Source organism: Carassius carassius, chromosome 21 (assembly GCF_963082965.1).
Source record: "Carassius carassius chromosome 21, fCarCar2.1, whole genome shotgun sequence".
Classification (NCBI taxonomy): Eukaryota; Metazoa; Chordata; class Actinopteri; order Cypriniformes; family Cyprinidae; genus Carassius; species Carassius carassius.
The window spans coordinates 22,046,626-22,160,501 of NC_081775.1; the positions used below are offsets into that span (position 1 = coordinate 22,046,626).

The 113,876-nt window shown below is 37.8% G+C and overlaps 4 protein-coding genes across 6 annotated transcripts in view; 2 read left to right on the forward strand and 2 right to left on the reverse strand.

Moving 5' to 3' along the window:
* Positions 1 to 9,931, reverse strand: part of LOC132097856 (F-BAR domain only protein 1-like) — a 43,181-nt gene extending 33,250 nt beyond the window's left edge. The window contains exon 1 of one of the 2 annotated variants that reach the window (XM_059503819.1): positions 9,797 to 9,931. The gene's annotated coding sequence lies outside the window, so the exon portion shown is untranslated. The remainder of the gene's footprint in view (positions 1 to 9,796) is intronic. The other variant, XM_059503820.1, reaches the window with a different exon arrangement.
* Positions 9,932 to 10,859: 928 nt separating this feature from the next.
* znf692 (zinc finger protein 692) lies at positions 10,860 to 17,009 on the reverse strand. Its single transcript, XM_059503827.1, has 13 exons — positions 16,892 to 17,009; positions 16,717 to 16,815; positions 15,955 to 16,149; positions 15,564 to 15,595; positions 13,608 to 14,120; positions 13,468 to 13,528; positions 13,299 to 13,376; positions 13,110 to 13,220; positions 12,972 to 13,022; positions 12,662 to 12,740; positions 12,347 to 12,461; positions 11,422 to 11,521; positions 10,860 to 11,259 (listed from the first exon to the last, which is right to left on the reverse strand). The coding sequence occupies exons 3-13, from the start codon at positions 16,119 to 16,121 to the stop codon at positions 10,977 to 10,979; spliced, it is 1,590 nt and encodes a 529-aa protein (XP_059359810.1). The 5' UTR covers positions 16,122 to 16,149; positions 16,717 to 16,815; positions 16,892 to 17,009; the 3' UTR covers positions 10,860 to 10,976.
* Positions 17,010 to 18,102: 1,093 nt separating this feature from the next.
* On the forward strand, positions 18,103 to 24,160 carry LOC132097859 (leupaxin-like). Its single transcript, XM_059503828.1, has 9 exons — positions 18,103 to 18,232; positions 19,582 to 19,706; positions 20,258 to 20,310; positions 20,442 to 20,541; positions 20,729 to 20,992; positions 21,081 to 21,254; positions 21,676 to 21,757; positions 21,907 to 22,055; positions 22,258 to 24,160. Exons 1-9 carry the CDS (start codon positions 18,112 to 18,114, stop codon positions 22,522 to 22,524), a joined length of 1,335 nt encoding a protein of 444 aa, XP_059359811.1. The 5' UTR covers positions 18,103 to 18,111; the 3' UTR covers positions 22,525 to 24,160.
* A 21,182-nt stretch (positions 24,161 to 45,342) lies between these two features.
* Positions 45,343 to 102,461, forward strand: LOC132097862 (metalloprotease TIKI2). 2 transcript variants are annotated; one of them, XM_059503832.1, is made up of 7 exons: positions 45,343 to 45,795; positions 48,599 to 49,165; positions 83,200 to 83,346; positions 85,815 to 85,989; positions 97,803 to 97,893; positions 101,248 to 101,496; positions 101,591 to 102,461. In XM_059503832.1, the coding sequence occupies exons 1-7, from the start codon at positions 45,685 to 45,687 to the stop codon at positions 101,814 to 101,816; spliced, it is 1,566 nt and encodes a 521-aa protein (XP_059359815.1). In that variant the 5' UTR covers positions 45,343 to 45,684; the 3' UTR covers positions 101,817 to 102,461. The 2 variants fall into 2 exon arrangements, with proteins under 2 accessions (XP_059359815.1, XP_059359814.1); XM_059503831.1 differs by having other exon boundaries at positions 45,345 to 45,795; positions 48,596 to 49,165.
* The last annotated feature ends 11,415 nt before the right edge of the window (positions 102,462 to 113,876 follow it).

Here is a 113,876-nt window from a genome sequence, read left to right on the forward strand (position 1 = left end):
GGTCATTGCACTTACATCAAATGACGATATGGACTAATATCTGTAAATATTAAGCTGGACAGTCTTTTTAAATATGAATCCTGCATGTTCTGCGTGTCTGTGTTAATGAATGGAGCAGAAGCGCGTCTTCCTTTATTAAACGCATGGAAGCGCGCGTGACGCTCCGGTGATTCCAGCGTCTGCTGTCTCACTAAATAAGGACGTGAAACACATGAACAACATCTCCAGAACTGCTCTGACAGTCACTTCATGAGCATTTGACCGTTTGATTTGAGTAAAACTAGCATCACATCACATACACAGAACTGTAAAGGTACGTCAACCCGTCAAAATAAAAGTCCGGTTAAAGACTATTGTTCAGCAGAATGTACATAGCCTACCACTAAAAAAAAAAAAAAAATCAAACATTATTTTTTTTTTTAAGGTTTAATCACAAAACATTTCTTCCATGTTTTATTTTTAATAGTAAATCCCCTTTGTTTACCAAAAAGTTAAGTTAATTTTTAATAATTAAAAGATAAATTAATGTTTTATTGGTTTAATGTGCATCTCAGAAAATGCTTTATTTAAAATCCCAACTGAATGGCACTAAAATGCACTTAATTCATCTGTCAACTTTCTTGTCATTGATCACAGTACAAGTACAGACAGAGAAACAATGGGTAATAATTAAATGTTTATTTTTGATGTATGCATTGCATTCTATGCATTAAAAAAATAACAAAAAAAAAATTCTAAAAAAAGAAACTTAGTTGTTCATTTAAAGAGACCTGTGACGGTCACGGAGGGACCGCACGTTCAACATGGACGTTAATACGCACAAACACACACCGAGACTGTTTGGTGATACAAGAGTTTATTGTAATTATTGATCAGAGACTGAATAAAATACCTCCAACCCTCAGGCCACACTCTCCACTGCAGAAACAAACACAGACTACCTTCTATTACAAAGGCATTCACATTAATACGGGTGGCCAGCACCATGACCACATGTGGAGGGACAAACTCACAGAAAACACTTTACACATGTTCCCTTAAATATACAGAGTCTGAAAGAAACATATTGGCATGATGTTCTACTTAATAAATGTACTTTGTTATTAATTTGTTCACATTAAACAGGAAATAACAGCAGCAACTCGGCCACGTTGCCCCTGAAATCCCCTGCTCAATTAATAGATGGTAGATTCCCACCCTAAGCGGAACCAATAATTCCTGCCTTTGTTTTTTACCAGGACTCTAAAAATCACGGGACAAACGCTACACGGGAACAATACACATAGTTTACAGGTATTTCATTCACCCTCTGATCAATAATTACAATAAACTCTTGTATCACCAAACAGTCTCGGTGTGTGTTTGTGCGTATGTGTGCGTATTAACGTCCATGTTGAACGTGCGGTCCCTCTGTGACCGTCACAAGACCCAGGAGTCTTATTTTCTCTTGCAAAATTAATATTGAACTTTAATTAAGCAAAAACACATTTTATCCGATTACTCGATTAATCGATGGAATTTTTGGTAGAATACTCGATTACTAAAATATTCGATAGCTAAAGCACTAGATAAGATATGGTATTCATTTACCAATGTATAAAATAATACCATGGAAATTAGGGATGCACGATATTGGATTTTTGCAGATATCCAATATTTTTCAACTCATTTTGTCCGATACCAATACCGATATATTTCCTTTTGTTTGTAAATAACACCAAACCTCTCCTGTGTGGAAATTATAAGCAAATTATTTTTCATTTTGATTAGGTTTAACAATAACTTATTTGCTAGAATTAAATAAACTATAATGAAGTTCTTTTATAATTACAGTACACTGAAAGCTTTGAAAATAACTTTAAATTAACTAGAGGTCGACCGATATGGGTTTTTCACTGACCAATGCCGATATTTAATGCCGATTCTTTTGGCCAATATGTTTGGCCGATTTTCTTTTTTTTTTCTCCATTCATCTCATAAAAGTGAGTTTGGGCAAATTATTATTGCAGGGTACAAGATAGTAATAATAGTAGAAGTAGCCCAATTTAGAGTAATTATACATGGCTCAAAACTTAAGCACCTTCCCAAAACAGTTCTGAAGAATGCTTTTTGTTTGTTTACTGACAGACACCAGTGTTTCCCACAGACTGCAAATGAATTCTCTGCCAGCAGGCAGCACTGTTGGAGCGGAGATATAGAGGTTTCCCCAGTAACGGCTGTAATCAAATAAGTGCTGCTACAAACGCTACTTTATCAAGCATTACAGGAAAGTCAAAATGAAAATGATATTGAAGCTTTTCTGAAGACAGTCGGTTCTTTTCAAAGATACATTCACATAAAAACACCCGCACTGCATTTTAATTTTGAAACGTGAAGCACTCATTTTATTCAACGAAATATAATCCTTTTGGAAAATCTATTTGTGGCGGTCAGTTTTGATATAGTGATGAGCCATTACAAATAACTCAATGTTAAGGAAACACCAGACACTGCTATAAGTCAAATAAAGACACAAATAAAGATTTCACACATATTACATAGCATGCTGCTCCTAACTGCTTAAGAGTGCGCTGATGCAGATTAATAAAAGCCAGTCAGCCAGCCGATAAATCGGTCGACCTATTAACTATATATAATATACTATACATAAAGATGCAGTAGAAACCTTAACATTTTATGATTTAACATTTGTGTTAAATCATAACACAAATGATTTTTCTAGATGTTGTAGAAAAATCACAAACATGACACTTGTAAATTAATTTTATATATGCTGATTTATTCATTAAAGTGTATATATTATTTTAGTTAAACAAATTATGAGTTCTAAATTATTTCAGAATTTTTACCACTCTTTAGTCACTCAATTCCCGGAGGGCCGGAGCTCTGCAGAGTTTAGATTCAACCCTAAGTAACCACACCTGATCCAACAAATCAAGTCCTTCAGGCTTATTTGAAAGCTACCTGATACAGTATGCGTCTTGAAGCAGGGTTGGAACAAAACTCTACAGTGCTCCGGCTCTTAAGGAATTGAGTTTGATTTGTAAAAATTCAGAAAATATTTTAGAGCTTATATTATGTTTAGAAAATATATAAATATTACACATTAATGAATAAATCAACATATATAAAATTATTTGGTAACACTTTAGAATAGGTAACACTTACTAGTTGCTTATTAGCATGGATATTACCAGAATATTAGCCATGTATTAGTGCTAATTAAGAACATATTAATGCCTTATTCCACTTGACCTTATTCTACATCCCTAATCTTACCCAATACCTTAACCTAACCACTACCTCACTAACTATTAATAAGCAGCAAATTAAGAATTTATTGAGTGAAATGTCATAGTTAATAGTTAACTAGTGTTACCTATTCTAAAGTGTTACCAATTATTTAATTTACAAGTGTCATGTTTGTGATTTTTTTATTCATGTAAACTATAGCTTCTGACCTTTAAATCAAAACATACTCATGATTTTATGACATCAATTACTGCTTTATTTAATCAGAAACACAGTCTAAATGTTATTTGTGTATTTTACTTTCATTTTATTAGAAGCAGGTCAACAGCGCCCCCTATGAAATCAAAACTTCTTACTGAGCGGGCATTAGGACTCAGGGGAAGGCTGCCGCTGCTGCCACTGCATGTGCTATTATTGGTTGGTTGTTCTAGCATACACCGAACGTGTCATTCTGTACGTGCATTCTCAGTTTAACTGCAGAGATCCAAAACTTTGCTTCAATAATGAGCCACACTAGCTAGCACACCCTGAACACATACGAGTTAAGGCATTCCTCTTATCGGCAAGACATATCGACATACTTTTTCATATTGGCCAGATGCCGATATGTACATTTAAAGCTATTATCGGCCGATTCCCACACCAGATCGATAATATCGTGCATCCCTAATGGAAATACCATGTCCAAAAACATGGCAATTAGTCAATATTATATGATCATAAGTGATTTTGCTCTAAATAGCAGTATAATTATTATTAACAACAGCACAATTGTGAGTGTGATATTGCTTATGCAGAACAATCAACTAAAGTAAATATTCAGTAACTTACATTTTAGAAATAATATTACACTCTTACAATCTTTTATAGAATCTGGACAAAGTGGACTAAGTATGTCAAGCCCATAAGGTCAGACTTTATGTGTTACAGTTTCATGTGAGAGATAATCATTTCTGTACAAGTGCTCTTCCCATATTTGTTCACATAAAAAAAATGTTAAAAATAAAAATAATAAAAAAAGAAATAATATTACACATTATTTTGTGTATTGTTGCTCCACCAAACAAAATATTTGCAAAAAAACAAAACTGATTCATTACTTCCTCACCATGTCAGTGTTGAACTATTTGAGTGAATGATTCAATGACTCACTCACAAAGACAGATGCAATATACTATCATACTAATGCTTCTTCCTCATACTAATATTTCTTCCATAAAAAGTTGTAAAATCTAATATGGAGTATGTTGGTATGCTAGTATTTGTTCTTGAACGAATTAGTCTTTTGAATGAATTGTTTGAAATCATGTCTCACTCATAGAATCAGTGGTTCAGTTCAGAATCGCGTACTAGCATACAACCAGTCACCTCTGTCATTCTGAATGAAAAAAAAAAATCAGTTGAATAAATGAGTCAATAAATCACTCATGCCATACTAATATAACCTGAAGAGTCACTGAAATAACTCCAACACTAATGCACAGATTAACTGGAAAGGGCAAATCCAGACAGTAGACTGATTTAAACATTCAAAAGTGACAGAGCTGCTGGAACACTGCTCAAACAATTACATTTAAAGAGCAAAAATAGCTATTGTAAAATGAAGTTGTTCACTCCCAGTATACACTCCCAGTGCACAGAAACCATCCTACAATTGATCTTATGATCGTCTCTCAAATATGCATATGTGTGATTCATAGAATAAATGTACGCACAGAAAATGCATGTACACATCTTTTTCAGATGTGAAACCTATGAATCAAAAATGATCTTGAACTTGCCTGCAAATGAATTGTTTCAGCTCCCTGCTTTACAAACGACTCCTAATTAATGTCATTAACTTATATAAGATCACCAGTCATCTTCCATATTCTTTCATTTAGAACAATGAGCAAGAACAGATTACATTTTCAAAAACCTGTGGTAGCCTACTCTGACAAGAAAAGTGCAGAACCTGACGTGAACTAAGCACTTTTCCACTTCAAAGTTTGTTTTTATAACTGCGTTGATGTGGATTTAAGAGTACGCACACTCTAAGATCAAATATGGGCCTATGCACGCTTTATAAATGAGGCCACTGGACTGGAAACACAAAGGCTAAAGGTTCAAATTCTCAAAAGGGTGATGACTAATGAACTATCACCAAAATAATTAAGAACAAGGTCTTAAACCCCAGGTTTCCTCTTTATAAACTAAGTGTCAGTCACTCTAGATAATAAATGATTTGCTAAAAACTAATTAGCAATTAAGACAACATTAAATGTCACATCACTGAACAGTAAAGGCAAATAGCACCACGTGGGCCACAGCCATATATCCTTCCACACAACAGAGTTCAGCTTGTTTCTCTGTTCAGAGACCAGGAGAATGAAACCACAGGCTCTGCTGGCTTTTGTGCTGTGCTGAATGCTGTTGTTGTTGTCGTCAGTAGTGCTCGAGCACAGTCTATGACAGCAGGCCAGAGCTCACCTCCCTGGTACATCACCCAGCTGCATAAGCCATGTGAGTGCATGCAGAATCAACAATTGTACACAATGCATTAATTAATTCAGATCATTAAAGCATGTTTGTGCAGCTCAACAGCATATTTAAATGCTGGCTGAGGTGCATTAGCAACACAAATGATAAACATTTTCCTATTCTCTGGCATCGCTTACAGTTGATTTCTCAGAGTGCATTTCATAAATGACCTAGATGGCCCTGAGATTTCCTGTAAACTAGCTTTTATTATCATGCCACTCAGCATGTAGTCATGAGGTCTGTACTCGCTCGATAATCTCACTAAAATACTGTTAAAACCTTGAAAAGGACAACTGACAGTTTATACTCAAAGTATTCAGAATATTAACCAGAAATAATATCTCAATGATACTTAAGCCAGCTTTGTGTGAGGATCAGACCAACATTAGACATTCACTATTTATATACGAGTATTGACCATGTTTTATAGATGGTCCATCATTGAATTCATCATGTTACTTTCTATCATACCATTTGTATTATCACAGTGGTTATCAGCTCATCTTATGATTTAAAGCAGTTTTTGGTACTTCTAATAGACTGACATATTAACATTATATCACTTGATGAAATAGAGGGCTATACGTTTCTGGCAACCATAAGGTAATGTTTTTATTTAACAAATTTAACAGGATATATTCACAGTGCATTACTGACAGCAAACTACATAATATATCATTTGTGATTTTGGGTATGTTCCTCACACAATGCTACCATATGACTTCAGAAGACTTGTAATATGATTTGTACGGTCTTCTTTTATGATACTTTTTGAAGCTTAACAGTACAAATGACCATTCACTTTCCTCGTAAGCCATATTCCCCAAGATCTCCTTTTGCATTTCACAGAAGAAAATAACAAGGAGTTGAGGATGATCAAATTTTGGGTGAACTATTCTATTAAAATATTTAATTATAAACAAGCTGACACAAATTGATACTTTATGGAAAAGTCCCACATCCAATTCATGTGACAATGACCCACAATCAGGCTAGGCTCAGAGCCACGTTCTCTTCTCCAGGCTTCTGTGTGCCTCTAGACAGCCCAACAGACAGAAATTCTCCATCTGCCACGGGCTGCCAAGCTTTGCCCACAGGCGCTGTCCTGCTTGGCAGGGATGTAGGTGAGCCACCAGCACTGGCACACAACTACAAATCTTTCAATGCTGATGCTAACGAGCACTAGTTAACAGCGGATGACAAAATAAGTGACAGGAGGACTGGACCAGACTCCTTGCATTTTCAGGTTTTCAGTCTGCTAAAATAAGATGATGTTCCTCTGATAATGAGAGAGTTCATGCTAATGCAGCAGGTTCCCTCTGATGAGGTCTAATCAACAGGACCAATTCAAGCCGATTCAAATTTAAATGCAAAGTATACTGTGCATCCCCCACCTCCCTCTCTCTATCCTTCTCTGCAGGTCTTCAGAGACGGGGCCAGGGGTGTTTCTGAATGATCCCTCTAATCTTAAACTGCACTGGCTTTCATGTGTCTCGACTCTTTCGGGCCTGATAATGGATCTAACTTTCCCAAAAAAGTGCCAGACTGACTACAGCTCAGCAGGCTTGGTGTGGGGTCAATGTAGCTACTGTTAACTTCAGCATGAACTGAAGAAGCTAACCTGAAGCTAAAAGCTGGAGATGAGATGTAGAGCCCTTTCAAAGCTCTTCACTTAAATAAGACTCTGAATTATCCAGATGACTACAGGGTTCAAAGCTCGAATCAGACTTTTATATAAAGTGAGACAGGATGCACAGGCTGTCTAAAATAGCCTCCAAAATCGCAGTGTGAAACTTTGAACAGAGAGATTAGCTTACTCTACAAAACAAAAAACAATGCATTCTGCTTGCATGCTTGCACTGGCGAGCCGTGCAGCACTGAATGATATCTCTCATGCATACAGAGGAAATGCAGCAATATCAGTCTTCAGTCCTGGCCCTTGCAAGACTCAAACGTCATCACACACTACTTAGAGAAGTAGATTAGTTTAATTTCTATTAAAAGCCTTTTATCCCTTGCAGTGCCATCAATGCTTGATGCTGAATTTCTGACAGGCTGAGGCTTTAAAAGTTGTTAGCAGTTATTCTGATATAATGGCAATGCTAGAAGTGTCAAAAACCAACAGTTTTCGACATGATGTCAAAATGCCTAATGTAACTAGTCATAGTACAGAATAAAAAATTCAATTTGACGACCTTAACAAAAGTCGTATGTTTGATTTAATGTGTACATGTGTGCACTGAAATCTTGAAATAGCATTAGGATGGTCTTCAAAAGTAAGCACACTACTTCATGTTAAATAAATAAATTAATAAAAATAGCACCCACCTGAGTGAAACCAAATCTCAAAACAATTAGCATACAATTATGCAACTTAATACCCACTATCTTGGGTTTATCTATTTTTTACTAATCCATAACTTCTGATTGTTTTTTCCTACAATCTGCATTACAAGAATCAGATGATTGAATGGTTTGTTCATTTGTTTTTAAAAGCACTCCAGCATTCTTTCCTATCTTACCCGCATCTCAATGCCCTCAAGTACATCTTAATTGCCTTAAGAAAGTTATGTTTGTGTTCTAGTTACAGATGATAATTTTGTGAATCTCTGGGTTCTTTTAAGGATAGACTAAACAAGAACAAGTCAAGACACACACTCAAATGACAATCTGCATCTGCATCACAAGACACTTATCATGAGGTGGGAATACAATGCCGCATATTTACAAAGCACGCTGCAAGAGATCACACAGTGAAGTTACATAGTAGAGTACAGTGTACATGAGCCCCAGGATCTGTGTTTCTCAACAACTCAGCTTTTGACTTCGTGGGAATATGAAAAACTAGCCTGCAGCAATTCTCCACAAAATCTACAGCCACATGGCACTATACACTATAGCTCAGGATGTGACCAAGTGTATCTAGAAATAACCTGCCACACTTCCGAACAGGCTACTGGCCACTTCTAGAGATATTTCTGACAACAAATGCAAACAAATGATGCGTCCTTTAAGGCATCAAATTTGAAATAGAGCTGCTTTTAGAATCTTAGAATCTACACAGAAAAAAAAGACAAGCCATTTTAAAAAGTATTCCTTAAAACTAACCAGTACTTTTAACTAGAATGCAATCCAGTAATAAATAAATACATAAATAAATGTACGTTTTAGTTTCACTTTCATTTGATTTTAGTACTTCTATTACATACTTCTATTAATGCCAACTGAATAGCTACTAGTAAAATTAAGCACCAGTAAAAACTGGAAAAAGTATTTAACTGAAGTGAATAATGAACCAAAGATAATGTGGCATTTGTTACTAGAATAGTATCTGTATATAATGAATAAGTACTAGTGACAAATTAAATTGATTAATAGAGTCACTATTTTAATAAATACTGTCCTAGTAACTAAATGTATAGTTGCTAGTTAATCTAAAAAGAACAAGTCATCAGTAGATTATTTACTAATACTTTAAAATAAGCATTAGGCCAAATAACATAAATGTAGATACTAGTACGTTGGCATGTCATATTACTGTACATACAGTTACTGAATGCAAGACCTGAAGCAAAAGATCAAATACATGGCATAAAACACATATAATTAACAAACAAATGAATCTATCCAACTTTCAAATTCCACCTAAAAGCCACAAAATCTCCATTACTTTGCCCATCATTATTTTGTCACAGCAACTTCCTTCCAGAAAGCCCCGTGTCTGAAGTCTTTGTTCTAGACAGAGGAAATATATGCACTGATGGGGAACAGCACAACACATGCTGTGCGCTGCCAGACCAAACTGAATCTGACCTTGTTGGAAATGAAAAAGCTTTTGCTCCACAATGCTGACTGACACTGAAACAGAGATGCTCCGCTGGGGAAAGCCTCACTGTCAGTGACACACAGACGATGCGCTGCCTTCTGCTGTACTACGCCTATTATGTTGCATTCCAGGTAAAAATGTTCAACAGCAGAACCATTGACTTCATACTGTGCATAGAAACGCAAAAAAGTGTTTTACCTGGTTTTGGTTTCAGTAAAAACAACGTGGCTCATTTTCATCGCTGGTAAACGCCGGTAGTTGTTTCCACCGTGCTGCGTTCAATGTGTAACAGAGAGTAAGAAGGTTTGAACTAACAGTTGACAGTGTTCAAAAAGCCCCACCTACCAGTGCTCCTATTGGTTCACCTTTCCCGTCACTCAAGCGTCACCGGAGCAAAACTTTGTAGGCATGGCAACTGCGTTTCCAATGGCGCTTTTCCTAGCCAATAGAATAATGGTTCAATTTCAAGAGTCAACGCCCACCTACCAAAGACAAGAGTCATTGGATAAAAAGTTTGTCAATCAAAGTAAGCCTTTACAAAAGGCGGGAACCCTTGAGTTCGATTATTGTAATGTATGCAAATTCATTTATTTTCCAAAATCCATAAAGACAAATCCGCTCAGCAAAAGACAAAAGTACTCAGCACAAAAACAAATTTGGCAAAGAGCGCATTAAATTTTTACTGATAACTGGGATTTATGTATTTGCACAGAAAAAAAAAATAAAATACAATAAAAGAGCAAAAATAATAATGTTAAATAATAATATTATTGTTAAAAATAATATGTATTGTTGTTAATATTATTATTGTTTTTTTTTGTGTTGTGATTTTGATTTATAATATGCTTTGTGTGCTACCCACTGGATACTAACAGATTAATAATAATAAAAAATGATAAAAAAAAAGAGCAAAACATTATTTTTGATGTTTTTTAAAAAGCAGCACACAATTCCATCACAACATTATACTGTATATATCAAGTTCAGTCAATAATTGAAATGCCACAATGACAATTAATCATATTTATATGTGCCAAAAATGGACAATTAATGGGTATTGACCATATAATTTAAGGCTCATTGTTACCCATAAGCAATGTGTGATATTAGTTAACAAATTTAATAATAATAAATTATTAATAATTAATACATTGACCTTTGTATGATTTTTGTATTGCTGATTTAGGTCATTTTACATAAAACCAAGATCTATTTCTATTTGAAAAACCACCAAAAAATGAATTAATGTCTCAGATATGAATCACATGGCAATTTCTTAGCTTTTTTATTAAAACCAATTAGCCACACTTGAGTTTGGTCAAGGTCAAGGATGCACAAATTATTACATATTTAATCAAAACACTACATAACAAAAATGTTATTCTACAGCAGTGTGATTCTTGGAAGCAGAAGGGGAAGATTCGCTGTGCCCCGAGGGATGTGGGAGTGGGTCAGAGGGAGGAAGGGGAAGAGTCAGTTCCGGAGTGGGTGTATTATAGTCTGGGTGGCTCTTGCTACGGTGAGCCGTGACATTGTCTCTCTTTTCAAAACGGCGACCGCAAATCTCACAGGGGAACTGGTAGGTGCTCTCGGCATTGTGCTTTCGCATGTGCCAATTCAGAGAGGCTTTCTGGCGACAGGTAAAGCCACACACCTCACACCTAAAAAAGAGAGACGGTGCGGGTTATATATAAAAGCTGAAAATTGTAGAAGCACAGCCTTGAGCAATATAGTCGTTCTGTTAAATATTGATGGGATGTTCATGTAAAAATTCGTTTGGGAGTTACAGGGCCTAGTGCACGTGTGTGTGATGAAACCCATACTGCAGCGGTTTCTCTCCGGTGTGTATCCTGCGGTGGATGATCAGGTTACTGCTGGTTCGGAACGCCCGGGCACAGAACTCACAGATATAGTCTCTCTGATCTCACACACACAAAGAATCATACAGAGAGAACCACAGCATAAAAAAACAATAGTCACTACTATATACTGTACTTAATATTAATATTATATGAAATAATAATATCATTACATTATTATATTTTCTTTTAGCTTCTATAATTGTTCATGGTTATAATTTTTTGGAACAACTTTATATTAAGTGTCTCTACCTATGATGGACTAACATTTAAAATAATCATTTGATACGCTTACTTTGTATGTACATGTTTTTATATCATACTTATATTTAAAAACACCTTAAGGTATGACATCTGTAATTAATTTCTGTAATTACATCTAAGTACACTGTTGTTGACCCTACCACTACTCTTTAACCAGCCAACCAAACCTATCCCCAACCTTTTTTTTTCTTTTTCACCTTATCCATTCTGGCATCTCTTTAATCCTCTACCAAATTAACTGAATGAAATATAGATGAATTTGTGTCAAAATACAGTAGAATCTGATTAGATATCCAGCAGCCTTACAACAAAAGTAAGGCAGTGACAACAAAAGACACGGGAGGTGTTTTCTTCTCTCTTTTAAAAGTTAATAAACCTATTTTATTTATTTATTTTATTACTGTATTCAGCATTGTTGTTTACCTGCAAAACAGACCTACTGTATGTCCCACAAGCTGACAATCACTGGATTGGAAGAATTTAATTACTATATTCATTTTCTTTTATCTGAATAGACTAATCTTGAGATACTGTCTAGACATATCAATGCATGCATATACTCATACACATAGTGCCTGTGCATGACATTTATCACAAATATCATTCATATGGACTAAAAACTCACTACTATGTAGCTTCTCATGCTCCTTCAGATGCTTCTTAAAGTTGAATGACTTGCTGCAGGTGTGGTGCGAGCAGATGAAGCTCTTCTTCTTGAGATGTTGGTACTTGACGTGATGCTGTGGAGAAGAACAGATTGTGAGAGGCTTTGCCATCCTGTCAGTGTTCATGCTTTTCCATAAAACCTTGCAGTTTATTTTCTCACGGATCAGTGCAGAATAATGGAAACTAGAGTTGTTCTCTCTCAGAGCTGTTTCAGTCCAGCAAAGATTAATGAATGTGTCATGGACATGTCAATACTGACTCAGTCAGCACTCACATTTAGATATTGCAGACTAGAGAAAATCTTATCGCACCCTTCAAACTCGCAAGGCAAAATAACTTTGGGTGTTGATTTTCTGTAAACACGGAGACAAGTATCATCTAAATATGACGTTAACATATAACATACAACAGGACATTCAAAATCAAACCTTGGAAATATTACCAAATACATAAATAAATGACTGTTCTAATATTTAAAATATACATAACTATCCATACATAGAATACTATATAAAGGTTTTTTAAACCTATAGGTCAGTTTAAAAATATGTATTAATATCTTGGTAAAATAAAAAAATAAAAACCGTTTTCTTTTGCCACCAATCTGGGACACTTCATCTTTCAGTAACTGTGGCCTGGAGAGAAAAATGTACAGAACTTTAGGGTTTCATTCAACTTACTGGGAATCAAAATACAGAAATATGTGCTGTTAGACAAATCACCTCATATTTTTAAGAGTTCCTGCCTTTTTGTTGGCATGGTGTGTCTCAGGAGGATCTGTTTTACTCTGGGTCCCTCTGTTGGTTAAATTCAGCACTGCAACTTCCTCATTGCTAGGAAACGGAGAGTTTATTTAACTTTTGTCTTTTTCAGTCATTAAGTGTTTCAGTACAAATGAATAGCGCACATACATATCGGTGGGCCTTTGGTTTTCAATGGAAACTCTTGCAGGTCCATCTCCTGTCAGCTCATCACTGTCTTCTGGAGATCTGACAGTCAGAAGAAAAAATCAAAGAGTCTTAAAACTGAAACAAAATATTGTAAATACAGATAAAAAACCAAATGTGCAAAGATATATACCCATGCTCTGAATGTAAAAAGTCAACAGCTGAATCATTTCCTTCCTGTGTCCCAGGAATCACTGGAACACATGGTTGTAGTTAGTCCTTGAATAACAAAAACTGCATATTTCTTTGAGAAAAATCCTTAAAAACAGTCACCTGCATTCTTGTTTACCCTAAACATTTCAGATCTTGTCTTGCGTTTCTGTTCTGTGTCATTTGTGGTAACTTCAGCATTTTCTTGTTGTTGTTGTCTGGTTTTTAATCTAGTCACTAGTCTAGTTTTCAATTCTTGTCTTTCCATGTCTGTGTCTGGCTCCTTCAGCTGTCTCCTGCCTCGTGGTTTCAGTCTCTTTGGGCTAGATGCAGTTCTATCACCTTGATTTTTTGAGGTTATTACCTTCTTAAGAGGAGACCACAAAAAATGATGTCCATTTTCACAGGTATATTTGAGACACACGTCCACCTCAGATGAGTCTTTGGACTCAGTTTCAGCTGCTCTTGTCCCTGCTGCATGAGAGCTCTGATCTTGCTCTGTTGTTTTCTTGACTGCATCAGAATGCAGGACAGGGGCAAGAGGGCACATCTGTCCATGGTTGTGGACCAACAGGATGAGTTCCTGCAAAGACTCCTTAGTAGTTGACAAAGGGCCTGTCTCTCCTTTCCCATCACCTAAAAAAGCCCAATGTATAACAAGAGTAGATATTTAACATATATATAACATGTATATATATATATATATATATATACACACACACACACACACACACACACACACACCAAATGCACTGAGAAACCAATAGATTTTGTGATTGTAGCAGATTAACAAGGCCAAAAACACTGCTAAACATTAGGCCATTCACAACAAAAGCAATAACTGTAACAATAACATTTTAATTATGGTTTTAATTCTGTGAGAATAGGGAAGTCTACACTACAGTGATAATGATAATGACACAGAGGAACAATATCTTGGAATCACTTTCATAATGATTTTTTCCAGCTGATCAGAATCTACCCAACTTTAAAGAGCTTGAGCATTTAAAGCAGCAGAAAACATAACTGCATTATGCTCTTAAACAGAACTCCATTGTGCATTGGTGTGGATGCTAATACCTTTATCATTGTAGATATAATTTTTGGTGTCAACGGGTCTCTATTTAGTTTTTTTTTTTTTTTTCCAGTACAAATATCTAAAACATTGTAAAACAAAGATTCATTTGCTTGAGAACCAAAATTACTGGAGATATTAAATCTTGTTTTCTAAAAAAATAATAATAATAATAATACAAAATTATCAAAATTAAGCAAGTTTATGCTTGAAGCAAAAATTAAATATCAGGTCAAGATGATGAGAGGTTTGTATATTCGCTGATGTAGTACAAATATGAATTGAAATCTTCAGACAGATGAATAAATTGTTTAATAAAGGGCAACCACTTGTTTCCAGAATTTCATATTTGCAATAATAGCAATAAACAGATATTCATTGTGCATTGGTGTGGACTGTAATGCATTTATCGTTATAATTATCCTCATATTAAATTTATCATTTTTGGTGTCAATGGGTATTTATTCAGTATTTTTGTCTTTTTTTCCAGAATAAATATCTAAAACATTCTAAAACCAAGACACATTTACTTAAGAATCAAAATTACTGAAGATTTTAAGTCTTGTTTTCTGAAAGAGTTATCAAAATTAAGGGAGTTTGTACTTGAGGCAAAAGTAAAAAAATAAAACAATGTTAGTGGGGTCAGAAAAATAAACTTAATTCAAAGGGTAAAGAAGATTATTTGTCTCTTTCCATTGAGAGAAGCATAAACTCACTTAATAATAGATTTTTCAGAAAATAATATCTTAAGTAATTTTCCTTCTTAAATGCATTTTCATTTAGGAATTTCCAAATCTACATAATGGGCAACAAGACAAAAATACGAACAAAGAAATTCTTACATTTTTTTATTTTTTAACAACACATATAATGTTTTATTTAGTTATGAAGAAATCATAGAGGTTAAAATACTTGATAAATGATAAAATATTATAGAATCAGTTATAAAAAACTTGTCGTTTTGTTGGTGAGCTATGCCTTTAAGGAAGGAATCTGTGGTTTACCTGAGCACTTGATACAAACTCTTGAAGCATAGCTGCAAAACATAAAGCAAATGTCATTGTCAGTTAGACCACATTTTATCTGTAATGCTTCACACACCCCTAAAAGACCTGCCTGTCAGCCAAACCTCAATACGTTTAGAACTCCATAAACCACAAGTTCATCTGTGCTTTTCTGCCTATACTTTCTTTTAAGCTCCCTCATAGTTCCTGTCTTTTCCCTGTATGATTTGGAGCTGGATCAGAACAACTGGAAAAAATTGGACTCTCATCTCCAAAGCCAGAATCAACAACTGCAGATGCAATTCCAAAATAAGTTCCAGACAGCGAACTGTCATCTAGTGGGTCTAAGGGTAACTGTATCTCTCTGCAGAACAGGATGACTGTATTATACCTCTCCAGCAGATGCTGAGCGAGCTCTGAGTGAAGAGAGAAGCCCAGTTTCTCTTTGAGCTGACCCCAGCTCTGCAGACATGAGCCCAGCCGCACGCGAGACTTACTCCTGCGGGCATCCAGCTCCCTGCGCCGCTGACTGCGCTGAGTGTCTTTAGAGGATGACATCACACTGACAGGTGCCACTCAAACAACACTGAAGATGGAGAGAGAAATCAGGAGAAGAAGATGAGAGGTTTGGACTGAAATCATCAGACAGATGAATAAACTGTTTAATAAATTGCAATCATTGGTTTCCAAAATGCCATATTTGCAAAAGGTATTGTAAGAGCACTGTAATGGTTTTAATTAAAGTTACAACACACTGCATAAATAAAGGGCTCCCCTAATTTATTTATATTAATTCATTATGACCACTGTATTATGATTATTATGGCTGTATTAAACTACATTTAATTTGGGGTAACTTTGCAGCCTTGTCAATCATTAGACATAGTTTCTTTATTTGTTTCATAGAAAATGAATAGAATATAAACCAGTTCATATAAAATCTAATTGATATTGAGTCGAGGTTGACTATTATATTCTGAAACATTAAGTGTTTTGTTGGGAAACACACACACACATAAAAAAAAGCATATAATTTGTAATCTGTTCATGGGAAGTGCCACCGGCAGCTGCTGTTACGCCTCATTTTATGTATGTGCATAATATGTCTTAAGTTGACAACTTGTAAGTAGCAGGAAAGAAACCACTGACATACCTTAAATAAGACCCTGAGCGATAGTGTTTGCGGGGCCCACTTGCTCAAACCGTTGCCCTTTTAAGGAGGAGCCGCTCGGTCGATCAACACAGTCTGTCGCTGAAGTCGGTATAAAAAGCATTAAAAATATCTGAAAGAGATGCAACACAGAAAATTATGAAAATAAGCTGAATACATCTTCTCAGTGCGATTATGTGAAATATGTCCAGATCCAGAGTATTATGCCGAACGAGCTGCAGAAACAGAAAGCAAATCGGAATTTTCATGTCCCAGAAGTCTTCGCGGCACAGCTAGGATCTATGGGAAATGTAGTCCGAAAACAAACATCTGTGCTACTTTATCATGTCATGTGATAATCCAGTGTTTTAAGCATTATTATTATTATTATCTTAATATAAGTTGGAGTTGGTGCAGCACTGTAATACTGTACCAGTGTACTTACATGGTAACTCCTCAGGAACTGTCCACTTAATATAAAGTGTAACATTCTGGACACCAACCACAATTTCTATGTAAAGCCTAACTTACTGACCGGTGTTGTGTAATGTAACATCAGAGTAATTACATGATAAATCTAATATAAAGTGTGACATTTTCTTTACCAATAAGTGTTAGTCATATTACACATTTGTACTTTCATTACCAAAAAGTGTTGTTACCAATTTCCTTTTACACATTTGTACTTACACATACCATTCAGTGGGTTGTTATATATGTGTAGTTACACAAACATTAGAGCTGAAGATACTACCAATGTGTATTTACACTGTGGTTACATACTACGTACGTACACATCTAGTTACTATGACAGTATACAGGTATTAGGGACACAATATAAAGTGGGCCCAAATAACATAATGATTTAATGTGCATATTATTGTTTAACTACCTTGGCTTAAGCCTAGTCCCAGACTAAAATGTAAATCTGAGCTGTTTCAGCTGAAAGAAACTTGTACTGATTGACCTTAAAATATGTCAGTGCCCTTGTTTTGTCTCACCAGGAATATATACATATATTTTTTTCTAAGGCATGTTTTAAAAAATTACTTAAATGTCCTAATTAATAAGCCAGGCCTCTGTGTCATGATTTCAATAGCGTATAATTAACACATTTAATATTTTCAATAATGTTCTGAAATACAGACCAAGTACACTTGATTTTGTAAAACCACTACATTAATTACTACTACAACTAGGCTAACAATAGTAATACAATTTAAATATTTAAATAAATGGGTACAAACTCTCATCTAATTTCTATAAGAGGGCCACCACAGCCACTAAAAACATTTAAAGTTCCTGTTAGCAAACAGTAGCAAAAATGCAACAGGGTGAAAGACATGAGATAAGGAGTGTAACGACGAGACCTTAAAAAGGAAGTAACATCAGTTTCACATGTTAGATTGTGCTCAACCCACAGCTGCACGTATCAGATCAGCCTTCCACACATCACTCGGAACGCAACAAACACTGCTTACCTCTCATCTCACAGCACAGACCACAATGGACGAACTCGGTGAGTTGGTCAACTATATGTCTACTATATGTCATTCTAACAATAAATTCTTAATCAGTGTAAAGATGTACTGTAACATATTTATAATCCAAAGGCTGAGATGATTTTCTAAGTTTATTTTCTATCGTTTTATTACAGTTCTCTGGTAGACTGTTTTAGACTGTGAGCTATAAATACAAGCAGGTATTTGTGGTATGAGATTTTTTTCTGACTGTTTCAGTGGTTTACCCATATTAGACTAAAATGATGCGATCAGTGCATTATAAGTAGTATAAAACTAGTAGGCTCAGGAAGAGCTTCTTCCACGAGGCTGTGACTCTTCTGAACTCCACACCACCAATCTAACCTGCACCTGCTTTCTTACTGCACTGGTAACAGTATTACATACATGTATTTGCACTACTCATATTTTGCACGGACTACACATTGTTCAAACTATCACACTGTAAACTATCTAATGTTGTTACTGTACACAGCACAGTAAACTATTTCTATAAAAATATTATTGCACTACTGATTACTTGCATAGAATACATTTTTTAACAGTACTATTGTACACTCAACCAACTGTATTTATTACCACTGTCTAACGTTGCTGCTATACATAATGTACATATAACCCTACATTGCTGCTGTTCATAATGTACGTAATCCCTCCATTGCATTCCTATTTATATTCTGTAAATACTCTGCTTAATACTGTATATAGCAACTCTACTGTACATTCTGTAAATCATAGCTTCACTTGCTCTGCACGTATACGTGCAGTTGAATCAAATAACATCATCAGTGTAGAGTCCCCGAAGATGTAACAGGATGTAACAGGTTTTAATACAGGTTTGTGTACCCAAGCCATTCTAAGATAGAGATTGATGTGTTGTCATTCCCCTAAAAAAAATAAAATAAAAAAAATAAAACATTTTGCTTTTAGCACTAAGGATTTATTTTTCTTCTCTGCATGTGAAAAGTAAAGACTCACGTCACTCTTAAGAATAAATGTATGTTCTTGTAAAGGATTTGTTTTGTAATCTCCCATATTTCTTGGTATTTTGATAGAAGTGAGTCAGATAACCCATGTCTGTATTTCCTTGTCAGCAAAAAAAAGTGTGGCAAAAGTTTGAAATTCATGTTTGTTATTTCATGTTCTGCATCCGTTGCGATGACAGTGACATGCCTTTTCACTTCCTCAGGAAATGACACGGATTGCTAACTTACAGTGGTTTTCCTTTAGTTCAAAAATGTTTTTTTTTTGTGTGTGTTATTTTGGGTCAGTGTATGTGTTAAAGTTTGTGTTCAGTGTTCACTAATATCAGTGCAGGTGTTTCACATGTGTGAATCTGATATTGCAGACATGCTTTTAGAGGAGTTGGCGCAGAACTCCACCCAGACTTCAAATGTTCCTGCACCCATTCCACCCAAAACTCTCCACCTGGGAGCCTCGGTTAAAAGTAGCAGCACACCTCAGCTTGAACAAGTAATAACATTTCAGGCCAATTCATTTTCAAACTGAATTTAAACATGAATTTTAAAAGCATTCAAATTTGGAAACTTTCAAAAACAGTTTGGGGCTGGTATAATTAGTCTCTTATGCTCATATTAGCCAAATTTTATATAACTCTTTGAATATATTTAGAAGTACAAGTTATTCCTGTGACATTTAATCGAGTCTTCAATGTCACGTGATCATTCAGAATCATTCTAAAATGCTGATTTGTTGCTCAAGAAACTTTTCCGATTATCATCAATGCTGAAAACAGTTGTGCTGCCTCATATTTTTGTGGAAACCATGATGCATTTGTTCAGGATTCTTTGACGAATCAAAGGTTCAAAAGAAGCATTAATTTGATATAAATAAAAAAGAAAATTTCTGTCACTTTGGATCAATCTAATGCATCCTTGCTGAATTAAAATATGGAATTAAAAAAAATAATAACATCTTACCTATACCAAACTTTGAACTATTAAATATCTACAGTATTTAGTCCCAAACTGAGCTATTGTAATGTCTTTCTCCTCCTGTTACAGACTGAATCCTCAGGATTTGTTGCTGGTCCAGCAAATACATGTGATCCCTACAGGTATATCCACCTCCCTCCAAAATCTGGAGTAGAAAGAGCCTGTCCGTTGATGTATTTTATTTAATACCTTTTGGCATACATTGTGTCCTTGGAGGTTCAGCAGTTCAATAAGAAGAAGAATCTTTTTCTAGTGTGGTTCCGGTCCCCGTGGAGGCCGGAGTGATGAGTCCTGGCACAGCTACACGAGAACTCGACTCCATCATGAATGAGCTGCTAGGGCTAGGCCTGGAGGTGAGTGAAACATGAGGTGGACATCAGTTCATTCATCAGCTGCTGTCTGTTAAATCACTGTTGCACATTATGAGTATCACCAGAAGAGGGCAGTATGAGCATATTAAGGTTCCTAATTTATGCCTCCTTGTCAATTACTGAAAGAAAAGTCATTAAAATGGTCAAAATAATGCTTTATTTTGTATAGGTTTCAGAACCCACATCAAACCCACCTCCAGTTGCTTACAAGTCAATGAAAGACAAAAAACCTGAGGAAACTAAAGAAAGTGATAGTGCAATGCAAAAAGAGGCTATGAAACCAATGCATCCTCCCCTGTCACAGAAAGTATCCAAGAATGTGGATGCTATAGATGACTTGCTGGGCTCTCTCAGCTCAGACATGGAGAAAATGGGGGTCCGGACAGCTGCCAAAGGCCACTGTGCTTCTTGTGGCAAGTGTATAGCTGGGAAGGTACTACCAAGAGGCAGACAACAAATTTGCAAATTGCTAATCAGTTTTCTGTACTAACAAACACGTCATCCTGTATTCCAAACTGCAGCTGATTACAGCTTTGGGTCAGGTGTGGCATCCAGAACACTTTGTGTGCACGGCATGCAGGGAGGAACTGGGCACATGTGGCTTCTTTGAGAGAGACGGCAAGCCGTACTGTGAGAAAGACTACCAGAACCTCTTCTCCCCTCGCTGCGGTTACTGCAAGGGTCCTATTACTCAGGTGACCTGCCATATCGGTCTCTATTTACCCTCTGAAAGCTCCTTGTTAGAATTTCCTCAGGCATGTTAACTGAAAATTGGAAAAGTTATGATTTAATCCAGTAACTGAATAATTACAAGTTATTTTAGTAAACATTATAGTAAACCAAATTATCATGAATTATTATAATTAAACAAAACTAATTAATAAGCTTAATGTTTACATATGTATGTGTGCCGCATAAAACTCATTTCATCCCACCAGCTGAGAAGTAATGCTCAAGACACAATCAATAAACTAAATGGAGTCTATATTTAAATTCCAATAAACTGCAATACTAACTTAAATAAATGTGGAATGTGCTTTTTAACTCTTTCACTTCACAAACGAATGAATTATTCTAGCCAATCAAGCAGGTGATCATTTTTGGTGTTTTGCACAGAACATTCTAACAGCGATGGATCAAACATGGCACCCAGAACATTTTTTCTGCAGCCACTGTGGAGATCTATTTGGACCTGATGGTGAGACAACTGCAGATTTATCAATTAAACTAAAACAATTTATCAGCACACGAATGCCAAGAACATCCCACACTACATTCTGTGAGTCAGCCGATCTGGTTGTCAGTTGAGAAATGACCGTTTGTACTGAATGAATCTGTCTTTTCCAGGGTTTCTAGAGAGAGATGGTAAGCCATATTGCTCTAGGGATTTCTACCGCCTCTTTGCACCCAAATGCTCCGGCTGTGGAGAGCCAGTGAAGGAGAACTATCTGTCTGCAGCCAATGGAACCTGGCACCCTGATTGCTTTGTCTGTGTGGTGAGTGAATTAGTGGCGTTGAAGGCTGGAATGCAATACAGTCATGTGACTCACTCCTTATAAATAAAGAATATGGAGTCAGTCAGTCTGTACTATTGTGTGAGCTTCAAAGGTGAATACTTCACCTGCCTAATCTATCACTCCAGAACATTCTTCTTCATTAAACGTTTCTATAATACTCTCTTTCTGCATCTCTTTCCAGGACTGCCTGAAGCCTTTTACAGACGGTTGCTTCCTTGAGTTGAACGGTCGCCCCCTCTGTTCCCTGCATTATCACTCCAGACAGGGCACTCTGTGTGGGACCTGTGGAGAGCCCATCTCGGGTCGCTGCATCGCTGCTCTGGACCGCAAGTTTCACCCTGAACACTTTGTGTGTGCGTTCTGCCTTCGGCAACTGAGTCAGGGAGTGTTTAAGGAGCAGGCAGGGAAGCCGTACTGTTCAGTTTGTCATACGAAACTCTTTGTGTGAAAAATGATCAAGGTTTTAAAGCAGTGGTTCTCAAACTTTTTAAAGGCCCCTCAGCTTCAAAATAATCTAAAATATACAAATAAATATAAAATAAAACAAATTAATATATTAATATATTAGACAATATATTCAATTAATGAACCAGGATTCATAAAACCTGTATTTTCTCCAATAAAAACAATATTTAGTGAGGGGAAATAAACAAATAAAAATGTGACTTCAGTTTCCATCTAATTTTTTTTTTGACTTTTTTTTTTTTTACATTTAAAATTATTTCAACATATAAGTTTTTTTTATTTATTTAAATACTTTAAAGTCACCCTGTGGCCCCTAGTGGGCCCCGACTCCCTGATTGAGAACCACTGTTTTAGGCTATGTTTACATGACAACGGTGTAGTCACAAACGGAAAACGTTTTATCCTTGCATTTTTAAAAACCTTCACATATACACAACAACATTTTCAAAATAATTTACACATAGCCATGAAAACAACCAAAAACGCTGTATTACATATGCCAGGCCAGTAGTTGGCGCTGTCATCTTGTTAGTAAACAGCACCTGTAGGGAAGTGATGATTTTTGATGTACATGATGTGTCTCTGCTGTTGGCTTTCTTTTACTGTCTATGGCAGTTGGTTGTAATATTGGTGAAGTAAATCCACACTTTGCTGAAGAAGTGTTAGCAAACTCTTGAGCTGCAGCAACAGTACCATATACTCCGCCATTGTTGTGTATGCTTGTTCGCGCTTGCCTTTAAAATCAACATGAACTGCGCATGTCTACATACCTAACATGTACTATGCATGTGCATGACGTCAAAATTTTCAAAGTTTCCCTTATTGGGTGTTTACATGGAATCGGTTAACGGTGCCAGTTTCAAATACTTGCACTTTGAAATCCGTTTGTTAAAGTATGCATTTTCAGTTCCCCAAAAAGCTGTTGTTGTGTAAATGAACAGTCAAAATGCATAAAAAGTTTCAGATTTTTGGCCCAAAACGTTGTTGTGTAAACGACCCCTTAGAAAGAAATAGTATGGAAGGATACATGTGCCATTTTTTTCTATTTTGTCTCAGGGAAAGAAAAAAACAACTTTTTAGAGAATGCAAGTCAAATGCAAGACAATGTAAATTGTACTCAGAAAACATTTTTAAAATGTATTGTCTACTATATATTTTTTTTTACAAAGTAAACTATAACAATATGTTAAATGCCATTATTTAATTGTATCATCACGTCACATCAATGAAGCTGTTGTAATACATGTTGAACAAAACAAAAATGATTGTTAAAGATCTGAAATGTTCATAAAATGTAAAAAAAAGGGGATCAATCGTCTTTTACTCGAATATATAGACAATGCCATGAATTCAATTTTGCTCTCATAGCATATCAAAACAAACATACATCTCTGCAGGCTTATGAGGAGATTTCTGGGTAAATGCTATTAATGTACTATTTTTTCAATAAGGTTTCAATAACTAAGAAGACTCAAGGTCCTAATTAACTTAATACTCATGTGTTTTCATAGCCCATGCATTACAGTGACATCGTGGGGACATTTTCTGTAAACATTCAAAAAGGGTTAAATAACACAGACCATAATTTTCTTGCTTAAATAAACATGAACTTTACAGAAGCCTGTTGATTTTGTTGTGTGCATGACAAGGTCACATGAGGGAACATCACTGTAGGTATTGCTCAAGACCCCTTGATTTGTCAGCTCACTGCACTGTTACTCAAGGTTCAGCCAGGCAGTAACTTAAGGATGTGCCTTCTCATCTTCAAAGAATGCTCTTTGATGGCAAGAGATGACAGCTGCTTTTTGGGAGGATGGGTCAAAGATCAAGATGTTAATCACACCATAACAGTCATGAACCACAAGAATGACCCACAAAGTGAGTGGACAAACACTCATACAGTACATGCTGAAGTTGAGATTTCAATGCAGTGACTAATTTAGCTTTTGCTTACCATAAATGACACAAATTCAGTCACCACACTTTCACTATGACAATACTATTACTGACAAGAAATATCAGTTTAATGCCATGGATCCCCAAGTATGACAATCCCCTGTGACAACCCCTATCTCAAATATATATATTTTTGTATTTAGTTAATTTAGATTTATAAAGTTTTAAGTCGTATTAATTAGAAGTTGAATTAAAGTTTGTATAAGCCAAATTAAAAAACTGAATCCACACTATAACATTACAGCATTTTTAAAATGTCCCAAAACTACCAAATGGATTTTGTTTTTTGTTCTTGTGTCAAATTTTGAGTGGTGAGAAAAAGCTCTGAAGTGTCTTCCTCTCATAAATAGAAATTGGGAAAGAGCAAGAGAGACAAGGGAACAGGAACACAATGCAGTGGTTGGGAAGACATGTGTAAGCATTGAGTTTATAAATCATGCTGTCATCACTACATTAGAACTCTCTTTTCTGGTTTATGCAGACTGGATTAAAATACGTTGCTTTCACAAAACAACAGAAGCTGCTGTCTTTCATATTCTCTTGCTCCCTCTTCTCTGTTTACTGCCCCTTTGCTCAAATAACTGCTAATCTAGTTCTAATATAGAGTTTCCTGAATGGTGTTTCTGTTTGGAACCACACTGCATAAGTCCATCTGATTTCTTTCCTTCTGACTTCTGGTCCTGTGGTACACAGATGTTGGGGTCTTCTGAGAGGTTGCTACACTCTGTGGTAAACGTCTAAGGTTACGTATGTAACCCTGGTTCCTCGAAGGAACGAGACGCTGCGTCGAGAACGTTTGGGGAACGCGTCCAGCGTGACGTCTCTGAATAATGTGTATAATCAGTCCAAAGGAAGGGTGAGACGTCATAGGCGGGTGACGTCAGAGACCAGGAAGCATAAAGCATGAGCGGCAAAGCTGGAAATTAGCCTCAAAGGATGAAGCAAGCGCCAGCCAGAGATGCCGGAAGTGTGGCACTGCGACGCAGCGTCTCATTCCTTCGAGGAACCAGGGTTACATACGTAACCTTAGACGTTCCTCTTCAGGAACTCGAGCTGCGTCGAGAACGTTTGGGGAACAACATTGCCCATGCCGCCAGACTTTCAAATCTCTGCCTAGTGTGGAAGAGCACAGCTAAAGCAAGAGAAGGAGCCTGACAGAATTCGGGGACAACCCGTCCAATGGCCAAACTTCAGAAGGAGTGAGTCTTGACCCCCAGGAGAGGGGAGATCAGAGGACTCGAGGCTTAGGATAACATCCTGATCACCGCTTAGCATAAGCTTCTTCTGGCCGGAGGCCTCAGCCTCAGCGCACCATGGAGGAAACATGTAACCAGAGGGTTTCTGCCCACTGACTGGCCACCAAGAGGGGTGCGGTAGGCCACCATGGCCGCCACATAGACCTTCATGGTGGAGTGGGTCAACCCTGCGGAGAGCCTGCAGGAACTCCAGCACTGTACCATACGGGCAGTTAACTGGGTCGAGCTGGCGGTCTCCGCACCAAGAAGTGAAAAGCTTCCACTTCAAGGCATACAGTTTCCTCATTGAGGGAGCTCTGGATTGGAGAACGGTCTTACAACCTTGGTTGAGAGACCGGAAGCTAAGAGTTGTGCCTCCTCAGAGACAGCACCTACAGCCTCTAAGCTCCATGCGGGGGCGCACCCTCCGCCTGCGAGAGGAGATCTCTCCTGACGGGAACCTCCCATGGAGTGCCGTCAAAAAGAGAAATCAGGCCCAGGAACCATACCTGGCCTGTCCAGAACGGGGCTACTAACAGCAGCCGGACTCCGTCCCGGCGCACTCTCTCCAGAACTCCCGAGAGCAGAGCAATCGGGGGAAAAATGTACAGATGAAACCTCGGTCATGTCTGTACCATGGCGTCCAGCCCCAGTGGAGCTGGATGAGTCAGAGGAAGCCAGAGGGGACAGTGCGATGTGTCTCGAGTCGCAAACAGATCCACCCGAGTCTGGCCCAACTCTCCAACTCTGCTTCATCACCTTGGTGTGAAGCCGCCATTCCCCGGGCCTTGGCCCCTGCTTCAACAGGATGTCTGCTCCCATATTAAGATGCCCAGGAATGTGAACTGCTCTGAGCGAGAGGAATTCGTCCTGGGCCCACACAAGGATCTGGTATGCTATTTGTATAAACGGCGTGAGTGCAGACCTCCTTGGTGGTTGATTTAAGAGACCACCGCTGTGTTGTCGGTGCGCACCAACACATGGTGACCTCTTAGGTCTGGGAGAAAATAACGAAGTGCACGAAGCATGGCCAGCATCTCCAGGCAGTTGATGTGCCATGTCAGATGGCGACCACTCCACAGACCGCGGGCAGGGTGGCCACTCATGACCGCACCCCAGCCGGTGAGGGACGCGTCTGTCGCTAGCATCCTGCGGCGACAAGGAGCTCCCAGCACCGGGCCCTGAGACAAGAACCTCCACATATCCAAGGCACGTAGGCAGCGCCGCGTGATCTTTAGCATGCAAAGTGGGTTTCCCTCCAGGGAGAACCCCTTGGTCTCGAGCCACCACTGTAGGGGTCTCATGTACAGCAGGCCAATAGTATTCACGTTGGACGCAGCTGCCATCAGACCCAGCAATCTCCGTGACTGCTTGACAGTGAGTGACCGGCCTTCTCTCACTCTCGCGACTGCAGTGAGGATCGACTCGATCCGATCAGGTGACATACGTGCCTGCATCGTGGTCGAATCCCACACCATGCCTAGAGAAGTGGTTCTCTGAACTGGAGAAAGCACACTTTTCTTGGCGTTAAGTCTTAACCCCAGCTCTTTCATGTGAGCGAGAACGACATCTCGGTGCAGAACGGTCATCTGCTCAGATTGAGCTGATATCAACCAATCGTCAATGTGGTTGAGTCGTGAAAGTGTGGGGTGAGAGTGCAAGGCCAGAGGAAGATCCATATTGGTAGGCTTTTGCCCCCAAAAGCAAACCTCAGGAACTTCAGATGAAGAAGGATGGAGATAAGTGCATCTTTTGATAGATCGTGACACACCAGTCCTTGAACTTGGCCTGTGCAGGCGCGCTAAACTTCAGTCCCCTGACTGAGAGGTTCAAAAAGCACAGATCTAGAAAAGGACACAACACCTCATCCTTCCTTGGAACAGTGAAGTACCGGCTGTAGGACCGGACTCTGCAACCCAAGGAGGGACCACATCGATGGTCTCCGTCCTCAGAGAGAGTCTACTTCTGTTCCATTACCAGAGCCTGCTTGGGGCCCACCAGAACTGGATTCTGTGGCCTCTCACTACAGTGTGCAGGACCCACTGAGACAGCTAAACTAGCTGCTCTGGAAACCTCCCAGGAGGTCACGAGCCTCTTAGCACCGCTACGTTTCCGGGCGGTAACTGAGAGAAGCGCTCGCTGGAGACCGCTGCGCCCTGGAACACCAGCAGGGTTGGCAGATCGATCTCCTGAGGGCACTGAGGAGAGACGGGCACCGTGCAATGCAGTGTATACCGCTCTTCCCCAGAGGGGCCTGCCCTCCGAGGTCCTGAGCCGCAGCATCAGGACTCTCGTAGCTGAAGTCTCCTAAAAACGACGTGCCTCAGACCCACGCCGTCTGCTAGGAAGACTAGACCAGAGCCTGCTCGGGGCAGGACCCCGTGAAGTACACTTGGCAGGGGCTCCCACACTGCCATGTGACCTCCTTAGGGAACCAGTCTCGTGAGACTGGCCTCTGGTGTGCCTAGAGTTACTAGCTCGGTGTCCTGAAGTGACGGACCAGCAGGGGACGACCATACTAGCTGCTCTAGAGACCTCCGTAGAGGTAGCGAGCCTCTCAGCACCGCTACGTTTCCGGGCGGTAACTGAGAGAAGCGCTCGCTGGAGACCGCTGCGCCCTGGAACACCGGCAGGGTTGGCAGATCGATCTCCTGAGGGCACTGAGGAGAGACGGGCACCGTGTAATGCGGTGTACACCACTCTTCCCCAGAGGGAGCTGGCCCTCAAAACGTCCTAGTCCTTATGCGTCAGGACGTTATGATGAAGGCTATCCAGCGAAAACAACGGTCCGTAGAACTGCTTTCTACTAGAAGCCTTCGGCCTAGGAGCGCCACTCTGACTCTAGCGTCTGCGGAGTACAAAAGTGACACCCCCGGCACGAGGGGCTGGAACATGGTTGGGACTGCTCCGCCCAGCAGCCCCTGACCGCCTCAACCTCCTCAGAGGAAGAGCGGTACACATGTGTTCTCACATAAGAAATTACACCCCTAGAGCCCCTGCACATCTAACTTCACATAGTCAGATAAATATTAATATATAGTAGTCAACAACCAGACGAGTCAACACGGTCTGGTGTAGGAAAAAAAAAAAAAAACTCACATAAAGATAAAACAATGTAATACACGCGTTGCCTCGGCAGCGTGCATGTTCTATTTTTTTTTTTATATATATATGCTACTCAGTCACACAGACAGCATCAATCTCCTCAGAGAAAGATGAATGCTGCAGCGAGCTCTGCCTCCGAGGACGAAGAAACCACAGCACGGGTTTTCAAGCCTCGAGACCGAGCTCTAGATCTAGTGAACACGGGTGGAGATAGGACGAGCCGTCTCCAACCCGTTCGCCAGATCATGTGCGATTCCCGCTATCGCGGTCGCCGCCGTGCATCAGCCCCAGCGCGACCGCAACCGCAAGATCGCATGCACGGATACACTCCTCATAGCGTGCCCGACGAGAGAGCATGCAGCAGCAGCAGCGAGCTGTCTCAGAGGGCGAAAAACCCGCAGCGCTGGTTTCCAAGCCTCGAGAACGAGCTCTAGATCTAGTAAACACGGGTGGAGATAGGACGAGCCGTCTCCAACCCGTTCACCAGATCATGTGCGATTCCCGCTATCGTGGTCGCCGCCGTGCATCAGCCCCAGCGCGACCGCGACCGCAAGATCGCATGCACGGACACACTCCTCGAAACGTGCCCGGCGACAGCGGAGCGCTTAACAGCGAGAAAAGCACAGTCAGCCCCCTGAGAGCCGACTGCGCAAGCTCAAGTCCTCATTAATGCTGCTTATTATAATATTAGGCATAATATGCGTTTGTAACTGGTGCTTGTGTGACTGGTGCTTGAACAACTGGTGAGCTCATCGACGCCTTTCCATATCAATCTCCTCTGAGAAAGACAGGCAGTGCATCGCGCCCTCTCATCGGGGAGAAAGTACCGCAAACGCAGGCTTCCGAACCCCCGAGAGCGGGCGCCGGATCTGGTGGCTAAGAAAGAAGATAGGGACTTGAAAAGACCCGTCTTACATTCCTTCCAGCAGATCCGAAAGCGAATCCCGCGAGCACAACCACCGCTCCGTTTTTTCCTCGACAAAAGCGGGGCTGGCACCGCGAGAAATGCAAGTGAAAGCTCTCTCCTCAAAAAGAGAATTCTGAGAGTGAAGCAAAGGCTCGCATCGCAGCCGTCAACTCCCTCGAGAGCTGACACTGCGCGCTTCACTCTCAAGCAGACAACCCGAGCTGCATGTGTCCCTACCTTTTTTTTTTTTTTGGCAGGGAAAACACACAGCCTGAACGCTGCCTGCTCTCGCCCAAAACTTCTCTTGATTGAAGCTTTGACAATGGAGTTTATCAGTGGACAAACGACACTAAATAAGACTCACAAACAGATAGTGACTGACACACACACAGAGCGCTTGCTGAAGACACAAGGCTGATTTCCGGCTTTGCCGCTCATGCTTTATGCTTCCTGGTCTCTGACGTCACCCGCCTATGACGTCTCGCCCTTCCTTTGGACTGATTATACACATTATTAAGAGACGTCATGCTGGACGCGTTCCCCAAACGTTCTCGACGCAGCTCGAGTTCCTGAAGAGGAACAGGGTGTATCTTTCCCTGTTTGATAGGCATATACTCCATCCTCCATCCTTTCAGAGACAGGATAAAGCTTAAATAGGTTGGAATTCAGTATGACATTATGAGCACAAATTGAGCTCTGAGCACATATTACTCTGGGTTTTTGATTCATATTGAACCAGACATATCTAGTTCAGTGAATTTGAGACTCACTACAGTTTGATCATTGAAACAACCAGCCACACAGTATTGGTTCCCATTTTTTTATGGACAAAAAAATGTAATGGAAGTCAATGAAAACCAAAACTGTTTGGTTGCAAAAATTTGGAAGAAAGTAAGTCATTTCATTTTTGGGGAAAACTATCCGTTTTACTGCTGCAATTAGTTCAGTCAAATTCGCCAAAGATTCTTTCAATGCAATTTGATAATCCAGTACATTAAAAATAATTGGGTCTCTAAGCAGATCTCGATTTCTTTGTGAGTAAGCCATCAAATAATTTATTCAAACAACTATTTCAAACTGTTCAACGGTTAAAAGCAATAACCACCCAGCTAGCTTCAACAATATGAGAGAATTATTGGGAGAACTGGTGTTTAGTACCTTTAAAGCCATAGGGAATGAAACAGGAGCACTTAACCTCGTTAAAGCGGCAGAAATAAAAGGCCTGTCAATAAGTGTTGGTGTGGCAGGAGTCAGGTGACATTTACAGCTGTAAGGCTGAAGGAGGCCGGTGGGTGAATTGGCCCATGGATCCTATAGTTAGGGTAAATAGAGGGGAGTCGTTCTGAAACACTACCCTCACCTGAACCAGACCTTAGCCTCTCTGTCACCCCACCAATCCACAAAGCCACGACATGGGTCACAAAGCACCGTAAATACTGCCCAACCTGGCAACCCTGAGACCACACTCCTATAATAAACAATGAAGCCAATAACTGTCCAGTATGTCACTGCCAGACAAGCCAGTGAGTGTGTAACAACACGAACAAAACCACATCCAGCGGTCTCAGACTCCTTATAAAGGACAGGAAAGATGAATGTGGACCCCTCGATGCCAAAATGATTAAATGCGATACTTAATAAAACCAATGAAGTCAAATGTAACTTAATCTATTTATGGAGCAAACGTGAAATGCAGGAGTGTCAACAAAGCTGTGTTTTATTAATTTATTTGCCATGTCTTCCATCACCAACATAGAGACACATCGTAACACTTATTTTTTTATCTGATCCAGATGGATGCCAGTGCAAAGTTAGATGTTAGAGACCACAGAAAAACAGAATTTAGAAATATGTGAGGCAGTAAAAAAAAAATCCAAACATAATTAACTACACTTGAATTCATAAGAAAAATGTAACTTGACCGAAGAGATAATAGATGTCAGAGCTTTGACATTTTGTGTTATTTGGGGAAAAGTCATATAATCAATAAAAGAAAATAAACAAAATGCATTACTCGTTTTTAGTCGTCTAATCTATTTTTAATATATTAGAAACTATGTGTATAAAAAAAATATTATAAAATATTATGATTGCATAATATATCAATAAAATAATTATTATTGAAAAAATTATATGTTTTCTTCTCGTAAACCTCATACAGGAAAAGTTCAGTGAGAATTATTTCTGACCCCAGACAAAATCTGTGACCTGTAATTCAGTAATTCAGTTCCAAAAATAATAATAAAAATATTTCATATGTAATGATGTTTTTACCTAAAATGTTAAACATAGGTAAAGCTCTACAGAGCACAAAGTTCAAGTCTGTGTATTGGAGTAAATGCCCTCTAAATAGTGGTCTTTAAACGAAGACAAGAAGTGACAACTTCAACACCCCCTAAATGCATCCCTGTGACACAGAGCCCATATATTAATTAGACAAGCTCATTCAAAGCTGGAGGAAATGGGCTGCATTCCCTCCACCGCCACCTATTTGGTTTGGCCTACAGCCAGCCTAGTGCAGGTATCACATCAGATTAATGACTAGCTTCTCTGTAGAGCACTTCCTGTCGTGCTTAGCTGATGCTCCCTGTGCAAGGCAACTTTTTTTTTTTCTTTATCATTTGATCTGTGGTTTCACGCTCTCTTTCCTTCAGCTTCTAAGTTTTGGCCACTAATTCCTTCGCTCAAGTAAGAACTCATGGTTTAAATGAGAATGCAACAAGCTGTTTGCATTGCTAAATTATGACTGTTTTCAAACAGGTGCCCAAGAATCCATTAATTTGAAGAATTTTATTAAAAGGTTACTCCGCCTAATAAAAATGAAAATTCTGTCATAATTTACTCTCCTCTCGTGTCGATACAGAACTGTATTACTTCTTTCTTCTGTAGAACACAAAATAGTGTATTTGAAGAATGTTGGCGACCAAATGGTTTTGGGTCCTGTTCACTTCCAAATAGACAAAAATATTATCAATGGGACTAAAATCTTTTTGGTTACCAAAATCCTTCAAAACATCTTCTTTTGTTTGGGTGGACTGTCATTTAGTATATGTTTTTATCAATTGTGGGCCCTCTGAAATGCGACTCATGTGTGCAGTAAGCAGTGTTGGGGGTAATGCATTACAAGTAACGCGAGTTACGTAATCAGATTACTTTTTTCAAGTAACTAGTAAAGTAACGCATTACTTTTTAATTTACAAGAAAATATCTGAGTTACTTTTTCAAAAAAGTAACGCCAGTTACTTTGTATTCCCATTTTTTGACTGACAAGCCTCCTGTTCCCATATTGGGAGAAACCGGAAGTATGGAGGCGTTGTGTGCGCTGTGTGAACACGATGTTACTGTAGTTCTAGACTAAATGTGAATGTGCATTAATTCATCCCACTCACAAAAAAACAAAAAACAAAACAGATTTAGTATTCATCAAAATTAATCAAAACAGTGAAATAAAAACTCAGAATATGACGCAAACCTGCAATAACTAAATATATTAAATAACACAAATGTATCTATGCCCATTTTATTAACAGTGTCTTTGCTGCTGACCTTTAATGATCCAGTTCAACCATACTAATAATTAAAAAATGACTTTAGATAAACTAACAATTGTGCTTCATTGTTTTTTTTTTATTGCTGAAGAGTGTTGAACCTTCTTCTCCTGTGTTCTACTGTACAGACGTGAATTTACTTTTCCTTCAGCCTGAGGTTTATTTATTACACTTTTTGGTGTGAAAGGGCTTTTACATTTGCTATAATATATATATATATATATATATATATATTTGTGTAATATGTAACCTTCGTTTATTTACATTATACTTATTTGTATAATTGTATATTTGTATTTATATACTGTCTGTTTACATAAGGTTGGTTATTGTGTGAATACAGTTGTTCTCTAATTATCATTATTACTGTTATTATAACCACTCTTATTCTATTCTATTATATTATATTTTTTATTTTTGAGCTGCTGTAACACAGAAATTTCCCCAATGTGGGATTAATAAAGTCTATCAATCAATCAATAAATAGAACTTCTTATATTAAAAACAATCAAGCCAGGCTCATATTTAAAAAGTAACGTGAAAGTAACGCAAAAGTAATGTAACACATTACTTTCCATAAAAAGTAACTAAGTAACGTATTTAGTTACTTGTTTAGGGAGTAATGCAATATTGTAAGGCATTACTTTTAAAAGTAACTTTCCCCAACACTGGCAGTAAGTCACCAATGGAACTCGAAAAGAAAAACAAAACTGCCTCGTAAACAGAAAGGTAGCTATGGAGACAGCAGCGATCGGAGGCAACCTGGGAGGGCTTCAAATCAACCTCAGACCGCAATCCTCCCACCCACTAAATCCTCCTCTCTCATCTCTCCTCTCATTTCCCCCTCATCTGATACTCTGAACCTGAAAAGTGCAGCAGCAGCTTCATGAAGGCCTGATTTACTGTCGTTTAGAGGCTGCTGAGGGTGGTCAGTTCCACGCTCTGCTGACCCCCTGAGAGCTGTAGAAGCGTGAAGGCTGTGACAGAGAGCTCTCTCAGCCGATACTTGCCCCAGCGCTGATGGGAAAACAAAGGTTGACATTTGTCATCTACAGGAGTTGATTCCCCAAAGTCTCATGCACTATAAATTTGAAGGTTTGTTGTATAAAATTACAGTCTTCAAATGTACATTTACCTCCTAGAGTCAAAACTTCTTACAGTCATACATTTAAATGTAAATTACATAATATAGCAAGATCAATGGCTTTTTTGGTTTATCAAAGTATATCATTAAAAACACAAAACTAAGTTACACAATAATGTTATGCAAATAACTTTACTTGGGTGGCAAAAAGGACTGAGGGTTTGTTTTACAAAAATCAGTTTATACTACACTGAAAAATGTTTCTGTGGTGAAGTAAATACAAAAGTATTTTCTACATGAAATGTAAATTTCTAAATGTAAATTCAACATGGAAAAAGTTAGTTCAAGTAAATTTTACAAGCTGACACAGTGTGCTGACATACAGCGCCGTTGCGCTTTGGGCATCCCGAGTTTGAATCCCGACTCAAGGACCTTTCTCAATACTGAAGCAGCCATGTCAGGGAGATGCTGTGTGTATCTCTAGGTGAAAGCAAAAGCACTTTATTTGGTCTTCAGAAAGTAAATGCATTTAGGAATCTTTTAGATTACTTACAACAGAACAGCAACACATTTTATGGACGGACGTTTCGTAAACTTAGGAGAGGAGGGTCGTTTTGACCCTCTCTCTCTCTCTCTCTCTCTCACACACACACACACACACACACACACACACAAATCCGCACGAGTGCAAAACTCTGCATTTGAACATTCAATAGTAAATACTTAACTAATAACAAAACATACTTGCAGTAACTGATTCAGAAACACCAGATTGTAGCAAAGTCAGAATAACCACCTCTCCTAGGTTCACGAAATGGTCGTCCATAAAATGTTTTACTGTTCTGTTGTAAGTAATCTTAAAGATTCCTAAATGCATCTACTTTCGGAAGACCAAATAAAATGCTTTTGCTTTGGCCTAAATACACACAGCATCTCCCTGACATGGCTGCTTCAACACTAACTGTGGTAACTGAAACCACACTAGAGCTGTAATTGGGCCTTAAAAGTTAGGCCTGACAGGACCCCAGCCCGACAAGTACATTTTGATTGACAGCTTTTTAAAAGCCTGAACCAGTTTACAGCCAGACATTATTCAAATGCTCTTTTGCCTTTTGTCAAGAATGAGTCATTTATACATGTTTTAACATAATTTATTCATGACTAACATAGGCTATGGGCCACTTGGAGGTTGGAAGTCTTCTGTAACATAGTAACATCTCAGCACTCTAAATAGGCCTAGGCATAGGCTCATTTAGCCTATAAATGGGCTAACACACCAATAAAAACAAGTCTTTCTTAGCAAATGAAATTAAGATTAATTCTAAATTAAGATGGGTATTTGGCAATAACGAAATTAAGATAAAGGTTCCGCCGGATTTGCTTCGATCGCCACTAGCAGCTGCAATTTAATAAAAGAATAATACCAAAATTAGCCTATATAGTCTGTGTACATTATGCATTTACAAGACTCAATATTTAGTTATAATTTGAAAAACCTTTACTTCCCAAGATTAGGCTAGGCCTACATGTTTTTGTGGAGGAAATGAATGAATCCACTGTAGATGTCTTCAGCGCGTTCCTGCGCTCACTCATGGTGCGTCATTATTCACTCATTATTCTCATTATAAAGAGGGTCAAAATTTTTCCACACCTCAGACTTTGCTTTAGTTGCTGGTGCTACCAAAACGTAATCGCCAGAGGCAAGCCTCCGTTTCACCTACTCAGCATCCATTTTCGCATCTTTCTTATGCTAATCGAAAAACATCATATTACTGCTCATTTACCTTGCAAACCGGAGCGTAAGCCCGAGCCCGACCCGAGCCCGTGTAAAATTATATAAATTAAGCCCGAACCCGACCGAACCTGTCGGGTCCTGTCGGGTTCGGGCAAAGATCTTCATCTCTAAACCATGCCTTCTTTCTTTGTGTGAACATTTGGGAACATTTGCCCACATAGTGACATAAACATGTTGGGGCGTGTTTGAACGAGCCGTTTTAGGGGGGCGTGGCAGAGTCTTAACTTTGATAAAGAATATCTCTTTGGATTTGAGACTTTAAGCTTTGCAACTTTACAGATCTTCTTTATGCACCAAAGAGCTTGTAACACTCCAAAGAGAAAAAACTGAAATTGCAGCATATGACCCCCTTGGGCTCCGATTTGTTGTGTTTTGTTTTGAAGGATGCATTAAATTGATGAAAGGTAACACTAAACCCATTTCTAATATTACAAAAGAGGTGCCCCTTAAAAATATTAATAAAAAAATAGGTGTATGGCTCTCCTACTTGCGGTGGTATTATGTTTCAGCACAAACTGCATGAGGGACAGCGCCTTCCACCACGTAACGGAATTCAGACATTATTGGGAGATTTGTCTCTTTGAGGAGTGGTTAACCACATGAGAACTTAGCTGATCGGTCTGTGTGTGTGTGGATTTAAAACAAGGGTATTACTAGATGATATATCACAGGCTCTGTCAGGAGAGACTTGAGCCTGGGGGTCTGTCTGGCCCCTGTCATGAAAAACATCCTCTCTCTCTCTCTCTCTCTCACACACACACACACATACACACACACACACACACACACACACACACACACACACACACACACACACACACACACACACATATATATATATAAACACCTACACAGACACAGAAAAGCTTATTAATGTAAATAGCAGAGGAATCTGTGCTAATCTAATCTAATTAATCATGTGCAAAATCCCCTGAACAAAGCCCCGGCATAGCACTGATTGAAGGACATGTCTCTTTTGCTTTCATAGCTGTTTGGTGATCAGAAAAAAGAAAAATCAAACAGAACTGGAAAAGAACAGGAACCTCTGTGATTTCTTAGAGTTAGGCCTAATTTATCATTTATATATAAAGTGCATGAGCATGCATGGATGGGATCTTTCATCTTTTCACAAGTTGCGCAAGACAAATTAACTAGTGTTTTTTTTTTGATTAAACATTGATTAAAGTGCTCTGCTTTTTAGCTCTCAGTGCCATACAAATTATAGTGCTGTTTTAGGTTAACACCACATTTCATACGTGCGAGAACACAGTTTTTCCCACTTTAATTTATAACTTCTAAGGGTCTGTCTGACATTAGAAACCCTTTTTCTCTGCATCAAACATGGGTTCCTTGTTTTATCAGAGTATCACATTCCATCACACTGAGCCAGGATAAACAGGAAGGAGGGATTATTGCAATTTTTCATCTCTTTCTTTCCTCCTCTTGGATGGTATGTGGTGGTCAGGCTATGAAATTGTTCCCACTTAATAAATAAATAAAAAAAAAACACTGTTGCAGCTCAAGGGGGATTATTTTCCCAATTACCTACACCACGGCTCATTTACTGTCTGAGTCCTGCATCTTCAAAACAGAAGTTCTGTCTCCAAACAAACTGAAGCAGTTGACTGGCTATCTGATGGGAAAAAAAAGACAAGACAAGATGAATACAATTACAAACTGGAACATTATATTATATTCTGTCAAGGTTTTTAATATATATTTACATGTATTTATATATTTTAGCAACCTTTTAATTTTCAGAAGCCATTCCTTTTTAAAGCACATTTCCTTTTGTGCACAAGTTGCGTCATGTCATCAAAAAGATTTACCTTTGTAATCCTTAAAAAAGAAAGAAAAACTTAAATCCAGTATATAATGCCCACTTTTCACAAGCCGATCAATTTTACCATGGATATAATCAAGTGCCTTACTACATTTCTCTCATTAAATATCCTGTTTCACTTAGAAAAACATCAAATTATGGAAATAAAACAAAAAAAATGAAATGTTTTGTTAAAGCATGTGTATGAAATGTTTTGTTAAAGCATTTCATACACATTTTTAGAATTAAATGGAAAAACTATTATTTATTTTTACAATAACATGCTACATTTAATTATCTTGTAGTTTTATGGTTAATATAAAAAAATGTAATATGGTTAAATTTACTTAGCTTTAAATAACAGAGTTTAGAAAAACATTCTTAGAATTCTCTTCATTCTTTAAAAAAAGAAATATTTGTTTAACTTAACGATACATTACGATTTAGCTGTGATCTCATTCTGCATAAGAGAATCAGATTACTGGCATGCTTCTCATCCATCCATGCATCATTTAGACCCGACAAATGAGGATAAGAGAACATGATGATGCTCTGATCAGCCGCGGCTTGTCCTGAGAAGAGAGTTTTACAAACAAAAACATATAAAAGTGTTTCATAACATGTCTCCATGTGTAAGGAATCTGTGTTTGACAGCGGATTGGAAAAAATGGAGGAAATGCATCACACGGAATGACTGTTTTTTATTATGTCTGAGCATAAGGCACTCATCTCATTTAAATCTAATTGAGGGAAACGGCGCTATCACGTACAGGATCTAAGATATGACGTGACTCAACACCGGCAAATCTGCAGCTATCTGAGAGTGATTTAGGAGGAATTGGCATCTCATCTCTGATCAACCCTGTATCCGTGAGCGCAGACATTAATCAAGCTGTTTGCATATGGGCCTTGCTGTGTTTTCAACCCCCTGTTGAGTGGTGTGTGTTTTAGGCAAACAGAGTCCTTCACCTTTGCCCACGCGTTTAAAACAAACCCTTACAGGCTTTAGTAGGGGGTCCGGCCCAGTCAAACTGAGTCTCACTGAAACCTCTGAAATGCAAACCCTTTGCAGCAAAACAAGTACACTTTAGCATACTTTCACATGCGCGTTACAGAAATAATATACTTCTCAATGCAATGCTTTCACACACTGCATGCTATTAATTATCAAATGAAAATATATTATAATTTGCATCTATTCTAAATGCAATTAGCTGAACTTAGAAGTGCTTTTTTACTTTTATTATCTTTGAAAAATTGTTAAGATATATTGCTGAATGTCTGATAAGAATGTATGGTAAACTAAATATACTTTTGTATTTGTATGTAACATGCTTAAATATATGAAGTTGCAATTTAGTTCATTTAAAATATAGTAGCCTTAAATGTATTACTGAATTAGCATTTAAATATGTAACAATTCATAAAACAATTATTAAAAGTGGACTTTAAAGTAAAACTTTACTTTAAAAACGTTTTAATGTATTCTTTTAAGATTTTAAGTACACTACAAGTGCACATTCTATCATTCACATCATCATCAAAGTTAATGATTAATGTTTTTATTCTGAATATGATAATGATTTCAACACTACTCTTCGTGCCTGGAAAAGTGACGTGAATGATTCATTCATGTCTCACACAGAAATACACATACTTGCATAATTTCTTCCATACAAATGTGCGTGAAATGCGTCTGCACAAACATGTGGCACGTCAGGCCAAGGCCGCTGGCAGGACAATAAACAAATCACAAAATGAAAACAGCATAACGCGTGTTTCCTTTTCCTACGCGTACAGTAGATTACAGTAAAAGCTCAGACACATGCTCAGAATCAGCAGTAGAAGCAGAAAATGAGAGCTGAGCTTTTCCTGGAAGCACCCACAGTCACACTGTTTTTTTTTCTCGGTCATGCACTGTTCGTTGAGAAGAGGGGTTGTAGAATCATTGAAGGAATAGGTGGGTGGGGTGTTTCCTAGGCTTTATCATGTCTCTATTGACAGCTTCTCTTTGCTTCTGGGTTGAGCCAGAGAGCAACAACAGTTTGTGAGCTGAAATTAAAAACATGCTCCAGAACAAGAAAAGACAGGATCTGATTGTGCTGTTTACTGACAGCACTGGATGAAAACAAACTGTAGAGGAAAGCAGGACAACTGTGGTGTTAAGGAGTGCAGAGTCTTTCATGGAAAAGGAAAGCAGAGCATTGTTTTCCCTCCTGAGAAAATTACTTGCACTTATAATATCCCTGGAGAGCTTTAGATCATCTAATTTGTTTTTATCTCCCCATTCAGTCATTTATGTAAGACATAAAATACTGGACAAGATATTTATTTGAGTTTTATTTATCCGGTGAAGTAGCATTCTTCATGAAGGACATTACACAAAGACAAGCATGACAAGAAAGTGATGGTTTGACAAAACTTGTAATGCACTTCTGCAAGTTTTGAAAAAGGGCATTGCAAATCTGTCCAACTGACAGACTGGGGAAGCAGTCCACATCTCTCTCCCATGCCCCGCTGGCCCGCTGTGATTTATCTATGATTTCTGAGACAGAAATAATCAGCACAACCTCAAATAACAGCATGGACACACAAAGACATTTAAAAGTACCAGCATGAGAAAGCTAACAATCAGCTAACCATCTTTTTTTGCAAGACTTGTGAGATGTCTTCATATGAACATATAATCTAAAACACGTCAAAAGTGATGTGGAAACAGAAAGATTTGATCATTTTTTTAACCATTTGAAAGTAATAGAAGGAACCGAATGTTAGTTTTTTGCTCTTTCACCTCCTTTAACAAAAAATATTAATAATATTTAAAATATTGTGTGTAGAAATTTATATATTTTTTTACACATATTTATGCTTTTTTTAAATAAAATTTTGTAAAACAGAAATACTTTTGTGCCTGGATTAATTATAATAATTTTTTCAACATTTTACTATTTGATGATTGTCCACAGTGAACAACATTCATAAAAATTAATACATGAATGTATTCATTATTGATTTAAAAAGACTAGGCTTCCCTGTCAACCCAGTACACACACAGCATCCGCCCAATGCCAAAACATTTCAAAATCTGACAAGCAATTCAGGTCAAGGAACTAAGATGTTCTTTAAGAATACTGGAAAAACGCTAGATAAACAAGGTTAAGATTTCACCACTCATAAAACCCCACACAGTACGCTGCAGCCAGGAAACAGGCCTCTCTGTATTTTCTTAGGAAGCTCTATGGCCACCCCCCACCCACTTCTGTCTCCAACACACACACATAAGTTCATTTTGAACAGAAGATGATACACTACAGTACATCTAACTGCGTGTCAGAACAGTGTGATTGGCAAATTTATGACAATAAATGTTTGCCTGCTTTGGTCAGATTAAGTGCTCTTGCAAACCCTATAATTACACGGTCTGAGAATATATGTGATTTACACCGGCTTCAGTACGGAGTACCTCTGTCTCTGTGGGAAATTCTGGATCCCTGTTTGCTATGTGTGAGCATCTCTTGGACAAAGATAAGCCGATTTGTGGTAAATGTGAATGAACTGCTGCCTGACAATGATGGCCAGGTTGTAATTTCCATAATATTATGATATTTTTTGTTCAAATCCAGACTTCCAGGTCTCACTATATTAAACCACCACAATCTTCAACCAGGAGTCATTTTGGATCTCAGTGTACAACTGCGTCATGACAAGATGCCGTTATTCAGTCTATTCAGACTGTAACACAGAGACCCCAGTAACAGATGAAGCCATAGCAGGGGTCCCCCACAGATCATCATGCAATTACACATATAATCTCTGATCTAAAAAGAAAGCAGTGTTGCATTATAGGAAGTCTTTGTTTGCAAGCTCTTTGAAGTGATTGTTCAGTGTCTTCTGAGGTTATGAACACAGAAACGTGCTCTTTTTCCGCTCTCTCTCCTGCATACATACACTAACAAGCCAGTTAAGCCGTTTCCAACATCAAACAAACAAAGCTAAACAATTCCATCCACAGTTTCTGATATTCCCTAGAAGCAGCAACACTGTCGAATCCGATCTGTAAGAAATTCCATCACAGTCACACAGAAAGCGAACAACCATCCGTCTGTCGCCTTCCAATCTTATCCTCATCTGAATCTCTCCACCTCTCACTTTCACCCCTTCTCTCCATCTCTCTCATACTGATTCATGAGATATCCTGACAGTCTTTGTCTGCGTGTGAGCACACGCCAGGAAAGTGCCGCACGACAGATGCTTCAAACGGTCGTAAAAGAGTCGTTCTCCTATATTGTTTTTGTAGTTTGCTACATTTGCTGTCAAAACTACACAAGTTCTTCATGTTTTGGCATGAAGATTGTGAAATCTTAAACCCATTTAAGTGCATTTTTTTTCCACAGGCTGGTTTATTACTAGTTCATTCGACTCTTGGCCTACTGACCCCTGAATGACACTTGAAACCCCCTTCTGTGAGGACCTCTTAGAAAATCCAGAGCACCATAAACCACAACAATACCTCAGTATTTACAAAAAAAGTTGTATTATTTTGGGTTTAGGGGACAATTTAAAAGTTATTTGAAAGTTACCACTGACTACAGTATTGTATTATGCCAGGATGTCAGGATGAGCAAACATCTGCATGGTTCGAGCTAGGTTGTTTTAATTTTCACCCCTCTCACTGGGAAATTTCCCTTTTGTTTGACTTCGTCTTAAGTTACAGAGAGCAGCACAATGACTTTAGTCTGCTCTCACAGCCTCTTGTAATACTGTGAATAGGCAATAGAGGGCACCGTTTTAAAGATAAACAAGTTAAGCTGTCACAGGTATGGACAAAAAAATTAAATAAAAAAAGAAAGTGAGTAAAAAAGACCTTTAAATATATATTGAGAGATTTCATCTTGATTCAATCATGAATCATGAGCTCATTCAGGGGTGCGCTGTGAAACATCAAAGTGTCAGTTCTCGGCCTCAGGAACACAAAAACACGCGTTTAGAGGAACCTTGAGGTGAAAGACATTACCCACTCCATCTCAAAGCAGCTTGACGGCATATGAGAGCACAGACTGGTCTGTCAAGGTGTTTGTTTGGTTGAAAGTCTATTTGAAGAGTTCAGTCTGACGATGAGTTGAATGAATGCAGATACGGACTATGACAGTGCGACCATATGTGTGCCCTTTGAGAAAAAACACATACAAGCTCTTAAGCATATGTGTCCCAAGGCATCCATTAAAGAAACGACCAGAACATTAACTTTCAACTTTTTTTTTCACTATCTGAGTGCACAATATTTAAATATATATAGGTTATATGTGCTTCAAGTTCTGGAGCAGATCCAGGAATAGGTCTAGGCCTATTCTTTAACAGGCTTTTCGCACTCACCAGCCAAGAATGTGAAAATCCCCCTCAAACCCCGAACTCTTGCAAGGCATGGTTTCAACAGGTAAGTGCATCTGCAGGTGGCACACAGGTGAAACAGAAGACAAGCACGAAGGGAAAAGCCCTCAATAACAGAACACACATAATGAGAGAAGGCAGATGTGGGATCTCCATGAGAGTAACAGTCAAATAAACCCGCTAAACGGCGCATACGGTCAATGAGCCGTAGAATAACACAATTACATGGGATTATCTATCATTCAGACTGAAAACTGATTCTCGGTGAATCTCTTACTATTCTACAGCACGCAGGGGAAACTGCGAGGAAGGCCATTTTAGCTTGAGCCATTCATTAAACTGTAACCAGATATATAATTTAATCGTTCATCAACACTTGTGATTGAAACGTGCTGCTTTATAACTTACTGACACTGCACATCATCAAGACCTTGTTGAGCAGGCTCGCACTCACATAAACAAAAATAAGGCTGTAATCAGTGTGGTGTAATCACTGAGCCGACAGAAAATATACAGTAGGTAAGAGCAAGTACGCCCGCGTTAGAGCCTCATGCAAGACCTGTGGAGAGTCTGGGAATGAGACATGATGGAAACACAATGGGGCTCTTGTGTTGACCCTTTCTGCTGTCACCAGCGGAGCTCTATGTAGCACTCGTTTTGAAGGATCCCTATGATTAATTGCCTACTACTTGACAATGTCACTCGGCTGTCCACTCGGACAATAACACGGGTCACGGCACCAGAGCTGGCACCGCAGATAAACGACAACTGGCTTTCAGCACAGCCATTCATTCTTCAGTGGTACAGGCCAGAATTACACATCCTTAACGAGACCTGGATTGAAAAACAAACTTAAAATATATTTTTGCAGGCATTATTTCCTACAATGCTTAGATTCATTAATCATAGCTACGCCTTCGATGCAGAACACGTCAATGCAAAAATAATTAGAGTCAATGGCCACGGCACATTACTGTCAAATAGACAGTGACAGTGATGAATTGAGGGTAAACGGTACAATATGCCAGAAATGAAATATTTAAGTGTTAAAAGACCCGATGGCGTGCCTTCTATAGACTACAGAATGCTTCACATTTTTACAAAAACAACAAACAAATTCACACAGAAAGCATCAGTTTGTACTGTGTGGAAAAGAATCAAAGGAAAAAAGTTTCCTTGTGGGAACTGCTGTTGACTGTCGGATTATTTTGACTCCTTAAAATAGATGTAAAATGTTTTCTGTTTAATTAGAAAAAAAGGAGCCTATAGATATTACTAGAAGATTTCTTAACATAGTGATCAATTAGTTTTATGGATAAAATGGCCATGCAGTTTTACTGTAAATTGTTTATGGAACTAAAAAAAGTATGACTTAAAATATATTTTACAGTTAAAAACTATGTTTAGCAAGATAATACATGCACGTTATAATTTAGATGAAACACAGCAAAACATTCCCTGAAGTCCCAGCAGGACACATCCCGCTATATTCGACAAAATACTTCGATCTCTTTATAAAAGCAATACATGTTACATTTTATGTTGTTTAGTTAATATTTAATTCATTGTGCACTGTCCTGTGGGTTACCGCTATGGTGTTTTTGTGTGAATAACAATATACATTTTTAGTAATTGTTCATCATGTGGTATGGTAATTTACGGTACTACCTGTATTATTACAGTGGTTATTAGTGGTCAAATGTATAACTAAGTCTACTAAACATTACAGCACTACAGATCTTAGTTTTACAGTAATTCTAACCGTATTTGTTTTTTTTTACAGTCTTAATACATCTAATTAAAAGTCATCATCCATCTAATGGCCTGTGTAATGCTCAGTTTAGACCAGTGATCTGTTTCATGACCGTCGAAATGTTAAACTCTGGTTCTCCGAAAGAACCTGTTCTGCCCTCCTCTTAACAAGCAGAGGGGGAAACATTCAAGGCGTCCACGTTCTCTGCGCAGATTAACTGGAAACTTGAGGGGCGCAGAGTAGAGTTTGTGCTCTCCACAGCTGGGCAGCTGGAGAGAGTGAGAGAGTGAGAGAGAGAGAGAGAGAGAGAGAGAGAGAGAGAGAGAGAGAGAGAGAGAGAGACGGGAGACAACGCGAATCCCTTTGAAAGTCTGGGGCAGGAGAATGGCGGAGGGGCAGAATGTTTTCCTTTCGAGACGGCAAATGTGAGCCCACTATCATCACCGGCGGAAAACCTTTTATTTGTGTTGTGAAGCCACGAACAACTTTTAAACAACAGAGGTAACTGAGCTGAGGGAAGCGCGAGGTGTCCTGGCCCTCTCATCTCGAAATGAACTGTCACTGGGGACTACGATGGTTGGTAACTTTATGCGCTTTCTTTCAAGTGGGCTCACCCCGGGACACGCACCAGAGCACGCGGAAATGTGACAAGCCCGTATCGGTGAGTTTACCTAATGCACTTTGTGAAGTTGCTTCGCGCGCACTGCACGGACCTTTGCAGAAGCTCGTAAATGGCATGTCATCAAGGTCTATCATGCATGATATTATAATAGGAGATTGGTTCGCTGTTTGACCTTATCCGCTGCTTATGCAGGCTATTTTAAAGAGTTGCTTTTATTACCAACAACTGAAATAATTCAATTCAAAAACTGTGAGTCGAAATCATTAGAATTGTTGTAATGTTTGATACACGTTCAGTTGAACTTTTAGTATTTTATATATATATATATATATATATATATATATATTTTTAGTTGGATACAATTAAAGGGGGAAAAAAGTTCAAATGAAAAATGGTACAAATTTGCACGATCTTTTTCCTCAGACTGCAATTTATTCTTAACATAACTGTCTGGCCACTAAAATACGTATCCATTTTGCAGCAAATTAACTACTTTTGCTGTGAGGTTCAGTGACGTTTTCGTTTCTTATTTAATTATTCTGCACGATCTTGCTCTTCATATCATTAACAATAAAAGTATACATAAAATAGCCTAGTTATAATGTAAACCTTAATATAGACATTAGACATTTTATAGTGACATAATATTTGCTACAAAGATTTTAATATCTTAATATAATTATTATATTTGTTGCATTTCAGTGATCAACTGAGCAATAACGGAATATCTATTTTAAAACAAAAGTTATTTAGTGGCGTCCAGCCAGCCGCGTGTCACTTCTTGTCATGTAATTATAGAAATCTGGGCCAGAAAAATGAATTTCGTGCCAAGTGAAATACTGCTAAAATCTTGCCAGTGCAGTGCCAGTTTATGTGTCAAAGGAAAAAGGGGGAAGCCCCACGGGGGTGAATAGACTTCAAATGCATTTATTTGGAAAAAATCACTGACCCCCATAAACTGATCAAGTTTCATTGAGACGAGAACTGTTAGAGTAGTTATCGAGCATATTTACTTCATTATGATTTGGCAAGTGCGCGAGGCTGTTAAACGCAATTAATGTCTCGCTTTCATCTGAGCCATACAGTGTGTGGAGGAGAGGATTCATCATCAGTAGAGGAGGAGAGACACATTATATTCCATCAAAAATATGTAATATTGACTAACCCAAGTTTTAAAAGAGATTGGTTCTTCACTCATTCAACAGAGCGTTTGTGTATTTTAAGGCAGAAATGCAAGTCTTTGTAAGTCTTTTAACAAATCTTTATTAAACATAAGACGAAATTTAATGCATTAGCCTATGCACACAAACGTTCTACATTTCTTTTTGCGTTGACAATTAATGTTTATCTTTTCCTTTAGATTTATATCATTAATGGTCCCATTGTTCAGGATGTGACCTGTGCCTTCTTAATGTAATTCATAATGCGCGAGTACTGCGAGGCCTGTTTTTAGTTAAGAAATTACTCCATAAAACAGAGCAGAGGGTCTGTGAATGTGACCTGCTCATACAGAATATATTACTTTATAATGTTCTCTCCAGTAAAGCTGGTCAGTGTTCGAGTCATTTCCACAGGTGTCCAAATACAATATGAAGACGTGAGCAGTCGCGAGCACATTGGCCATTTAGACGTTAAGAGAATAAATAAAAAAATTTTTTTCAAAGAAATAAATAGCTGCAGTTTGACGATGCACATTAAAATCAATGCGAAATAGGTAAGATAATTTAAAAAGATAATTTAAAAAGCTAGTTTTAATACGTGCCAAGTTCTTAAAAATACAATCTAAACTTTGTATTATGTGTTGGTTTCATACATTCTTGAAACACATTATACCAATTTTTAAAAATATAGATTTTATGAGCCTAAAATGTCACTTGGTGTAACAATCAAGGAAAAAGTACTAAAACACATCCTTATTTTCAAAATATTTACTTTTAAAAAGTTTTCTATACACATACACACATATCATGAAATAAAGGTATCCTCTCTTTTTTCACTCACATGACAGCAAACTGATATTCTGCATGTTACACCCTGACAAAAATATTAAAATGACATTAATTTAAAAATAATCATAGAGGAGTTATATAGTTAAATCATTTCTGTATGAACAGCATTCCTTAATGTAAGCAAGCATGAGATATCTGGGGGAAAAAATAGTCAAACATCACTTGCAATTCTTTCTGCTCTCATTAACATCAGTTCTGACTCGTGGTTAATAAACTCTCAACTGCTTTTTCCTGATCTGAGGTGGTTGAACAATTCATTAAATTGAAAGGTTTACCGTTTAAGAGTGAGTTGTTCATTGAAGGTTACATTTTACAAGGGCACAGCTATTGACAGCCTCAGCAACTATAAATACTTTAAAGTTTCAGAGGGTGTAGAACAGCAGAGGTTTGCAGCGCTGCAGAGTGTAAAGGCCCTTTTTACGAGAAGAGGCACACTGTAAACTAAGAACCCCAGTTAAACATTTCCACCACAGATTTAATACGCCAGCTCTATCAGTGCACTGGCATGAACCGAGTCTTCTGTGACACAGCTACCATACGGTGCTTTTTTCCCCCTGGTTTGACTTCAAATAAGGAAAAAGTTAATGCATATGAATGCATGTGACCTGTGGAATTCAGTTTGAGATTGTTGTATAAGTGTATAACACTTTATCAGTCTGCTTTATGCAGTCGAAAACATAGATTATGATGTCTTATGATAATAAAATTGATATTTACCAAATACATAAGCTAATCTTCTCAAAATGAAGTTATTTGAGTTGTTACACTGAAGTATTTATTTCAGTTTGATGTCTGACCCTAAAATCTCCTCTTCGTTTTTCTTTATCAAGCAGAAAGACATGAACTCCTTTTTGTGGACCGTGAAACGGCCTCCTCCTTATGCTCCGTCCTATCTGTTTGGGACAATCCACGTCCCGTACACTCGAGTCTGGGACTACATCCCCGAGAGCTCAAAACGGGCCTTCCAGAGCAGCACCAATGTGTTTTTTGAACTGGATCTCACAGATCCCCTGACCATCTCAAAACTCACTAGCTGCCAGCTTTTGCCCAACGGAGAAAACCTCCAGACGTTACTGCCGCACGATCTGTACCGCCGACTCAAGCGCCACCTGGACTACGTCAAACACATGATGCCCTTCTGGATGACGGCAGACCAGCGTGGCCGGGGGCTTTATGCCGACTACCTCTTCAATGCCATCGCAGGCAACTGGGAACGCAAGAGGCCTGTATGGGTGATGCTGATGGTGAACTCGCTGACCGAAGCAGATGTGCGGTCACGGGGAACTCCGGTGCTAGACCTGTTCTTGGCGCAGGAGGCGGAGCGTCTCGGAAAGCAGACAGGTGCTGTGGAGAGGGTGGAGGAACAGTGCCATCCCCTGAATGGACTGAACTTCTCACAGGTCAGTGAGCAGGCTACCAGACAGAGAGTCCCGTGTATGTGTTTTGGCAAGGGTGCATGGGAGATCCGTTGGTTAAAAAAAGGTGTTGTTGTGGATTAAGTGATTATGAATATCCACAGACAAACAGAGCAAGGAGGAAATGAGAAAAAAGTCTGACACAAAGTCTGGAGTTAAGTCAGAGTGGGAGGGAGAGCAGCTGTCAGGCTGATAGATTGGTGTGGAAATCAATGCTGAATAAAATTTATGAGGTATAGAAGGAGAAAAGAGGATGACTGTCTGCCTGTGGGGTCGCGCTGTCATCTGACACGTCTTGATTATCCTATTGCTGCCTGTCGAATGTAACATTAGAGTAAAAGATGGAAAAACTAACCTTATTGCTTGATGATATGCAGGTGGAGGATATCCAGCTCTTATTTCTGCACTGAAAAATGAGTGGGTTAAAGATATGTATAGAGTGGAGGAGTTATATTAACCAGGCAGAGTGTTTTGTTCCTTGCGTGCCACACACACTACTCTATTTTACATAGAATTTATATATTACATTTCATATATATACGTTTTAGCAAAAAAACTAATTCTGCACACTATCTAGGCAAAATATCTAAATATTTATTTATTACGGTTCATCAGGAATTTTTAAATATGACATCACAAAGTACACCCCATTTCATGAACAATGTTTTAAAAATGAATAACTTTATATATATGAAGTAATACATTTCAAAAACTATATATTAAATGGATTATTTGTGTGAGTGTGTGTGTGTGTGTGTTTGATTGAAAAAAATATGTAAACCTAACCTCTTATTTTCTAAGATTTTTAAAATGCTAAATTATATAATTTAGTTTTTGTAGTCATCGACAGGTTAAATGATCAAACTATTTTAATTAAATTTTTATATTTAATGTATATTTTTAAATTTTAATTAAGATTTTAATTATACACACACACAACAGTCTCATGTGACCTCAACATGACCACAATACACTGCTTACCACCACAAAACCTGCATCGGCGGCAGCAATACAGACATGAATGCTCACACTGCAACTCAATCTGTGAACCGGGGCCCCTCTGGGACAGGCAACAGGGTTCCTGTGCTAATTTGAGAGGGTACAGGGGCAATGTAGCCTCTCCACTTTCATCAGCACCTCCTAACTATGCTGTCAAAAAAGAACATGCCTGCAGGGCCTGCCAGCCAGCGCACCCCTGTAAGGAATCGTGAGAAATGTGGACCCAGCGTAGGGTGACAGCTCTCTCATCTTTAATCTGGGACAGGTCAAAATACCACTCTCATTCCCAGGCTAACAAAATCAAAATATCTCTCTTTAATTTTTTTTAAATGTAGCAGCAAATTATACTTTCAGACAGAATGGGTTTTAGATAGAATTACAATTTGGATATTTGTTGCATCAAATATTTCTTTGAGTATGAGTTTATTTTTCACTGCATTGCGTTCATATGCTAAATGTCACCAGAAAGGGCAGAACAGATGGAGTTAGGCATTGCAATATGAACTGTTACAAAGTACTCCTAATGATTCTAGAAGTCTCTGCTTTAGATTCTGCCGAAGGCTCAGCCAGCGATCCATTTTAATCACAGGGCTAATCAGCAAGCTTTTGAACATCTGAATTTCCTACAGCTTTCCGCCCAAAAATAGTCCAAGAAGAAGTAAAGAGCATGAAATGAAAATGACAGGCAAATGATTATGCTGTATTTGAATCTGAGGGATAATTTAAGCGCTGCGCTCTCCTGGAACGCTCAAGCAGGAGTGAGGTCAGACGGCAAGATCATGCGTGGAGGCAAGAAGGAAGGGGTTGGATGATGTGTAGGCTGTGGTGTCGCTGCGAGGCTTAATCTGAAACATGAGCCGCAGGATTGTGGGAGATCAGAGTTGGGAACGCGTCCAAATGTCGCTAGCCAGCGTATTAATCGTTCCCAATAAAAGTAACTGCCTACGATATCGTCAAACTTGCAGCGCTCTCTTTCTCGGGTTTTCATGGCGTGAGTCATCAGTTATCGCTGGCATCTCCACTCTAGGATTTGTGTCAGCCACCCTGGCCTTCACCTTGGGTTAAAGCAGTTAGCCTGACCTTTTCCTCTCTGTTCGCCAAGAGTTCAGGAAGTGCTTTGAGCTCAAAAGGTGCTACAGAAAAACAGGTCCCCATCTCAATGCTGATGTGGTTCCTCAGAGGATAATGGGGTGCGATGCCTGGAGGACAGAGCGGTTTGCCTGGCCTGGCAAAGATCCACGTCTGGCTCTCGGATGGAGCGCAGGGGGAAGTTAAGGGGCATTGGGGAGGGTTTGGCTTTCTCCTTGAAGCAGCAGTGGTGAGTTTCAAAGGCCACATGGAGCGCATGGTTCATCTCCAGCTCTGCAAACGTGGATGAGTATAGAAAGCTGGGTATGATAGGAAGCAACACATGCTTGCTTAAAGCGTGCAGAATGCACAAAGCGATAGCAGTACTGGGTCTCTATAGGGATGAAGAGCAAGTTGTTTATCTCTGGTTTTGTGAGAAAAGCTCCCATGATGCATCAGTGGAATGCCTATGCTAAAGCAGGGTACGTAAGCATGTGCTTATTTATTTATCTTGAGTTCTCATTGTAGCTAGCATTTTAACATTGGGGGAGGAGAAAAAAATTTATAAGAGCATATATATGTCACCCTTCTCTGGGCTGAGGTCAAAGGTCGCGGCCTTGCTGACGATGTAGACAACCTCATGGATACTAGAGTCTATGTGTGATACTGGCTAGCAAAGCAGAAAAGTCACAAGGCTATTTTAGGCTCTGTGTAAGGAGTGAAAACCCCACTGCAAACTCAAACTCAGACTAACAGAATAAAGTTGCTGGAACTCACACTTTAGCAGAAGCCACATCTGTTTTCAGCTGTGAAGAAGTGCTGAAGTGTTGATGGACCTTAGAGGGATAAGAGTCTGTTAAAATGGGATTAACAGAAATATATAGGTCAAATACAGCAGAAATATTTGTACACTCACTGTGTAGTTGTCATGAGCTCTTCGTCATATTGTTATACAGCAATTAGTTCCAGTCCACTGATTTGTTTGTATCACTCCGCTTCTCAGTGTTTGCTGCAGAGAATTCAAACTGTATTGACTACAGTCTTTTTGTTGGCAGAAAGAAAATAAACCATACTGTATTACCAGCCTTATTTTGAATAAAATGTCAAGTTACTTTATATTATTTGTTAACAACTTGTTCATAAGTTTGGGGTCGGTAAGATTTTTTTTTTTTTTGTAATACTTTTACTGTGCAAGGACGTATTAAATTGATCAAAAGTGACAGTGAAGACATTTACAATGTTATAAAAGAACTGTCTATTCAGAAAATCATGGTTTCTCCCAAAATATTAAGTTGCACAACTGTTTTCCAATTTAATAATAAGAAATGTGTCTTGAGCACCAAATAAGCATATTACAGTCATTTCTGCTTGAAGAATAACGTGGCACTGATGACTGGAGTAATGATGCTGAAAACTAAAAGCTAAAATACATTTATATTAAATTACATTTATTCCTATTTTAAAATCTATTCAAATAGAACAGTTCTTTTAAATTGTAATAATATTTCCCAATATATTCCTGCATTTTTAAACACATAAACAGCCTTGCTGAGCATAAAAGACTTCTTTCAAACTTGCAACTTACAGAACATCACAAGAAAACAACTGTATCACAGCCATTTACTTTTGCTTGTATGCTTATTGTTTAATTAGAAAAGTTATTAGGAATGATACCATGATGGAAAATGTGTGGAAAAGTTCCATCATACATTTGGCAAATGTCTCAGCTGGCTTATGTTCAAAACAGATCATCATCAGTATTCAGCTACAAATATTTACTCAGCACTCCATGCTGTAACCATCTGATGGACCTCAGATAAATAATGCATATTTAAATGATAGAATTAAGGAGAATCTGACTTTTGCCGCATTTAAATATTTACATTCCATGTCTCATGTGTAAGAACTGGGCGCTATGATCTGCTGGCATGAGCAACAGCGTGATGGAAAAAGCAGCCACCTCTGTTCTGTTATCCTGCTGGATAACCTCCTAGACCAAAATATTCTCCTTACCTCTCTCTGTCACCAGATTTTTTTTCTCTCTCGTCCTCTTTGTGGAGGCTTTTTGCACACCTCTGTGATACTTTACCTGCAGAATGGAATATGAGTGTCAGCATGCAATGGAATTAGAATGACTGGAGAGTTTGAATAATATGGGAATGAGAACACATGAGCTTCAGTCTGATGGAAGCAAAGATGTTATCATCAAATTCTTTCCTCATTGTTTCAAGATGGTATTGGAGTCTGGTGTTTTCACGTGGCTGATTGGATGATGTTTTAAGCATGTCTTTAAATATTACCCAAGATTCTGGCACTCTCTACTTCATAAATGCTTCTGACTCAGGAATGACCTCGGTTTGTATATCCACAATTTAATTTTCTCAATTACCCATCATGCTGGTAAAGAAATGCAATTTCCATTTTGAGGATGTCCACTAGGGGACTTAAGCCTTCAATGATATCAAGAGCAAATGTGCGTAAGTGGCACCGGAGCCAAATCAGGCGATCTGCGGGGCCCGTGAGCATACACGCGGCAGTCAAACTGCTGGCCTAATTACTTAATTGGCCTTTCTAATGACTAAATTGCCCCCTGTTGTCCAGAACCACTTAGACAATTATGTATTGGCCTGAAAAGGAGGCTTGCTCTGTAACTCACTGAAGTGGAAAAGCCAAGCCATGGATACTGTGAATGTTTACTTTCATCAGATGGGAGGTATTTACCTACATCAAAGTGCCATCTTACCCAGAGCGTGGCACACACACAGCGAGGAAGCGATGCTCTTGCAGGACCAACTCTCTGTCTGTGCTGAGGGTGCGGCCTTCCTCGAAGAGGAAATTATCCATGCAGTACACACTGACGTTTGTGTCCCACAAACATCCTGTTTGTGCGGCTTGCTGTCAAGTTTAAAATAGAAGTAGATACGGTTAATAGGTGTAATGAATTCTGACTCAACAGCAAAAGATGTGTCTGCAAGTCTCACTTATGTTCACTAAGGCTGCTTTTATTTGAATAAAGACACAGGAAAAACAGTACTATTATAAAATATTATTGCCATTTAAAATAACCATTTTCTATTTTAATATGTTTTTAAATGTCATTTATTCATGTACTTGTGTACAGAGTACAGAGTACTTGTGTCTTCAGTCACGTGATGCTTCAGAAATCATTCTAATATGCTGATTTGATGCTTAAGAAACCTTTCTTATTTTTAATGTTGAAAACAGTTGAGCTTTGTAAAAAAATTTTGTGAAAACGTGATACATTTTTAGGATCCTTTGATCAATACAAGGTTAAAAAGAAAAGCATTTATTTGAAAGACGAATATTTTGATGCATTATAAATGTTTTACTGTCTATTTTCATCAATATAATACATGCTTGATGAATAAAGGTATTAAGAAAAATATCTGACTAACCCAAACTTTTTAATATTTTGCATGTATTAATATTACATATTATATCAACAAAGGTGGTGCTTTGATAGCTGTAGTGGCAGTGCTTTAACAGGGATGAATGTCGAGCTTTAGTGCCTTGCTGACAGTTGGTATTAGACCTTTATCGTGCTAAAATATAGCTTACTGTCTCAGTGCTAAAAACCTTCTCCTTTAAAGAATTGCCACTAAAATATTCACGAAAAAAGTCAAGTAGTGAGTTAATCTAAATCTCATTACTCAGCTAACCCATTCCTAATTTATATACACTTAGGTTTTGCTTGACAGGGTTAGATGAACATGCTCCTCCCAAACTTTCATTTAAAGCACCATATAAATGTCCTAACATACAGATATTGAGGCTGATTTTGTGCATGCAAGTTGCTGTTAACAGTGAGTGGTCCCTGGTGCTTCCTATTGTAAGTGATTCATGAAACATCTCAATGACTGAATGAATGGTCTGTCTGGTTAAGTCTGTTGTGCTACAGTATTCCAGCCCTAATGAATTCTGCACATTGGGGATAGATTGTGCTCGAGCAGCAGAGCTATGAACTCCCAGCAGCTGGGAATGCACAAGACAGAGTGCTATTCCACACAGCTGTGATCCCAGCGCCAAGATCCAGCTTTCTTTTCCTTTCTCTTCATCATCTTCACTGCATTCCTTCTTTGAGAATGGAACAGTCATTTCATCTTTGCTTTAATGGTCTCACGTCACGCGAGAGGTCGCCCACCGGCTGTCTCACCTATCAGCGAGAACAAGGTCTAAATACAGTAAAAAAATTATAAAAACACACACACACACACACACATACACACAAATACAAGCAATGGTTGTAACAGAGTTACACCGGATAACACACTACAAACACTCTTCAGCCAGTCAACAGATAAAGAGGTTTTCAGAGTGTTCCCTCTTCATAGGAAAGATTCTTTTCCTTTCACCCTTTCAGAAATATGAGGAGACTTTCCAGCATTGCTTTTGTTAATGGAACAAAGAACAGAGATTGAAATGAGACTGAAATATATAAAATAGAATATTTGTCTTGTGCACACTTGAACTACTTGTGTGGTCAACTTCATCTCCTTTAAAAGTGAATTATTGTAAGACACTGCATTTAAATAAGAAAGTGAATATTATATATACCAAAGGTTTGGGGCCAGTAAGTTTTTTTTTTTTTTTTTTTTTTAAGAAATTAATATTTGTAATCCATCCTAGGTTACAGTGGATCCAGTGGTCTTTTTCTGCATCTTATCAGGTCCATAGCACACATGTACAGCCTCTTGGTGACCTCTGCTCTAATATGATCCATACTCTCCCTAAATACTCCTCTGGGTCCTGCCCGCACATGTCCACACAAAGCCCATGAGTCGAGTAAAGATGGGAATATGGCTACTTTTGTGACCCCTGGACAAGCAGGCACGTGCATGCAGAGTAAGAATCATTGCCCTAATCACAACATTCATGATCCTAATGGACAGTTTTGCACTATAAAGCTTCAGCCAGACTGCTTGAACAGATGCTGCTATCCACTGGCTAAAACTCTCTTCTTCTTTTATAATTTCTACCTCCGCCTCAGACAAAGTTTTCATAGCTCGCCCCCGCCGCGTTAGGACTGATGTGAAAAACGCCAGCTGGATCGCTTGAAATGCAGCTCCTCTCATAAAGTTTTACAGGCATGCACATAAATCCTCTGATTCCCTGTCAACCTCTTCCCTTCAAAACCCGCTTGCCGTCACTTTGTCACCGTAACCTCTGTGGTCTCGGAATCCGAACGACCCCTGATCATCAGTGCCTGAGGGATAAAGATAGGCTTCAGTGATATTAACAAGGCATCATACTCGGTTACACAGTTATCGCCATTCTGCTCTTGAGAAAGGCATCATGGGAAAGATTGTACGTCCCTCCATCCATTTTTTTAAATGAGATCAGAATGAGATAAGACAAATTCAGTCCCAGTTCATCAATAAATGAGGGATGTAAAATGGTGCTCACTGTTCGTGGCTGTTAGAGAGCGGATTATATAGCTACATGTGGAACCAAGTACATCTACAGCACTTGTTTATGGCATTTGGAGGGCTTTTTTCCCCAGTCCGTCTAAGACGACAGCAGATAGGTCCAGATTAGCACACGATTAGGTTTCTGCACTGCGCTAATACTGGTTTAGTGCCAGTGACATCACAGGGGAGACGCTGACACTTATCCATTACTAACAGTTCATCACCGTCTTGTTTTATCCCCACTCCTTTATTCTTAACCCATCTCTGCTCTTACTCTCAACTCTTCATAGCCTTCATTCAGTGTTCATAATGCTTTTTACAAAGCATAAAAATTATAGTTTAAAAAAAATTCTGTCTTCATTTACACACCCTATAGTGTAATTTCAAACCCATAAGATAGACTGTCTGTCTGTGTGGAACATCGAAGTGGTTATCAAGCAGAATGTACAAGCGTCTCTTTTCCCTAGAGGGACAAGGAGCATATTAAATACTGTATTTTATTAAAAGTGTCAGCTGGCCCTGAAATACATAATGAAATGGGACAATAAAAAAAAAAATAGAAACAAATAACATTAAAATTACATATTTGGACATTGATTCATTTAAAAGTTTTTTTTTAAATTCTTTATATTAGTCACTTGTTGCGTTTAATGCAGGATTTATTTTTATTAGTTTGCCATTCTTGGTCCCTTTTCAGTTTCACTGTGTGGACCAAAAGTAGTTTTGACAAACTGCTAAAAGTTTTGTATGAAAGTGATATGGGTTTAAAATGCCATGAGGGTAAATAAATGGTCCGTTAATTTTCATTTTTGGGTAAAGTATCCCGAATGTCATTGCTGAAAGTTTTTAGTCCTGTCTTTGGTTGATACATTTCCTTTGCTTACATTCCTTCCAGTGCATGAAACTGTCCAAACTTCAGGCTGTCCTTGAGTTAAATACTTCTACCCCCCTGTTTTTATAATCTTTTTTTTCCAGAAACCATATACTGTTGATTCACCCTACAGAGAGATTCTGGTTAGCCACTCAGAGTTGCATTGTTTAAGTCAGTTGTGAAGTTGGGACATGGTGTTTGTCTTCTACCCCGGTTGTCTGCTGGTTGAACTTTCAACATTCGGATGTTCTTGTTTTACGTATGTAAAAACGGAGTGATTGAAAGAAGGGAACTTTTGCCTTTTTCCTTATTTGTGGCCAAGAAAAGAGATGTTTTGGCGTATCGTTCCTCTCATCTTCCCTGTTTTTCATCTGCCTCAGATCTTGCTCAATTTCACCTGCCATTTAATGTTCCGATTCCGATTCCTGTTCTCCACCTCTCTTCTTTCTCAGCTTTCCCTCTGCTTTCCCACTGGAACAGCTTATATGTAATATCAAACACATGGCAACGTTTATAGAAGGCAAATGAGTTGAGAAATCAAATTTGCTTAACGATTCCAGCTCTGGTTTTTCAGGAAACGGTTACCATGGGAGATGATGATGGGCATCTGAAATTACACCCTCCAGACAGAAAGACAGGAAGAAAGAGAAAAAGTGAGAAATCGCAGGTTGTCAGGTTCAAAGTAGGAGAGGGCACACGTCTGAAAGTCTCATTGATGTGCTCTGTGGCGAAACCAGAGCTGAACAAACCAGTGTTGTTATTCTTAACTAAAACTATATAAAAAATTGCTGATTAAAATAAAATAAAATGTATTAGATGAAAAACATATTTGAAATATCTCAAGTAAGTTTTAGCTGAAATACAAAAATTAATAAAGCTAAATATAAATAGAAAATAATAATAATAATGAAAAAAATATATATATGAAATTGTAAAAGTTAAAAGCATACTCGATATTTAACAACAACAAATTAAAAAAAAACATACATAAAAATCCTAAAGCAGCACTGAAACAAACTAATGAGTGACCAGCTGTGAGGCAAAACTGGAAAGAAAGAAAGAAAGAAAGAAAGAAAGAAAGAAAGAAAGAAAGAAAGAAAGAAAGAAAGAAAGACTCAGTTAGCACCTCAGAAGAAAAGCTCCTTAATACACCATTTTATAAATTGTTTAATTGCGTTTATGACTTGTAAATTGGCATTTGAGGCCACATCAGCAATGAATGAAAATGAGGAAAAACAAAGACTGGGAACAGGGATATAATATGGTACCATCTTGCATTCTTTCTGCTGCGAGCTGGACACTGAGAAAGAGAGAGAAAGGCGGGGGTTCGGGTGGGAGTGAACACGCAGGCCTATTCAGATAGCATAGTTTGGCTTGGCAGTGAAAAGCATGTGTGTAAGCATTCTGGGTAATTGGTTTCTGATGCCCCTGTCAGTTTTCAGCCAGACCACCTGCCCAAGGGAGGAGGTAGAGAGAGAGAGAGAGAGAGAGAGAGAAAGAGACTTGCACTACAGTATCTCTATTCCACCCATCAAGCTCTTAACCCTCCCTTACTTTCCAAAACGCCCCCAATTCAGCTCCCATTGCAACACTGGATCATTCACGGGACCCATGTACAGTGTATTTGATTATGATGATGGTCAGATGGGCATCACAGTACGAGATCAGCTCCGGCGAGGCTCGGTCGTCCCTCGAGCACGGTGCCAGCGGATATGTGCACCACAAGGCAACTTTACAGAACCTCTAATGTGAAAAATATGGCTTTAGGCACTCATCCGTGCCAGAGAGCGCTTTTCCGTGGCTAGCCGTGATATTCGATCGACATGCATTAGCAAATCCTTTCGTTTTCAAGCGCATAAATCTCGCTTCTCTGTTCCGGCTCTCACAGGTAACAGCCATAACAGCTATTTCTCAATGTTTTGAGGCAAAAAACGAAACAAAAAACAGACTTTATCTGCCATGTCTGAGCGGCAACAGTGCTCAAAGCAATGTTCCAGAGAGACAGATCGCTGTTGGCATGCCAAAAGCTAAGAGAGATGGAGAAAATAGATGTGCGAGAGAAAGATTGTGTGTATAACGGACACCTTCCAGACGTAGCTCAGCTATTATGGCGGCCAACTCAAGCACATGGCTGCAGTGTGAATGGCTTTTTAATGCCTGCTAACAGCAGTGGTATTTAGCACGGTGGCGAACTGGAGATGGGAAGAGAGTGTTGACAGAGCTGGGACGGGTCTTTCCAGCCATCCCTGACTGAGCCGAACACGTCAGATTTCCTTGGTGTCCACTAATCCTGAATGTTACCACCATTTACGCTTGCTGGATTCGTTTAGAACTACATGTAAAGGCAGCCAAAAATGACTTGAAAGGCTCAAAAAACATCTTGGAGTGGTTCAATTAATGGTATAATGTGTTTTTGCTGGAATAATGTAGAGAGAAATTAGCTGAGAGTTTAGAAAATGGGTGTGGAGATGTATTAGGACATTGTTGTGATTCCAGGGAGTCTGTTTTTATAGCGCCACATTTGGCCCACCAGCTGAGGCAATTACGGATTTTATGACTTTTCAGTCCAAGATTTACATATTTCAGCACCTTTGACTCCAGCTTTGAGATGACTTCAGTGTCTCTATAACTTTGAAAGGCAGTTATACCGCTTTGCACTTACAAATGTTTACTGTGTTTGTGTATATGTGTGCTCAAGACGTTCTCTGTGTCAGCTGGTCTGTATACAGCCACAACCTGTAGCTTCAGTTGTAAATTCCCCAACAAATTCCTAAAAACAGGTCAGAGGAGGGTAAAACAGGTCACTGCAGAGAAGATACAGCATAAGACTGAATACACTTTGGAAAGAAGTTAAAGAAATGCTCTCAGTTCAAAATAAGTAAGGCTCTATTAACAGCATCTGTCTATAACACAAAATTATTTGGACCCGTCTCTTAGTTTCCAAACATCACTTTTAAGTAATGCACTCATTTACATTTATGCATTAAGCACTCACAATGGAAGTCAAAGGTGCAAGGCTTTGCGCCATGATAAATGCTAAAAATTCAATATTTCATAAGGCATAGCTACAAGACAAACATTATGTGTGTCAATGTGTAAAATTAATAACTTAAAGGGATAGTTCATCCAAAATTCTCTTATCCTTACTCACCCTCATGCCATTACAAACCTGTATGCATTTTGCTCCTCTGCTGAACACAAAGAAAAATATTTTGAAGAATGTTGATAACCAGTTTCAGATCCCGTTGACCTCCATTGTAATTTTAGTCTATACAATGCACAAAAAAGGCAGTAGCGCCAAACATTCTCTCAAGATCTCTTTCATCTCTGTATCTTTGTCAATGGAAATCAAAACTATTTAGTCACCAACATCCATCAAAATATCTTTTAAATAGTAAACGATGACAGGATTTTTAGGTTCCAGCTCTAAAATGTGATTGGATGAGCCATGTGAATGTAAATTAGCCAAAAGAAAACTTGTGATCGCACATCAGGTGAATGCCATATTAATGGACCATCTTGTCAACAGCCTATAGTTAAGCTAAAGAACAATTTTACTTGGTGGAAAACTTGATTCTTGTAATTACTACAATCAAATATCTATAAAAATTTTTTTTACTGAACATACATGTCATTTAAAATTGATGTTGTGGCTATTTTATGAGGTATCCTGAAATGGTCACAAAGTTTTATTTTCTAATAAAGTTTAAATCTACATTTATGCATTGCATAATATAAGCAAACTTAATGTACACTTTATAAAATTCATATATTCCCTGGGAATCAAACCCATGACCCATGGTGTTGCTTAATTTTATTTGTTAAGCACAGCATTTCTCTGTTCAGTAGACACAACGAACTAAGAAAAGGGTTAAATGTAAGAACGTTTTTAAAAAAGAAATCTATCTACCAGGGGGCATGTGTGTGCATTCTCTTCCATAATGCCTTTACCAGCCAAATGCGGACCCCCTCCCACCTTGTGTTCTTCGGTAGCCGTGACCCCACTGTGTAGAGGTCGAGTGTGACAGTGCTCCATATATTGCGAGAAAAGCACACAGGAGCTTGTTAACTTACTAAGCCACATGGCCCCCTGCTGCTCACATTTTGTTTGGAGTGCCATCCGTCTCGGGGGTGAACGAGCCCTGTTACACCGTCACAGAGCAGAGACGTTTTCCCCCACCCTTAGAGCTGCCCACGGTGAAACAGCCATCCATCAACCTGTAGAATACAGGCCTGCAGGGGCCCCTCTCGAACCTGCCACAGGTCCAGCCAAACTCAGGAGGAAACATCCCTCTCCAAACAAGCCCTTCAAGAGGCACCCTGCCCCTCAGGAGAGAGACAAAGCGGCATGAAAGAGATGCAAGGAGTCATTTGAAACACATTATCCATAGAAGAAGAGTAGGAGCTAATGGTTTTCCTCTGAGGGGGAACGGGAAAGAGAGATGGTTAGAGCAAGAGAGAAAGAGGACCTTTAGTGGACTGGTTTCTGTAGCACACTTTGCATCCAAAGAAAACTCTCCTGCATTTTGTTTATTGTGGTAATAACTAATTTAATGTGGTGATAAACAAAATCAGTACATTTGATTCTGTCTGCACTGAGGCTCTGCCATTATTGGCTGTATGTGATCTGGGTCAGTTTTAAGGCTGATGTTACTATGACTCACAGGGAAGTCTCATAACTCCTAAACAAGCTCCAGTCCCTAAGGATTTTGTTTCAAAATGTGAAAATAAAAGCAGGGATACCCTGATATAAAATGTCTTGCTGATACAATAAGTCAATAATTATTTCCATGTTATATGGCTAATAACAGATTAACAGCCAATATAAAAATTCTATAGTAATTTGGGTAAATATTGTTTTTAATAATTTAAAACAATTTTAAATGCTACATGTAAGTTTTTTCATCACAAGATTGCGTTAAAAAAATATTTTAATTTTGAGATTAAATAATACATTTAAGAATGTAAATTGACTAAGATTAAAAATAGATTTAAAAATGTGTTTTTTAAATGTTACATTTAAGTGAGTGTTAGATGAGGGTACTCTAATTAATAATAAAAAATAAAAAAGTTTGCATGCACAATTAACCAATATCAAACATAGAAATAAGCAAGTAAGTAAATAAATAAAATATACAGAAATACAATTTCAAGTGAATTTATTGATTTATCGCATTTAATGTTTAATATATATATATATATATATATATATATATATATATATATATATATATATATATATATATATATATATATATATATATATATATATATATATATATATATACTGTATATCAAATACATCAAAGAGGTACTTTGTAAAATAAGGGTATGAGAAAAGAAGATTATAATGTATTATATTCTACCTTTCAGTGTGACTGAGCTTTTCAGACTTTCCCATAATCCTTCCCTCTCACTCTCTGTCTGTGTATGGGAGAGGAGTTGAGGGGAAAAGGTCTTCTGAAAGTGGATCCAAACCGCCTGCTAATCAGGATGCCAAGCCTAACAGGCACTGACAGCCTTACAGAATGTCTGTATATGTGTGTTTTGAAATGGCAGGCTGCCCCGTCAAATCTCCTTTGTTTTTTTCCACAAAGGCAAGCAGCCCACACATTTACACTGATAAACCACTGTGTGGACTGGTGATCCACGTGTATCTATTGGCTCATTGGCCGCAGTAGATACTTCGAGCTATATCATATTGTGGGAATAGATAACCTCCACTTCTACATGGGAAAACGGTTTTGAGTCCAGCACTGACATACATTACACATGCTCTGATTACAAACCCCTGTTTTACTTTCACTCACGGATGAGAAGCAGATGAGAGCGGGTGAAAATGGCAAGAGAAAGGAAGAGAGAGAGACAGAGAGAGATAAAGGTAGGGAGGTCAGAGCAAGGTTTAGGAAACAGACAGTCACCCCCAGATGAAAGGAATCCACAATCCCCTTCAATGATAACCATGTGTCCCTGTCCCTGCTCTGGTTGGAGAAAGAAACATCAGTCCTGACCAAAGCCAAAACCAAGTAAGCTGCCCAACTAGACAGCATTTCCAGACATCACAGGCAACTGTTGCTCTGCAAGTACATTACTTTCTGCTATAATATCCATTTATTACAAATTTATATTTTACTTGTGTCATATATACTTTTACGTTTAGATACTCTGTCTTGTTATGTGATAAATGTCTTATCATGTCCTGAAGTGTGAACCTTGTCACAAGTATCTGGATACCCAGTAAACTCTAAGCTGTCCAAATGATAAATGTGACTTGATGCTTCTGATATGAAGGCTTTTGCCAAAGGCAAGCAGCCTAAATACGTTGCCTTCTAAAATATTTTCTTTGACCAAATTTAGGCAGCATGGCATGTACTCTCAAGAAAAAACAGTCCCAGAATGCATTGCATTGAGCTCGGTGAAAATAAAATGATCCAAATGGAGGATGAGTTGAGAGTAAAATAGCTTTTAAGCAATACTAAAACAAATCAATAAAATAGTTTAATCTAATCAATGGCGGATGCTTTACACATCATTATTCACATGAATTGATTTATTTTTGTATCAGTAACCAATGAGCTTGCTGTTCAGTGTTCAGATACTAAGCTAGTGCATGCTGTAGCACTTCAGAAACCCTCCACCTTCCCCAGGTCCACCTGTATAGATCTGCTACAAGGTGATTTCATGTGTGTTATATATGGGGTTATTACATATATGTTATATGTGCAGCAGCAGTATTTCTTACATGCTCACAGCAGCATGCCTGTTGGATGTATTGACAGTAGCAAGTCAAAGCAATTGCTCTTCCGCCACAGCAGCAGCTTAGCAGATCTATTCCTCCAATACCAGACACAATAACATTGTCTTATACATTACCATGCTAAACTCTCCTAAAATGTTTTCATGATATATATATATATATATATATATATATATATATATATATATATATATATATATATATATATATAAAACCATATATATTCACACCATCTTAAATCACCCAAGCCCAAACCCATCAAGCAAACTAGCACCATATCTCAGCTAAGCTTTACTGTTTACTTTATATCCAAGCCGTTTGATCCAGTTCTGTGTTCTATATGTGTGGGTTCTGTTACCACATTGGGTAAAGCTGTTTTGAGTTTGTTTAAATGGATAGAGATGTAATGTTTAAATGTTCTCTGAAAATGGTGTTCAAGGCCTCCTTTGAAGCTTTGCTTTGACTCATGGGCCCTGTCAGACTGCCCACAAACCGGACTTAATTATGTGTGTGTTGTGTCTGTCTAATTGACAACTATAATATTCCCTGTAGGCATCAGCAGTGTTTGGGTCTATTGTGACCTGAAATAACCCAAAGAGCTCATCTTCTCTACTCAGGGATTCTGGTTGCACACTGTTTATGGGGTGAACAATTCCCTGTCTGTAATCTATGTGGAAAGGCCTTGAAAATGAAGCATTCCCACACACAGCCAAAAGTATGAGTGTGTCTGTGTTTGCGGTGAACTGAGTGCTTATTTTTGCTGAAATAGTTCTTCTTCGTCCTACCATTTCCATTATGTATAAAGGCACCGACCGACGTATGCACACACAGCGATAAAATGTGGTTAGTTTGTGTCTAGGAGGCACAACGCACCACACACACACACACACACACACACATGCCAAAAGATACCAAAACCACAATCACTCACCCAGAGCATCTGCTACTAAATGAAACAAGAGCAGTGGCCCGAATGAAAGATGGGAGCTGCTATCGCTCTCTTCTCAAACACATAAACAAAAACACATTCCTCGTAATTTAAGTACCTCTGACAGATACAGATTTACTGTGAGACGTCTGTCAAACATTTTGATGGAAAAGGCCAAACACATCCAGGAACCAAGACTTTAACTGTCTGAGTTCAATATTTATATTAATTCTAATATTAATTTGCAAAACCAAAAGGTTCATGAGAAGTGATTGGGTCCTGACTGAGGTTCGGCAAAACTGAGCTTTTTGTCAGATTTATACACTGATACAGACACTCAGAGGTTGAAGCTTTGCCACAGTCAAAGTCATTGATATTCATCATTTATATGGGTCTCATTCATGAAGAACTGTGTTCAAGTGTTTTTGCTTTTGTCTGCAAAATTCAGATCTTGTGTGAAATTCTGAACAGGTACATACACACATGCATTTCCGCATGATGCTAAAGATTAAAGATTATTCAATCCCAGATTAAGCTATAACCTTAAACACACACACAGCACCCATACAAAAGATTGGTCAAAGTTTTTCTCTTTTGCTCAACAAGGCTGCATTTATTTGAGTTATTTTTAATTATAATAATATCTCCCGATTTTACTTTTTTATTTTATTTCAAATTGTACTTATTCCTGTGTTGATAAAGATGAGATTTCATCAGCCGTTACTCTAGTCTTCAGTGTCACATGATCCTTCAGAAAGACATTTCTTATTATCATGAATGCTGAGAGCAGTTGTGTTGCTGAATATTTTTATGGAAACCTCTTTTTCTTTCAGGACTATAGAAAGTTCAAAAGAGGAGCATTTATTTGAAACAGAAATATTTTGAAATCTTGTAAAAATGTCTGTCACTGATTTCTATTCCCTCGGTTTAAAATGGTTGCTAAATCCTTGCCTGTGCCCCACAATGCCCTGCATCCATAATTTGCTTCATAATATCCTCTTACACACATTTGCCCTCTCTTATACACCTCCCACAGCTGCAAAAGAGTCAGCCTGGTCCCCTAAAGACTTAATCAGCACAATCTATTACAGAAACAGGAGACTTTAAACTAGGTTTACCCAAATTCTCTGCTCTTAAACAAAGCGGCCCCATTTAAATTTATGAACAATGTCAGAGAGGTAAAGAAAGAGAGAGTGAGAGAACAGTAGTTGAGAGTCCAATAAAAGAGCTCCATTGTATGCATTCCCATGAGGCCTCAGTACGGACCTCAGTGTTGTCCAGAGCAGGAAAAGGGACGACTCGTTGAATTAAATCAGCTGAGATCAGTCTGGCGGCACCACTGGATTTACTGCTCACAGCTGTTCTAGCAGAAATAACGTTTAGCGCTACCACAAAATCACCCTCTTCCTCACCTGCTTCATCACAAGTTATCAAACTTTATTAACAGGACTGATACGCATTAATGGCGCTATTTCCCACAGGGATGAATCAATCTGTGACAGTTAAATGTTTTCAAGATTAAACGACTGTTTAAAAGTCAGATCACACTTATAAATGGCGGTGCTTGCTAAGACAATCATCATTAGTATTACTTAAGGTTTGGATTTTGGATAAATCCCTAAGCTTGAGTATTAAACATCTTGGGTTTGTGCTACAGATGTGAATGATACCTTAGATCATGTGGTTTGCTGAGGAAAGGTGTGCTATTATTTTTCTAAGCAATCGGATTGACGATGTTGTCTGACGGACAATTAAAGGAGTGGAAAAATCCATTACACTTTCTCTGATGGAGGGACCCCAGCCATATAGGGTTCATTATATCACAGAGAGATGGAGGTGAACAGTTTTGACTTTGAACAGCTAACAAGCAACCACATAGCAACATAACGGCAACAAAAAATAAACCAATCTTTATTTTACCAGAAAGATTTAGAAATACTTATTTAAAGAAAGATTTATTTGCCAAAGTGCATGAATAATATTTTTTTTATTCTTCATGAAAGATCATTTGTAGAACTTCTGTAGCACTAGTACATAATATATATATATATATATATATATATATATATATATATATATATATATATATATATATATATGTAATAATTACATTTCTTTTTCAAATTGAAAATTTGTGTTATACTGTAATTTACAAAAAAGTGTTTTCTTATACCAACCACAGCTATTTGAAAATGTCCAAACATCATTTTAATAAAAAGTCATGACTTTAATAAAGTCTCTAGTTTCCAGAATATAGTTGTATATGTGTATGTGTGTGTTGCCATGGATTCTTTGGTTTCATTGGTTAAAATATGGTGCAAAACTTTCCCTCTTCCCTGCTGTTCTGTCAACATCAGCGGCGCTCTGTACTTTTTTGAAGGTCTCTCATGAAATAAGCAATTTTTAAGAGGTTTGCTATTAAATTCTATCCCACGAAAGTGTGTGAGCACAGGTGTGTGCGGTGTTTTTGCATGCTCTGTCACAAATAATTATCAATTAATAATATTAATTTATATATACCAGGAAAGAAAAAAAAACATGACACAACCAGTGTGTATGATGCAAAAAAAACTAGCTTTTGATTACCAAGGATTTAGTTAGCTGGGCCAGAAATCGGTTATTGGTGACTGGTCACTGGAAGAATTTGGAAGACAGGATTGCTTGTGATTGGTTGTTGACCTATCATGTCCTCAAGTCAAATAAACAACCCTTATTTTTAGTCAATACTAGGAAACCAATCCCAGATCTCTGTTTTTCCTAATGCTTCACATTATTAAAGGTTCTAATGGAATAATAAAATGTTTGTTTTTCAATGCACAGAGCCACAAATGAAACACACACAAAAAGATACGGAATGAAGTAAACCAAATGCTGTTGTAATTTCAGCAAAAGACTTAAGGTTGCCAAATGCATGCTACTACTGGGAAGCAAACAAACAGACACACACGTGTACACAAACCACCATAAAAACATACAAACACACAACACAACAGTAAAACATTCAGGGAAAACAACTACAGCTGTAAATATACAAGAGAAATGAAATCAGCTCTGAGCTGTTGGACTGGCCAGAACTAAACACATCATATGAAAGATATGAAAGCTGTTAATTATGCTGGAAAACACCTATAAAGTTCGACTAGAATTACAGACACGCACGAAATGTTGTACAGTTTACAGGTCCACCACACCTAACACCTCTGTATTAAAAAGTATAAATTGTAACATAATGAGATGTTATAACATCTGGGTCAGTAAGATTTTAATGTTTATGCTCATCAAGGCTGGATTTATTTGATCCAAATACAGTAATACTGTGAAATACTATCTGAATTTAAAATAATTGTTTTCTATTTTAATAAGAAGTAATGTGATGGCAAAAATGAATTTTCAGCAGACATTGCTCCAGTCATCAGTGTCACGTGATCCTTCAGAAATCATTCTAATATGCTGATTTGATGCTCAAGAAACTGGAAACTGTTTATGGAAACTGATACATTTTTGTTCAGGATTCTATGATAAATGGAAACAGAATAGAACATAATTCATTTGAAATAGATTTTTGTAACCCTGTTCCAATTTCATGCATTCTTGCTAAAATAATTTATTTAAATTAAAAGTTAAAAAAGAAAACTCTTACCAACCCCAAAGTTTTGGATTGTAGTGTATGTCACATTTACTCATCCTCATGTTGTTGGACATTGCATGCTTTCACTATATGGAAAATTGCACTTCTTTTGTATTCAAATGCAGAAAAAGAAAGTAGTACGATCTGGAGCAACATGAAGGTCCGTAAATGACAGAATATGAATATCTGTCACTACCATAAAATTCATACAATCTGTTTCCCTAACATCACTTTATTAACTTTATCTAAAGCCCAATGAGGAGCCATAACAGTAACTAAACCCTGAATATGACATTGCATCATGCAGCACTGAATGATTAAATGACACAAAAACACACATAAATGTACAAATAAATAATGTTGTGACAGGCTAATGAAGACTCAAATTAAACGAGACATAAATGAATGCAAATATAACTGTGATTGCTGCAGTTTGGCATGTTTCGCTTCGCAACTTGCCCAGTGGCTCATTTACAAATTGGCCTTGCCCTCACCTGTGGAACATTCTTGTAAAGTAATAAACGTCTCTTTGGTTTGGAGACTTGCGCATGGCCAAGGGAGTACGAGAGAGAGAGAGAGAGAGACACTAAGAAAGAAAAGGGGATAGAGAGGGAGAAAGAGCCAGAGAAGTTTCTAATTAAGACCAGCTCACAGTCAAAGAGGAGCTCTGTTTGTGTGTGTGTGTGTGTGTGTGCACGTCTGTCTGCCCGGCTCCATCCCTTGGCTTTCTCTGTCTCTTTTCCTTGAGTTCATCCTGTCGTCTGTCTGTCTATGTTGGTCTTATCCCTCTTTCCATTTTCCTCTCCTTCTGTGTCATGCACAGGGTAAGATAAGGATCCAGCCAGCTGCAGTAACGGAAGCACTGTTTGTCTATGTGTGTGTATGTGTGTGTGTGTGTGGGGGGGGGGGGGTTGTGACATACCAACTTTGTATAATGACATGGATATGACACAGGTATTACAAGGAGAGGGTCACTTATGAGGACATAACCCATGTCCCCATTTTTCAAAACGCTTATAAACCATACAGAATGAGTTTTTTTGAGAAAGTAAAAATGCACAAAGTTTCCTGTGAGGGTTAGGTTTAGGGGTAGGGTTGGTGTAGGGCCATAGAATATACAGTTTCTACAGTATAAAAACCATTACGCCCAGGCCCGGATTGGCTAATCGGGAGGATTCCCGGTGGGCCCGTTTGTTTTTGGGCCGCGACACCGGTGTTGCGTGCCACTGGTTTGAACTATGCTGTACTTAGACTGCCTGCACTCACTCTTTTTATATATAAATTTTTCGCAGCCCATATTATGTTAGATCATATCAGTAATAAAATCTCAACTGATTACTAATCGTTCTTTTTGCGCAAATCATTGTTTTATTTGTAGGTGTGGAAGAAGGCTTTAAGACCAGGCAGAATTCTCTGCCGGCTGCTCCCGCTTCACAGCGAGCGAGACTCGCGCTAACTGCACCTTCACCGTCCGCTTTTTCATTTACAAAATCAGTTTGGGCGAATGCAAACAATTTATTTATAATGAGCCCCACATCCAGCATGGCAGGAAAACATTTACTCTACTTTAGGGAAGACGTCTTTCATTGTTAGTTAATGATGTTAAACAGAGAGGGGGAAAATGCATTAGGTCTACAAAATAATAAATAAATAAAAATAAAATCCTTCTAGCGTAGGCTTTTCTTAAACTTGGACGTCAGTATTGAAGTACAAATCCAAGCAAGCCGTCCACAATCTCTAAGTTTTCTTTAATTGAAAAAAAAAAAACAGCATTCATCCAAAGGCTAAAGTTGCAATAAAATTTTAGTTCAAAACTTTAAGAAGAAAAAAAATTATAATACTTGATTGACTGACGCTTCATAGACCTTGTTATGCTTTTATATGTAATGCCAGTTTTAATTTCACAGTATTTTCACATAAATTACACGTGTTATGTCACAATTCTATGATGGTACAATTTACTAAGGCTGAAGACATTTTTTGTATGACATTAAAATTCTTTTTAGAATAGTTGTACATAAATAGGTTAAGCAATTGTTTTATTTCAGATAACTTTTTAACTGCAGGCAGACTTAGGCCTACATTATGGTATACAGTACAAATATTTGGAACGTGCCTTATTTTGTCCATTATTTTCTTAAAGAATAAACAATAATACAAGAATAAACATTATTTTCTCAAAGAATAAGATAAGGAATCACAATTGTTAATTGGCTTGTGACTTCCCTGAAAGCGACACCTTGCTCAAAAAAAGCAACAAGTCATCGTTGGAGGTATGTGAGCAAAAGATAATAGAAAAAAAAAATTATAACAGAAAGTACAAAGGCAGCACTGAAAAGACCAGTACAAAAAAATCTAAATAACCAAGTGGGCCGGTCTAAGGCATGAAACTCTTCACAACTTTTCACAAAAACAAACATGTGTGTGTGTATGTTTGTGTATCTATTTCTGTATGTGCATACACAGTGGATGTGTTCTGGGATGCGGGTCTCTGAGAGAGTAAAAAGGATCTTGTTTCTGCCGAAACACTGGCTGTGACTCCCTGTCTTCATCTGCTTCTAATTCACACTCCCCTCTGCCAAGCTACCCGCTCCCTCGCTCTGTGTAGTGATGGGTGTGGAGGAGAGGGAAAGAGCTGACATGATGTATTCTGATGATATGAAAGAGAGCTGGGCTTTGTCAGAGAGGGCGGCCAGGGCCAGCATGCACCTCACACACAAACACATAGAGCTTTGAAGCTTTTTAGTGAGGACTTTACACAGACAAAATAGTTCTCCTGCTAAAAAATGATTTACTACACATCTAATCTTAAATCTTACAAGTGACATTAATAGATTTAAAGCAAAGTATTATTTGGCAGATTTATTAATATCTTAAATAGTAAAGTCAGTGTTTTACAGGTTTGGGGAAAAATAGTTCAAAAGAAATCTTCTCTAGGTGAAATATTCCTTTTATAATCAAATAAAATTCAATTTTTATTTCTAGACAAATACCCTTTACAATAAAATGTAATAAACTATAAATTAAATTAAATTAAATTAAATTAAATTAAATTAAATTAAATTAAATTAAATTAAATTAAATTAAATTAAATTAAATTAAATTAAATTAAATTAAAATTATAAAATGAAAAAAAAAATCTGCTTAAACTATTCTATTCTCTCTCTTTAAACTATTCTCACAAACACATTCATATATAAACCATTTTATTGGTTTTCATGTCTCTGTATAAACACACAAGTGTATGTTACACAGAGCTTGTAGGCCTTGGGATGGTTAGAGCCAAAAATAGAGCGTGAAAGCTTGAAAAATGGATGACATAAGACTGCTTAAGCCCTATGTACATTTTTCCATCAGGAAAAAAGTGTCACTTAATTCTGGTTTCAGACTCTGACTGCACTCTAGCCAGCACTGAGAGGCCACTGGCTCCTCCACAGAATCGCATGGTGCGTCTGTGCGCCAGTCTGTGAAAGCTCCATCAATATCTGCTCAGGTTCAGACAGCTTATTCTTGCTGCAGTGTGTATGCACGTGTTGACAGGAACCTTTAGTGCTGTAATGGAATACATTGAAATTGACGGGGGAGGCTGACCCCTTCGGATGAGTGCAGTTGCCTTTGTACAGACACACTCATATGTGTTCAACACAAGTTAACGCTCCTGATATGACAGCACACACACTTCCATGTTTTCTGTCGTCAGGTCACATGTACCATACTCACAGTCAAGACAACATATGCCTGCCATTAGCCAAACACACACACTCGCACATTTTCACTGGTTCTCCTCTAGTCTGCGAGACAGAGGCCTGCAGGCAGTGCTGGTGCAGTCCATGTGTGAAATTGGACTTTTCTGCAAAGATCTGCCGTGAAATGCTATGTTTGTTTGGGCTTAGGCTGCATTAGTGCAGCATTTCTTCACATAGTATGACACAAGTCACATCCAGACTATTTAATCTTATGCTGTGCTCTAACCAAGCGACAAACCCTCTGTCTTGAGATAAATCTGAGTTTATCCTTACTAGCTGCAACTGTGAGAGGCAACAAAATCTTCTGTTGGTCACTTGGTGTCTAATTTTGTAATACAAATTAATAATCCATAATCCTGCTCCACATAAATGTACAATAAGGGTTCTGGGTTCACGGTGCATGTTTTTCAAAGTCTTTCCCTTTTCTTGCCCTGTATCTTGCTTTTTCCTTGGCTGTAGGTTGTTGCCAATGTCATTTCCAGTCAAAACACATTTCACACTGCAGGACTTTTGAGGTCCAGATATTTAGCATGCCAAATATCTCACAGGCATCGGCAACACATCAGCACTTCTCTCGGATCTTATCTTTTATAAAACACACTATGCAATTGTCACACACATTTGTCGGCAATATTCCCAAAACTTTTGGCGAGTACAAATCAGGGCTAAAATCATGCAGTGGATTACTCAGTATTTGAATAGCATTTAAATTTTTTTTTCTATTTGGGCATTTTTTTCCTTTGATTGGACAGTTGAGTAACGACACGAAGTGAAGTGGGAGAGAGAGTGTGGGCGGGATTGAGAAAGGTCAACAAGCTGGGATCCGAACTTGGGACACTCATAGTGCAACAGCACTTAATTTTCACAGAGAACTGATAAAAATAAGCAAGGTTCCCTTTAGTTGGGCAAAAAAAAAATTTTTTTTTAATGCTCTTTGTAAGAAAAAAAAAACTATACAAATAAATCAGTATAAATAACTATAAAACTATAAAACAATATCTGAATCATTTCTTGTGAATGCCGGCTTTGCACCATGATACATTTCAAAGGGTTTATTCACCAAAGATAAATTTTTTTTTCATTATTTGATCACATTTATTAAATAATAAAATACATTTTCTTTCTCTTTTTTTTCAGTTCAACAAAAATGAATGGACAATAAAGTAGCTAAGGAGTATTTTTGTGTTTACCATCCGTTCATTAATCCAAACCCCTGACTATTCAAAAAGTAAAAGAACCATGAATCAATTAATAATTGATTTATTTTATAGCAGTTTAATTTAGAATGTTTTGAATCATCAAAGTATTGGGTGAAGTATTGACTTGAGTGGTGGTGGGACAGAAATCTCTCAGGTTTCATTAAAAAAATCTTTGTGTTCTGAAGATAAATGAAAGTCTTTTGGGTTTGGAACTAGTTGGGTTAGTAAGTTAGTGTGGGGAAGTCGTGGCCTAATGGTTAGTGAGTTGGACTCACAATCGAAGGCCATTTACAGCCATTTACAGCCATACTGTAAATGGCTGCCCACTGCTCTGGCTGTGTGTTCACGGTGTGTGTGTGTTCACTGCTGTGTGTGACAAGGTTCTGGCTGCAGACTTGCACTTGCATTCTCAGACTTGCACTCTCAGACACTTATACTTCCGTTAGCGATGTCACTTGCAGTCTTTATTTTTTTTTTATTTTGTTCTGTTTATTGATAACTTTTTGTTTGAATCTCTCAGCATTTTACAACAGTAGTCAGGTGGTGAAGACAAGAAAATATAAACTAAATTACAAATCTAAATAAACTAAATACACAAATCTTGCGTGTTGCCAATGGAGACAAGACTCTGTGGTGGTGATTAAACGATTAAAACTAAATTAGTAGGCTTACTACTATAATTTACAGGGTACTGCAAGAAAAAGACAAGCGTTTTCCTCCTGTAGAAAAAACAAACACTTAATATGGCATAATGTATTAAGATACATTAAGTTCAATTAAAAGACCAAATTCGATATATAGTTATTATTATTTAATGTACTACAAGGCAAGCAGATGGCTATGAACACAATGTGCAAACTTTGTCCTCCCATACAGCAAAACGCTTAATCCCTAATAACAGACTAAGATGATAAAGACAATTCAGTAGGCCTAGCCTATATGTCTTGTTGTTGACTCAACGTATATACAGACCAGCAAATATGAATGTGCATTATGAAATGCATTAAGTGATTTTAAAAGGATGGGAAATTCAATTTTGGGAAATTCAAACAAAAAGTAATAAAAAATTCAACTAAATAAAAAATAAAGACTGCAAGTGATGTCACTAGCGGAAGTGTAAGTGTCTGAGAGTGCAAGTCTGAGAATGCAAGTCTGAGAGAGTGCAAGTGCAAGTCTGCAGCCAGACCCTCTTGCTGTGTGTGTGCACCTTGGATGGGTTAAAAGCAGAGCACGAATTCTGAGTATGGGTCACCATACTTGGCCATATGTCACTTTCACTAACTAATAAAAGAATGAACTTGAACATTTTAATGATTGTGTTATTAAATGAAGTAATGATTTCTGTTCCACTATTCTGCTGATTTTCTCTTTTAGCTAAAAACGGAAGTGGCAATATGGTATTTTTGCTAAAAAAAAAAAAATTTGGTGCATTCTCCAAACACCAGCTGGAGCACATGAAATACACCTACGTTGACTATTCAATCACACTCAGATTTGGCCAACATTAGTGGACACACACACACACACGCACATGAAAGGAAAATGGCACAGGAAGGGCAGGGAGCAGATGAAAGGAGAATAAACATTATGAAGAGGATGAATCATAGAGAGAAACAGAAAGAGAGCTAGAAAGAGGATGTAATGTTGATAAGACTGCAGGTTTGGGTGGGGAGCAGCCCAGCTGTGCTCCAGATCTCATCTGTGACTCGGAGCAGGAGAACATGACACAATGTCACTGTCTGCTTCTCATTTAGTCTCTCTCAAACACACACAGGTCTGTCTGTCTGTCTGTATGAATGAACAGCAGCAGTAGGAGTCTGTGTCCCAGTTTCCTCAGCACATCGATCTTCATATTAAAACTCATGGGTTACGTTCATGTTTCAGCACACCCTCCAGCAAGAGTATGTGAAAACTACAAATCACTCAAGGAGAATTACTCTGTCTGAGGGCATTAAACGGACAAAAACCTGTCCTCTAGATAAGAGAGAAGTTGGAAGGACTCTCAGTCTTTCTCTCTCTTATTCTCTCGCTCTTGCCTGGAATGAGCAGCATATGGTTTAGATGCTATCAGACGCCCCAGGGCCTGATAAAGAGCAGTGGGAGTCAGTTATCTCTCCCATTGGGAGGGGCAGCTATCCTTGTGTTATCCTAATGTGAAAGGATCAATGCAAGAGTACAGTACACACAGACGCAGATGTTTGTTTATCTAAAATAGTTAGGAATTTCCATAGCTTTCTATTGTGTATATACTGAATAAATGAGACTTTCTATTCCCTAATCCTGCCTTATCGCCAACAAAATCATATTTTCATTTTTCAGTTATAAATAATATTCACTATTTTGCCTAGTCTTTCTTGAGGAGGTTAGGCAAATTTGGACTTTAAAGCAATCAAACACGTATGTTTTTCTTGTACTGGTTTGATAAAAAAAATTACTTTGCAAGTTACCGACCTACTGTTTTGAGTGTGTGTGTGTGTGTGTGTGTGTGTGTCCTTTCTATCACTTCTCATTATGCAGCCTGGTGCACTTTTATTATGGTTTAATACATTTTTGGCAACTGTCTGAGTAAAATTAAAGTACTTAAATCAACAGACCTTAGTCAAGATAGATGACATTAAATTTAATATGGATGAAAATGAGGCAGTGAGGGATAGACTAATAAACGTCCTAGAGCATGTAACTTTCATAATTCACAACTTTCAAAACGGTCTGAGGGAGTTGTTATTTTCCATAAATATGTTTCGTCAGCTGAACATTTGTTATGTTGGTAAACAACAGTATGATCCATTAAACATGCTGTACTTCTCTCCTTCACAGCCTTGGTTTCATTCCTTAAATGTAGTGCTACTATGACTAAGATGTATAAGAAAAGTTCACTACACTACCATTCAAAAGTTTGTGGTCAGTACTTTTTATTTATTTGTTTATTTTGAAAGAATTTTTTTTTTTTTTGAATAAATGCAAAGGGAAAAAAAAAACTATTATACATTCCATCCAGTTTCCACAGAAGTCACAGAAGGATCTTGTGACACTGAAGACAGGAGTAACAGCTGCTCAAAATTCACCTTTGCCATCACAGGAATAAATTTGGAATAAAATTCCAATAGGAATAAAAGTGCTTCTTTTAAAATAAAATAAACAGATCATCCCCAAAACATTTAAACGATAATGTGTTGTGTCATATATTGGTCATACTTGTATACATCTCTATTTATTTTAAATGGTTTTATGATTCTTGCATCCATAGCAGCACATGCCCTTCCATAACACCCACATCCAGAGAAGCACAGATCCCAGTCCTCTCCAAACCAGTACATGAAAACACAGGTGTTGTATGTTAAAAATCATAATGTCATTTAGAAAACAAATCCTGTCCTAACAGATCTCCCCCTCTACAAGGCCAGCAAAACCTGACCCCTCACACACACAGGGTTTAATAAATGTCCTGAAGCCCCATGCAGCTCAGCTCATCTCTCCTGGCATGTTTGTTCAGAGCGATGGGCTTTCAAAAGGCTGCGTTTTATTTGACCTCTGACCCCTCTCAACAATGCTGTTCTCCCTCTCTGTTTATTCATCCCTCCATTCCATCTTTCCCTCAGCTCCTAGAGACCAGCCTGAGTGTTTTTTTTTTCTTCTGTTTCTCTGTGCATGGTGTACCATTTCACGTTTCATACTGTCTGGTCTTTTCCCACTTTTTTTCTCCTCACAGCACATAAGTAGCTAGAGCACTGAGCAATAATTGATTATTTTCTCTCTTTTTCTTTTTCTTTTTTTGGTTTTTGGTTTTTTATTTTTTCGAAGGGAAAGAATTGCTGAAGACTACCAGACTACCGGTGCTGCCAAGTCAAATGGCAGAGTTTGTTTTTGGACAAGTGCAAAAAGAGAGAGAGGGTGTGAGAGAGAAAATAAAAGACAGGAAAAAAGAAACTCTCTCCATGATCTTATTAAACAGACACAGATGGTCACTGCGGGCAGACAGCGGGTTCAAGACATAGAGACTGACAGGATGGAGACGACTGCATTGGAGAGATTAGACAGAGAGATGAAGAGATTTGTCTAGCAAGCCAGGAAGGAGAGGAAAACCAAACGGCATTGATGTGCTACCAAACTTCTCCTGGCAGTAATTCAGACTCCTGGACTAAAAGAAAAGACAAGACAAGGAAAGTATCTAAAATTAGTATGCAAGATAGCAACAAAGAAACCCTGGTCCAGAAAGTGCTTATAAGCATATGCTGCAAAACGTCTTCTCTGTTCTGCGTGAACTTCTCACAAATCAAATATTTTTCAATCCGCTGAAGATGGATATAATAACTTTTAGATTTTTTTGCATCTGATGAAATGTCTCCAAATACATGGATAAAAATTTTTAAAGTTACACAAAATTATTTAGAAGAATGTCAAACAACATTAAAATGTCTAAATATTTCCAGTAACTCACTCTCATTGATCTATAGGATTGAGCGTCATCCAGAACTGAATTAAAAATGTCTTTTAAACTGAAATTAAATTAAAAGCAGAATTTGAATTCACATGTTAATTTAGGAAATGCAATTAAAATTTATGCCCAAAAAAGTCATATTATTTTATATAAAAGTGTAGTTTTTAATGGAGTAATTCATATTTAATAGTTCATTACATACTATAAAATGAAAAGATTCCAATTTTGGTAGATGCCATTATAAATGTTGTGATATTTTATGATATTTTAATTCAAATTCACGCACAAGAATGGAAAAGTGCCTTTTTTTTATTCTAAATTTCGGCCAGTTCTGCTGTGAAAAACATGTTCTGCTGAAAGATTACTGGAAACGAAAAAAATAACTGCATGCCATGTAGTATGTTTTGAGTTATCCCAAGCTAATCCACAAAATCTTTGTGTAGGAGGCAGTCAAGAGTGAGAACAAAGTGCAGTGAAAAAGAAACAGAAAACAAGCTCTAATTAATGACCAATAAAGAGCAAGTGTCATCCACAGGATGTTGGTTTGAAGTGGTCAGCTGTGCTCGACTGCTGTTTTTCCTTGGATACGCTGAGCTGATTTTGGCTCACACTGCCCACCAACTGCACCTGTGCCCATCTGCACTTTTCCCATAATGCATCTGACCACTCTAAAAGAGACTAAATCACTTCCAGCTGTGGTGCACATGCGTTTGCAGCCAGCAATTATTTATTTTGCTATTTATTATCCTCTCTCCATCCATCCCGCTGTTCTACTTCAGAACTTTCCATAAACAACAATGAAGACAAGCGAGTGAATGCTGGGGAGTCGAATCAAAAAACAGAAACAAAGAAATGAAGGTGTAAGAGTGCTAATGTCATGATGTGCCATATGTTGCACCAGCTGAACTGGAAAAAGAAATCTGCTAACGTGAATGAACAAGAAGTCAACTGCTTCCATACTCGCACGTGTCAATGAAATAGCATGTTTCTTTTTCCTCCTCTCATTTGGGAACATTACATGGGAATTAACATTCTCTTCTTTTGTGTTTGCCTCCCTCCTTGGTCTTTTTCTCTATTTTTCTCTCCAAACCGCTAATGAAATTTTGGAATGCAATGCTTGGGTGAAGGGTAGACAATCCAGCAGCAGACTGGGATCTCCAAACTTTGTTGTTTGCTAAGGGGTTTCTGTGTTTAATCAGCCCATGAGAATCTGGTCCCGGTTACACCTGGTTAAGATCCGTCTCGGGGGAAAATATCACCACTCCTTTCTCCCAAATACACCTTTTAGGTTTATTTTATACGTAAATCTTAACACTTGTATTTGGCATCATCCTGTTTTAAAATGACTTCCAAAACGGATGTTAATACCAAATGTAAACGAAGCCTCTCACTTGTCAAAAAACACACAAGAGTCCATCTGCGTAGATTGCACACCTACCACCCCGTGAAATCTCCATTACCAGTGAGAAAGCGACTGTGGAAATATGCTTTTGTTTAGAACAATGAATGCTAAAGGGTGTTCACACTTCAACAAATGGAACATTCTCACACACTTTAGCCATCCTTTATCCCACATACACACACACAGGCCTTGATGTCTTGTGCTCTCTCACACTCTGTCCATCAAATGAATGGCAAAAAAGCACAGAATGATCCAATTCTTTTTCCTGGCTTGCTCTCGTCCTTGCCGTCCCATCCTTTAATCCCTCTATCTATCACATCCCAGTTGTCTTTCATCTCTCTATTTCTCACATGAAATGTGCTTAAGGTTAAGGGAAACTCCTCATTTTTGGCACCAATACAGAAGCGAGGCAGATGGGTCCGACACCCGTCTCCTAATCTGAGCATGCCATGGCCGCTGCAGCAGCTGGCATCACTATAAAGCTCACATGTGTGGGTACATACCGTGGCACACGGAGCCAGAGCACATCTGCACAGGAGGGCAACACCCCGACATGACATGGCAGTGTAAAAAATGAAGACAATAAAACAACACACGCAATATTGAAATAAATGGCCAGCGATTACAAGGCCGGCAGGGGGTCGGCTCAGAGCACAGAGTGCTGGCTGGATGTGAAGTGCGATAGATGGAGTGCATTCATGCTCTTCTGGTGCTGGTTTGATCGTGGTCCATTTTTGGATTACCGCACTGGAAGCGAGACAAAGATTTAGCGTGACAGCACTAGGAGGCTGGAAATAGATTGTTTAAAAAAACGTTTAAATAGTATTCCCAAACCCCCTTTAAAGGCAGGGTAGGTAATACATGTATAAACAACTTTCTTCCAAATTTGTTTAAACTTTCTATATATATCAATGCATAATTAAAATGTAAGTACTCTAATAAAAAGAGTTTAAAAATCAAGTGACTCTAGACCGTTTAATCTGTATTAAACACAACTCATTATTTCCATTTCGGGACGAAACATAGGACTGGCTTAGGCGACTGTCACTCTCTCGCAACCATGGCAACCACCCTTTTGCCACACATGACCTGCCCACTTGCGCGTGCACGTTTGATTTGAGGAATTCAACAGGCACGGATCCTAGGAATACCAAAACAATGGCAGAGAAACAGCAAGCAAAATTCACAGTACCAGCCTATGCAGTTAGTGAAGGCAAACCAGGCAAAAAAGGAAGACAGTAACAGTACAAGAAAAGGCAATGAACAAAAAGTCTTTGGATAAACAAAGAAATAAAACGCGAGTTTATATCGGCGTGGCTTTCCAGCGATGGCGAGAACAGAGGGAGGGGCTGAAAAGTGACTCCTTGATGGCTTTATTTCTGCTGGACAGGTAAATCTTTCTTTTTGTATTTTGATCATACATATTTTTTTCATGAAGCATGTGTCATTAGCACACGTAGCTGCGTAATATAGCTAACATAACATTACTTAGCGAGCCGTAGTAGAGGCTTTGGAAGGAGCCCAGAAGGGAGGGGGTGGAGTGAATGGAAATAATGAGCTGTCTTTAAAACAGTCGTGAGAGGTCTACAGTCACTCGATTTTTATACTTTCTTTTTCAGAGTACTTACATTTTAATTATGTATTGATATATAAATAAAGTTTAAACAAATTTGGAAAAAAAGTTTTTTATACATTTTTTTACCTACCCTGCCTTTAACATCAGGCTCTGCTGAGCAAGTTAAAAAAAAAAACAAAAAAAAAAACATATATATAGTTTTCAGTAATTCAGCTGCAATAAAATAAAATTAAATAAAAACTCTGTCACACCTTTTTTTCTTCCAATTTTAATAACTATGACTATGACTCAGTAAACTCCTAAATCACTGCTTATTAATCGTTAGTAAGGTAGTTATCAATTTTAGGTATTGGGTAGAATTAGGGATATACAAACCAATATGTTAATAATATTAATAGGCATGCTAATAAGCAACTATAGTTTTATAATTGTTCCCTATACAAAAGTTTTACCAAAAACGTAAACTTAAAAAAAAAAACACTTTATAAAATATAATGTTGAATTATACAGAATTAAATAATATATATATATATACATATTTTAATAACACAAAAACTAATAAAAATTAAAGCAAACTAAAACTTACATTGAAAATATAAAATAAAAGCTATTCAAAATATCATAAAATACTATAATGGTATAAAAATAATCTCATTGCAGCCTTATTTGGGACAAAGAGGATGAAGTAAGTATGTTATATAAATATTACTAAAATAACAGCAACAAAAAAAGACAGCTAGCTATACTACTGCAAAAAAATGCTATACTGAGAAAGTAACTAGTTGCACTATATAATTTCATATTAAAAATATGAAATTAAAAAAAATATATATATATTTTTACTTTTCTCCTATTGTAATCCACAGATTTATGGAGAGAGGACAAGAACTGATGTGGAGAAGATGAGACAAGGTTCTACTCTAGGAGAGGCATTTTCTTAACATTAACTTAATATTTACTGTAAAGTGATGTTAAGCTTGGTTTGATGTTGGCGATGCTCACAGTGTAGTCAAAGCACACCAGACTAGTGAGCAAAACAGAAATCTGTATTTCATTCCCAGTGCTAAATCGAACAGCACAGACTCTCATTTCCAACCTTTCTGCATGAAGCAGGGACTAAATCTTCTGTAGCCTTTAAGCTAGTATATAAATCAATCAGCATCACTGCTTTCATAGACCATTTTCATTACTGTATTTCTGTCACACACGCTCACAAACACACCCTCCCTGTAAATCTCCAAGGCAATTAGTGTGACGGGTCCCAGCCAGAATATAGAGGTGTAATCAAGTACACAAATCAACTGACCACACATGATCGGGTATGAACGTGTTAGCCAGCAGAATGCACGACAGCGTGAAATTCAATCTACCTTTCCATGCAAAATAACGGAAAAAACTCCCCTCCTCCCATCTCTAGCAGGCTCTGCTGTCAAAACGCTTAACTTTGATTGACAGCCGGAGTCGAGCGAGTCAGCCAGTCAGCCGTGGCATGAGAGCGCACTGGGCGGGAGTGTGAAGTTTAACCCCAGGAGTCTGGGACAGCTGCAGTGTCGCTGTGGTCTGTGGCTGTTGCACACCATAAATTCTCTCTAAAGAGGGTTTACTTTTTATTTTAATGGAGACTGTAAATTTACGACCCTTGGACCCTGGAGATAGAGCTGTTTTTAAAGGAGCACTCCCTGTCTTTTTTGTATCTCTCTCTCTCTCATACCTGTTTTTTTTTAGAAATTGGCTGGCTTACACAACAAAGTTGTACCTGGCCGTACGCTGGGGTAATATCTGAGAGGCCCTAAAAGAAAAAATGTTCACATGAACTATGTGTATAGTGTATGAATAAATACGGAGTGCGTTTGTGAACACATAATGTCCGATGTGACATATTGTGTGTGCCAGGAGTGAGAATGACTACACTTGTGTATTTTATGCGATCAGAATGACAAACTGACCCCCCCGCCCCTCTCTCTCTCTCTGTCTGCAGGTGTTGTTTGCTCTAAACCAGACTCTACTGCAGCATGAGAGTTTACGTGCAGGCATTCTGCAGGACGCCTTCACTACTGAGGACCTCATCACACACTACAACTGTGGAGACCTTTACTCCATCATCTTAAATCATGACACATCCCAGGTATGCGCACCAAAAACACAGCCTGGTCCCGTTCTATACATCATGTGAGTATGTATGTGATGCATTGGAGTCATTATGAGCTTAAAGTTTGAGCAGCAGAAGGTTACTTCTGATGGATGGCCTATAATTCTCCACTTCACCCTGCAATATGCTAAAAGATTAAAGCAACAGCACACACACATAATGAAAGAGAGAACAAACATTTCAGGAAAAATGCGAGGGAGCAGTAAGACGAGGAAGGGAGGAAATATCTTTCTGTTGTTCCATATTTCCTGCAGAGGTCAGACGCAGGGCAGCTAATGGCTCTGCTGCCTGATAAGGTATCTGTGCTCTCCCTTTCATTGCTTTATGCCTCTCTTCCTCATTCTATCTCTGTTCTGCTCTTGTACTCCATGTGGAAATTATGTAGTACTTGACTTTAGTTTAAGTCGAGTCTTCTGCTCAATTCTCTTGAAGGGATAGTTCTGTCATTAATTACTCACCACCATAAAGCTGTAAGACCTTTATTCATTTTCAGAACACAAACTGAGATATTTTTGATGAAATCCGAGAGCTTTCTGATCCTGCATAGACAGCAACAGAACTGCCAATGTTATAAACAAGTCAAAGACTGACAAAAAAAGAGATCAAATTGTTGACTAAAATTGTTATTTTTGTTTTCTTTGTGCAAGTATTCTTGTAGCTTCATTAAATTAAGGTTGAACTTCTTATGTAACATGGACTATTTTAACAATGTCCTTACTACCTTTCTGGGACTTGAAAATGGTAGTTGCATTGCTGTCTATGGAGGGTAAAATAGCTCTCAAAAAATATCTTTATTTGTGTTCTTAGGTCTTACAGCTTTGTAACGACATGGAGGTGAGTAATTAATGACCGAATTTTCATTTTTGGGTGAAATATCTTTCTCTATGGGCAGTAAAATTAACCACATTCAAGGATAATGTGAACATAAACTCATTAAATGTCAGTTGTGAGTTAGGTCTTAGTAAAAAAAAAAAAAGAAAGAAGGTATATTAGTCCCTACTATATAAATATTGCATACTCTCTATCTACAACATTTCTTAATTTAAGATTATTACATAATATATATAACCATCTATACTTCCATACGCCAGCTTCTGTACAGACCCTGTTCAGATCTTCAACACACTGAAGGCTTTCTACTGTGTGTTATGCTGGTGGGGGTTTGGGGTTTGTGTAAGAGGGCATTACAGGAAAGGCCTTCTGTAAAAGTGGTTTGGATGCTTACAGGGGTACAGCAGTTCATCTATCAGTGTCTGAACACACACACGTACAAAATGGAGCCAAATGTATGGCTTTCTGCTCCACTGCACTTCAGTTCTTTAGTGCACAGCCCAGGCAGGAATCTCTCAGATAAACACACGTGTATAGCCATATTTACCCCCCTGCCTCTCCATTTCCAAACTGTTCTCTCATTAGCAGGGCGTATGGATAAATACACACACACATAGTATTTAGACGCTCCAGAGCTCTGGATTCTAACAAGAGGCCACCTCACAGTTTCCCTTTTAAGTCTCTCTTGCTTCCTCCGTCCCTGTACCATTATCCATTATCCCCCCACCCCACCATCTCTGGTGTATGTATAGCCGGTCAAGACATGGGAAGCGCTGTGTTTCCGACCATCAATTAGAGCAAAAGGTCCAGAACTGAGCTCCATAACCATATATAATCCCTAATGTCCTGCTCTCTTTCAAAGATCTATACACACTTTTCCAATTCCAAAGATGGATTCCAAACATATGGAAGCCCAAGTAAAAAATAAATAAATAAAGTTATTTGGCCTATATATCTCAAAATTGCAATTAACACATGACATTTTTCCTTTGACATATAATTGCACCTCTTTATCTCAAAATTGTGACTATATCTTTTGTACTGCAACTTGTTATGATTAAGAATTCAATTCTTGTAATTGCAACATTGTATATGATATATAAAATTACAATATTTATTTTATCTTTTTTTTTTTTACTTTGGGGTGGCAATGAGCTACCATTATTTTTTTATTATATATAATATTTAATTTATTTTTTATTTTTTTACAGTGACAAACTTTAAAATTTAGATAAAGTTTCAAATCTAGACAATCTTCCACAATTTTCCTAACAATGTCTCAATGCACTTGCTGTAAAAGCACTGAAAAAACAACAAAATAAAAAATTTTCTCTTCTATTCCTTATTTCCCTTTTTCTACTTAAATCTATTATGTCCATCCCTCACTATTCATAGCAGACTGTGTAGAAAGACCAGCCAGCTGTAGAAAGCTTCCCATACACTTTACCCTGCAGCAAATCAATCAGTTCATGTGGAGTCCAAGACAGTAAAACAGTCTTTCTATGTGTGTGGCTGTCATGTTCCACAAAGTGGCATAAATGTCTCATTTATACACAGACTCAGATCCATGCCAGGCCTTTAGTAAAACCTCTCTCTCTCTCATTCTGTCTCAGCTTCCACATTTCATCAACAGTTCCCTGCCAGCTCACGAGCGCTTGACGGCACAGCAGATTGACAGTTACCTGCGACATGAACTCATTTACAAACGCAATGAACGAATGGCCCGCCGCGTCTCTGCCCTCCTTCAGAGAAACCCCACCCACAGCTTCTTCTTTGCTTTCGGAGCTGGTGAGTCACACAAAACCTAAACCATCACACACTTACACACTCGTAACAAAATGAAGATGAGGTCAGTTGACACTGACTAGGAATAGGTTCAGCTCCACATACAAAACAAACGCACACACAATCTCCCCCAGATGGCAGTAAAATGAAATGGTCCTAAGAACTTTTCCCACGACTGAGAACAAATCCCTTTCATTAATGTTCTGAGTGCACCTGTGTGTGTGCGTGTGTTTCTTTGTCTGTGAGACAAATTTTTTCCTTACAAAAAGCATTATTTTGAAATGAGGAATAATCAGGTTCATCAATCATGAGGTTGCAATTACAATTATTTTGTGTGTTTTTTTTTTATGGTGACAGCACATGTACGTAAAAACTCCTGTTCAGTAACTAGATCACTCCCAATATCCATCAAACAAGTTGAATATATATATATATATATATATATATATATATATATATATATATATATATATATATATATATATATATATATATATATATATATATATATATATAAATTATTATTATTATAAAAAGTATTTATTTATCCATATATTATTTATATAGTGAGAGAAAGATAGGGTGTATACAGAGAATATGAGATTTTGGGCTAATTACTAACTCTGGCCACATGCTTTATAATCTGGATTCATTGGAATGAGAATAGAAATGTGTGTGTACGCACCTGTTCTGAATCTAGTGGAAATTTTGCACAATAGCCTTGTACATGCATAACTAAGAACACTTGAACACATTTGATAGTGAATGAGACCCAGTTAGAGGACAGACAGCTACTTTCATCTGTGAGAGTGTGAGCTGTTTGTTTTAATTTGCATTCCAAGCTAATGCTGCTAATGTTTCCTGAGTGCTGCATCAAGGTCCTGAGGGAAAGCTGTGGTGTGCTTTAGAGCGCATGGTTATGTTTGTGTGTCGTTCATTAGCACGGATGGGGTGAATCTGAGGTTTCTACAGGACAAGTGTGTGTGTGTGTGTGTGTGTGAGAAACTTGATTTATGTGTTAATGGAGTACAATTTAACATGATGCCACCCTTTCCGGTGTTTAAAAAAAATAAATAATAATTCATAAAAAGATAATGACTTTTATAAATATATCTTATCAATGCTCTATGTCCCAAAATCAACATTAATAGTTGGACGGCTAAGGTTTTAGTTGGTCTATCTTTGCCTTGCGTGCTAGGCCTCTCTCTACTTAGAACTCTTGTTTGAGTTGCTCACAGTTTCACTTAGACCATTTCATCCAGAAACCTAGTCAGAACTACTGACAGAAAGCAAAATTAGCAGCTGTAAACCTGGGCTCGGAGGGTTCTACAGTTACCAGAGTGCTCTATGAGTCTTTGCAGGGGTGATTAAACTACACGCTGTGCTGGTAAAGTGGTTTCAACAGGCCATCCATCTTTGCTCCACAGCAATAGCATGTTTTGATTCTACAGGAAGCCCCATGGCACAGGCAACAAGACCCTTTTGGGAAATCATACACACGTGCACTAGCACATACCCTCAACCCTGACTCTCATAATGCATAGTTGGAAAGAAAGCACAATTTGTGGAAACTGAATGCCTAGCTTTTAAAGGGATAGATTACCCAAAAAAATTAATTCTGTCATCATGTATGTCATTTATATCATCACGTTGTACCAAAGCAGTATGACTTTCTTCTGTGGCACACAAAAAGAGAAGAAAAAAAAATCTCCACAATGCAGTTACAAAGAATGGACTGGTGTAAAAAAAAAGGCACTTTGTTTCCATACATTTTCCAAAATGTTCATCTGAAAAATCAAACATAGCTCTACTTGGCAAATGTACTTTCATTCATGAATCATTCATTTGAATTTGACAAAAATTCTAAATGATTTGATGTTTTTGAGTTCAACTCATTGAATCAGTCACAGTGATCACCAACTCACTAACCAATGGCTTAGGTATGAAAAACAACTTTTATGATACTTTTATAGTGCATTTGTGTCCTTTTTAATACCTAAAAGCTTCAGTAGCTATTGTCAATACATGAAAAAGTTGTGATGGGTTTTTTTTTTGACATTGTGACGTGCAAGTGAAAAACATTATTCCTATATGTTCCTGTGGCACAGTGGTAGAGCATTGTGTTAGCAGTGCAAAAAGGTTGTGGGTTCAATTCCCAGGGAACATACATACTAGTAAAAAAAAAACAATTTATATCCTTAATGCACTGTAAGTTGCTTTGAATAAAAGTGTCTGATAAATCTAAATTAGAGAAGTTTCTGAGAAAAAAAAATGTAGGGTGGGAACATGGTTCTATCCATTGATTATGAACTGGATGGAGGCAGATCTGAATGCAAGCTCAGGTCTCAAAATTATCTCAGTTTCCCATTTGTAAATATGACTTGCGATACCATTTCATGTCCAATTTGGGAACTGGGAAACGCATATTTACAATGATAGCACATGAAGATGCAGTTATGATTTTTAAATGAAATAATATGCACAATTTAAAAATAAAATAAGCATGGATGCATCATTTACAATTAAATCAACAACATGCATAGAAAATACATAAGGTAGATTTCTATTTTGTGCCCTTTTGGTTGAACTATTCTTTTAAATTGCTGTAGTAGAACTGCAACACTGCTAGCAGTTACTGCTCCCTGCTGGTTTGGAGTAGCACATACTAAAACCAAGACTTGTTTTGTGACAATTCTGTTTTTCATAAGAAAAAGGTTCATATTCCCTTTCATCTGTTATGCTTTGTTCTTTTGTGAGTGTGACCTTATGAGAGAGCCTGCAAAGTTACATAAGAGGTCAGAGGATAAGCGGGAACATGCCACCATGGCACATCTGTTTATGGTACAGATCACACACACAAACTGCAGTTATCAGTTTTTCACATCCGCTAGGAATCTACTAATAAACTTAGAACAATCACATATAAATCTTACATAAAAACCACCTATATGCCATAGGTCAATCTTATATGATTCTAAACTTTGATGTACATTAATGCAAATCATTGTGCCTCTCAAACATGTTCAGTTGCATATAATTAACTGTTTGCTGAGCAAGGAGAGAGTGTGTGTGGCGCTTCAGGAGGTTCTCATTTGCCTGGTTTCTCACTGCTGCATGGAGTTTTGTGCTCTTATTGAAAACATCCCTAGGAATTTCCTGTGATGGCCACAGCCCAGGCACCATTCTCAATTTTAATACATACTCTGCATTTGATGGGGAGCATTTGTCTTTTCATTAATAGCCTCAGGTTTGTTTTGCTATTGATTTGACATGCATATGACACTAATAAATGACAAGGTTAATATCACAGGTGCTAAAGCAATCAGTTCCAGTAAGCACACAGGCCACTGTTTATGTCTTACAGTGTTTGTATGAACGTGATCACTCATCCGTGTGTTTGTGTGTGGTGAGGAACTCTCAGCCCATGTGTTTTGCAGTTGTTTGTGGTGGTCATTTTAGTGTCATTCCTATCAGAGGTGCTCAAAATGAATAGCTTCAAAGGAAATTTTCCTGGTGCCCAACCAGACAAAATTATGCATGTTTGGGAAGTCCAGTTCATTTTAGTGAATAAGTTCATTTTGATGGTTTGTTTAAATGAAGACCTGTGGATTCCTTTATTATTTTTTATTTTTAGTTGAACTGTATTATCTTATATTGAGTAGCTTGTAGCTTGACTTCCAGCAATTCTGCATGGCACCACAATAACCATTGCAATTGGTCCTCTAATTGTTAAGAAAAGTTATTTAAAAGCAGGTGAATATGTTTCAATGCTGGACCTGGTTAAAATGGAAATCAGATTAACATTTGTCATGTTCAAACGATAATCATGAAGTGTTTTATCTAAATGGCAATGTCATTAAATAACTACTCAAAATGGTTACACAATAAAAAAGCTCAACTATTAAATGGTAATCAAATCTAATGGCTTTTGGGATGCTGGAGAAAACAGTCCATTTATCTTGAGCTGTAGTGTTGTGTTGGTCTGCATCTCTTAGGACTTTTCCGCAGATGCTAAAGTGACTCTCAGTGCTAATTAGATCTGCAGAGCTCATTATCAGACTCTGCCATTACACGCCTCATTATAGCCTTACTACTAAAACAACTGATCTGGGTGCTAATGGAATTTAAGCTCACATTACACACATAACACATGTTCTCTCCCCACCCACACAGTTTTACTGTGACACACTTTTACAGATGCATCTACCTGCACGTGTGATTTCAGCCAATACATACATATTTAAAGAGTATGTGGATGCACTCCAAGACAGAGTCTGTGATTTATTAGGCGAATTATTTAAGCAACCTTGTGTCCCTTTACAACTGAGAAAAGAACTGTGGGTATTATTACAAAGTCAACTAATTCTTTTAGTTCTTTTGAGTCCTGGGAGTGAAAAAAAAATGCAGTAGCCCTTTATTAAATATGCAATATTTAAATATGCAATAGAGTTGAGTGATATGACAAAATCTTATATCATAATATAAGTAATTTTATTTTATTTTATTACCTCACAATATAGTTAATTATTTTTGCTTTCAGTAAGGTATTTGTGATATTGAATTTTTTGATACCACAGAAATTTCATAATTCTTGTCACCACTGTCAGTATTACAAATAATAATAATAATAATAATAATAACACTAGCTTAAAAAAAAAACAAGCTCACTGAAGACTAGTAAACAGTTAGCAATTAAATAAGAATAAGAAACGAATTATAAGCAATAGGAATATATATAAATAAATATATATATATATATATATATATATATATATATATATATATATATATATATATATATATAAATTATATTTTATAATTTGTATAATTCTATACAAATATACTGTATAAAGCAATCAAATGTATAAAAACACTGCATATTCTTCACCGTGTAAATTAAATATTTCTCCATATTAAAGTTACAAAAATGATTTAGTCAAGAGCAGTGAGAGTCACTGTCACGAAATTAGATTTTTCATATCATGGTTATTGTGGCTATAAGAATTCATGATATCGATATATCATGATATCTATAGAAACCTTGGGTGTAAAAAGATATCAGTCAAATTATTTTTTACTTTGTTTATTGAGTTTTTCTTTTCCACCCAGCAAACACGAGGATGTTGATAAACGCAGAGCATAAGACTCTGGCTTTCTCCGTCTTCTTTGAAGCTCCTATGAAATAACAAGAGAGAAAATACCGTCAAGTTCAACAGTATGATGAATAAATATTAATGGTTAAACTTTACAATAAGATGTCTTTTGATAACATTAATGTATTAACTAACATTAATGAATAATACATTTATTACACAATTATTAATCTTTCATTGTTCATGTTCACAATGCAAAAAATCAAGTCATACTCCACATTCCATACCAGATGGGGGCAGTATGCCTCAATAAAGTGAATTGGTCTACTCTAGAGTAACAAACGAGAAACGGCATAGTCTCTATGCTCCGCCCCTACCTTCACAACAACCCTACAGCCATAGCCGAAGCCTAGGAGGACGTTTTGCCTCCAGAGGAACGTTGGGTGATGTCAAGTGATTTTGAAACATGACATCTTCAAGCTACTCCCCTTCACCTTAACCATATGTTCATATTCGTTTTGTTCATATTACATTTTGAGTTGTATATACACATTATTTGAATTAAATTAATTTGACAGACAGCATTCTGTCAACATCATTGGTCAACATCAGACAGCTAGCGCCAACCAACGTAACCAGAGCTGCCAACTCTCAAGCATTCACCGTGAGACACACGCAATTGACTCTTTTCACACGCTTTCACGCCACACATCAATTTTCTCACGTACAGAAAAACCACAAAGCAAAGAGGACACGGAGACCAACAGACTAGTCAGAGCAGGTTAATTATGATATAAAAAAATGGGTAAGTTATAGCTAGCTAATTATCAAACGCAGCTACGGTTAGCCATCGCTAACATTAGCACGTTTATCGAACAGCCTTCGATACATTTCTATGTTATAACTTCCCGAAAAAAAATACACAAACATATAAAACAAACAAATTTCTACTGGTAAATCATGTATAATGGTATATCGCCCACGCCTAATATGCAGTTATTTTCTACACATAAATAATGTATTAAAAAACAATTATAGAATAATAATATTATACATAAATCATTTTATTTAAAAATAAAATTATATATGCTACACTGTATATACAAATAAATATATAAGCACACACACATATAAAAAGACATTCAGAGAAAGATATACACGCAAAATTTGTGCAATACCTTGTCAATACAAAGTACAGTTTTTGCTCTGCAAGTATGTGTGCACGCACCATTTCATGTCTATTTATGTGCAAGAAAGTCTTCTTTTTCTTCAGTCATGCCCACTGCTTCGCAAAGCAACCTAAGCATTACAAGAAAAGAAGTAGAGACCCCATCTGTCAGAAACTAAAACAAACGGTAGGGGCAATTTCCCCTAAATACTTTAACCCCTGTGAACTTTGACTGTTAATGCACTTTTGCTGCCCCTTTTTTGTCTCTTTCATCCATTTCCACATTTCCCCAACTGTGAAAATGTCCCCAACCATTGGATTAACTCTCTCTTTCTCTCTTTGGTAAATCTGCTTGCCTGCCACCCTACAGTCACTGTAAAAGAAATGTAAATATTTAAAGCCATAAAGGAAACAGTTTCAATGTTTCTGCATCAAACCCTTGAACCCCAAACAGATCTTTAAACAGTTCAGCCCAGTTCCCCGAACCCCTACATCACATATAGAGAAAGAGTGTGCCCTAATTATGGAGTCTGCTGAACTACCACCAGAGGAGTCCCTTTGGACAGGTAAAAGAGAGCAGCACCCCCTTAATTTTCACTAATCTCTCGACTCAGCTCAGATCCCTGGGATGGCCCGAGGGCTGGAATTTCCTGATCTCACTCTGAGATTTATAGGAGGTGTGAGAGCTGCTCTCCTTGCTGATCTGTGGGTCATATACTCTCGCGTACACCCGGGGCGGCGGAGAGGGTTTGTTGACTCAGAGACCATGTTGAGATTTATAGATTTCCTGCTGCTGTAAAAACTTGTAGAAGGTAGTGTATGTACGCATGGATTAGACAGAGCTGTGCTGCATTAGAGGTCAGTCGTTTTTAGGGTTATCACGGGGGATTGAGTGTTGGATAGCAGAAAAATTAATAAGTGAGAGATAGAGGCTTCCCTCGAGCATCCTCTGACACACACACACACACACACACACAGATGCATACATGCTTATAATAATGGACAGCAAGCAGAGAGCAAACAACCCAAAAGTAGTACTATGATCAAAGACAAATGAATTCTGGTGGCCTACAATGCCTTTCAAATTCGTATCATATTTCTGACTATTTGTGCTTTCTCTTTTCTTTCTACAGTTCACTCTTGCTGAGGAATATTTTGTTTTTTGGCAGACTAGCAATGAGGCCTATTGTGTGTGAACTCAGTATCAGTCAATTTGCATGTTTGATTCCTCATCAAGTGTTACACAAACATAATTATGGTTATTAATTTACTGCATACAAAATATGATGACCAAAAATAATACTGCAATGTATTAATATCCTAACAATGCTTTTAGCATTTTTACTCACTCAATTTAGGTTTGGGCTGTTTTACATATTAATGGCATATTAAATTAAATGCTATTTTAGGAAGAGTGAAATAAATTACCTTTTTGGTCACACTTTATTTTAAGGTCCAATTCTCACTATTAACTAACCATTAACTATGACTTTTGCATAAATTAACTCCTAATTTGCTGCTTATTAATAGTTTATATGGTAGTAGTTAAGTTTAGGGTATTGGGTAGGATTATGGATGTCATGCATTATATGTACTTGACAAGCACTAATAAATAACAATATGTTAATAATAGGCATGCTAATAAGCAACTAGTTATCAGTGAGAAATGGACCCTATACTAAAGTGTTACCAATTTTTTTTTATGTTCAATTATTACATATATTAAAAATGTCACTAAATCTAAACAGACAATAACTATGACTTAAACTAAAAAACTGGTGTGTAAAACACTGCTCATAAACCTAAAACATTGGCTGTATGTGTATGTATGCTCTTGTGTGTCATGTATCATGTATCCCGAAGGTGCTGACATATTTGGACACAACCCAAAATACTCAAACCAACACCTGAACCATTCACAGTACATCTTCTGAGTATGATGAAGGGCCGAGTGGAGAGAGGGGTATGGAAAAAAGTATAAATGCACCAAAGAAGTCCTGCTATAAAGTGATTGAGAGCCCTAATTAACACGAGAGACAAAATGGAAACAAGTCTGATGAAAGTCAGAGAGAGAGAGCATATAGTTCAAGCTGTGGATTTCCACATTACAGTAAAAGCCAGGCTGTAAGGACATTAGTCAAACATTCACATTTATTAATAGGGCAGACACTGTTATTTAAAGCCACTTACAGTGAATTCAAGGTATGCACATTCCCTGGGAATCGAACCTATAGAATCATTCCCACTATGCTCTACCAATAAAACTATGGGTTGACAAAAAATACTCCTATTCCAGCAATGGAAACACTACATGTGCTGTTTTCAGACTTGATTCAGAGGGTATGAACTGACAGTCACTGCACCTGTCTCATCTCTGTGATTTGGATGAAGGATTTGGGCATAACTAGTGTAAAGCCAGGAGCTTTTGCTAAGCCTTTGCTTTTGCAAATGGATTTGTTTAAGGCCTGCGTGTACTGGCTGGTTTTTCAAGATTTTGAAACAACAGTTTGTTCTTGGTAATCAGAATATGCTAACTGCGGTTATGAAACAAACATCACAAATATACATAATGAACTGTATCAGCCTTTGGTGAGCTGTGAGTCTGTGTGTGCGGAGCATGAGTTTGTTTGTTTGTTTCTGGGTGTGTATATTTATTTTTATGTGTGCCAGTGTTTTGGGTGTAGGTGCCTAAAAAGAATGAACGCAAGAGATTAGTTCAGGCTGATTTGTTTTGTAGCATGTGCCTGCCTCCTTGCATTAATTAAAGGAGAATGCTTCAGTAATGGTGCATTCAAGTCCTGCTGGGAAGTTCATATTTATAAGTTGGGAAGTCATAAATATGGCGTCAGGTATGGCTGCATGAGGAATTGTATTTTAATCATGATCCCGATTTCTGCTTTGAGTTATTAAACATAATCATCTGAAATCTGCAGCTGCCAGATTTCAAGAGTTTAAATATCCCAGTTAGAGCTTTTTTTTTTTTTTTGAAATCGATTCATTATCTGCCCAGTGGTTTAGATATTCTTCCCAACCTGGCAACCATGTATATGCATTCTCTCTACAGTATGGAAAAAGTGCTGCCTTATAGGCAAACATGTACAGTTAAGCTGGAGTTTATTTTATTTTAAGGTCTAATTGTTGATATTAACAATCCAATTAACTTTTGCCTCAAACTACAAATTTGCCACTTTTTAATAGTAAGTAAGGTAGTTGTTAAGTTTAGGTATTGGCTAGGATTAGAGTACATTATACATTATGTACAATATTCTTTATGAGTACTTATAAACAGTCAATATGTTATTAATAGACCTATACTAAAGTGTTACTGTGCTCTCTACTGAGATATTGTACTCAAATTAAAAGTGTAATAAAGCCAGTCTGTTTTCTTTTAAATGGTTGTTTGCATTGTTTAAATACTTTAAATCTGGGAGCAAATCATGCAAGTTGATGTTTTCTTGATTTGTGCTTATGTGAAAATGTAATAATTGTGATGAAATGTAACAAGATTTAAAATGACCATAATCCTGATTAATAATCAGGATTCTGTTTTTAAATAATCATGAGTATCTATTTGACTATTATTGCACAGCCTTAACGTCAGGTACAATCAAGTCAGTTTGGTCAGAGCAAGATGGCAATGTACCTTTTCTACAAACAAAAAAAAATCAGCATGATTTTTTAACTCTTAAAAAAGATTAATAAAGAATGTGCATCAGCTGTGTTTTTGTAAAATAAATTGTTAAATATTCCATAGAAATTGTACAATACATACAGCCTTAACGTCAGGTACAATCAAGTCAGTTTGGTCAGAACAAGATGGCAATGTACAGTACCTTTTCTACAAACAAAAAAAAAAACAGCATGATTTTTTAACTCTTAAAAAAGATTAATAAAGAATGTGCATCAGCTGTGTTTTTGTAAAATAAATTGTTAAATATTCCATAGAAATTCTACAATACATATTTTGTTTCAAAACCATTTAAGTAGTTTTATTGTAAATAAAAATGACCATCAACTGCATCTATTGCCCTTGACATATTTTTTACTGTCACGTCATCACCTCGGAAACTTCAAGAAAGGCTTCAAGAAAGTTCAGAGCTTTCTACATGTAATTATGATATAGGGGTGCATGTGCATTCAACTCACAAATACTATCTATCTGACAAGACTTAAATGCACCAAAGTCAAGTTAAGTCAAGTTAAGTCTGCTTTATTGTCAATTCTTGTCAACAAGTCCTAAACAAGAAACACCTCAACAATTTAGTAGCGAGGTGACCAACCCAACTCACCGCAGCCTGAAACCTAAGCTAACTACTTCCTCTAATAGCCAAACACTTCTTGAGTAACTACTTCCTCCAGTAGCCAAACACCTATGAGTTTCCCATGTGTAATTATCACTTGGTGTTGAAGTTCATGTGCGTTTAACTTGCAGATAAGATATTTCCAACATGACGTGTACGTATCATACAGCCTTAAAAAGTCCCAACCAAGAAAAATCTCACCAATTTGGTAGCTAGGTGACCACCCGCAACTCACCGCAGCCTGAAACCTTAGCTAACTACTTCCTGTAGTAACTGAACACTTCTCGAGTAACTACTTCCTCCAGTAGCCAAAGTCTGTGAGAGTGCTCTGTCCGGCAGGGTTATTTAAGTGGCTGGAACCCTGCAAATAAATACAGCACATAAATTGAACCTCTCGACCTCACACGCAGAATACAGAGGCATGGCTGTTTTATTCAACATTTCCATGAAAGTACATTCTAACAGAGTTTAATATGAACATTAAACAGAGGCTGTGGGTGTGAAAGCCAGCTGATCATGCCGCCGTGTCATTGAACCTGTCTGAGTCTGGCACTGGGATCGAAGATAAGGTGTGGAACAAAAAGGGGAGCACCTCAATGGGCGGCCTGTTTCTTCCCACCATGCCGAAGGGCGTAGCGCCGTAATCTGGCCGTCTGATCTGACCGACGCTCAGCGGTAGCCTCTTCACGCTCCGTGCCAGTCGCCCCAACAGCCTTTGAACTTGGCGGCCAAGAAAGCACTGTGGGCCCCTCACTCCCTATCCCCCGCCCTGTCTTCACGACTGATCAGCAAAATAATGATGATAAAGAAGCATGAAAAGGGACAGCCTTGAAGATTTTCAGCGTGCCGTTAATAAGCTCACGGAGCATGCTGAGGCGATGAGGTCAGGCTGTATTAGCGCTTATTGCTGAGTTGAGTGACACATGGGATTATCGGCTGTGCAAAGAAGTGAAACAGCTTTCATCAGCATGGAGCTGGAGCGCGTGCGTTTGATGTCTCAAGAGTGAAGGAATTATGAGTGTATTACACGTGAGAGCCAAGGCGGAGAGACCATAAGCACGGGCATTTTATATAGCCCCATTCTTGAAGGAACAAGTGCACCTCGAGATCAAGAACACAAGAAAAGGAGGGTTCTTGAGACAGTGTCACCCCCAAGACTACATGCTCTTATCTGCTTTCTATTAATATTTGCACACACCCACCTGAAACCTTTCCTCTTTAACATGGCTACTACTTGTTTCTTGTGTGCTGCAGGTCATTTTCTGGGGAATCACAGTGTACTGGACATCCTGCGCCAGGAGGGCTATGAGGTGGGGCACACACCAGCACAAGAGCCCATCACACAGTGAGTACACACACACACACACACACACACACACACACACACACACACACACACACACACACACACTCCATACCAGAATTGTGCAAAATTCAGAATTGAAGTTTATGAGTGTGTTGGCCACATCACACAGGAAATTGAATTGGAATGACAAGAAATAGAATCTACCGAATTACAATGGCAAGAAATTCAACACAGGTAATGCATTCTGGGAGTTCTCCTCCACCCTGGTCCACAATAGTTAATTTGTCAAGTATGAATGAATATATAAACTAAATATTAAATTAAGGCATAGAAATCTACTATCTAAATCAATCTATCAATGAACCTTCAAACTTCAAAGCCTTTAAAACTTTTAAACATAGCTCTTTCAAACCAAACTTGAATTTTAGCTTGAAAAAAGCCTTGTTTAAAAAATTATTAAAAGTTAGTTATATAAATTTCTTTACATTTAACTTCATTTTAATTCTACTTCCTTACAATCAAATTTGAATTTAAATTCTGCATTGTGTTACCTCGTACATGACATTCAAGAAAAAATAAATAAATCATGCGCACGATTTGTTCCCTCGATGTCCTAAAATTTTTGTATACATGTTTTTTTTTTTTTAATGCCTGCTACGGTGCAAAAACGAATACATTTTTGTAGACATTTTTGATCACTTAAAAAAAAACTGTTCAGATGACAGTTTCTGTGGCAGTGTGAAAACATGATTGACACATCGTGAGGTATCTTTTTTTTAACCTGTGAAAATTTTGGACCTTAAGTAAAAAAAAAGCCAATATGTTAATAATAAGCATGTTAATAAGCAACTTTAGGGAACTGGCCCTATACTAAAGCGTTACCCTAAATATAAAATGGTGTACAATTCTGCTCTCACACTTGGCTTTATGGTTCTCACAAGGAAAGTTCTTCTCTTCACCTTTTCCTCCCTATTCAGATTCTGTCCTCTTCTAATTCCTTTTCTTCCTATGCCAATACCTTGCCCACACACCTAATAATTATGAAGTTATTTAAACAACAAACTTTCCCGAATATTTTGTGGCAAAGAATATAATGATGCATACTTCATATACAGGCTCAGCAAAGCATCATGTTTCACCACATCGAAAACCCAAGCACATTGTAATTCACTGAGAGGATATTCCACTTACTGTGCTAAACTGCAAACAGAGTTAAACTATCCCTTTGATCTCCCCCTGCTAACATGACTCCCTGCCATGACGGAGTGGGCCAGACCAGCGCTGTGCCAACTCATGCCTCACCCATTTGTCGTGTACAGAGGGGTGCTATGCCTGCTCAAACAAAGACAACCCACCTTCATCGTTGGCATACTTATACCATTACTCAACAGGCCTTTAGGGGAGCTGGAAAGAGGTGATCCAAAGGCTGTGTAGGTTGTACTCATTAAATATCTGTTGTAATGGCTCCAACACCCAACAAAGGCGCAAATGGAAAAATGAGAACGCCGAGCAATTGAACGGTCCCAGAAAGGTAGTTCGAACTCACAAAGCGCCCAACCACCACCGCAACATCCAGCCGGTGTCGTTTGAAAAACCTCCTATTGCAAATTTTAGTGCAAACATTTTCCTTTGGCACACTGCGGCAGTGGAAGTAAAAGAGGCAGAGAAAGTGAGCTTTAAGGGGGGTTCTCAGATTGCTGGAGATGATGACAGTGGCTGTGGTAACAATCTGACAGCTGGATGGACCGGCTGAATGACAGACTGACTGTGGTTAAGAAACACAAACCCTTTCAGCTTTATAGGCCCACTCCCTTCTGCTCACTTCCTCTCCACTGTAAAGCGAAAAAATGAGGTGATATGATGGGCAAGTATAACAACGTGCAATGGCAGCCGGACATGTGTTTACTAAAAGCTCATAAACCACAAACTTGAGGCCCAAAAACAGTCCTGTAGTGTGTTTGTGGTGCACATATGGGTGATTACGAGATTCAAACCAAACAAAACACTTTGTGGACATACTAAACACGGCGGGTTGGCTAAACCACAATGAGGCAGTTCGGAATGAAGGACGGTTTACCAGTGTGCATGGCTTTGGCTGATGTTTACTGCAATAAAATGCCCCAGTGGGCACTCACAAGCTGGAGGTGACAAGTATAGAGTGGCATAAACTTGGGCAATACTACGCCCTACTGGTACACTGTGGTAAAGTCTATGTCCAAATGTCTGTAATATTCAATTCTTTAGTTAAAATGGATGATACAAAGGTTGTGATTATATAACACATTTAATAACAAGACGGACTGGTATTTAAGCCTAAACTTGGATATTAGTAAGGGAGCTCAAGACTTGGAGGTTGTGGCTTTGACCTCACTGACTCTTTGTGAATTCTTAGCAAGCCGAAAGGTTGATATAATGCTGTTTGAAGTCCAAAGAAGTCCATACACACTCCCACTAAGCCAGAGCTTTTTTGAAACACTGCTGGGATGTTATCTCCAGTACTTCAAACGTGTCTCCTGACACTGCCCAGTTCTCAAATAACCTTTGTATGTATAAATCCACTTTTTTAAAATATTAAAAATTCAGACCAATAGAGATATACAGGGAATTACTTAATGGCTGATGTTGAAATATTAATTAATAATACAACTAATTAAAAATGTAACAAAATATAAACTCAAATTAGTCCCTTTAAATGCTACAATTACATTTATATAAAAATAATTCAACTATTAAAATATTAAAATTCTGTCCCATATCAGTAATTTAAGAGTTATGTCCATGGTGTAAATGGTTAATTGTAAAATACTTGATTTTATCTAAGAACACATAATAATAATTTGAATAATTATTTTAAATAAATTAACTAAAACTACACAAAAAATGTGGTGTGGGATTTACTTTGAAATGATTTTTACAAAATTAGCCAACAAATACATGCCATTATTATAATATTTTCAAATAAGAAAGCCGGCAAGTAACACATTGATTTAAACATGAAATTCTGAAATAGAATGACTGATAGTATTTTCTTCTGAAACATACTCCAATAATCCAATAAGTTTTATTTATAACTTCAAAAGATAATTTTTAAAGTGTAAAATGTAAAATTTTTATGGCTGCAACTCAATTTAGACATCACAACATTATAATGTACAGGTAAAAATTGATATTTTGATATTTACTAAAGTATTTACATTATTAAATTATTAAACATAGCTAAATATTTAAGTGAGTGTTAGATGACAGCAGAAATATCGAATATTTTCTGATGACAAATATGGTGCTGATATATCATGCATCCTTAATTTTAAGCACATCGATACTTGCGTTTTAACCATTTTAATTTTAACTTTTGCATACCTCAAGTTTTATAACTTCCACATGTTTTCACAGAAGGAGCTGGTCTGAGGTGGAGGGGACTACTGTGAATCCCACTGAAGACAGCTCTGAGTCAGTGACGGAATGGATATCAGAACCTCCTGAGCCAGAGGAGATCAGCCAGGAAGAACTCTCCCACATGCTGCTGCCAGACAGCCTCAGCCAGCTAGAGGAGTTTGGCCGCTACAAGCGCCCCCGTAAAACCCATCATACACACAGTCGACCGCGGCTGTTCAGTGACCTGTGGGTGCGCATAGGAGACAGGTGAGGACAGAACGCATGCCAGTAGCCACAACAGGGAATTTAAAGCTGCTTTTAACTAACAAAATCCACATTTTTGTTTTCATGTTGACCTCAGCACGACTCCAAACCCAAATGTAAGGATAACCAATGGCTATGTGACGGTGGAACCTCCTCGAACACGACAGGAACAACAGCAAAGACGAACGCCGCTCCGAGACAGACTGAAGTCTTCCAGCCACCCCACAAACCCCAGGGCACTTGACTTCGCTACTCCAAACTCAACATATGAACTGACTTGCCTTTTGGCCTGTCTCATTTCACAACTGCTTTTCACTTCCTGAAGAGGGAAATGGGTCTCTTGGAAGCTCACAAACCAAATCAATCAGAATTTTATCTGAGTGACTTTGCCTGCGGTAAAATTAAATGGCAGTGAAGTAGATTTAGGTACTGCTTAGATCAGATTTGGATGTCTGCCTACAGTTAATTAGTTGCCGCAGTATGTAACAGTAGACGTATGTAAGTAATTTCTAATTGTTACATCTGGCAGAATGGTAGTCTGAAAGAATAACAATAGGAAAAAAACAAGAACATTTTGTTATACTTATGGAATGACTCTGCCCAGAGATGATTCATAAGAATCAGCTTAGATTGTACCTTTTTATGTGAATACCACCATGACTGTTCCCCATCGCCCCATCAGAGCAGACAGCAAAATACGAATGTGCTTTTTTTTCTAATAAATGATATGGGGCTAAAAGAAACTATACCAAAATTATCAATATGATGTTAAGCTTAAACACCTAAATTATATAATAGACTTATTATGTAATATGGTCACTGACAGATAACTTAACTAGTTCACAGAGATGACACTTATATTTTGTAAATTGTGCATTTGTTCATACAGAATTTTTATATTTATTACTTCATGAAGAGTATATTTTCATGCATTTCTCAAGTATTAAAGTTATAGTTATGTTAACAAACTTGCCTTGTACGGTCCATTGATATTTTGCAGCGTTGCGAGAAATCAATGTATAGGCTACTGCCCTCTACTGGCACTCAAGCCATAAAATGTTATTATAATTTTGTATAATAGCCTATAATTGTACTATGATTATTATTATTAATAATAATAAATATAAAAATTATTATTATTAGCTATATAGTACGAAATGCCAAATCAAATGCGAAAATAGTTTTTATTTAAAAGGAACGGAAATGGTACAGTGTGGTCAACATGATATTAGAATAGCTACACATTTTCAAAGATGATTTAGCACATAACTGAAATGAACAGTTCAGCCAAAAATAAAAATACAATAATTTTGCCATTACTCAGCCTCAGGCAGTCCCAAAGCAATATTATTTTCTTTCTTCCTGTCAGGTAGAATATCTTCAGACAAATTTTCCAAACAATAAAAGCGGATAGTAACGTTAAATTTCAAGCTAAAATAAATAAATAAATTCATAAAAAAATATTGACGCCATAGGCCCTTGTTCTCGCATGTCATGTGACCTACAGTATATGCATGTGACTGATCAAAACAGACGCAAGTGCACAGGAAAATAAAAATAAATCCGCCGGTCAAGGAGTTCAAATCAATATGTTCCTCGTGGCTTCTGAAGACTTTTAATATTGATGACAATTCATATGGACATTCATAGCTGTATGGTACTTATTATCTTTCTGATTATAGGCCTAGCTTGGCATTTAAGTTAGTAATATGCTTTCATTGTACTGAAAAGCTATCTATCTACTTTATGTTTCAAGGAAGAAGAAAACACTACGTTAGAATGGCGTAAGTAAAAAACTAGAAAACATTTTTGTAGGATCAACTTTCCCTTTACACCCATTTAATGTAATCAATCCATCCTGTTGTAGCCACTAGGTGGCAGACAACGCCTTTGTAACTGAAAGAAATGGGTTGCAGTCTAGCATGCAACCTCAAGAAATACGTTTCAAAAGATGTTTGTCTACGTTGAATAAAAAAAACAATTATCTAATTTTTATATAACAATATAATTTTAAGTTGTTATTATAAACAATTGTGATATAAATAATAAAGGCTATCACACGACCTACTATGTAGGAAAATGCAGTAACAATAACAATCCTTGTCATAATTTTATCTTTAGAAGTTCTGTCTCAGTTAGCTAAACTTTAAAGAAACTAAAAGCACTGACAAATGCTTAATATTAAATTATTTGAAAAGCTAGCATATACATGATTCAATACATTTGGTTAAAATAAATGTAGTCTAATGGGAACAAAATTAAATTGTTTTACCATCAAATTAATAAATTTCACTCTTTCATCTAGAAAGCATTTTTATGTAATTAATTATTCTGCACAATTCTTAATATGTTTTTCCTTCCAATTAAATACTGCACTTGGGTGAAGTAAGTTCAAACACTTACAACTTAGCATCTAATATATTAAATAAAATCAATAAGCAAAGCTAGATATCAATGTTATGAATTTCTTATATATCTTCTATATATATATATTCACCTCCTGCCGCTCTGCCTCAAAGTGTGTCACTTATCCAGGCAGAGAGGAACAAGTTTTAAAATAAACAGCTATTCCGCCCCTTAAGCCAAGACAGGACAATGTTTGCCTTTGCTAAAATACCATTTTCCCTGGGCTTTGGGGTGTTATTTGAGGGAGAAGGGGTCCTGACAGGCTGTGACCCCTCCCTGGGCTTGGGGACAGAGTGCCCAATGCATATTAATAAAAGATTACTGGGGAAAATCAATGTCTGAGCAAACTCATTAAAAATGCCTCTTCATCTTAAATGATTTCTGTTCTTTACCTCCACTCCGTCTTTCTCTCTCTCTCTCTCTCTCTCTCTCTCCCTCTGTTGCTTTTCCCTAGCGGTAATTACTTTCACAAGTCGTTTTCTGCCCTTTGAGTTGCACCGTTTCACAAATGAAGGTTAAGTTTGTTTAACCGTGCTGGATTTGCTATCCATGTTAAAGCATATAATGTGGAAGGCATGACTTTGCCCACACACCTCCAGGACCCCCTCAGCTTTAAAGCCCCCATTTGCACGGTCATATGGTCCAAGGTTAAGGCCCATCAGGGCCAGACCAAGACGGGTAGTTTCAGCATCTTGTCTACAATGTGGAGATGCTGAGGATAGCTAAAAATTAATATTAGATTGTATTTATATATAAAACATAAATTTTGTATTTTGTTTGGGGCCCTCAAATGCTCTCTGGAAATATATCTACAGCAGTTCTAATTGAGCAGAGCGAAAGATAAAGCATGCACACAATGGTTATCAACTCGAGGTCTTTCAAATATAACACTATAAATTCAGGCTATATTAGGATTCATCTGATCAATACAAATTCAGGGACATGTTTCTAAAACACATAACAAGAAGGGCCTTTGTTGCTAATGTGAGGGACTGCCATTGAAAGCCCTTTCTTAAGAGATCACCAGGTAAGGACAATTTATTATTTCAAATAAGTGCTGTTATTCCAGTTCCTTCAAAGGAACATCTGAAAAACACATTAGTGCATCAATATTCACCTTGAAAAAAATGCAGCTCTCCCCATTTTACAAAATGTCGATAATCTTGTTCTATTACAAAATATATTACTGTTCTATAATGTGGCTATGCTACACAGTGTTTCCACTGAGGTTATTTTGCCCTTGTGTGGGTGTCAGACAATAAAGTAGGAGCCATGCAAAGATAAACCAACATTCATTGTCTTAATACAATATCCTTTAATTAAAAATGTCTCTGGAGTTATATCTTATGACAAACAACATGTTGGCTACATAATAAGCTATATAAATATAGAATTTACATAACCGCTTTTAATGCAGTTTGTACTTTTCAATGAATTAATAATGTTTACCTCCTGAAGTGACAGTAAAGTGTATGTTTAAAAATATAAACGTAAATGAAAAAAATTGTTTATAGTAAGATTAAAAAATTCGCTTATAATTTTAGTTATGAATAACAGACGACAAAAATGTGTCAAATGAACAGGTTCTATTTTTAATATCGCTAGTTTTAATTAGTTTTAATTAGTTAGTTTTAATATCGCTATCCACTCTTTCGTCTACATTTAAAGAAATAAAACTACGAATATTATGGAACGTATTTGAGCACGTTTTGTGCGGTAGCCTACATAGGCCTTTTTTCGATTTTTTATTTGCTTTTTATGACAAATAAAATTTATTTGAATTAAATGTAAACCACGTTCAATAAATTTTTTTAAATGAAATGGAGACGACTGGACGTAGCCTAATATTTATTTTAAAGAAGTAAGCCTACATAATATTTTCACGGTAAATTAGTACACAACATTTAAAATGTCCATATTTTATATAAGTGTTTCAAACTAGCCCAATTTATGACAAGTTGTTTCTAAAAAAGTAGGCTATTTTAATTACTAGCAGGCAAAAAAAAAAAAAAATTTTTATAAAACACACACACAAAACATAAGTTACAGAGGTTTATACAAAATGTGTCGAAACAGAAACTGAAATAGGTTACACAAAATAAGTTTGCATTAATTGTGCCATGTCTCTCTATGTCGTGGCGCGCTATGGAATAAATATTTTGCTACCCAGGAAGAAATGTTTTAATATGGAAAGAGAATGAGAGCGAATTAAGAAAGAGGTGTGCATGTCGAGGTTCACAGGTTTTCTCGACGTTTCACCGATTCATTATTCGTGAACAAGGGGCACTTCACGCGCTCTCTTTGATACCGACTGCAGCTCGAGAGAGTGCACTCAAAAACAGACGCCAACAAATTTATTCAAAATAAATAAATTAATAAATAAATGATTGGACATAGCGAGAGAGAGAGCGCGCGAGGGGGAAAGTAGTGGTAAGCTTCACTGACGCACGCGGGATCCCAAGCTTTGATGCTCCAGCGATGACAATCACCACATAATGATGTCTGATAATTACATACACATGAAAGCTTGTAGGCTGAGGCAGCTAGATGGTAAAAAGAGAGAAACAAATATGATTTTATCCAAAGATGCTTTCCCCGTAATGAATACTAATTCTAACATTCTTTTTATTGACTAAGCAAAAGAAGGCATCATTTGATCCCAAAATGGTTCTGAGTAAAAGGGTTTACAGATCAACAAGCACTGCTCACACACTGAATAATGGGCAGAGTGTACAAAAACCGAGGTTAGATGTTTTGTAAAAAAGCAGAACTGGAAAAAATAAACCAGGTTTTTGCAGACTATCCAATGTTGAAAGATCAAATAAAAACCATGTTATGCTGGAATTTTATGTTTTATGGGAGGAGGAGAGGAATGGATTGGGGTGGATTTGGAAGTGAGAAGACAGAGAGTGAAAGAAAAAAAGGGATGTGTGTTTGACCATCAGCGTTTACTCCTTAGTCAGACATCAAGGCATACAAACACACACCTTAGCCTTCATCTCCCCGAGGAGTTTGCTAGAGGTCATAGGGAAGGTGGAGGTCAAATGGGCCTGGATTAAATTTGATCAAACAGAGCTATGGGGTGAGTGTGTGTTTTTGGAGGCTATTGTCTGCTAACTGATGCTAAATGCTCACTATGCAAACACACACACAGGCACATACAGATATTCACACACATACATATGCAAATTCTAAGTTTAAGTGATGAGAAACATGCACAGATAAGTGATCAAATATTTTCCCATCAGTCAGTAACAAACACCTGATGGAAATGTCACCGAAAGTGTTGCAGGGTGCGGTCCACACCATGGAAACAGCATTTAGCTTTATTTGTAGATGCAGAAATACACAGTGAATGGCATCTGTCCTTAACTGAGACCCTGGAGACAAACAAGGTAATAGGCCTCAGACCCACTCTGATGGAGAACCTGGAGACTAACTTGGAATGGGTTTAATTTGAACTCACTGGCTCCATTAACTTAAGATCTTTATCACCTCCCCCAGGTGTATCCAGGTAACCCCAAGGCCGACGTGCTCTTAAACCCGAGACAGTCAAGGTAACAGGTAATTGCAGTGCTGCCTCGTAAAAACATCCTGTTTGCCAAAGACTGACTGGGCTCCATTTAAAACTAGAGGACAGATGAGGAACTACAGCTTGATTCATTTTCTCCTTACCTCAAGATCTTTCCTCTTATTTTCACATTATTTTATGTTCTTTCATTCTTATTCGATTTCTTTATGTAAACATGTATATATATGTATCTCTCTTTAAATGTTTGATTGTAGCTACATGATAAGAGCAGCCATAATAACTAAGAACTTAATGTGGTCAAAGGCCACCAGCCAGGTGTAAAATGGGCAAACATCCCTGACAAACGTACACACACACACACACACCATATTCAAATAGCTAGTCACAGTATTTTGTTACACATATAAAGTGTTGAGAAAACACAGCCGCTTCTTGAAATAAACCTTCATAACTAGACACCCACACAGCAGCTACCTGACAATAGCACATTAACACTGTTGGCACACACACACATACACAATGACAACAGGTCCCTGTTTACTGCTGGCTTTGCTCACAGTCTATTTTCTCACCTTCAACAATCACTTGTTTATTTCCATCTGTAAACAAGCAACCGCACAAGCAAAATAGTAGCCATTGACACCGATAGCATAATACTCTATTTGTGTGTGCAATGCTTTTCACCTCCCACACACTCTCCATCTCTCTCTCCACGTTTCCCTCTCCCTTGCTCTTCTGGTGTGATTTTGCGCCTCTGCTCTTGGCATTATAAATTCATTGTGCACAGCTTGTGCTTGTAAGCTTGATTGAAGTGACGGGCTCTGATTCCTCCGGCTTGCTGGCTGGAGGGTGCTATAGCAAATGGCCCGATGGCACTGTTTGGATAACACTGACCTCTCTCCCGCTGCCGCTGCGCGCGCCTAAGTGAGCGGTTTTATAGGACTCTGGCGCTCGTAAGTGGAAGGGCAAAAAAAGAAAAAAAGGAGGCAAATTGATCAATTCAAAACTGGAGAGAGGAAAGAGATCTGGGCGATGGTTTCGGAGCACATTGTAATTTCCACCTGCCCTCTTTTCCTGTGAACAAAAGTGACAGCTATCAAACTCGATTGCTGAGAAGAACACAAGAGCCAAGCGCCTGATCTGCATTCTAGAGGCGCCGTTACCAGGGCTACGTACTGTATGTGGCGGGAAAAACACTCGCTCCACTCCTTAGAAATGGATATTCAGGTCTTTTGTGCCATGTCATAATTGTATTTATCAAACCAATCGTGGTCGCACGACCACTCACGCAGCTTGCCACATATGGGCAGCCAAGTGCCAATGGGTTTAAATTTAGCCACAAGTGTTGATCAAAGACAATGAGATTAATTGAGGGGCGAGCCTTGGTTTGCATAAAGAGATGCATGGGGGTTAGGATGAGTAGATTCCCGGTGAGGGTTTTCAAAAGATTTTCACTTTGACTCGCCTTTAGCGAGGCCTCGAATTTATCCTTTTCAATCGTCTATAGGCTAACGATTATTTCGTTTTACTTTAGATGCTAGTTCAGTTTAAGGAATAAAGGTGAAAACGGCCTGCCATACTCTCAGTGGCCTTTTGCTTTAGTGTAGTTTTTATAACAGAAATCGAGATATGCAGAGTCTTTCTCTTGCGCGCTCACACGCGCTTTCTCGTAACTGTCTTTTTAAAATAACCATCTTTGCTGTTATGCAACAAAAAGTCAGTTAAAAGTTATGGGGATCGCAATTATGGCTTGTCCCTAGAAGCGGGCGGTCGTAAAATATCATTGTAATTTTCACATGACAGGTGCTTTTAGCACAGCACCATTAAACCTGTTAACTGGGAGGAGCCTGACGTCTCCTGAGAATTCTGCAGGAACAGACTTTCAAACTAGAAAGATGTTGTTGTGTTTTAATTAAAACGACGGATCCCTCCCCATTGATCAAGAGGTAGGGAGTTAAAGGAGAGGGAATACAGGTTTAGCGACTATGTGCTGGGGTCAGCTGAATGTCCAGCAACTCCTCCATGCACGCACGCACACACACACACACAGAGAGAGAGAGATAGGATGGATGGACGGATGGATGGATGAGTGCATAGCTTAGATTTAGAAATGATGATTTTTTTTTATAATTTAGTGGATTAGCCTGCTATTTCGAACAGATGGTGAAAATATTTGCTTTTAAATTAGAGGTTAATGATTAATGGAGCTAAATAGACTTTATCAAATAAAATATAAAGGTTTATTTCGTTTCTTCTTCGTGTATCTTTTTAATCCCTAAAATGAAATGACTTGTTTAGTATAAATATATAGTCTACCGTTCGTTATAACTGACTAATAAAAATATATGGCTTTATTTTCTCGATGAAGAATAAGAATTCGAGGTTTGGGGGAACTAGGCGTTACATTGCAGGCCTATTCGGTGATCACTAGGAGGCGCTGTTGAACACAGCTTTGTCCCACTCATCCTTCCAAAACTGAAATCATCTACAGGACAGGCAATTTATCCACCCCGATTACAGAACAAACAAGATGGATGAAATGCTTTACAGTGGCTTAAATATAATATTTCAAATTAGACATCCAACGTACTTTAAACCTGAAAAATTATTAACAGAGAGACATTTAATTGTGCTTATAATACACAAAGGCATACAAGTGACTGATCTACAAGCTCCACCACACTCTGCTGAAATACCAAGTGCTGAAATTACTTATTTGAACCGTTTTAGTGTTGAATTAAGATGCTTTGTTGCAGTCCATCTCAGATCTGAGAACCCACTTTGAGCTGTAATTTTGTAGGCATATTTTTATCACATATCCGGAAATTAATAAAAAATAACAATTAAATAATAGCCTTACAATTTATATAAAAATATAATAAAGATAATAATAAAACAAAAGAAAAACATAAATAATTTGAGATGCACGACTTTAAGCTAGTAAGAACATTACAATTTAAATTGTCTATAGGATTATAAGCATTTCCTTAAAACGCGTAAATATAATAGCTTACAATATTCTGAATCTATCGAATAGTATTTTTAGCAACTATTGAAATCAAATTATACTGTTATGAAAACTGTAGCAGGTGAATTGAGTTGCCGGTGAACCAAAATGAAACTCGGCAGACTCAGTGAAATAATTACACAGGGAGCCTCAGAACAGAAGAGATCGAAGAGGGTGAAGAAAACCTAGTGATTCAAGACTTTTCACGCGGTCCCCTATTGAAATGTCCTAACACCAGTGAAGGACATTGTCCTCCTGGTCACCTTTTAGCGTCGATATTTCAATGGAATGCAAATATGGGGGTCTACAAGGCTTGCTATGGGTGATCCATTGATTTGGGATGAATACAGTGACTACTTTCAACCCCTTCACAGTTATTAGACCTAATAGAAAAACATAAAATAAAGGGAAGAAAAAGAAGAAGGGATCCGCACAAATGGTGCGAATTGCTCGCCTCCTCCAAGCCCTCTCCAACAGTTTGGCCAGCAATTTGCATTCCTTTGTACGACAACTTGTAATCCTCCCCTCAGCATGCCAAGAAACACACAACAGATTTATTGTCCCAGTCAACAAATCGTTTAGGTCATCCAAAACCTATTACAGCCTAATGCAGCGAGAGAGAGAGAGAGAGAGAGAGAGAGAGAGAGAGAGAGAGAGCCTCCAGACCCAGATCTCCCCTCGGTCTCATCACACGAACCAGTGGTTTCCAAACACCGATGAGGAGCCCAGAGCTCGGCCGCTTTGTTGAGACCCCAATCTATTCATGCCAAATACACTTCTGAGGACTAAACCACTTCTCGAGGTGGGCTGAGAGGGCAATGAACACGGCGGATTCTCAGGCCTGGCTGCCCTTCTGTTGCTGTGGAGAGAAAGCTCAATATGCGAGCTGGAACAATTATTTTTCTACTTTAAAATGTTTGATATTCAGTACATATTGAAGAAGATAGATAGATAGATAGATAGATAGATAGATAGATAGATAGATAGATAGATAGATAGATAGATAGATAGATAGATAGATAGATAGATAGATAGATAGATAGGTAGATAGATAGATAGTCAAAACATTGAACAGTTCAAATAGAATAGAAATGACATTATTGTTCAGCCAGAATGTCTAATTGGCCCGAGTCTGTTCAGGACGGGAATGGTGGCAAGAGCACGTCCTCAAGAAACGGCGCTGAGACGTGTGTTAGTTTTGCGTGCAGTGCTGTTAGTGCAGAGAAAGAGAAAAGAGGAGGCTAGAGCCCATCTGCTCGCCTTTGTGTCGCACAATCCAAGACTCCAATGAGGGGTCATCTGAAGAAGTGAGGGATCGCCCGCGGAGAGAAGCACAGAAAAACCAAACACGTCTTTGATTCCATTCGTTTTGTTTGGAAACACACATTGATTTAATTCTCGCTTTTTCCATTTTCCTTTTTCCAGGTAAAAAAAAGGCACTATATACTCGGTTCTTTCTACAAAGACAAATAGACTGCTTAATAAAGGCTCACACAAAAAACACAAAGCAGTCGAGTACAGAGGTCACAACAAACAGCCATCAGTTAACCTATGTCGTTACAAATATGAAATAAAATCAGTTAATGTAAATATATCCTAGTCTTTTAGTCCTAAATAATAATATCAACATTTGAATTCCCTGATTACTTCCTATAATTAAATCACACATTGATCTCAGGAAGATTAGCTTACGTCTTAGGCTATTTTGGCAAGGAAGCAGCAATTTAGTTATGTGGTGATTACAACAATATTACAGTAATGAAGCGTTAGGCTTTTAAAATAAATTACTGGGATTAGATTCCATCCAAACGCTGTCTCGTTGCCAAGCTTCGGTCCACTGATCTTCTGCTGTTAACGGGAAGGCGTGATTTATTTAGCTATTATTTAGATGTTTTGAATAACACTAGAACCCCAAACAACACACATACATAAATAGGCTACAACTTCGCTGCTTGTGAAATAAGACACACAGTATAGGGGGGCTAGTGCAGGCCTGTGCAGCAGCCAAAAGCCAGATTTGTGTAATGCCGATTCACTCTGATTTTAATTGTGCGTTTCCTTCCTCACACTGAAATGTCATCTTCTCCAATGATTCCATTACATGACATCATTCAGGGAGCATGAAACGGATGAAACGTCGGCGGCATCTCCAGCTCAACTCGGTGTAGTCGGCTTGGAACAAAAGTTAAAACATATGTTCGTTTGTGGGGTTTCTTCCTCACAGCCGCTTATAGATCGTTCTGACGTTTTTGTGCAGATATATATATATATATAATTAAATGCTACCCATTACACCTCCAGTTAAAATGGACAATTTATTGTTCAAACTTTTAAAGAATTTAAAGACTAAAAAGAACAAAAACTTGATGTGCGTTGGATGTGCACTATTGTATATCATTAGCCTTAGTTGTTACAAAATAATAATAGGCAATGTGTTGTTATTATTATTATTATTATTATTATTATTATTATTATTATTATTATTATTATTATTATTATTATTATAATTATTATTATTATTATTATTATTATTATAATTATTATTATCAGCTGTGGTAACATATAAATTAGCCTATTGGCTTCTTGTTTTTAATAATCGTCCAAGATAGTGGATTCTTGCTATAAATGTAAATTTACTTCGATAATGTAGACGATTATGTTAGGTAGATAACTATATTTATAATTACACAAACGTTTTGTAGTAAATAATAATGTAGTATTATTACAATTATTATTAGCTATTATTGTTAGCTATTTTTGGTCAAAGTAGCAACATTATTCGGTAGGCTACCGAAATACTGCATATTTATGGAAATTAAATTGTCTTCACAACCCATCTAAAATCTGCCAGTAGTGCCTTCTGTTATTAATTTATCTTTGTCAAATTTAATTTTCCGTCTTTATGCGTCAACTCTAATAAACTGTGGGTTTTCAGGAGCGTGTTTGTAAGTTGTGCTTGGCAAAGGATTGCGGAGGCTTTCACGATATGACTTTCTTGGGTTTCAAAGGCTTTATTTATTCATTTATTTAATCCATAATTAATTTTTTCTTCCCGGCGCAGTCTGCAATATATTGATACAAGCTGAGAACTATTACATTTCTGTCCAAACGGACAATTCACAGCTGCTTTATTGAAAATAAATCAGGTTTGGACACACACAGAAACAGTCTCTTTGAAGAAAGCTGTTCTGGATGTGTTTTGAGTTAGGCATAACGTTTCACGCGTGTCAGAACCTAAAGGAAATCCTGAAAACGAAATAAATATATATTTTCAGCAGTGCCGAATATATTCCAATACGTCTTAGCCAGACAAATATTAAAATCGCACACTTTCAGACGCCTTTTAAAAAAATCCTAGAATAAGAACGACTGTTGGGTTAACTTGTATTGGCAGATTAGGAATATGTCTCATGTTCACAGAAGAGGGAGAATGTGAGC

Bases quoted from the DNA above. Each gene is read 5' to 3' on its own strand.
- znf692 (XM_059503827.1), bottom strand. From the start codon at position 16,121: ATGTCATCCTCTAAAGACACTCAGCGCAGTCAGCGGCGCAGGGAGCTG. The intron at 13,221-13,298 runs GTATGTGCGCTA...TCCGTTTCCTAG, and splicing joins AACCAAAGGCCCACCGATAT to CAATGAGGAAGTTGCAGTGC. The intron at 11,260-11,421 runs GTATGGGTTTCA...TCTCTTTTTTAG, and splicing joins ACCGGAGAGAAACCGCTGCA to GTGTGAGGTGTGTGGCTTTA.
- LOC132097859 (XM_059503828.1), top strand. From the start codon at position 18,112: ATGTTAGATTGTGCTCAACCCACAGCTGCACGTATCAGATCAGCCTTC. The intron at 18,233-19,581 runs GTGAGTTGGTCA...CTGATATTGCAG, and splicing joins GACCACAATGGACGAACTCG to ACATGCTTTTAGAGGAGTTG. The intron at 21,758-21,906 runs GTGAGACAACTG...TGTCTTTTCCAG, and splicing joins AGATCTATTTGGACCTGATG to GGTTTCTAGAGAGAGATGGT.
- LOC132097862 (XM_059503831.1), top strand. From the start codon at position 45,685: ATGAACTGTCACTGGGGACTACGATGGTTGGTAACTTTATGCGCTTTC. The intron at 83,347-85,814 runs GTATGCGCACCA...ATTCTGTCTCAG, and splicing joins TAAATCATGACACATCCCAG to CTTCCACATTTCATCAACAG. The intron at 97,894-101,247 runs GTGAGTACACAC...ATGTTTTCACAG, and splicing joins GCACAAGAGCCCATCACACA to AAGGAGCTGGTCTGAGGTGG.